The sequence below is a fragment of the Micromys minutus genome (assembly GCF_963924665.1).
Source record: "Micromys minutus genome assembly, chromosome: 21".
Taxonomy (NCBI): domain Eukaryota; kingdom Metazoa; phylum Chordata; class Mammalia; order Rodentia; family Muridae; genus Micromys; species Micromys minutus.
Window position 1 is genome coordinate 28,404,953 of NC_137956.1, and position 144,179 is coordinate 28,549,131.

Here is a 144,179-nt window from a genome sequence, read left to right on the forward strand (position 1 = left end):
TCTGGAACTCTGGCTTCTTTCTCATATATGCTTCATGGGAGATGTCTTTCATTTCCCGTTTAAATCATTCTAAAACCAGTAGCTGATCACTGATCCCTCCTTAACCCTAGCATCTCAAATCCAAGCCAACACTCATCTTGCTGATTCTACCTTCTAATTATCTCTCAGCTCTTCTTCTTTCTCCCCATCATCACTGTAGACATACAAGCTAAGTCAGTATCAATTTCTGCTCTGTCATTTCCTAATGGCCACCATCCTCCAAGGCATTTTCTACATTCAGTCTCTGTGGCTTGTTCTATTTATTTATTTATTTATTTATTTTATTTATTTATTTATTTTTTATTTATTTATTTGAGACAGGGTTTCTCTATGTAGTCCTGGCTGGCCTGAAACTCAATATGTAGACCATGCTGGGCTTGAACTCAGGGGGCTACTCTTTCCTCTATTTCTCCATCTCTCCCTCCCCTCTTTCTTCTTCTTTCCGTCCTTTGGATTGAACCCAGGGGCTCACACATGTCAGGCAAGCACTGAGCCACATCTCTATCCTAAGTGCTTCTGTGCTGTTCTTCACACAAGACCCAGATCTACAGCTCAAAGGCCTGCATACCTCACCTTTGTCATCCTCTTGTTCTCTTGCTCTTGCCTTCTTGCCCCTGCTCTCTCCCTCCCTCCCTGCTCCACATGCTCATGGCTGGTCTCTACACCTCTCTCCCTATTCTTCTCCCTCTCCCTCTCTGGCTCTTCCTCTCCCACCACCCTCTTAACTCCCCTCCCCATGCCCTGAATAAACTCTATTCTATACTATACCATTGTGTGGCTGGTCCCTCAGGGGGAAGGAATGCCTCAACATGGGCTCACTATAGGTACCTCCTTCCCCCACACTTCCATAGACCATATCCTCCCTCTCTTTATCTTTTATAAACACATCAAGCCCCGTACACCTGCATTCTGGTCACGGTTGGCCTCCCATGTACTGTGTGATCTCTCTCTCTCTAGAGTTGGACCTCGACATCATTTCCCAGGCCCCGGAACCCCTCTTCTTGTTAGCTGTTGGTCACCTTTCAGATCTCAGCTCAAATGTTACTTCTTCAAGGTCAGTTTTCCTTGAGGTTTAAACTAGGGCAGTGGCCCTTTAATACAGCTCCCCATGTTGTGGCAATCCTCAATCATAAGTGAATTGATTCCCATTGATACTTTCTAAGTGTAATTTCCTGACTGTTATGAATCATAATGATCATAATCTGATATGCAGGATATCTCATGTGTAGCCCCTGTGAAGGGCCAATTGACCCCCAGAAGGGTCACAACACGTAGGTTGAGAACCACTGGACTAGGGCATACTGCCCCATTAGATGGCCTCCTAGCCCCTCTTCTTCATAGCACTGCACAGTGGTTGCAATTATTCATTTCTGATATGTTTCCCTCTGGGTCATGAATACTGCTTTCTGCTTCTTCCGGATTCTCAGTACCTAACTCAGCTGTGCTCCAGTAACTCGATGCCTGTCTCATTTGAATCTCTGACCATGTGACTAGTGGTCTGTAGGCAGCCCCATTCCTCTAATGGCTCCAGTGGAAACTTAAAGTGTTATCCTTGCTTCGTTTTTCTTAACTCCGGGTACCTAAAGGCCACCAACAACTGTTAAATCTATCTTCAGAATATACTCAATGCCTCCCACATTGTGTGCTTCCTACTGGAAGAGTGTGACTCCTACACTGTGAACAGCCTCATTTCCTTACAACCAAATGTAATAGGGGGAGAAGTGGAGAGGGGACTACTGATCATAAAATTATGCCACAGACCCCATTGAATTCTCATTCAAATTATTAAAAAATGAAAATTATGGGAATAGGATATTTTAAGATTTATGTGTATTGTTTCTAGTCTTATGTGCATGTGAAGTGATGGCAAGAGAGGGTCTGTACACATGAGTGCGGGTCTGTACACGAGTGCGGGTCTGTACATATGAGTGCAGGTCTGTTCACAAGAGTGCAGGTCTGTTCACATGAGTGCAGGTCTGTTCACATGAGCTCAGGTTCCTGCAGAGGCTGAGGCCTTGGGTCCCCTACAGCTGGAGTTTCAGGTGGTTGGGAGCTACCTGACATGGGTGCTGGGAATCAACTTTGGGTCCTCCTCAAAAGCAGTATCCCCGTTAAGCCATGTCTCTGGGTGGGGGGCGGTGGGAGTTCTAAGAAAACATCTGTTGTTGGCATTAGGACATGTGGGCCTCAGACTCACAGCAAGGTCTTCCCTGAGTCCATGTGCAGATGTTGATGTTGTGTGCAGTTTTAGCCACAGCTTTCCTTTTCCCGCTGACTTCAGGAGGGACCGCTCTCCACACGGAACCCCATGGGAGGAGCTAACCCACCTCCTTGTGTGTTGTGTTTAATAAACTCACTTGAGTTTCCCGGCTGCTGCCGATGCATCTCCTTCTTGGTCCCAGGTTTTCTGCACATGTGCCTGCCTTCTTCATTCTCTGGCACCCCAGGCAGGTCAAGTTCGACGCCTCGATGGTCATGGCTTTCTCGATAGCTCCAGATAATAAAAATATTTGAGCTGATGAAATTCAATATGACGTAACTTTTTTTTTTTTTTTTTTTTTTTTTTTTTTTTTTTTTTTTTTTTTGGTGTGATATGGTTTTGAACTCTTGGGAACTTTAGCTTTAATTCCTAATTCTCTGTTGCTTCAACAGCCTCCTTCATGAGCCTGAAGTACCTGGAACATACACACATGCTGTCTCGTATATTTGTGGCCTACACCTTAATAAAATGCACAGCACTAAGAATTAAGTATATCTTAAGGCCCTGTGTAGCCCACACCTGTAATCACAGCATGTGAGCCGTGGAAGGCGGAGGGTCTTGGGTTTGAGACAAGTCTGGGTCACACAGCCAGACTGCTTTTTTTTAAAACCCCAAATCCTAGCAAAACAGGCAGAAAAAAAAATCCTAATAATAGAACTGGTCCAGATTTTATTTCTACCTATAAAGTTTTTTTAAAAATATATATTTAGGTATAAAACACCTATTCCTATAATCACTCAAAAGGGTTAACTTTTATCAGAAGAGATGGAAGGAAAAAACTTAAATTTAGGATTCTCTATCTCTCCTCTCTATCCTTCTTTCTCTCCTATTTAGTGTTAGGAGGTGAAACCTGGGAGATACAGGGCGGAGAAAAGAAGGATCCACAAAGTGTGTGTGTGTTTTCTGCCACGGCTCCTGTGGAGGTCAGAGGGCACCCTTCAGTTCTCTCTGTTCCACCATGTGGATCCTGGGGATCAAATTCAGTGGTTAGACGTGACTGCAGATGCTTTTACTAACCAAGCATCTCCTTGGTACACAAAAACATTTAAAAGAACTGACACCTTTACTATTGCTAATACATATAGCGATCCTATCATGACTAGGCTTTTCATCCATTGTCTGTAATTGGAGAGATTTCTGCATGCCACCACACCTGCTCAGTGACCATATTGCAGTGAGCAACTGGGGTCAAAGGGGTGTAAACTAGGGAGGGAAAAAGAACTCTTACCAGAAAGTCAAGTCAACAGATGGCCAGAGTTTGGTGAGAGAGAGGGTAACAAGTTCTCCGATACAGAAAAAAAAATCAAAGTGGAAACAATCTTGCCACTGTAGAGAGCCAGGATAATAAGCTACACCAACTAGGTGATGAGGGAAAATATGTTTCAAAGTGTGTAGCAATGGTGTTGCCTCACCTGACCTGTTTTAAATGCTTTTAATTGTGGGTACTTTCTTAATCATTACTATTTCTTACCTTTTGAGACAGGATTCCTCTGAATAGCCCTGGCTGTCCTGGAACTCACTATGTAGATCAAGCTGGTCTCAGTCAAACTCACAGAGATCCATCCACCTGCCTGTGGGTCCCTGCAAGAATCAAGGCTATGCACCACCACGCATGCGCCATGGCTACAAGCTGTCTCACTATTTAAAATGTTACACAACTAGGTGACGCATTTTTCAAAAGCAGTGGTAACAGTGATCCCTTTGGGGGTAAATCTGGTGTGTCTGCAAAATCCGAATTTCTTTGTGATGGTGGATTGTATCTGCCGAGCTCAGAATCGTCTTTCCACATTTCCCTTCAGGACTGCCTGCGTTCGACACAGGAAAATCGGCTCAGGTGAGTCTGTGGCAATGGAATTCTTTTCACATGAAACATTGCCAGCTGAGAGTGGCATGAAATTAGAATTTCACGCCATTGTCTTGGAAGCAGCTTTAATGGGGCAATATCCCTGGCCCAGAAGAGCAGCTCAGCACTCAGGACGCGGATCTGGCAACAGCCTCCTTCAAGCCCATTTCACAGAAGTATACAAAACAGTGCTTCTCAACCTGTAGGCAGTGAACCCTTTGACCACAGGGGTCACCCAAGAGCATCAGAAAACACAGATATTTACATTGCAATTCATAGGAGTAGCAAAATTACAGTTATGAAGTAGTACTGAAAATAATTGTATAGTTGGGAGGCCATCACAACATGAGGAACCGTATTAAAGGGTCACAGCATTAGGAAGGTTGAGAACCACTGCTCTAGAACATCCCAAAGCTGCCTGACTTTGTCTTGTCCCCTCTCTCTCTAGTGTATTATAAGCATTTTTCTTCAAAGAGCCAAGACAGTTCAAACCTCCTGCCTAGCTGTGGGACTGTCTCAAAGTCACTACAAAACAGGTAATGGGGTTCCCTTCAGAGTTGGGGGTTAATAAGGAATACCTAGATCTAAAGACATTGCTAAGCATCTGGGATTCAGTAAATGTTTGTTTTCTGTAATACCTCCACGTGAGAATGTCGTTTTGAGGTACCATAACATCAGGCTTAGCCCCAGACTAGAAGCATTCAATGTCTCTTATTCAAGTTTTTCATTGTTGTTGTTGTTTTTTTTTTTTTTTTTTTTTTTTTTTTTTTGGTTGGTTGGTTTTTGTTTGGTGGTTCTGGCTGGCCTGGAATTCATTATGTAGAGCAGCTGGCTTCAAACTCAGTTCTGCCTGCCTCTGCTTCCTGAGTACTGGGATTAAATGAATCTACCACCATGTCTGGTCCCTACTTTAATATCACAGTTTATGAGTCCTAAGCATGTAGGTTCCATGAAATATGAGCAAGGAAACAATTATACTGAGTACTGTATGTAACAAAGCCATGACTCACAAAGATGAAATAGCTGCTCAAAAGAATTAACAGTAAGTCATTTGAAAGAAAGAGACTTAATATAGGAATAAGCTATTTTAATCAAGCAAAACAAATTTATATTCATTATTTCTAAAAATAAAATCAGACCTTTCCAACCCTTAACATCTGCATTTAATCATATTTCCTAACCAAAATACAAATGCTAAAACAGCAAGTTACAATGTATCTTGTACAGCATACAGTATGTCCCCCGTCTACACTTTAATTCTACTTGGTCATTATGTACTCGATGCATACTTAAACACCACTCATAGCATTTATACAATCAACAACAAAAATGTAACCAGTTGTCTTAAAATGGCTCTGCTATAAATTGTATAGAATATACAGAATTACAAAGTCAAGTATTTTATCAAAATATACACCCCCTCCCTGAAACTGACACAAGCTACCAACATTTTAAACGAATAATGCAATTTTAGAAAATATTTGCAAAATTATTTGTATGTATAAATATTCTGCCATATTTACTTTGGTCTAGAATTATCAGCATACAAGTCCACTTAAAAAATATCCACATATAAGGGCCGGGAGACATCAATACATATAATTTATATTTGTGGTTAAATCAAAACAACTTAAATCCATCATTGTTTTATAATCATAACCGAGATAAAACAAATTAGTGGATCACAGGATTCCTTGTCCTCTAGTTATTTATTTCGAAGTGATTTTCATAAGCCCTTTGTGACTACCTCAACAAAACTCAAATTGTGTGGGTATACATATATACAACGGACAAAACGAAGTTCAATTTGCTTGCATTTCCCCATTTCCTCTAGTATATAATACTGTACGTAGGCAAAAGCAGACGAACAAGTGATAAATGCAGATACATTTCGGGTTAACAGCAAAGTGCTACAGTATCAAGGTCACCTTGAATCATGTCCTTTTTTTCTGGGTTTTAAATGCTGCCTACCCCAAACCACACTAAGACTTCTTCCTGGAGACAACACAACATCTGGTACAAAAACCTGGGGTCCTCTGATAACCTTCAGGCCTTGGCTTTCCATCTACTAAATTCAACGAACAGCAATGGCTCCTTGAACTGCTGTGAATTTTGCCCATCCTGGTGCTGCAAGGGTAGCCTGTGCTCTCCCTCCTCCCTATTCTGGCCGTTTTAACGGTAAGAATCTTTTGAGTTCCAGCTTTCCAGGATCCTAGTTCACATGAGAAAATACTTGTAGGGAAAGGAGACTTTTGAAGGCAATGTTGACAGTCCGTGCTAGTATAAAAAATGATTTAGAAATGAAAGTGGGCTTTATCGGGGAGCTAATGTCTGCAAACAGGAAGACGAAGCATCTGGCTTTGTGGCTGCTTCTGAGTCACGTTTGTAAGGGGCAGAACACTGTCCTTCCACATTCTACCTCCCCATCCCTCGAAAACAATGCTGCTGTTAGAGGCAAGGAAGGTCACCAGGTCCCCTTGTCTTATATTATCAGTGGGGGTAGGGAGCCTACTGTCCTTTTAATTACTATGTACCTGTGGGCTGCATTATCTCCAAGAAGATGTAAAAATTGAGGGATTAAGCTTTCTGTCATTTCCTTACCACAGAGGTGTGTCTTGCCCTCAACCTCCTGCCTGCTGCTTCAGTGGAATGGGAGGTATCAGGATTATTTGACCCTTAAGTCTGGGTGGGATAGCCCCCAACATCCATGGCCGTGGGCTGATTGGAAGACTGCAGAGTTCTGAAGAACTTGACCATTCTTCATTCTCTGAGGTGAGGCCATTGCAGAGGATTATGTAGCATAGGTAATCTCAGGTAAGTCTGGGAAGGCTTTCCCCATAGATAAGGCATGACCTATGTTCCGTGTGACTGGAGTGGACCAGCTCTAATAACAGCTCAGCCATACTTCAAGAGAACAGCACAGCATTCCATCGAGAAGCACACACGTGCTCTACCGATTTCTATAGCGGTCTGCATTATCTGAGGTCTATTGCTCTTTACGGTTCTCTACAAGGGACTTATAGACAGCTAAAGTTAGAGTGATTAATATACGTATTTTACAAGGTTTATGCTGCAGAAAAGTGTTCCTAGATGATATGTGAATATCCTATGTTAGGTTATCCATTACATATTTTCAGTTATATTATTAAGTATTTTGTAAATACCCATTAGTTTACCAAAGATTAATAGTGCAGAAACTCAATGGCAACAAATACTGTCATAACTTGTTTAGCGTGTCTCAGAGATGCCATCTTCACAATCCCGACCCTTATGCTCTCTAGTGACTAGCAACAGTCCAGCAGATCTCATTAGTGCTCGAGAGAAAGGTTTAAACTCGGCTAAAACTCAGCGGCTGTTTTCGCTGTTCAAAATCCCACAGTTAAGAACTTCATTCGCCTTCACAAAATACTTGGGTCGTTAGAGGATTCAGCTATTTTGTTTTTATGCATTCTGTGTGAAGTGAGTGATAAAACCCAAAATAGTTGTTAGGATCCTTTTTTTTTTTTTTTTTTGGAGTTTACACAAATGAAAATTTAACAACCCCCATCCTTCTGTCCTTTGTGACTATTATGTGAACAAAACTAAGCTTTAAAAAGCTGAAAAACTAAAAAAGAAAGAAAGAAAGAAGTCACAAACAATTTTTGAAGACTTTTCTAACGGTCGTTGTCACTCAAAGGACATGTTCAGCAAAGGTTTATGTCATCCTTTTGGTCGCTGTCTTCCGAGTCAGTGCAAAGTTGACTCTCCAAGAGATCGGAGTTCTCATGGCACATGTCGCCGGTTTCCTCTTGCTTAGTTAAGGTCTTGAACAAGTGTTTCTTTTGGTGCATTCGGAGAGCGGCAGCCGTTTTGCATATTTTGGGGCACTGGAAGCAAGCGAAACCTTTCCCGTTGTGCTCCCGGACATGCCTCCGCTCGTGGTTCCTTTTTGTGGAGAGATACAAGAAACCCCGGAAGCAGAACTGGCAGTGGTATCGCTTCTCCCCGGTGTGGATCCTCTCGTGGATCTTGAGCGTCTCGTTCAGCGTGAACGCCTTGTTGCAGTACTGACAGACGAACTCCTTCACGCCCAGGTGAATGCGCTCGTGCTTCTGCAAGTTCCCCTGCACCGAGAAGCACCGCCCGCAGGTCTTGCACTGGTACGGCTTCTCCCCAGTGTGGCATCTCATGTGCATCTTGAGCGTGGAGGAGCTCTGGAACGGCTTTGCACAGAGCTCGCAGGTATAAGGCTTCAGCGTGAGATGCTGGTGGGGCTTGCCTTCAGCTCCCATGCCTGCTGCTTTGTCACCAATGTCACAGAGCTCACACTGCAGCTTGGGCATCTCTTTATTCTCTTCTTCTTCTTCGAAGGCCTTGTCTGGGGGCAGTTTCACCTCTGCGAGATCCAGTTCTGCTGGGTATCGGCACCGCCCGATGGGGCTTCTGCTCCTACGCTCCTTCCTCCACTTGACTTTCCTCATTTTTCTCAGCTGTTTGGATTTCTTCTTGGGCTTGTAGTTGTAGTAAGGGCGCCATGGCTTATCAGTGGAGTCCTGGTCACTGGCTTCATCAAAAGCTTCACTCATCTCTACACATTCAGCCTGGCAAAGCCCAAGGGGGCTGTCTCCATGGGTTTCTGGGTCACTCTCCCGAGGCAATGGCTCCTCCTGCACTTGATACCTGGGCTTTCTCCCTCTTTTGTAAAACAGCTTAGACCCAAGGATATGCCTTTTCACGATGGCTTCGTTTCCAATTTTCACTGTTATTTGGCAAAGGGGTGCAACGTTGCTATTTGTGGAGGTACCGGGCAGAGCAGGTTTTGCTATGTAAGTTTCGATCTTACTGGTTTCTTCGACGGCATTTGTGGTTTTGCCCGAAGACCCTCCGTGATCAGCAACATATTTCTCCTCCTCGGTTATTTCTCCCCTGTTACATGGAACAGCTTTCTTTTTCTCCTTAACGCTTCTGGGTCTGCCTGCAACTTTACTGGCTTTATCTGCCTCAGGCTTGCAATCCTTGATCTGGGACGGACTGGCCGTGGGTTGTGAGGGGGACTTGTGGTTGCTGTTGGTCAGGCTAGCAATGGCATTGCTGTGCTTGATCACCGAGGAGAACTGGCTGCTGTGCACAATGACGGAGGACACCGAGCCACCGTAGCTGATCACAGAGGCCGAGTGCTCGCTGCCTTTGCCCACAGACGAAACACACACAGGCTCTGCCTGGAGGGTGGCGCTGACATTGTTCCCAGTGGGGGAAACTGACACCTCAGTTGAATCGAAGTTATCGGCCAGATCTGTTTTCAGTGCCTGCTTCCTCCATTTGATGCCTTCTGCATTTTTTACTTTGGCAGAAGTGGGTGTGCCCTTCCCTGAAGGCGTTTCTACTGGGAAGGCAGGGCTGCTGGTTAATGTGTTTCTGCCATCTTGGAAGTTCAGTGTGGGCATTTCACAGCTTTGCGGGTTCGGGAGGACGAAGGCGTCAGGTGCACATTCGCCCCTTTGACTGTTTCCTTGAGCACTTTCATACGAAGAATTCCGGTAGCTCTTGTAAGGTGCCCTCTTGCATCTCATAGGCAAGAGCCTGTAAAGTTTGTATGGATAGACAGTAGGCTTCAAGCCTCCATTCGCTGTTTTCTTATTAATGGAGAGTCTGTGATCTATGGCATGAAAGGACTTCTGATGGTTTTTTAGTATGTAGTAGGTCATAAAAGTTTCAAGACAAAAAATGCACTGGTACCGCCTCTCTCCAGTGTGCCAGATCTCATGTCGTGTCCTGTACTCGGCAAGTGCAAAGACCTTGTTGCAGTAATGGCAAGGGTATGTTCTTCTCCACGAGTGGACATTTGCATGCCTCCGGAGGCTGGACAAAGTCACATAGCTACGTTTGCACACAATGCAGCTGTAGAGCATCTGCCCGTTCACGAATTTCACCATGTGGTCCGTGTCTGACAAGGCACTCCCAGCACTAGATAGTTCGCCAATCCTGTTTTCTGCTATTAGTGAGTCTGGGCTTGTGAATGAACTTCCATCTTGTCCAATAGTGGGATAGTTTTCTAAAAATGGTTGGTTTCCTCCTGGGATGGGCACGTGGCTGGACCTCATGCAGATCTGCTCGTGCCTGTCCAGTCTGTTGAGGGTGGTGAACTGCTTGTTGCAATACTTGCACACAAAAGGCTCCTGGGTTGGCTTGTGGAGCTGCATGTGGGCACTGAGCAGTGTGCTGCTGTCGAAGGATTTGGAACAGCAGCTGCAGTTATAAATGAGGGGTGGGGCCTCTGTCGCGGCTGAACCAGGAGTCTCAGACGGTTGGTTTCCATCTTCCCTGGGAAAATGGACATCTCCTTCACTGCTGGGAGGCTCTGAGTGTGACGGAATTGGAGCCGGCGGTGGGCTTCTTTCCTGATTCACCTCAGGGCAGGTTACTAGAGGCAGTGGCATATTTTCTGCATTTGTGTCAGAATCCTGGGTTTGGGTCTTTGGCTTTCGGCATGGCTTTGCTTTTATAGCAAGAGCATCACTATTTTCTTTTCCTGTTTTACCAGATGGACTGCTGTCATGCTCCCTCAGAGGCTGACTCCTATAAGCCTCAGTGATGGACGAAACGGCATATGAATGTTCGGCAAGCGTGCGGACGGGCTCTGCCCCATGGCAGACGCTGCTTCTCTCCTGGCAAAGTCCGGCTGTTCTCACGGAATCAGACACTTTTTTGAAGCTTGCTCTCAAGTCCAGGGGAGAAAACATGTTATTACTATTTTCTGTTTCAATGATGGAAAATGCGTTTGTAATCCTTGGCCCATTAGTAACAGCTGGTTCTTCGTGCCTTTTTTCATTTTTTTCTTCCTTAACCACGCCCTTTTCAGTAATGCAGACTACATAAGGACCTGGGGAATTTGAGAAGTTTCGGTCACTAAGGTCTTCTAAGAACGATATTCCCAGCTTTTTCCCTGCAGCTGCAAGATCAGTGACGGTCTCCTGTCTCTTGACTACAACGGTGGAGTTGTAGATATAATTAAGTATTTCTGTAAACACTTCGGCTTTCAGATCATCCAGCTCCAGGACGTGACTGGAAATGCAGATTGTATGGCTCCAAAAGATGTTTTTGAAATAAAGGCTCGAGGCAGCCAGGACATTGCTGTGGGCTTTAAACTTGGTGTCTTCCACGATGATGGTGACATCGCATAAGATGCCTCGAATGCGCTGCTCATTTAAGATGGAGAGCACCGTGTCACTGTGACAGTTGTCCTTGAGGTCCCTGGAGAGGGACATGACTGTCATCTGAAACAAGAAACAAATGGTCAGGAGGCCTCCCATCAGTGACTTGGTCATTTCTAGGCTATATGCTACCTCTGGGGAAATTGTTATTTACACGTAAGAACTCGGGTGTTTATCTCATCCTGTTGTAATTCCTAAGACTCGGAGGTCAACAGAAGACCAGCCTTCTTGCCCCAGACTGTTTCTCATGCCATTGCAAAAAGCTGTAGTTGGAAATCCTCCCAGGATTCCTTCCCCTGCCTTTTGCAAAGTCTTGGCTTGTGTGTATAGGTCCAAATATTGGGAGGGCAAGTTTCTGTGTGTCCAAGCAGAAAGGGTGTCCCCACTTGTGGCTGCTGTATGGGGACTCTAGAGCTGAGCAGCATCGTAGCCTTTTAGAAGCAGCCACGTTTCATCTGACTTTCTCCCCTGAACATAAGGTCTTACTATTTTGCCTTAACTAGCTTGCAACTTGTTATCTAAACAAAGCTGGCCTTGAACTCAGAGATCCACCTACCTCTGTCTTCTTTCAAGTGTCTTCCCTTAATACTACATGATCTATGGATTAAAGCCAGGCTACCACATGTGCTAGGTGAGTCACATCCCAAACCCTACTGGCCTGGAACTGGTTTATGTAGGCTAGGCTGACACTGAGTTCACAGAGATCAGCCTGCCTCTGCTTCCTGTGTACTAGATTTAAAGGCATTCATCAACATACCGGTTTCATTTGATGTATGTGTTTGCCTGTGTGTGGGCATGTGTGAGTGAGTGCACACATGTGTGTTGCTGAGGACCGAATCCCTGACCCCTACATGCTGGTCAAAGAGGGTCTACTATTGAGACATAACCTTAGCCTCTTCTATGTGTTTTCAAAGATAGCCTTGATAATCTGATCCAATCAAAATTCATAAATCAGAAACAATTTATTCGTTTATTTTGAAAGGCTTCCCGTGAGTGACTGGTACCTTTATGTGAGGGTTATTTGCTCATAGAAGCAGCAACAATGGAAGGAGCCATTCTAACTCCTTCCTCTGAGGTGTTTCTCTTCTGAGTGGTAACGTCTGTAACTGAGTCTGAGCACCAGGGACACCCTCCCTCCTTTCCACATATGGCCTGTGAGAACCAACCTATTCTTGATTTGATTTCCCCTTTATCATAACCAGACTAGAGTTTTTTTTTTTTTTAAAGCAAACCCTTTGGAACACTAAAGGCAAACAGATGACAAATCAGTAGGCCAGGAAAGTAGGTTTCTAAGTCTATGATAATGAGTCTCATCACAGTTTCCAAAGTTAGACAACTGAAAGGCCCGCTGGCTCTTGGATGGTCTAAAACTGTTACGCATGTAGCATGCAAAAGTTACTCTCCTTAGACTTGTCACTGTTTTAAAATGTGCAAGAAACAATGGTTCAAAGGCTTTGGTTAATTGTAGAAGAGAGGGTGGCAGTTCAGGGCAACTCACAGATGGTGGTAGGGGGAAGAAGGGAGAGAGGGAGGAGAAAGGGAGAGAGAGGGAGAGAAGGAGAGGGGAGAGAGCCTGGGCTAGCTGGCTTTCTTCCTCTAGTCAAGCTTCCCAACTGGCCCGCCCACATTCAGGTGCGTTTCCCAATTATCCTTTCTGATACATCCCAAGCTATGCTTTACAAATTTCCTACACACTTCTCAATCCAATCAGGATGACAATTAGGACTGACCATGTTCTTACACTGTGAGTATGGGTGGCGGTGGCTGAATGAGCTTGTCAGTGTAACATAGAATGGTTTGTCACTTGTTAGCAGCAAAGGAAGCAGGGTGTAGGCAAATGGGGACTTAGGGTAGCACTGAAGGGGAGGAGGGCCATTCCCGCCAACATCTGTATTCTCTGATATCACAGATACAAGCACTTCACAGCAAACCCTCCACATTTCTCACAGAGAGTAACTGAAATCACAGGAGCCTTGGCCCACATTAGATTTTGGAACAAAAGTGTAAGTCAGAAGAGTTGATTTATGTGTAACCACTAAAATGTTTTCTAAAGAATTTCATGCAATGAGCTTGTCATCCTCAGAGTTATGACAGAGAAACTTGAAGAGGCTGGGGGTGGGAGGATGGGGACTGGCTTGGTGGTTAGAGCACTGGCTGCTCTTCTAGAGAACCCATTTTGATTCCCAGCACCCACATGGCAGTGCACAACTGTTCTTAACCCCAATTCTGGAGAATATGATGTCCTCTTCTGTGGGCACTAGACTCCCATGTAATAGACATACATGTATGCACAGCCTCCATACACATAAAATAAAAAATGTGAAAGGCTAATAAAAATGTTCTAGATATAAAAATTTTAGTGAGCCAATATTAAACCAATCTGTAACTAGAGAACTGTCACCACTTCTGCTGTTCTCCTGAGTCTACTGTTTAACTTTCCTATTGTGTGAGTGTGAGGATGTGTGTGTGTGTGTGTGTGAGAGAGAGAGAGAGAGAGAGAGAGAGTGAGGATGTGTGTGTATGAGGATGTGTGTTTGTATGAGTGTGAGGATGTGTGTGTGTGAGTGTAAGAACGTGTGTGTTTGTGAGGATGTGTGTGAGGATGTGTGTGTGTGTTTGTGAGGATGTGTGTGTGTGAGTGTGAGGATATGTGTGTGTGTGTGTGTGTGTGTGAGAGAGAGAGAGAGAGAGAGTGAGGATGTGTGTGTGAGTGTGAGGATGTGTGTGTGTGAGGATGTGTATGTGTGAAAGAGAGAAAGAGAGAGAGAGAGTGAGGATGTGTGTGAGTATGAGGATGTATGTGTGTGATGTGTGTGTGTGAGTGTGAGTATGTATGTGTGTGTGTGTGTGTGTGTGTGTGTGTGTGTGTGAGGATGTGTGTGAGGTGACAGCGGTGTGAAGTAGCACACAGAGAGGGCAGGAGACATTTTTGTGGAGTTGTTTCTTTTCTTCATTCTTGTGTGAGCCCCAGGGATTTGATATCTGCTGAGTCACTGTATCAGCCCCAAGTTTGTATTTTATCCAGAATAACATTTAAAGGCACCTTTTACTGGGCAGTGGTGGTGCATGCCTTTAATCCCAGTGATTCAGAGATAGCATAGGTAGATTGTAAGTTGGAGGCCAGCCTGATCTACACAGCAAGTTCCACAACAGCTATGGCTACACAGAGAAACCCTGTTTTGAAAAACCATAGATAAACAAATAAAAACCAACCTTTAAATATATAAATTCATATATGTATATAGACATGTATATATTAAATGAATATATGCATTATATTATCTATTATACTTCTATTTTGTAAGTACAGATATAGAAATAGGGTGAATTACTCAGCACCCAAAACAGGACACTAGAGAAGGAAAGAAGTGTAATTAGTAACGATGTCAGGGGGATAGCAAGCACTGGGAACTCAATCCCAAGACGATAAACAGTCACCCTACATTTGCATACCTTAATCTATAAACAGAATGTATATTACTATAAACTTCAATATAAAAATGTTATGTGTGTGGACATGAAATATATCTTATTTCAGTATGTAGCTATCACAGGGGAATTCTAGTTAGTCAGCATTTGGACTCTTCTGGATTGTCTCCTGCCACACTGCAGGCCTACAGAACAAGCACACATTCATGTAGTATCAACATGATACCTAAGCTAACGCTTCCCATGGCTAACATGACTGCAAGACCAGGTGCCTTGCTACACACTTGTAAACGTGTAACCCTGGCACTTAGGAGGCTGAGGCAAGAAGACTGTAAGTTCAAGGCCAGCCTGGGCTACGTGGGAGAACCTGTTGAAAAATGCATAAATCTAACAAATAAGTAAATACAAGTAATAAAATTATTTTGCTATACTTTCAAAATTAAGTACCTTGTGTATGTGTGTTCATATGTGTGCGTGTACAAATGCATATGTTGGGGGGGGGTTCATGGCATATGTGCATATGTCCATGTGGAGGTCAGAGGTCAATCTTGGGTGTTGTTCCTAAGAAGCTATCTACCTTGTGTTTTGAGACAAGGTCCCTCACTGGGACTTAGGACTCACTGTTTTAGGCCATGAAGTTCCAGGGATATACCTGAGTCTATCCTCAGTGCTGGGACTGCAAGCATGTCCAACTTCCTTACATGGGTAATGGGGTCAAACTTGGGTCTTCATGTTTGTGGAGCAAACTTAACTGACCCATAGTCACAGCTCCAGATTTGTCTACCTCATAAGAAAAAAAAACAAATTTTTGTTCATGATAAAGATTCAAACAGTCAGGGCATCAGTCCCTACCCTTGGCTTTTCTGTCTCATACCCAGATGTCCAATCAAACATATCTCCCTTTCATGGACCTCCTTGGTCATAAGCTTTGGAAGACCTCTACTCTGTGTGTGCATCTTGCTTCCTTTCTCTTTGAGGTCTCCTCCAGCCTAGAGTCTCCTTTGCAGTCTTTACACAAACCCATCTGAGGAGCCTCTGGCTTCTAGGATTTCCGGTTGTGTGTTCATACCCACGTCAGAGTGTCTGAGACAGATACGCTTGCTCACATGTGCCTTTCTTGATGAGTGCAGCAAGTGCAGCAACAATTCTACCCATCTTTGTACTCCCTGTAGCTATAGCATGAGACATGCTATGTTGATGGTGAGCAGAGAGCAGTGTAAGCAAATGTCTCACTATACACACTGGCAAACAGAACCTCCCAAGGTAGAGCCTTAAAAACGAGAGCAAAACGAGCCCAACTCTCCTCTACTGGGAGCATCATTAAGAGGAAAATGAAAATTAGATCCTGACAATGATATTCCTTTAGCCTGGCCATTTTAAACGCATGTTTGAAGGGCTTCTGGGTTGCCTAAGACATTTTCCAAGTTTGTGAGACCAAAAGTACTTTGTAATGATATAGAGTATTATTTATGCTTTCCAATATGTTGAAAAAGAATAGTCTGGGCAATGACAGGTAGGTGCCGGTACCTCAGCAGACACCAGAGATGCCCAAGAGAAGGAGTAAAGACTAATTATTTTATTAATGTTTACTCTTGAGATGTGTGTGCATATGTGTCTAAGCATCCTGTGTGATAAAACAAAGTGGTATATGTAAAACACTTAAAAGTGCTTACTGAGGGCTGGAGGGATGGCTCAGGGGTTAAGAGCACTGACTGCTCTTCCAGAGGTCATGAGTTCAATTCCCAGCAACCACATGGTGGCTCACAACCATCTGTAATGAGATCTGATGCCCTCTTCTGGTGTGCCTGAAGAGAACAACAGTGTGTGCAGTTACATAAAATAAATCTTAAAAACAAAATGATGCATGTGTTAAAAGGTGCAAAAGATACTAGGAGAGTTAAATGTAACAAAGGTTCAAAATCTCTGTTGCAACTAACTTGTAAGAAATCATGATGTCAAATTTTGGTGAATACCAAAGAATATCCACAGTTAACCAGCGTCGGTTGGTGTCTATATGCAGGTGAGGGCTGGCACTAGTTAGGTCAAGGCGATACAAGACTGGACGGTAGAGAGTGGGGTGGGGACAAAAGTTTTGGTAAGGTGGAAAAGAAGGAGAAGCAGGAGATTCAAGATGGAGGCGGCAGAGGAGGATGATTCAGATCAAGGTGAACTAGATCGATTTTATCTTGTCTAGGTGGGCGGTTTATATCTTTATTAACTGGCAGTGAAATTATTGTTTGGATGTATTGTGGACTGAAAATTTAACATATAAATCTGATTAATAAATTATTGATTATTGAGTCTTGATTTTCCCGGGCTGAGAGGCAGCCGGAGCGTGCAGTTCCAGCTCTGTTGCTTGCACGAAGTGAGAACGCGCGGGGGCCGTGGAATGAGATGTGTGGGTGCCAGGCGTGGTAACTAACCGTCTAGAGGACCGTGTGTTAGAGAAATAGACCGGTTGCTCGGCTCCACACTGGAGCAAGAGCTCCCAAAGAGTGAGACCCCACGGGACCAGTAGCAACAGAACCATTTCTATTTTTATCACAACAAACCAGAAAGACTATTTTCCAGCTCTTTATTTGTGCATAGATAAATTTCTTTATATACCTCAACTAATCTAACATGCTGTATTACAACTGGATGTAGAAATAGATGTGGAAATCAAGTTGTCTTTTAAAATTAAAGATATTTGACAAAATATAATACCACATTCCATACTGGTTGCTTTTTTCACACATCGTCATTTTAAATGGAATGCTACTTTATTGCTTAATTAGGGTGACCACAGTCATTTTTCATGAGTACTTAAATACTCGTTTAATTTTTGAATATGGTAAATAATGACAGACCTCAGATAAACAAAACCTCTTTGACTCTTCAATGATAAATAAGTCCAGGAACTGGCTTCAAGACAGCTCACAACCATCTCTGACTCTAGGTCCCGGGGTTCTGGCACCTCTTTCTGGCCTCTGTGGACACTAGGTATGCAACTAGCACACAGACAAACATGCAGATAAAACACTCAGACACATACATAAAAAGAGGATAAATATAGCCGAAGACAAAAGCTTTCAAAATTACTGTGCTAATTAATCTTCAGGGCAACATTCATAACACTTTGAAAGAATTTCTGCCTCCAGGAAATTATTTTACTAAAGAAAAAAAAATCGCATGTATGCCTAAAAGAACCAAATACAAAATGACAGAACGTAAGCAACAAAGCAGGCAGACGGGCGGAGACTGGGGGATGGAGACATGTGCACAGCTACACACATGCACGCTGCTGCCCACCTTGACGGTTCTCTTTGAATTTGAGTGTGGCTAAGGAGCTGGGGGCGAGGGAGGGGAGACCACCCCAGAGCCCGTTCCTGACTATTCCCAGTGAGAACCGATCTTTGACTGGCATGGCTGCCATCTTACTCTGTACAATCACTATTTACTTGCATCTTGTTTTCTAAGTCTCTAGAACAATCTTCCTGGTCAAATGATTCTATCCACTCATTTATTTACAAACCAGGCCTTCACCATCCAGAGGTGAGGATGTACAGGTAAGGGGGGCAGGATGCTGCTCTAGGCCTTTGTTCTCAGACTGATTTTGAAACAAGAAAACACAACACTTCTTGGTGATAAGCAACCTCCACTTCCTGACACTTCCAGCTTAACTGACGCTTTATTCCCTCTAGCCAGTTAAAATAATTCTACCGAGATATACAGAGGTAAAAACGGTCAGAACTACAATTCCCATAAACACGATATGAGTTACCATATACCTCATTATAGGGCTTGCTATTAAAATATGGCATTTGTGCACGTGTGTGTGTGTGTGCTCCGGTCCATGGGTGCCTGCCTGGGTATATGAAGAGACCAGAAATTGTCAGGTGTCTTTGTCCGCTGCTTTCCACTTCGTTTTTAAGAGACGGGGTCTCTGACTGAACATGAGGGTTGCCAGTCAGAGACAGTGAGCTCTTGATAGTCCGTTTGGCTCAAGCTCCGTACTCACAGGTTCCGCATTAGCTGAGTGTTGCGGACCCAAAGTCAGGTCATCAAGCTTGCAAAATAAACATTTTATCCTGTGAGCCACCTCCCCGACTCCTGAAGACTGTTGCGTTTTGTCGGCAAATCTCTAGGACGTGATAGAGGAGAGAAAACAGCTCTTTCCAGGGGAAGGCTGTTCTCCAGAGCCAGTCTGCACCCCAGCTTTCTAAATCCTCCATCAAAGAAGGCCGAGCCTTCTAGCCAGCACTCAGGCAGCTTGGTTCCTAACATAAATAAAATAATAGAGACGGACCGACAAACGACTTTCTCCCCTCTCTACTGCAAGTCGCGTTCTATAAAAAGAAACGTAGAAATCAACCCTAAGTAAAAAAAAGAATGTTCTATATGAGGATACTGACCTGGAATCCTGCAAAAGTCAAACTCACATTCCATACCCGGCTAGCACAGGCCTATGGAAGGAGGAGCCACTTTGTGAGGCTGTGAGGCCCTATGGAAATTCTCTGACAAAGCCCGGTCTGCCGCAGGGAGCTGGTTCCGCCATCCCACACACATCCTAGCAGTACATTTGCTCATAGTCATGGTGAGGTCTACGTCAGACCACACGTGACGGGGTGTTAGAAACACAAGCAGCAGATCTCAAAAACAGATTACAAAACAGAAGCCCTTTATAGTGCAGAGCCATGTTTAGGAAGAGGAGCATCCCTTTGACTTTGTTTTCCGAATGGGGCCTAGCAGGGCTGTGCATGCCAGGGTGCAGCACACTGAAAGCTACCAGAATCAAGGTAACACCGTGTGACAAGGGGAGCTCGCTTTCTAACCTGACACTCAAGAGTGACATCGTGAGCTACTGAACGCACTCTATATAGGATGGCTGGCTGGGGGCAACCTCACCCATTGTGGTGTGTGGGTAAACAACGGGCCTCCAGACTTGTAGTTGCGTGCACAGACTGTCAGGACGGGTATTGTCAGATTCGGGAATGATGCAATGGGCTCAGCTACAACACTTTGCGATGCTTGTTTGCGAAGATGAAAGGGGAACAGATCCATGGGTTCTTTTTCCCCTGTTGAAATGGAGCAGTGTTTAGGATGGCCTGCCTGCCATGGGTTCATCTCAGGATCAAGCTTGCCCAGACACCTGCTGGCTTGAGAAACTTGGCAAACGGGCTCAGAGCCTCTTTCCTAAGCCCTCAGCGTGCTTGTCCTTATTTCAGCGAATTCCACCGGCGCTCAAGAGTCCCAAATGTTGAAAACATTTTCAATTCGAACACTGTTCCTTAGGACAGATTCCTGTTCTCTGAAACACAGGGATGAGCTGTCTATTAGGAGAGTTGGCTTTTAAAGGGCAAATGCTTTCCTGTGAACTTGAAGGGCGGGCAGGCTGAGCAGAGGAAGGCTCATCCTTTCTCACTCCACAGCTACCCCTGGAATGGTCACAGGGAAGAGCTGTTGCACATTCTGGCTTCTGAACAAGAACGCACATTTAACTAGTGGCAAGGACAGGTTATCCTAAAATGGACAGAGTACCAACTGCTGCTTAGCTCTGAATCTACTACCATGGGTCCCAAGCCTTCCTTGTGGTCTCAGCACAGGACATGGAATCACAGTTCATGATGAATCTTCTTGGATGTTGGTAGATGGAATGAAATCACACACACACATATACACACAAACACACACCACCACCACCACCACCAAGTGCATCGCTAAATGCACAGTAGGGGTTCTGTGAATGTGTCACACATAACCCAGCAAGTACATCACTTAGCACAGGATAGCAAGTAAAGTATGTAGCACACAGTAGGGGTTCATCGAATGCTAGCAAACTGCTAGAGAACTAAACTGTGGCCTGCCAATCGACTCTGGGTAGAAGTGCTCACACACCTGACCTTTGATTAGAGTACAGATACAGAGATATCTGGCTAAACCGTGCTACAAGCCTTCAGAGGCCTTTCCCCATCCTGGGACACAATCCAGGCTTCTCTGTAGCCTGCAGGGCACTGCGTTATCCACAGGGTACCCTACTCTCTCTGCTTCACTTGCTCTCCCTGCTCCACACAGGTTCCTTTCCTTTTCCACCTGCCAAGCTTCTTCTGGGCCTGGAACCTTTACTGTACTCAGGCACTGCCTAGGGACGGCCTCCTCTCATGCTTCAGGCCTAGCTCGGAATCCCAAGGCCTGTCTTCTATATGGTCCTATCTTATATTCCTTCTGCTCTGACCTGGACATGAAGTGTCTGCCACAGGCCACCTCTGTGTGACACTTGGCCCTCAGCTGGCAGTGCTGAGGAAGTGGGCTGCTGGTGGCAAGCCCCTGCCTTGCTTCCCAATTCAAGGCAATATGAAGGCAAGCAGCCTTGTGCTCTTGGCCACCCTGAGCGGTCAGTCACTCTTCATGCCTTGCTCGAACACCCTTTCTTCCTTGCCCAGCATCTTTTAGATGTCTAATTTGTATCAGAAAATAAATGTGTTTGTAAGTCTACACTCCTAGCACTAACCCTTTTACACCACTTTTCTCGGCCTACAATTACCACCCAGATCCTAGTCTCTAGTTATCTACAGGGCCCTGAGGGTTCCACCCTCATCATATACAAACACGGTCTCCCCTATGCATATACATCTATGGTAAAGTTTGACTTACAGATTAGGCACCATTAGACATTAACAGTAATTAATTATAACACTTAAATAGACTATAATAAAAGTTACTTAGGACTTCTAGAATTCTCAGTTACATGTGATCTGTGCATACCCAAGCTTCAGTAACTGAAACAGCGGGATGTCAGACTGTAGATAAAGGGGTCTACTGCTTCCTTTTCACTGTCTTCCCAGGAAGTGGGGTGAGCTGTGGGAGGGGCAAGCCTTTCTACTCTTGATGCTAGTGATACACAGAAGTCACTCAGTCTTGTGGAGTGAGAAAGGGGAAAAGCACATGAAGCAAAGACGGCTCAGCCTGATGAGAAATCCACCCTGTGATGCCTGGTGTGGTGGCACAGGCCTCTGATTCCAACACTAGAGATGCTAAGAGAGGAAGGTTGGGAGTTTGAGGCAGGCTGGAAACATAACAAGTAACAGGCTACATAGGTTGGAGGCCAGCCTGGGCTAACAGGAGACCTTGACTTAATTTAAAATCAAGCATAAGTGAAATTTGGAGGTCTGCCTCCTGCAGTCTCATCTCCACCCACCCCCATGGCTTTCTGGACCGACAGCGCACAGTGCGCTCCAACACTGCACATGGCTTACACTGACCATCCATCTACTTGATAGAACCAAGCCCCACAGTGCAGCTTTTACTTCACTGGTGGCTCTCAGGCACCTGGAATACTGCTTGACATGTAGAAGGCCCTTGGTAAATATTTACTAACAAACTAGGTAAATTTTACCAGAAATAGGTATATGTTTATAAATCAACACTACATAAAAAGACAGTTGCTGTGAATTACAATTTTAATCTTCTAAATTCTCCCAATCCACTTTGTTCTCTACGATTTACTTACTTTTATTTATACATTTGTATGTACCTGCATGAGTTTACGAGCATGATACATATGCAGTACCAGTTGAGTCCAGAAGAGGGCGTTGGATCTCCTGAACTGGAGTTACAGGGGTTTGAGCCCCATCTGATGTGTGTGCTGGGAACCAAACCCGGCTTTCTCTGCAGAGCAGTAAGTGTTCTTAACCCCAGTCCCCATATCCACTCTGAATAACATTATTTTTCTCAATACATTTCATATTGAGAAGCATTCAGCATATTAACTCATTTAATGCCTGCCACGGTCCTGGCATTCTACCAGATAAAAGGAAAAGGTTACTAGACATTGATAGGATTAAACACATGAACTGAGGCAAGGCTTGAGATACAGCAGCTGGTATCATTGTCATGCTCATAGGAGAGATGGAGAAACTGAGCCCATAGCAGTTACTCGTCTAACAAGGCATGTGGCTTCCAGTGGGGGATGGTACCCAGTCTGCTAGAAGGTACTTGTTCTATACACAAAAGGATGCTGTGTCTAAGTTGCAAATTTACCACACAAGATCATTGCTGGAGAAGTCTACAGAGATGGACCCATGGGGCTTTAAGCAGAAGGGACATAGCGGCCAATGAGTTACAGGTCAGGTCACTGAAAGCTGCTAAAGGATATGCATGGGGCCCCCAAGTGAAGCAGTGGAGGATGAGGGCCAGAGTCACCCTCACAGCTGACTTCAGGACAACTTGGGCATTGCGAGACGATGGGTCTTGATGATGGGTCCGGGCGTTTAAAGCAGCTGTACAAGAGACATTCTCCTGGTGTATCCTGGTATGTAATCAGTCCGTGTTCACCCAGAGCCCAGAAAACATCCACATAGCCCAGATTTGTTGGCCTGCAGGAAGGTGAGCTCTACTGATTCCCCCTAACAAGAATGAGAGTATAGATTGACCCTTTCACTACAGGCCAGTGAAGTGGAGGACTGTGAAGTTCTAGGTACAGCATGAGATCAACTGTGGGACGCCTCTGAAGAATGCTGGAGAGAGAGATCCTGCAGGGGGGAGTGGTTTTCAGCATGAACCTCCTCCATGAGGCGTGGAAGGTTTTCTTGGCCAATGAGGAGTTAGAATCTTGTATCTGGATGCTTATATCCTTACAAAGGTTTATGAGGTCCCTTCATGATCCAACCTCTTTTTCTGCTACTCTAACATGTCCCTTTTCACGTGTGGCTTCTGGAGCCTGGAATACCTTCTAGCCCAGATTGCAACCTGCCCTGATCTCTGTCTAACACTCCCTTGTTCTTCCCACAAACCACTCAACTGCAGTACCCTTGGCATGCAGCCTTCTTACCACCCCCCACCCCACCTTTTCAGTAAACTGGTTAAAAGTTACTTGGCAGTATATATGTTACTGAGAGTAAAGATTCTAGGAGGGCCGAGACTATTTACCAGTTTCCCAGATTGTCCAGCTCTGCAATTGCCACTATTGTTTTCTTTATTACGACACCAGCACTAGAAAACGATGCCGGGTGCTGTTCCCAGTTTTCAGGGCTCAGCACTGGGAACATGGACATCTCAGCTCTCTCCCACTGTGCTTCTGGGGAAAAACACGCAAGGGCAAGGATGTCAAGGCTGTCTGACTTGGAAAAGGAAAAACAAAACCACTCTGACAAATGACCATTTGGGGGGATCTGCCTGCCACGGTACACCATGTGAGCTGGGCTGCATAGGATAAGCCAGGGATATCCAGCATCCACAAAGGTGTTCTGCCCACACAAGTCAAAAACACCCAAGTTTGTAATGATGATCATGACACTGTGTTAGTTTTCAGTCAATGACAAAACACCTATCAAAACAAGTTAAGGAGGGAGCATCTGTTTTGATGCGCAGTTTCATTTCTGCCCATGTTTGGTGAGGCAGACATCATGGAGGAAGAGCAGAGAGGCTGCTCACCACATGGCAGTCAGGGAGCAGACAGAGTGAGCAGTGTGGGGAACGAGCCTGTTGACCTACTTTTTGAACTTTCCCAGTCTTCTTGTTTCCACCCATTCCTAGCAATGCCATCAAATTATGGGTTCATAATATGGAGTCATCTGTGGAATAAGGAGGTCAGAACCCTCAGGATCCAATTACCTTCCCAAAGCCCATCAGCCGACAACCACAACCATTTCCAATCCAACCTGACACCACCATGTCTGTGACTCGGAGGAAGGAAAGGAGAAACCAGCCCTTTAAGCTCCATGGTAACATTTTGCTTAAAACCCATGGCCTAGGCCTTTGTCTCAGATACCTAGAATGAACTGGCAACCGTTTTAAAATTAATTTCCAGGCTAGGTGTGGTGGAGCACACCTTTAACCCCAGCACTCAGGAGGCAGCGCAGCCAGAGCTACAAAACAAGACGATATCTCAAAGGTTTTAAGAATGTCCTCAGCACCAAACATGTAAAGTTGGCCCCACATTTGTGTGTAGTTGATGTTAGGGGTGTGTAAAAGGTATGTAAAGGGGTAAGTTTCTGAGTGGCCTCCTCTCTCTGGCACTCACAAGGTTCCCTGCTCCCTGAAATCACTTTTAATGCCTTCTGACCACAGTTCCTTCTTTACTGAGGAGTAGCTCATCTGGAGCTGGTGCTGGGCCTGTGGCCTACTTCTGGGTTATAGGACTCCATACCAAAGTCCAGTGCGTGGCTTGTCTCCCCCCCACCCCCGGCAACCAATTTAAAAACCGCACAGCAGTGTGTGCCTCTTGGGGGAGCTCAGCGGAGTGCAATCAGGTGCAAGAGCAGGACTCACAAAGAATCAACAGTATCACTGACGCTGCATCTGGGCTTTGAGACAGCCACTGTGTGCTCTGCATCCTTCAAGAAATTATGGCAGACTTCTGGCTACTTTATGAAATAAATGACTATTCCTATATATGTTTATACTGGAGCCCCTCTGTGGTATTCACATTCTTCACAGGCACATCCAAGCCCCACTGGAAACTTGTCTGCTGGCAGGGAAGATGAGCAGGTAAACAGGGCATCCTTGGGCTGGGCCAACACTTAACAAGCACAGTTTGTGCCTAGCACCATTGTACACATTACATACCTTACCCCAGCACGTCTCGCTGCAGTCCTTTCCCCCTTAAACTATTTGTGGGTGTACACGTGGCATATGTGTGAGGTCAGAGGACACGTTGCGGCAGGGCCTCCCTAGAGTTCCCTGCTGCTGCTGTTTAGGCCAGTGGCCCACTGGCTTCTGGGCAGTTCTCCTGTCCCGGCTCCTCATCTCACTGTGATTACAGATGTGTGCCACTGTATTCAGCTTTTAAAGGGGGTAGAGAGGCTTGCACCCAGGTATGAGATTTGTGTAGCAAGCTCTTTTTCCTGCTGTGCCGTTGCTGGCCCCAATGACAGTCATATTCAACAGTGATAAAACTGTGACTTGGAGAGGCTGTGGGGCTTGGCTAAGATCATTTAGGCAGATCTGGGGTTAAAACCACAGACTGACCCCAAAACTGTGATTTTTCATTTTAAGTTTAGGAACACGAAGACAGAATAAGAACTTATTTGTTTGATTTGGGGTGGGGTAGGGTGTAGAGAGGTGACTCAGACGTTAAGAGCACCTGCTTCTTCTGCAGAGGACCCAGCTTTTATTCCCAGCACCCACATGGCGGCTCACAACCATCTAGAACTTCAGTTCTGTGCATCTGTTCTGCTCTTCTGACCAGTGTGGGCCCCAGGCTTGTATGTGGTACATATGAATGCATGCAGGCAAACACGCAGACTCATAAAATAAGTGAATCTCAGAAACGAAAGAACTTGAGACATACTTCCTTGTTTTGTGTACTGAGAACTCAAGTCCCAGAGGCTTGTACGGTCTCAGCCTTCTTTCCACTGCCTGTTTTACTAACTGTACCCTAGACTGAGGCAGGGCTACCATGTGCCCTAGGTATGCAGTTTATACCCAGTGGTAGGCTGGGAACCACAGTGATGGTCAGTTATATGCCTCAGGTGGGCCTGTACCCCATTAGAAAGGGGCCATTTCTCTTACATGCTCAAAGGTACCACGTGTTTCACAGGTGGCCCTGGCAAGAACATACACGGGAAATCAATATTTTCCATAAAACTTCCACTCATTTTCTTAAAATATATAAGCCTAAAAGTAATATAGGGCAGATAAATATCGCTTTAGCTTTTATTTTTATCTACTTTTGTTTCAAGGCTGACCGCCCAACACCTCTTGCATCTAACACAGGGGCTATCACCAGATGGGGTAATAGAGAAGGAAGGATAGGGGTGAAAGCCACTAATCTAGGAGAAGAGAGAGTACCTCAATGCCTAGAAGTAGCCCACTCATAAGATATGGTTCGACCAAAGGAGAATTTGGATGAGGCAGGCTGGCCCTGTGGGACTTTGACCTTGGTACAAGGTCATCCTGGTTCTGCCGTGACTTAAACTCTTGGTACCAAAGTTTCTTCAGAGGTCAAATAGCACCAGTAGCAGAATATGGGCACTGCTCAGGTTTCTTCTAGGCCGATGCAAAAGGGCATGAGCCGTTTAACAACAGCCTTTTAAGGTAACTAGTTATTAGCTGGTAGGAAGGAGGCCAAACAAGACAACTGCTTACATGAGCAGCGTGTTTCCATGACATGCATTTTCCCTCTTCCGTGGGAGGCTCATGCAAACCTGGCTATGGGTTTAGAAACAAACTCAGAAGACCAACATTACCTGTTTGGGGCTTCTCTACTTATTTTAGATAAGGGCAGTCTCTTCCCTTCCCCTACGCTGTGTCTCATTTCCTTAACTACCTACTTTTCTACTCTCCGCGGACCATATCTGCTCCTCTGTTTGCATGGAGGAGGGATTTTTAAGAGTGTAGTTTTGGGACCTCCTAGCTAGTTCTTGCTTAAATATAGGAACCTAAGATATTAGCTGTTTGGTTGTAATTTATAGTATATATAGTATGTATACTGTATATCTATAGTATATGTACTATATACAGCACATATATAGTATGTATAGTATATAATACCATATATCTACAGTATCTAGTACATATACAGCTACTATAATTAATCTATTAATACTTAAATATATAGTGGGTATATATACTGTATATACAGATAGTATATATACTATATTTTAATATAATTTATATATTAGTTTAAGTATTAATAGATATATTAGCTTGCGGTTTGCCCAGTTTAAAAAATTAGTTTTAGTTTAAGGTTTAGCTCAGTTCTGTACTTTGTTGTACATTGTGCTTCAAACTGCCATTAAATTCTTTGATCAAAATCATCAGCAAGTGCTGGGGTTAAGCAGTAATTCTAAGTCTTCTTGCTTGGCTGGCCCAGCCTTTCTCTTAAGTGATTATCTTTCTCCTCTGAAGGCACAGTTGGTCCCGGCCTACTGTAGTACCTAGGCTCTGCTTTAGTCCTGCTAACTTACTTGCTGTGTGACAATGCCACTAATGGAATTCTGTAGTTCCTTGGGCAAAGCCCTTCCCTGGTGGATGTTTTGCCAGGGCTGTGACTTGGGTTGGTTTACAGATGATGACCAAAGCCTACGTACGGTTCACAGTGCAACGCCTACAAGATGATGCAAGGTACCCAAAGAAACACTCTGGCATTCTTACCAGATGGCAAATCCACTCCCACCAAATGTCTCTCAAAACAAGGAGGGTAAATTAAAAAAAAACAAAAACCAAAAAACCAAAAAACCAGCCTCAACAACACAGAGCAGTTTCACTTAGACACTCAAAGGCATAGGAAGAGCTCACTGGAGCTCCTTCTGCAGTTGCCACAGATTCCAGAGCTGGTTCCCAGGCTGTCCCACTCTGTGTGAAACCTTCATCAGGAGGAGCCTTTACCCCAAGGGACCCCCAAGAGACCCCCCAAGGGCAGCCCCTGTCTCACCATGGCCTTTGAGGTCTTTTCTTTCCTGGCTGGAATCTAATTCCTTCGGCCTTTCCCTTGTAAAGAGAATGTTATAGAGACTCGGAGGGAAACAGGTCTCCAGACTTGTAGTTTCACAGGCCTTCCTGCACCAGGCTCCATTAACCACTGTGCCAGGACTGCACCCTCTGACCTTGGAAATTGCCTGACGTCACTAAGCCTGCTTCAGCCTGTGAAAGGGAGCTCAGGCCTCTTCCGGAGTGCTGGATCAGACAGGAGCTAAGAATGCAGGAGCAGCCAAGAAACACAAGCTCAGCTGTCTGCTTTATTTCGATTACGTACTTTGAGAGGAAGGCACACAGGCTTCTTTCTTTCCTTGTTTTCTGCCATCTTCAAATTCCACATGTCCAGGACTGAATTTTACAGTCAAAAATCAAAATTTCATGTTTACTCTTACTCTGTTTAAATGTGTTCATTTGGCCGGATCCCGTTCCACCTGCTGGCATGCTGAAAGCACTAACCGTATCTTAAAAGGCATTGACAGATTTGCTTAAATGTGCTACACTGCTTCCGGCTTCACTGTGGATGGTGCTGACTAAAAGGCATGGAGGGAAATGTTCTTGCACGTACACACGTCATTTCTGAAAGTCAGAACTGTTTATCTATGACTCCTTAAGACATTTCTCCATCTTTCAAAATAGGAATGATAAAGCCTCAGTCTCCTATCGGAAGAGGGCAGCTGAAGGTACACTGCCAGCGTGTGACTCTGGACCCCAATGCACAGAGTCAAGACCCTAAGACCATGAGTGAGGTTTTGACTTCAGATCCAGAAAGCTTCAGAGCTTCAAGAACAGCCTCAGAACGAGAGAACAAGATCTCACAACTCCTGTGGCTCTGGCTGATCTTTATAGGGGACATAGTGCAAAACCTTAACAATCAGCATGATCTATACTCACTGCTTCAACAAATGCTGGACTTCAGTTTCCTTTTACCTCCATTCTCTCAAACCCAACCCCAACACCTGGTGCTCCCAGCATTGTGCTCTGCCGAGCTGTGGAATTCAGACAGCCTGTAGGTGTTTCAGCTCCTACACCTGCTTACCAAGCAGAATACCTCCTTCCCCATCTTGATTCCTTCCAAAGGCCAACTCTGTGGACTCAAACACAGAACAAAGGCAAGAGCACCCGGCTGTATCCATTCTGTTTGGTTCTAACACTCTCATACACTTACGAGCACTCTCACACACACACCAACTCACGATCCTTCACCCGAAGTCCATGCATTTGGAGTGATGTTTCCATTCCAAAAGGAGACGCCGGGGCGCAGGAGAGTTAGGCTGGAGACGTAGCACCATATAGCTAATAGCAAGGATGGGATTCTAATCTTGATTGTGGGGCTCTGGGTCTCAAAAATGTGTGTGTGTGAGTGTGTGTGTGAGTGTGTGTGAGTGTGTGTGTGAGTGTGAGTGTGAGTGTGAGTGTGTGTGAGTGTGTGTGTGAGTGTGTGTGAGTGTGAGTGTGTGTGTGAGTGTGTGAGTGTGTGTGTGTGAGTATGTGTGAGCTCAATGCTAGTAAACATTAAACCTCCATCTCCTTTTGATTAGCATGTTGGATTTCTGGACTTTTGTAAGTTTCTGCTGGCCAGCCTACATGTCATCCCATGCTACAGAGCATGTGATCATTTCCGTATTCTGCATTGCCATCCTTTATTACCTGATCACAGCATTTTGTTTAATATGTTCTGTAAAATGACAGCAATGCCCAAAATAATTGTGGTAATAATGTTAAAAAATAGATCTCGGCAAGAAAATGTTCAGTCAACGGTATGACATGACTTACATATTTTAAATGCATTCCCTAAAATTACATAGTTTATTTTACTAACAAGTGTCTGAGGCAATACTGACTCAAAGAAACAGAACTATTTCCTCCTCTTGGCCTTTTGGACTCCTTCATTTCTTCATTCTGCTCCTCCTGGAGGTGCTGTCTCATGGAACAGATAATGCAGGCTTAGACCTTTCAAAGCTACTTTATCTAGGGTTCTTGACCGCTTCAACCTCTCTCCTAGCCTACTGACCAAAGGTACAGGAGAAAGATGGCTAATAGGACAAGGGGTTTGTAGACCTGTTTAGATTCCAATCTTTGTTGTCAGGACACCAGCAGCCTAGCCCAACAGCAAACGCCAAACTCAAATCGGTAACAGTGGTACAACACAGCAAAAGCGTCAAGGCTCCGCCTCCATGAATCAGCGGAAGAGACCAGAATCAGCTGGAATACCATGAGAAATTCTTTGGCATGTTTCTCTCTATGACGTGAAGACCAGCAAAGCGGTGTGTGGCTAACAAAGACCAGTGAAGTGTTGCACAGTGTCACAATGCAAGAGCATCCTTTCACGGTCCTTGGGGTTCTACTTACACTCTTCTAAGCATCACACTCCCTCTCAGGTGTCTGTCTGCTCCAGCAAAACATCACATGTCCTCTCACAAGACAGCTTCCACAAAAACATCATATGACACAACTGAATTTCCAAAGAAACCAGAGATTTCCACTTCATAACCGGGTTAGCAGAAACTCCTCTATCTGGGAGCTTTAAGCTTCGTTTGGGGAAAGTCAGGAAAAGGGGAAGGAGCTGAGTTCTGGGGACCCAGAAGGGATCACAGCAGTCAACTCCAGGCAGAGGTCTAAGGAAACAGAGTGGCACATCCAGATACGGACAGAGGGGCTGGCTGCTTCCTGGGGCCTGGTGGTAGATGCAGAGGTTGAGAATGGCAGGGTCTCAGACAGGAGTGTCTATGTCATGAAGACCTGGACTTTTCCTCTACTCCCAACGTTCTTAGCCCTAACTACATAATGGAAAGAAGAAAGGCTTCAGAGTCATGTGGGTGAGAGCATCTCCTAATGAGACATTAGAGAGGGAGGGAAGGATGGCTGACTAGCCATTAACAGGTATGGTAGATCCCAGATCTAGCGTGGGAAGAGGATAATGACGCCTGGGTCCCTCTAAGTAGCTTTGGGAAGGCAGGTGGCTCTTGGCTGCTGGAAGAAGCTGTACAGGGTACTGATATGGCATGGGGGCTGCAAATGTAATCGTGGATTTTGTCCAACTGAATGAAAACAATAAGCCCCAAGGAGCCTGAGAGGAACAGGCAAGCAACTGGTGCTACCACCAGGGAGCCTTATTAAACCTTTGTTTCTAGGTGTCACCCTGAACTGGAATAGCCCAGAGTAAATCTGAGTTTAACAAGTGCCCGGGTGTTTTTAGATTACAGGTGGTTTCCTAAGGGTGCTGTAACAAATCAGCACACTTGACACAGACTTATTTCCTACAGTACAGGACAGAAGCCGGGCAGGGTGTTTGCAGGCCCAGGCTCTCGATAACCGTGGGGCATGTGCACAGCCTTCCTTGTTGCTTTTAGCTCTGGCTTATGATTACAGGACCTCACTTTCACCGTTTTCTTCTTGTCCTTATGTCTCTCTTCTGTGTGGCTGCTTGATCACCTGGGACGATCTCCCTTCTAGTTCCACAATTATGATAATCTATGAAATCATTTTTCCACATGAGACCCCACTTGCAGGTTCTGGGTTGTAGGCATATCTTTTGGGAGGCCTCGTCATTCAGTCCAGTAAAACCATCGTGGCAATGCCTCATGGATGAATGCGAGAAGAGCATGGGTTCAGAATCTGCAAGCTGAGTTCCCTAGCAGCTGACAGGAAGACTGGGAGAACCACTGCAGAGCCCATTTATATACACAGCGGCGCTCACAAGCACACCCTGGTCCGAGAGACTCCACAGGGCTAAGAATCAGGGCAAAGGTCACCTGAAAATACTACAGGTTCGGGGGGGAAAACACCCCCAAGTTAATGGAGTTAAAATGACTATGCCACCTTCTAAACAGAGGCAAGCACTTTGAAGGGCTGAAGAGACTTAGTTGATTTTCCAGATTGGATTAATTTCAGATGAAGTTCAGAATTCCTCTCTAAAATAAAGTGACACGCTTTCCCCCCAACCCTTTACTTGAAGTTTGGGCAAGCCACCATGGCAGAATGGGATTGTTTCTTTAGGATTAGGCGGCCATACTGCTTGTCCCCAACACTGGAGTTAGCTCTGAGTCCCTTCTCCTCACTTCTTGCTGTCCCAGAGCCCTTCACTGGGAGCAGCTCTCCCCTTATTTGTAAGTGTTACACTGCCCCTACTAAAATCCTTCATTCTGATGGCTCCTGTTACTTCCCAGACACACAGAAAGGTTTTCTATCCCTTCAGACAGAAATTTCTCTGCTTGGAAACCATTTCAAAAGTCTTCAGAACTTGAGTCTTACCAAGATCTGCTACTCCAGCACGAGTTTCTAAACAAAATCCAACCCACACCCTCAGAGACTGTCCTTAAAACATGTTCTAGTTAGCAAGCTGGCAAACTCGTCTGCACAAGTCTGCCTCTGTGCTTCACTAGTGTATGGCCACATTCCCCAAAGGATAAGCTTACATGAGTCAGGGAAATCTTAGGTGTGTTCTTCCACATAGCGGAACCGGAGTGGTGTGGAAGGCAAGATCTCAGGTTAGGTCCTCACTGCTAGTCCAAGGACGGAGCAGAATTTCCCCGCAGCACTCTGATAGCTTCTCATCCATCCACACACCTCGGAGCACATCCCTGGAACAACTACATCCTGGCTCCCTACTAGTCACTGCACTTGACACCAAACCTACAGCCTAACAAAGGTTGCCCCAAGTACCTGATGCCTCACCAGATAGCACAACCATATGTTGCTTTCTGTTACAACCTTACAGAGAGAACTTTGCTCACATGAAATGGGCATAGCTATATATGTGAAATGACATACAGAAGGAAGGGCCAGTGGTTATTACCTTTCCTTGCATTAGGTCCAGAACAACATCAAGCCAGTGAAAAGACTGTACAGACTGCCTGGTGGTGATCCTGATGGGCAGACTCAGAGAGTGTACAATATAAACCACAACTGACCGCTGCCTGTTTATGCTAAGTCTCTAAGTATCCACAGTGACCTTCAAAAAACTTGGGGCTGGAGAAACGGCTTGGTGGTTAAGAGTAGGTACTGCTCTTGCAGAGGTCCCAAGCTTGGTTCCTAGCACCACATCTGGTGACTCACAACCACGTATAACAAGGATTAGACTCCTCTAATCTAAGTGGGTACCTGTACTCAAAGGCGCCTGCCCACTTACATTCATATACTTAAGCAAAATAAGTCTTAAATAAAAGGCTTACAGCATTAAAACTACTTCTTACCCTCTTGTTATTAGCCCACGTTTAATGCTCAGATTACCTTCCTGAATTTGTTTGTATCTACTTGAGTTTTAGACCTTAATCTATGAAATGTAAGCCTAAGGTACTTCAATTTTTGTAGCTGGTCTTATAGCTTTGTCTTCTTTCCCACCCTCCCCACCACCCGGTTTCACCCCAACACGGCTACTAGCGAACTGCAAACAAGCCCCCAGAAGGCCAACAACATGCCTCTTGGGGCCCTCCCACTTATATGCCCTCTGTAAAGTCCTCAGAATTCCAAATGTCACACAGTCATAGAAACTATCTGCAGCTGGCTAAACCAAGCTTCTGCTAAGGCATGAGGCAAATCATGGCCAGTAGCCACATCCCACACCTGGGATTCAAATGGAAGCACGTTCTTATAATACTTCTGGATTTTTAAAAGAAACCAAAATTCCAAAATGTGTCTACAAATTTTACTGTTTCTAAAATTTCATCTGTCCGGTGACTTGCTGTCCTACATTTAAATCCTGATCTGTCAGCACCCAAGGTCTCCATGAAGTCCTCACATGCACTGCACCTGGGTGACACTCTTGTTCTCCAGAGTCCTTCCAGCCTGTTTGTTCCTGTGTGGAAACTCCTGACACAGATCCTGGGGGCCAGAGTGCAAGCTCTCCCCTTCGGCCTGTACATTTCCTCATGCTTCAAGTTCTGACTGAACCATCAGATCTGCCCATCCTCCCTTTAAGAGGAAGAGGCTCCTATCCACCTTGAGCAGGTGCTGTCATGGGGAACAGTAATGGCTGAGTAACACACAGGACTTTATTTAGCTCTGTGCTAGAGGACTCTGAGATGACATCATCCCATTGCATCGCTGTGCTCTCCCTCATGACAAGGACAAAATGACTGTGAGAACAGAACCTGGCAGTCAGAGCTTCAAGACAATGGGACAACATGAGAAAACACAACTACTGAGACACAAACCAAAACTGCTACTTTGAACAGAAGAAGCCAGTGCTAGAAGGCCAATTTCTTCTCTAGAGGTGTCATGGAGTCACAGAGCTGGCTCCTTGGAGGATGCTCTGAGTGCTCACTGTGCATTAGGATTTCCTGGGAGACGACTCTGGGGCTTTTGCCCCATTTTGCTTTCACCTCCTCTCTCTCTGCCTTCACTGACAACCTCACATTTGTTCTGGTTTCCCATTGAGTTCTAGATACATGGTGTCAAGGTGCAGCATCACAGGTTTGGGACTGAGCCCCGGGTGTTTGTACTTTCCCTAGACACATATTTCCATCTCCTACATTTCCCATAATCCCTCCTCCATGTTTCCAATTTGAAGCAGCCATTAGCAGCAATAATCTCTGAGAGAGGTCAGGAATGGTGGCATCAGCCTCTGACGCCTCTGCGGGCTGTGAAAGCCACTTCCTCCTAGAGCTTGGGAACCCTGGGTAATCTGCAGAGTTGTTGGACAAGCACACCAGAAGGTCTGAGGACACACAAACATGGCTTTTCTGACTATGGAAAGGCTACAGGAACTCTGACCAGTGTACAGATGGATGTATCATAGTTCACACCAAGGAAAACAAGAAGGAAAAATGGCTGGGAGTGGGAAAAGAACATGAAGAACTACATTTTTGGGGGGCTTTTTTTTTTTGCCAATTCTGCCCCGAAATTACTTTCATTAAAGCAGAATACATCAAGGGGTGATGTCGAAAGCCTGTAATCCAGCACTGGGAAGGCTAAGGTGGAAACATCATGAGTAGGAGGCTAGCCTGGGCTACAATGAAAGATAATCTCCCTACAACAACAAAACTCAGAATGTGTGTTTCTGGTCCTATTTGGGTATTTAAATGTTCACATGTTCGAGAAAGAATTTATCTACATAGAAAAAAAAAAAAAAAAAGCTCTACACAAACCTTAGCCATCACAGACAAAAGCCCACAGTATGCTGTTTAGAACAACCGTGCTTCAAGCACATGCATCTAAAAATAACCTAAACACAGGTTATGTTACTGGAATACTCTAGTCTGTGCTTTCGTTTTAGAAAACACGCTCACAGGCTGCACACTGGGCGGAGCTTCACTCAGTGTGCACTCAGTGCAGAAAATGGCCACCGGGTTGGGCCTGCACACTACAAGCAGGGCACCTTCTGGGGACACTCTCCCTCCAGATAGAGAACCTTTTTTTCCCCACCAATACTGGATTTCTTTGCTGAACACCCTGGTTAAGTAATCACCAAAACTTTTACTATCTCCCGAGCAAGGGAGCCTCGTGGGGGAAAACACATTTTTAATGTAAGATGGTTGCTAAGATTAAAAGGAAGACTCCTGTTTACAAAAGAAGAAAACCACGTTGACAGGCATTTCTTGAAGAGAAGTGCAAAGCATTTTGCCAGAAATTAATAAACAGAAAAAAGTCTTAAAGCAAACAAACAAAAAGTCTTTTAATTGGTTTCCTGGTAAAATGTAAAAAACAAAAAGACAAATGCTGAGAAATTAAATAGACAACAAAGCGGGGTAAGAATTCACCCAGAAGTGTATTTCTATTCAGGAGAAGCATATTTCTATTTAGAAAAGGATGTGTCTTCCAGGTGATGACAGTATCTGTGTAAAAAGTCACATCATGGAGAGGGGGGCTAAAGACACTCCCTCCATAATCACTGGACCCTGGTAGGAAAAAGAAAACATCAGGGTTGTTTTCTTCACCCCAGTTAGCACAGGCCCCAAGGACAGCAGGCGCTAAGGCCCAGCCCTGTAGCATCTCTGGTCAGTCACCTGCATTAAAGAGTGATCCCTCTCCCGTCATTTCTCATGAAAGCAAAGGCGGGACCCAGTTATGCCAGAGGAAGGGGACACAGACGGGAGGTGTGATTCAACAAGCACTAAGAGGGTGTGACGGTGACACTTCCATCAAACAGATGTGTGATTCAGTGCTGAGGCCATGGAGAAAATGGCTGTTTGAGTCATGTCAGGGACCACAAGACCAGAAGATATATGTTTAAGCAGAAAGGGAGGTGTATTTGTTAGAAAAAAAAAAAAAGGAAATCCTCATTTACAATCAGGAGCCAATCACAATCCTGCCAGAGCTGATGACAGGCTTCTGGGGTCACACAAACACACAGAGCTGTGAAAGCTGCTGGGGATACACTGTGGGGGAGGCCAGGGAGGGCACCAGAGCCCTTGGAAATGGAGGCCCAGCCCATCGTGAGCCATACAGGTGCTGGGAACAAGTCCTCTGTAAGAACAGCAAGAGATTTTAACCAGTACAGCCATCTGTTCAGATAGCCCTGGTAAAGCCTTGATCTATACTAAACTCCCTGTCACTTCAACAAGCACAGGATAGAACAGTGTAACAGTTGGAGCAAATACATGAAAACGAAGCTGGGAGACCAGGCTTCCAGTGTGGCTTCATCTTAGCATAAATGTACACCTATGTGCTCAAGGTTGTGAGAGGAAGGGGCTCATCATTTATCAGTTGCCTGCCATGCTGTAACCACTGATCAAATTATCACTCAAAGTTTCACAATAGACCAATATAAGCTTCGGATGGAAAAACTCAGCTTACCGGGACTTTGTTCACGTCACAAGCCTGGAAAATGGCCCAGCCGGTTTGAGAGACTGGGTTTATCTGACTCCAGTATCCTCATTCCAGTGTATTAAGCTCATATGCTCAGAAAAATAGACCCAGCATTCAACAGATGTAAGCTCAAAGGCAATGGAAATAAGTTACTTTTAGAAACTTTTTGCAACAACAGAACCGTGTTTTTTTTTTTCATTCATTCTTTTAACAAAGATTCTGACTTGTCTGCTGTGAACACTGATACAGTGTTAATACCACCATCAAAACCACATTTAGCAGCCCGAATTTTAGTAATGAGACGTGTGTTTTGGAGCATGCTAAGGTCAGTGATTTGTGTAAGCTAGAAACTTATGCAAACGAAGCCACTTAATATTCATTGTGCATATCTCATTACCTTGCAAAGGAAAATGCCCCCAAACACAAAATGTACCCCTTGTCAGTCTCCAGTTCTCGGGCCCATTCCTCCTATCCAGGGCCCAAGGAAAGCTTTGTTCCAGAAGCTTCTGGAAACATGTTCCTCTGAGGCTTTTTGCTTTCCTTACAGGGTTCTTTATGACTCCCCAGATCATTTCTTTGCTTAAAAGGCTCAATGCTCAACCACATTCTTCCTATACTCTAATGGGAAACCTCTTCATCTTTTCCTGTATACCTATAGCTCCCGTTTGGCCTTCCCCTTCCTAAAATGTCCAGGTAAAAGATGGCAGCTTCACTGCTTTACACTCAGTGCCCCAGGATACAACTCGTCACCTCCTTCTTAAGAGTCCCCATGGCACCATGGCTCTGGGAATGCTATGCCAGCAGCATCAGGTACTTTTTCTCCAACGAGATAGCTGACTGCCATTTTTTCTCATTTGCCCACTTGCTACCCCAAGAGGATGCCATCTACTGTGGGCCCACCCCATTTCTTGCAGCCTTCTTCCTTATTCCCTCTCCTCCCAACCTCCTCTAAGCTACTCACAAGGACATGCTTCTCGGGTACAGCCATGACATTTCCCTGTTCAAAGAGCCTTAATGACACCATTGATTAACACATTCTGATTTCCTAGTTGGCATTCAAGGCCATTATTGTTCAGCAACAAGTGTTCTCCAGTTCTGTTTCAACCTGGACGCCTGAATAGGCCAGTTCTCACTCACCTGCACTCAATGCTTTTCGTGGATTGCACTCTGTTTTCTCAGTCTTCCCCTGTTCCTACGGCAAGAGCCTCCTCCAATTACCAGAAGATTTCTTTTTACATTTACTGCCTGGACACTCACACACACACACACACACACACACACACACACACACAGGGGGTTGTGGGAGTGTGTGTGTGTGTGTGTGTGTATGTGTGTGTATTTCTTGTTTGTCTTTTCAAGCTCTACCGACAGTCTGAGAGGGAAGTGTCACTTGTTTTTCGGTTGAATTCTCTAGTCCCTCTATGGCATACCTATGGCAGCTACTTGATAAACATTTGCTGCCTAACATTTATAGAACTGCATAAAGTTCACACGCCTGTGTGCAGATCTGTGGTCTCATTTGTTTTTGTATGAGACTTACGGCGTAACAAGTGGCGGTCAGGTCCTGTAATCTGATTTCTAGTGCTTAATGCAGTTCCTGGGGCTGCCATTTGGTTTTCTATCCCATGAAGCACACAAAAGTGTTTGTGTTTCTTCAATTGCTTTATTTTAGAATGCCCAAAGTCGGCTGATCTACAAAGCTGAGAGACTGTTTTGAATCAAAAACTTCTCTTTTCAAACTGCTTCCTCTACCCCCCCACTAGGGGTTATGTACATAGATAAAGAAGTCTCTATTGCAAGTGACTGAAATGGAAAAACGAACATTTTAAAGTTAGGTTTCATTTTGAAAATAAAAATGATGGAAGTCAATCTCCAGCAGCCTTACGCTGATTACCAACAACAAATTGCTGACAGTTGGACAAAGAACTCCTCAATAAAAGACTGAACGTGACCAATATAATTATAAAACGTGTAAACATTGCTTTGAATACCCAAGAATCTCAGAGAAGTTCAATAAAATAATGAATCCAGAGGCCTTAGGACTATCAACTGAAAGCTTAAGTTTAATAGATGTTAAAAGTGAAAACAAGTTTTAAAGTTTGAATTGAAAAGCAAGAACTTTGAAATGTCAATGACTGTGGTCTGTCCCCGTGACAGATGGCATCGCATAGGTGCCCGAGCAGCAGTTCGAGAGAACCATGACTGTGGGCTTGCCCACCAACTCTGCCTTTTTCGGTAGAATTTAGACCGCAGGCTTCTGGAGGACAGGCATTTAATTGTGAACTTTGTGGCTCCAGCAAAGCACCGTGAAAGACTAGACCCAGCAGAGGAAGCGCTAGCTTCAAAGTCTTCCACGACCTGCCACGGTTTGCATATTTCAATCCTGCAATTCTCTCTTCCTTAACTCTTAGTAGTACCGTTGAGGAGTAAATTGTTAATTTTTTAAAAAAGATTTACTTATTTATATGAGTATACTGTAGCTGCCTTCAGACACACCAGAAGAGGGCATTGGATCCCATTACAGATGGTTGTGAGCCACCATGTGGTTGCTGGGAATTGGACTCAGGACCTCTGGAAGGACAGCCAGTGCTCTTAACCACTGAGCCATCTCTCCAGCCCAAGAGGAGTAAATTATTACCACACTACCTGGCACATAAATATGCATAAGCATTTGACAAATGGTAGCTGTTCTTGTCACTGCCTAGGACTTCCTAACCACCTAGAAGATAGAGCTTAGTGTGCTGGGCTGTCAAGACATCTACGTGAGAACCGCAGATGTCTCTTCATGCTTGCATACCCTACGGCAAGCAGAGAGCTCACTCTACGGCAAGTGGAGAGGCTGGCAGCATGGACCCTGACCTCAACCCACTGCGAGCAACAGCAAAAGTTCAGCTAAACACTCTGGGATTCCATCTTGTTTTGGGGTCCTTACGACCTGAGGAAGCCACAGATCTATCAACACACACACACAAAAGTTCTCATCGTATCTACCAGCGGAACCAACACGCAAAGCCTGTTGCCTTGAAGCTTTGTTTGCTAGCTCTCCCGTGGCCCAGAGGCCTGGCACACCACGTGCCCTTAATGACAGAGTGCTTGAGAGTCGTGGAAAATTTGTAGCACCCAAATGTGGCAGGTGGAGCTCATGATTCAGACACCTTGAATCTCTCAGAAACTGCCATTTCTTATTTCACGCAGGCTACGGAAAGACATACACCTCAGTTACCTCAGTTAGAACACGCCAGCCTTAACAGTTAGCTTCCGTGTTTTGGCAGAAATCACTTGGAAATCCTTGGTTCTGAGCCCTCCATGTCTTCCACACCAAGATCTAAGAAAAAACGAAAGCGCAGCGATTCAGGACTAGTGTCTAGGATTTAGGATTTCAGCCGAAAATGTCATTGCCATTAGAATCTTCGAGGTGCCTTCAGAAAATCGGGAACTACACCAAGGGCTCTCAGTGAATGGGTAAATCTCTGTAACACCCCTCAGCTGTAGGGTACAGTTCCCCATTTTACAGCTGCAAACACTTCTGTGAACCTGTTGCTGGAGGTCACACTGAGTAAGTGCTGCGACTCAAACCCAGGTTAACTTCAGCACAAAGATAGAGTCGAATGAAGAATCCACATCACAGAACACTAAATTGGAGTCTTAAAGGCTTTTCTGACAGTGACCCATTTTATTACAAATTATGTTATATAAGCCAAAGGCTTCATTAAACAATGTTTATCTGTACTGTGTGCAACGGTTACTTTTTCTAATCTTTTCTATCGTACTATATATTCTAATCTTTAAAAAAATTTCAGCAATGACCCATCAAAGGAATTCTACTAATGCGTATTTGGTCTCGGAAAAACACTGTAGAAGGCCTATGATTCTAGCAGTCAGCCGACCGCTGTAAGTTGTAAGTTCGAAACCAGCCTGGACTGTTAGCATACTAAACATTCTAGGCTCTTTAGCCAGACCCTGTCACAAGACACAAACTCTGCTCTTTGATCTTAGCTACAGTAAGACGCTATTAAGTTTCCCCGAAACCACAACAAAACTATTCTTTCCAGCAGCACGAACCAGAGCAAGCACTTGAGCTTCCCAATTAGGAGAATGGCCTTTAACCTTTCAAATACGCATACGCTACATAACCGCTTATCATTTAGAATAGATCGTTACAAGGGGTTTTCAATCCGGCCCAACATCCAGAATGGGAATCAGGCACTCACCCACCGCAAAGCAGGAGTTATACAGTGGAAGCGCAGATAGATTAAAATCTCAGGTTATTTATCAGCTAACCTGCAAAGAAGGGTCTTAAAGGCTGACTGTTGAATTGTCCCAACAAGACAGACGGCTGCAGTAGGAGCAGGAGGCCGAGGCTGCAACCCCTGGGGGGGCAGGGCCCTGCCTTTGAACGTCCGGTTCAATTCCAGGGGCTTGGTGTCGCACTAGGATCTATCTCATCGCGATCCGGTAGGGTCAGGAAGCAGCTCGGCTCTGCGCTTCAGGGGAGGGGAGGTGCGACCGTCCCCAGCCCCAGGTGCGCGTCACTCCCCGCTGCCCCCCTGCAGCCGAGCGAGCCCGGTGGGGCGGGACGCGGGCACCTGCGGGCGCTGGCTGCTCCGTGTCTCCGCTGCGCGTCCGGGGGGAGGCTGCAGCCTGGCGCCAGCGCTGCCCACCGGCTCCCGCCGCCCCAGCCCCACGCCCCGGAGACGCGCGCGGGGGGCCCCGGCGCACTTACGGGGCTCCGCTCCGCCGCCCGCGCGCTTCCGGACCTGCGAGGCCGGCCGCAGCGCCGCCCAGAAAATGGACGCCGCCGGCGGCTGGGCCCGGACGCCCCGGTCCGCCCCCGGTCCAGGGCAGGCCCGACGGCCGTTCGACCTCAGACGCCGACGCGCAGGCCTCGGGGGCGCTGCGGACCGCGAGGCTCCAGTCCCCCGGCGCCACCGCCGCAGAGCCAGGCTCGCACAGGGCTGCGCCGCCACAGAGCAGGCCCGGGGCACCGGGCGCTGGCCTTGTGCACCCCAGGCTTTTGCGGTTTTAAGGGCACTAAATTCCCAGGAACAGGGGGTATCACCTGTGCTTTCCCATGGCTGTCAGGAGACTCCTGGATTATCTCCCACTGTGGTATAAGAACTGGCTCATGCAGTAAAATAAAATAAGAGCCACCGACTGCCCGCTGACATCCTTCTTACACAGATTCGCAGCGTGGCACCTACCGCCTCATGCACACATAAGTGCAGGTGTTTTGAACCATCCAGCACTGAGTCTTTAAAAAAGAAAAAAAAATTTTTTTTTGGTCCTTTGGCGAAATCTTAAGGTTTTGAAAAAGGATAATTTCCTGGAATACAGTGTTTGCCATTTCTGCACTCCAGTTCCTGACCAAGCATTGAGAATATGCTCATCTTGGTAGGTTGAAAAGATTTTTAATACTATATGCAAAGTAAAGCCCCTTAAACGATGCAGAAAGAATGGTGTCATTTAAAAATGCAGATTTGTGAAGGTTGACGGGTTGGGCAACGTGCATACACATGTAACCAGCAGTTCCTGACCTTCTCAATGCCAGCACCCTTCTATTCTCTCGCTCCATAGGCCAGTGTTCACAGATTAACCCCACTAAACTGCATTTATTAAGTAATGATTCATCTTCCCCTTAAAAAAGAAAAAGGAGCTTGAAATGTTTTTGTCTACATAACTGCCAATGAGGACTTCCACAAAACCTGAGCTAACTTGTTGGCAATAGTAGATACCTTAAAAAAACAAAACCCGAAGAAACGCATGGTCTAATTGCATGTTTGAATGTTTCCATTGAGGCTTTTAGAAACTCTGAAAATGATTTTAAGACTCGGGGAAAACTGGTGCACATAGATTGGGAAGTCTGTAAGCCGTATTGCTGTTGCTGATTCCCTGGGACAACTGGGAGGTGGCGGGCAAGGCCTTTTGGATTCAGCAGGCCTGTGTTGACAGCCTGTGTTTGTTGCTATGCGAGGCCACTTCTCTGACCATCAGCTTTGGTATCTAACATGCAATAAGTTTTAGTATTAATGTCTACCTTCTAGGTGGTTTTCTAAATTGAATTAAATGATACACGTGAAACATTCATGATAGCACCTGGTATCGTAAGTACTCTCGAATTTGAAGCATGTGTGAGTATTGAAGGTTAACTATTCTGAGTTAGGGCTTCTGTTGTTTGTAGTGGTTTTCCATGGGTGATCTGCTAGGGTCACTCGGGACCTATGACCTAAGTCTGACTCCAGGGTGTTCCGGGAGGTGTCTTGATCAGATCCTGTCAACAGCCTGTGACTAGTGAAATTTGGCTCTGGCTTTAAGAGTCTTGGCATGTGAATGGCTCCTCACCTAGCAGGCCATTCACACACAGTTGCATTTCTTTCTTATTGGAGCCAAATATTTCTCCAGAAGCAAGCATGTTTCCGCACATTGTCTTAATAACTAGACTACGTCAGCAATAGCCCGAAACTTATGTAACAAGCCAGTCCTTCAAAAATTTCCATCCTTCCTCATAACTAGACTCTCTCAGTCATCCTTCTGAGCATGGGGGAACTATCTGGAAATTTCCAGAAACATCCCATGTTATCATAAGTATGCTCTTCTCAGTGAAGGTTTTCTTTGCAATTTTCTTTTCCGAAACAACTACCTGTGGTGTTTTCTTCATAATAATTTCCATTTTAATGCATTTAAAAATGTACAAGCAGAGGATCTAAGATGTAAAGTCTTGTGAGTGCTCTATCTGGTCATCTTTGCGCTACAGCCCCTGGGCCTTGCCCAGGAAGCTGTCTTTGTTTCTGTCTAATTCCCACACCGTTGCTGTGATGCTGCATGTGCCTCCTGATTACGATTATGGTGTAGTTTAACGCTGACTGTTCCCTTCTCTTTATAGGACTCCAAGAGAGCAGCTACAAAGACTTTTCAACCCACACAAGGTGTCCCACACAAGGCAGCAAGGATCAGAGAGAAAGGGGAAGAGAGAGTGTCACATGCATGAAATTCAGTGTCATATGAGATGGACTATGTGATACTTGGAGTTGTGCTGGTTTAATAACCTAATTGGACAAGTTCATATGTTGCCTCGGCTATACAAAGTTTCAATAATCTACAGTTTAAAGCCTTCTTTGGGTTTTGGTTCTTTTTTTTTTTTTTTTTTTTTTTTTGGAGAAATATGTCAAGCTTCCCGAAGAACTAAAAGGATGGTAATGGGCCTTTCCCTCCCTCCTTTTCTCCCTCCCTTCCTTTCTCCCTCCCTCCCTTCCTCTCTCTCTCCCTTTCTTCCTTCTCCCCATCTCCTGAACCTTGGAAGGTTTCAGCCATTATTCTTTTAGCCCTACATAGTCCAGCATTTCCTTTCCAAGACATTTTTTTTTTTCTCTTAGAATGAGAACAGTGCTTAAGAGTCAGAGATTAAAAAAAAAAAAAAAAAAAAAAAAAAAAAAAAAAAAAAAAAAGTATGGAAGCCAGGAATAATATAGTGGTGCAGACCTTTAATTTTAGGACCTCAGAGGCAGAGGCAGGCAAATCTCTGTGAATGAGTTCCAGGAAAGCCTGAGCTACAGGGTGCTGAGACCCTGTCCAGAAAACAGCAACAGCAAAAAGATAAAGCGGGGTGGGGTTTCCGCTGAAATAACCAGGGACCGGCACGGAGGGAGGGGACATGCACCGAGCCTTTCTGCTTCTACACGTGTTCAACATTTTCAGAGTAAAGTTTGAAAAGGTTAAACTTGTGAAGGATTTTTAAATGCTATAAAATGTTTGTGCTGTGATATCAGATAGGAAAAATGTGCAGTGTGCCTACAAACATTAAATTGTACTAAAATGTTTACTGTGTGTAGATAAAAGATTTAAATGGTTGGTGTAAAACATTAAGTAAAGCTCTGGCTATTTCACAGTGTGCGTATCGTAGCTTTCTAAGAAAAAGTAATAAAACTCGAAGACAGCATTAAATAGGAAATATGCCCTGAAATTGGGGGCAGTGGAATGACTCTGTGGGTAAAGATATGTCCTGTCAAGCCTGATGACCTGAGTTAGAATCTCAGAACCTTATCATTCACCCTCCTATCTCCACATGCGGGCCATGCAGAGGCCAATGCACACACACACACACACACACACACACACTCGTGCACACACGCACACTCTCGCGCACACACAGTTTTAAAAAATATTATTAGAATTTAAACAAAACATATTGACTCAATCTGCCAAATTGGTCCCCAGAACAGATTATAATTTACAAAACAGAATCACCATCTATGCCTGTCATCCTCTGGAAACCAAGGCAGGAGGGCCATGAGTTTAAATCCAGCCTGGGTTACAAAGGGAGACCCTATTTCAATAAAAGAGGAAGGGAAGAAAGGAGGGAAGGAAGAAAAAAGGGAAGGAAGAAAGGAAGGAAGGATCAATCTTCAAATATGAATCTAACCCATGACCTACTTTTATATGGCCTAAGAATAGCTTTTTTTTTTCAGGTTAAAATATTTTAAAATTTATGTGTATTCATAATATGTCCTGGGCTGGGTGTGTGCACACAGCACGGGTGCCTGGGAGGCCAGAGGCATTGAATCCTCTGGAGCTACAGACTGCTGTGAGCAAGGTGGGTTCTAAGAATCCACCCTGGGTCCTTTGCAAAAGCATTTTTTTCTCTTAATCAACTGAGCCCTCTCTCCAGCCCAAGTTTTACATTTTTAAATGTTTGGGTGGGGTGTCAAAAAGAAGAACATCCTATGATGAGAAATCAAGTGAAATTCAAATGCTATTCCCCATAGTCATGCAGAGACACAATTGCAGCCAAACTTATTGTAGTTATTATAGTTAATATTCTTTCATCAATATAAAATTTGTGGAAATCTACAATATCTTCAGCTTTGCTTCAACTCACTGGTTTTTAGATTTTGAGACAGGGTCACTATAACTCCACTGGCCTGGAACTTACTACATAGACTAGACTGGTCTTGAATTTCCAGAGTCTTTGTCTGCCTCTGGAGTGCTGAGATTAAAGGTGTATATATAGCGCCATGCCCAGCTTAAATCAACTTTCTGGGACACCTCTGATACAGAGTTCCTCGTGGATCCCAATAGGGGAACCAAAACGGAGTCCCTCTCACTACAGTCCCAAATACTAAACTGGAATTAGGTTGGTGCTTGACCTTCTGAGAAAACAGTAGATAACCCTGAAGTAGGCCAGCTCTGGCGGCCAGATAAGGAAGTTCCTCCACTTTAACCCTCCTAACGGAAGAAACCCAACGGGAACCTCTATGTTCCTACTCAAGCTCCCTTAGACAATGTGGCTCTTCTTCCAGGCTCAAAGCAGCCCATGGCTTTTATATCAGGTGCTGCCTGATTCACAGATCTTTAGTGAGCGCCAGCAAAGTCAATGCCATCTTCAAACTCAATTTGTTGAAGTTTTTATTTCTTTAGTTTGGCATCGCTAGGGCCTGAACCCAAGGCCTTTATGTATGCTAAGCAAACACCCTACCCCCTATTCCTAGTAAACAGTTTTTTCAATTTTGCATTAAAAGAAAAAAAGCTTCAGCCACTTTCTATCTGACTTTTTATTTACACTTCCCTGGAACTGAAAGCAACTGTTTGGTGGAAAGGTACTAAACCAGGAGTTAAGCTTGAGTCTACAGTTGACTCCAGAAGGAACAACTTCTCAGGCCAGTTCCTTCAAGGAGAGAAAAGGAGTCATGCCTGGGGCAAGTGTGTCTGGTTTGAATTTCTGTAAGAGGCAAACAAGAAGCACAAGAAAGACAACATACTAAGTGTTACCATACCCCTACCCACCCCCACCCCCACCCCAACCCCCACCCCAGCTCCCACCCCCACCCCAACCCCCACCCCCATCTCACCCCACCCCCACCCCAATCCCCACCCCCTAAACTGGTTCTTCTGCAGACCAAGCAATTCAGACAGTCAGAACATCCTCTGGGGATGGTCAAGGAGCACAGACCACACAGAAGGGAGGAGGGAGGCTAGGGAAGAAGGAAAGGAAGGAGGAAGAGAAGGAAGGAGGAAGCAGGCTTTGACGGAGTCAAATGCAAGGAAGCATGAATGTAGGAAAGCTAATTTTTTTGGACCGGCAGCCTACGGCGGGTGGTTTGGGTACTATTAGCTATGGTCACATCATTTTATAAAACCCCTATTTTGGTTAAAAAATAACAATTCTCAGAACTAAAGTAACCTGTATTTTTAGATTCTTACCTTCCTTAACCTACCCTTAGTAAAGGCTGACCACCACGGAAAAGTTTATTTATTGCTCACAGACATTCTTTAACCCACTGTTTGCCTTATTTCCCTGGCTACCCTAAGCACTGGCTGACCACCCGCCCCCCAGGCCAAAAGAGGGACATTTCCCATTCCTTTCCCATTTTCTGTCCCAGGAATAAATCCCTCAACGTCTTTTTCCAAATAAAGTCTATGGTGTCCTTGAGTCACTGGTCCCTTTGTCTGTCATCTTCTCCCAAACCTTTTGGGTAGAGCTCCAATCTCTGCCCTGTAGTAATCCTTGGGCACAGCACAAACCAAACACTTTCATCTTGTTTAAACACTGGTGGAGATCTAATAGGACAATGGGGAAAGGGGTCTTCTCTGGCATTCTTAGCATGAAGAACCAAGCCTTTGTTTTTTGAAACAGGGTCTCTAAAACCCTGCTGGCTGGAAACTCACTATGTAGACTAGTCTGGCCTTGAACTTTCAGAGCTCTGTCTTCGTCTGCCTCTGGAGTGCTGAGATTAAAGGTGTATAGCACTATGCCCAGCTTGAATCAAATTTCCAGGACACCTCTGATACAGAGTTCCTCATGGATCCCAATAGGAAGCTGTTGTAAGGCTCCGGGATCACATTTAAGAAGAAACATCAGTGATTGCTGCCCAACAGGTAACATGGAGCAATCAAGTAACACTGTCAACCAGATGTCCAAAGACCAACTGAGCGGCTTAGGGCTCTGTCTTTATGCAGCTAGTCTACACCTGAGGGCTCTCCAAGACTTCTCTACAGCAAGCCCTCTCCACTTTCCCCTTGTACCCTGTAGCCCTGGCTTCAAAGGTAAGCAGCCTCACCTGTTTGCTCGCCACTAGCTGCTGGCTGCTCCTTTTGTTCCCATTTTCTGATTCTCTGCACCCCAACCTGTTGGGATTCTGTAAACCCCACCCCTCAATTACCTGGCAGTAGCCAGGTATGCTCCGCTCCAGTGACCTGACACTATAAAAGGGGCTGCTTGCCCCCTCTTCTCTCTCTTGGCCTCTCTTGCCTCCTGGCTCTCTTGCTCTTCCACCCCTATCCCTCTTCTTTCCCTTCCCTCCCCCCCCCAATCCCCGTCTCCCTCCATGTGCTCATGGCTGGCTTCTGCTTCCCTCTCTCTCTCTCTCTCTCTGCCTCTACTATCTTCTTAACTCTCCCATGACCTGAATAAACTCTGTTCTGTACTATACCGTTGTGTGGCTGGTCCCTCGGGGGAAGGGATTCCCAACATGGGCCCCTCAGAGGCATCTCCCTTGCCCCCAGACCTCGCCGCACCTCCATGGGCCATATGCCCTCCACTCTCTTCATCCTTCCCCTAACACAACTGGCCTTTGTGTTGCCTTCTCTGTGGCTGCCACTCCATTTCAATTCCCAGATGACACCCCTGTTCTCTGCACGTGGATTTCCCAGTACCCTGCAATCCATGGTATAGTAGTTCCTCCCTGTTCCTACTAAAAACAAAACAAAACAAACAAACAAACAAACAAAAAGCCAAACAAAAAAACCCCTCTTTTCCCTTTTCTCAGTTGCAGAAATAAGGAAAAAAGGGGGCAGGGTAAGGATGGCCCCTCTCAGATTTAGCCACTTATTGGCTGGTGGCTTTTGTTCTCTCATCTCACTGGCTTATAAGGCCCTCAGGCAGAGACTCAGCAGCCAGCTCAGTGGTGGGGAGAAGGGCAGCACAGTGAGGCCTTAATTAGAGCAGGGCCTCAGACCTGGCAAAGGATTATAGTATGCAGAAGGAAAAGAAATTTCCAAATATCTACTTGGTAGCAATGAGCAAGGGTAAAGAAGATGCCGTTTCATTATGTAAAGCACACAACGGAAGCCCCCATACATTCATGAGCACCCAAAGTATTTATACTGGCATTTTTGAAAAAACAAAGCAGTTCTAGAAAACAAACTCCCTCTGCAGGCCTAGCACGGCAAGAGTGGACACAAATACTAGTCTCCAGTCCTTAGCAGAAAGAGCAGTCACAACAAAGATGCCATTAAATGAAAAGATCAGCTCCAAGACCCAAGAACAGTTTCATGGTCCCCGAGATATTTTAGGCCACAGCACCGACATTTGGGATCACCTAACAAAGGTGAGTGATTTAGCAACTGGGTTCAACTTACCTGCTACCCTGAAAGCTTTCTAAGGACCTGTCAGGAGCCACGCCTTCCCACCCCACCCCCACCCTCCACTGTCAGCTATTCGAGGGGAGAAATCAAGACCATTTGCCTGCATCTCAAATTCAAATTTTTGCATTCAGGAGCTTCTCAACCTAACATCTGTTCGTGAATTTAAAAGTGGCAGCCGTTCTTGAGGTCACTTGGCAATGTAGGCAGACCAGCTTGGAAAAGGGTAGACAGGCATACGGTGGCTTATTAGAAGCCAACTCTTAGCAAAGTGGTTAGAGAAAAGACAGAGTCCAAGCGAAACCTGTCCTTGACATTGGCTGAGCTGCCTGGAAACAGAAGAGTGGACTTCAGGGAACAGTAACAAAGAATTCCTTCTGTACCAGGAATGATACATAATCCTGCCTGTTCATGTCATTATCTAGCCTTCTGTGGGGACCTGAGTCTCATGGGGGCCCTGCCATATTCCATTCTGCCTGGCTGAAAACAGCGTTAGTTCTCCAGAGAATACTCAAGGAGCATACGAAGATGTGAACCAAATTGCCCAAGTGTCTCTTCCTTCCACCCATGACAGGCAATTCTGTCTAACAAACACCTAGAAGAAGCTTGTCCTATAGCCTGACAAAACCAATGAGGCATGAGAAACCAGCCAGGCCACCTCTGGGGTACTAAATGACCTGCTAAGTTAAGGCTCAGTTTTAGAAGGTGCTTCTAGAAAATTCAGAAGGCTTTTAAGAACCACCCAGTATTTAGCTTGCATAGCAGTTTATCTCTGCTTTCTGATCCTCATCACCGGCCAGGGAGAGAAGCACACTTGCTCACAGGACCTTTCTCAGCCAATCAGTATAATAGAGAACAGTTACATCCGTTAAAGCCAGGACAGAGCCCACGTGCTTTACGCATTTCAAGACAAAGACTGCTTATTGGCCAGCGACGTGTAAACCTTTCCACCATTTTTGTCTTTGTGTGTGTGTGTGGGGGGGTGAGTCTCAGTGTTTTGGTATGAGTTTAAATCCCAGAGTTCTTATAAAAAGCAAAACAAGATACTTTCTAGAACATTCCTTGCTCCAAGAGGCCATTACTGAGTTGATGTTGGGTCTCTGCCAGGATTGCATCACTCCTGGGGATGCAATGCCAAGAGTGTCACCTTCCCAGATAGATTCAGGGCACTTCTGGGGTCAGAGGCACCCATATCTAGTGTCTGACAGGTTGAAACCAGCCACAGGGCCGTGGGACGCCTTCTCACAGCAGGAGCTTGACTAAGGCAGGGGCAGCCATGAAGTAGTGAAGCCTGGCTTTAAGAGGCAGAAGAGTCCACAAAGAAAGAGGGGGCTAAAGTTTGTGTTTACACACTCCCTGCACTGTAGGACTCCACCTTGTCTGGCTGGGTCTTTCTTTACCTTGCAGGCCTCTGCTCCAATACCACCACAGCCCCAGAGAGGCTTGTCTAAACCAACCATTCCAAAGGGGGCACTCCCTACAAGACATCGCCCTTGCTTTTTAAGTGTCTTTTCTTCTTCTTCTTCTTCTTTATGTGTTTTTGAGACAGGGTCACTTGCCCAGGCTGGCCTGGAACTCACAATCTGCCTTCCCGGTGCTGGAATTACAGGCATGTACCAGTGTGCCCAGGTAGTCTTCCTTCTAGCTTTTGTTTTTGTTAGTGAGTTGCTTACTGCCTATCCCGCTATAGTAAAGGCGGGAACACAAGGCGGAAGTTCTGCTCTGTCTTGATTATTTTATTTCTAGCTTGTGGAATAAGCCTGGTAGATGGTAGGTACTCAGTAAACGCCAAGTGTTTATTTAACCTGGGGAAGTTAGCTTTTCGAACAAGCCATGTGGGACCAGAAACTCGAGGGCTTACTCAGCATGATTTAGTAATAAAGAGAAAGGTGCTAGGTTATTATTATTATTATTATTATTATTATTATTATTATTATTATTATTACTATTATTATTATTATTAGTAGTAGTAGTAGTAGTAGTAGTAGTAGTATATTTTTTTCCTCCTCACATATAAAGAGGCTATAAGCCTAAGCTATGACCTGGCCACCAGACTAGTAACAGGGACCCTCAGAAAAGGCTGAGTTAGATTCACATCAGTGCAGTGGCTGGGGGAAAGCCCTGTATGCTTGCTGAATTAGAGCTCAGAAAAACATTTTTCTATTCCCCAAAGAAAAACATGAGTTGAGGATTTTATACTATAAATCATTCAGGCAGAGAAACCGCGCGTTTGCTCATTTCGTTTGGTGTGAGAACAAAGCAGCCGTTTGCAAATTCTTCCTCTCACGCCTGCTCTGGCCTGCCCAATGCAAGCACCTCAGCCAAAATGTGTAAATGAGTTAAGCCTACCTAGTCGGTTAAACACAGAGGAGAAAATACCATTTCCCTTCATTTCAGCTAATCTAGGAAATCCAATAATAATTGTAACTAGGTACGTTTAGAAAAGCTTCATGCCTTAGCAAAAACATCGCACCAAGCGACACACAACAACAACGCAATAAATAATAATTCTTCCGTTTACTTGTTTGTTCATTAGGGCGATAATAGTACCGTGTGTTTCCCAACAGTTTTGTTTGGTTTTCGGCCTCTGTGAATTATATTTGAAATTCTGTTAGGCATGACTGAGAGCAACACAAATGAGTAATGTCACTTAAAAAAGTCGTTAGCTATGAAAATCTATGAGATGACGCAACCATGCTTAAGTTGGAAACAAAAGGATAGAGAGGGCTCCAGTGTGGGACCTCTCAGCCTCTGCTCACACTAGAACAACAACTGCTGTTCGTCCACTGAATCTTGCAGTTAGGATTCAGATTCGTTTCAAATGGCTCATTTGTGCTGGCCTATCAAGATGGAAGACACTCTGTTAGAATCTTCCTGAACAGCAAGTGTTTGAACTCCAGATGCTGAGCTCACTCTTTGTCCAAGAGCAAGTGACAATAGGTCCCATGCTTCTGCGGTTGTTAATGATGCTGGTCTTAAAATAAATGTCCATACTAAATCAGGTTACTGACATTGCCCCGTGGTCTGCAATCGGATAGATACTATATTCAAAAGACACTTAGTCATTTTAAGATCCGGGCAAGAAGCAAAATGGCTCCCAAGCAGATTGGGGGGAGGGGAGGTGCTGCAGAAAGAAAGCTATTCTATGGCAAGCCCAGGGAACAGAATTACTAGACGAATCGTGTTCTACTGTAACGGAGCCACAGAATGATTCCAAAGACAATAATTTATTTGGCCTCAAAACACAATAACAATAAACAACCACCCCTTTGACCATGCAGATCATGCTGTAGGAAATGAAAGAGACTTGCTAGAAACAACTATTTACATATCCAGCTCTGAGTCTCAAATTTCTTCACCTGGGAGCAGCTCCCAGAGGCTTCAGACCTGGTAACAGATACAGAGATGCTCCCGTGAGGAAGGAAGGCTTGGGTTTGGGTCCAGCTCTACCCTGAGCTGGGAGGTTACCATGGAAGCCTGAGGAAGTTAGAAACAAGGAGATTTCTAAAACAGCTTTTGTTTCAGAGGCACAGGTACACCCCTCTCCGTACACCTTGCCCTGCATTCTAGAGCACATTGTAGAGAAGCCTTAATTTAGAACACGCTGAGAACAAAGGAGGAGAATGCTGTCCTGAGCAAGCCTAGGTACATTTGCAAACGGAGCTGATGTGAAGGCTTGAAGACCACATTTAAAAACAAAATGTCTCAAGCCAGTTCAAGTTCTGTGGGAAAAAACTATCGGGTTCTCACTCGGCACGTGTCTCCTTTCCTAAGACATTCTTGTGTGTATATCTATTACTGCATTTAAAAATATGAGTCAGTTGCCAAGGAAACAGGTCCTGGCCCAGTGTTAATTTGAAACTAAACTATTTTTGAGGGGTTAGGCTCAAAGGAAAGAGCACATGAAATGATTTCGAAAGATGCCAGGATTTGGCACTTGGAGAGCCACCACTGTTTTTCTGTGATGAGCCATTCTAGGGGCTCGGCTTCATTTAATGGAGCTCAATTTCTGCTAAGAGGGCCATGGAAACTTAGCCTTTTTCCCCTTCAAAAACAATAACCCCGTCCCCCTCTGCTACATGCACAAACAAATCGTGGATTTATCATTGCATATAACAAAATGTGATTTTGGAAGATTTAATTTTTATCGTTCATATAAACACAGTTAAAGTCCGCGTCTTAGAGATGAACGTTTTTGATAGTTCCTTTTGAGCTTATTTTCGTTCTTTGAAATTGTCTCCAGAAGCCCATTTGATTTTTAGTTTTTAACTACAAATTGAGCCAAATCACCAGACTTTTCAAATTCTCCTTTTGTCTGGGGGTGCCACACCTATCCCACTTTTCCAGCAGAATTACTATATAAGTTTAAGCTTCTCTTTATACAGATAGGAGAGGCTATTCAGTTTAATGCCATTCCTAAATATTACAAGAATCTTAGCTTTTAATTTTAAAAGTCACATTTTAATGAGATGGTTTCCTGCATGGCTCAAAAAAAAAAAAAAAAAAAGGTCTATAAAGCATGCAAATCCCAACCTACCTGTGCGTGTCATTCAGAGCAGTGTTAGCATAGCAAGACACTCGGCCATTTTTATGTCAAGCGATGGAGACTAACTGATTTCTCCGTCCTCTTGCTCACAAGTTTGAGATGCGATTGTCACACATACCGAAAAGCATACGCCGAACAGCTTGAAAGTCCTGTGATCACGAGGACTGAATTTATCAACAGCAAAACAGGACTGAAAAAACGAAGTTTCTTATCCAAAGATTCTCCAAAGCTGCAACCAAGGAGGTGCTGTGTTGAATTTTTTTTTCCTCTCTCTTGCTCCTCTGAGAGTTCAAAGCTCAGAGCTGACCACTGCAGAGGCCACTGTCACATTTGCTGAAAATCAAACCACTGCTACCGGCTCTGCAAATACAAACGTGAGAACCGGAGTTGCTTGCTCAGGGCGCAGTGCCTGTGGGTTAAAAATAGAGCCCACCTTGCCTCCTACCTGCATAATAAACACGTAAGTTTCGGGTGTTTAATTTGATATTCACATTAATTAACAATACAACATACATTATTTAAAAGACAGCAAATGCAAGAAGAAACGGGAGACACCATCTGGTAACAGGGTTTTGCTGTTCTTGTTTGGGTTTTAGGGGTTTGTGGGATTTATTTGGCTTTGCTTTAAAAAAAAAAAGACATAATCTTATTTTGAATGGGATGAAAAGCAAACCTCTAGAAGCAAATGAATCCTGAAAGAATGATCATGTCGAAATAACGAAGGTTGTAATGAGGCAAAACAAGTCTTCTTTACCAGATGATATGGCATACAGAGCATTTACATACTCACATCAGAAATACTAGGCAACGTGTAATGAATTCTACACAGCATGCACACACAGCACAGCACGGCTAATCCTGCCTGCCATCTTAGGCTCACACACAAGCAAGACACGGACTGCATGCAGCACACAAGCATGAGGGAAGGAGGTGGCGGCAAGGGACAGCTCACCTTAAATCAGTATCTGATTAACGTTGTAAGTGACATTGCACATCAGCCTCAGAGTCTTGGTTCAACTGGGTAGGAGGGAACAAAGAAAAAATGTCATCAACCGGTGATGCAAGAAAAGCCCAATCACTAACCACTGCTTAGCAAACTCCAAATTCTGCAACCAGGCAGTCGAAGGCAGCCCATGCACTTCAGCAGCGCGGCTGCACCGTGAATGAATCGTCGGCTTCTGCAAATCAAACAGTCCTTGTGCTAAGGAAAGGAAATCAGCTGGAAAGAATACTGTCATATCCTCTTCTTGGAGAAAGCTTGCAATACAGTAGGTATCTGCTCGGGGATGCATTTTATAGACTGTTAATTTTACAGAATTGCTGGCAGCAGCGAGAAAAATAAAATAAAAATAATAATTAAAAAAAATAACAAACCTATTAAGCTACTGCCAAGTGAAGATGGATCTGATAAAGAAAATAGCATTTGTAGATTGTTTTTTTTTTTTTTTTTTCAAAACCCTAAGGTGCCGGCAGGCTTGTAGAAGAATGCATGATCAGTTGTCTGCATCCGTTCTATAACCTTTAACCACAGGCAGTGGAAATGTATCCAGCTAAATGTATCTGCAGTACGGAATGGCAGACTCCGCTGCAGACAGGATTATATGAAGATACGAGCGAAACCAAATAAAATCAGTGCAGAAAAAGAAGCTGCTGTCAGGTTCCTGCAGATGTACAGCTGGCCTTCACAAAGAAGTAGAGCTATCTTTAGGATATTAACCTAAATAAGAGTGAGATTTACAGCAGCGTACCATACATGTTCCAAACATAGGAGTGATTTGTCTGCCCCCTCCCCCTCCAAAGCGAACGAGCTTGTTATAGGAATTGCAAAAGGCTGGGGACCGTATATACTGGCGAGAAGAGACGTGTGCTGAGAGGCAGTGTTCCTTTGTCTGACTTAGAGGCTTATTTTAGCTTCACACTTGCACCATGGCATTGACATTAGGAGGTCAGGGCCGATGCAGGGTTGTTATCCATTTTATGAGTGAAATGTTTCCTGAAAATTAAATCTCATCTACTCAGACACCAAATTTGATGTCTTCTTCATGCTCCCCCCGCCCCAACTCCCCGCTCAGGATTGATGGGACCTAGTATGACTGTATGTAATAAACTGAGATCACGTTCTATAGACTCCAATTCATAATCACGAGGAATAATTTTTTTTAAAAAGCCTTCAAAAATTCTTATGCATAGACCCTTCCTCTTTCAGACATATACACATGTATGCACACATATGTACACACATGTGTGCATGCGTGCACACTCACGCACACATACACTTGGAGTTCAAATTGCGACAAAACATTTAACATGTGGAACAGAAACTATTACATGGCTGCTTATTCAGAATTTCAAAGAAATACTTCGTAAACAAATACTATTTTGCTATAAAGCCAAAGTGAAATAAGAGTAGCTTGGTAGATTTATTTTTAAAGGATCCTATCATTAGATTAAAAAAAAAATGAAGTATAACAAATAGTCTTTTAAGAAAACAAAAGAGGTTCTTTCCTACAAGGAGACCATACCCACCCCAGAGCCATCATTATAAGCCAGCCTTTCTATGAAACACCCCTAGCGTGATTTTAAATACATATCTTTACATTTTTCATCTCATCTCTCACACAGTCTTTAATTGCTTACTGCATCACCAAACATGCTAATGTTAATTAATTTTAACAAGGCAGCCATGAATTAATATTTTCTGGGGCTGTCAGTTGTTTTAGCGACGCTATCTTCTTCTGTGGGGACTGACTGGAGATAGTGAGGTCAGCAAATATCCGTGTGTCCCACAAATGGCTTAAAGGAGAAAATGCTTTTGAAAACTCTCAGCCTGGGTACTAGGCATCACAGCTGGATTGTTTCTAGTTTGAATTCTACCTTCTTCCACAGAGCAGAGGTGGTTTCTAGCCTTGTGGAAAGCATACCTGCCCGTCTCTAGCTCATAGGGTTCATTCTGTCAGTGGGGTAAGCTGTCGGGAGGATGGGTCCAACCTGATCCACGGCAAGCCCACTTCTTGTTAAAGCTCACTTCCCACAGGACCTCCAGAAATGAATGTGGGCCTCCAGGATAACAGTAGCTCCTGGTCAAACACCAATGGTGGCGTCATCTTCCCTACTCCTACTGTATTGCTCTCTAAGATCTGGCTAATTTTGACAGTGATGGAATATTAGAATAGGGTGTCCTTGTGCTAATTCCTTCTTTACTGAGGGCGTCTAGAATTAAGACAGTCATAGGTACCAAGTTAACTACTATGTGGTCATCTACAAAGCAGGGTCCTGTAGCTGGTCTTTGCTACTTTGTGGGTTCTTTTTCCAAGCCTTTATCCCTGCTCCTCCCGGTTTCACCCCCTAACACTAATTAGGAGAAAAACAAGGATAGAAGGGAAAGAGATCACTGAATCGAATTTTTTTTCCCTTTTGCTTCTTTGACTAGTCTAATAACAAATGGAAAACAACCTCCCCGAACTAATAACAACCACCCACCACGCCTCTCCTGGGGCCTAGCGCTAGTATACCCTCTGAAAAGTTCCCAGAATTCCAAACATCACACAATTGCAGATACTCTCTGCAGCTGGCAAAATCATGCTTCTGCTAGACTACAGGGCAAAGCATAGTCAGCTGCTCTGGGTGTCTGAAGCAGCCCCACATCCCACACCTGGGATTAAAACTAAAACACATTCTTCTAATAGTTCTGGTTTTTTTTGTTTTGTTTATTTTTTTGTTTCTGTTTTGTGTTTTAGAAACCAAAATTCCAGAATTCTCAAAAATATCATCACAGGGTACCTTCAAGATGAGTAGAAAATTGAAAACAAACAAACAAACAAACAAACAAACAAACAAAACCCATCTTGGCATGTGACACACAAGCCTGTTGAGACAGTCCCATGAATGACATCTGAAGGCTGGACATTCACATTACACGTTTACGATACGTTCTGTATCTTATTAAGATACAGAATCAGTGGCGGCTACATCGAGCCAAGTGAGTGAGTGTCTCCTCAGTCTGGGATAATAAATGACAGTGACAGTGACAGAGCGGCCATCGTCCATCCCAGGTCCCCGGGAGACGAATGAATGAACAGTGTGCATTCCTCTGTAGCAGTGGTTCCCAGCCTTCCTAATGCTGAGTGCAACCCCTTAACACAGTTCCTCGCAATGAGCTGGCCCTCAGTCATAAAATTCTGGTTGTTGCTACTTCACGACTGAAGTTTTGTTACTGCTATGAATCATAATGTAAATATCTGATATGCAGGATGTCTGACATTGCAGCCCCTGTGAAAGGGCTGTTTGACCCCCAGAGGGGTTGTGACTCACAGGATGAGAACCAGGACTTTACAGGGGAGGGTGGAGGCTGTGGTTGGACCTCATACATGTACATCTTACAATGAGGTGCCAGGTCCCCAAACAGTGAGCAAAAGGTATGTTTACCAAACCTACATGAATTTAACAAACATGAATTCTGGCTGTAAATATTCTAAGGAATGAGTCTGGGTAGATGCTGTCAACTGATAAATCTTGTTTTATACTGGGGTTTTTTTTTTTTAAAAAAAAAAAAACCATGCTCATGCCTGGATTATTTAAGCTTTATCATGATCACAAGTGGCAAAGATATACATTTGCTTAGAATTTTTTAAAAAAAGCTGCATGACCCTCACCCTCAGTGAACATGTGCAGTCATTCGCTTAAATGAGAATTCCTTTTCCACAATGAAAACTGTAGGTTCTGACAAGTCAAACACAAGGTTCCCAAAATAATTCGGCAAGGACAAGCTGGAGGCCAGAGGAAGGCTGCAGCGCGTCTTTCTCCGACTTCCGCTCTTGCTTGCCCCTGGCCTCTGTGCTCTGCAGGCGGAGCTAATCTTATTTTGAGGCCTGTGGGTTAAAGTTAAATTGCATGGCTTATGCAAAGTAATTCAAGTCTTAACAGAGTTCGACTCTTCTCATTAAAAAACAAACAAACGAAACGAAACAACACTAAAACATCAAGCCAGGACACCAAGTCCTATAGGAATCCTCGGTTTATAAACATTTGAATTAGTTTTCATGTTTCTTAAACTGCAGCAGGTTTCATTTTATACCTAATCAAATACAAATAAGTGAACTCATGATCAGGTTAGCTAGTCAACTGAATTAAAAAAAAAAAAAGTTTACCATGCTTAATATTTTTGTTTAAATTTTTGAAATGTAAGAGGCAGAAAACATTTTTTTAAGGTTGATTAAATTCAGGCCTGGAAAGACTATGGGAGTTCTTTTCCTTTCTTTCCCTCTTTAATTATTAATTAGTGTCTATGTTCTTGAGATAGACTCTCAGGGTCTAGCTATGGCTGGCCAGGAGCTCACTTTGTAAGTGAGTCTAGCATCAAACTCATAGAGACCTGCCTGCCTTGCCTCCTGAATGCTGGGATGAAGAGTATGTGCTGCCTCACCCTCAATAAAGTCATTTATCACTACTTAAAATAATTTTGGGGGCCTGGAGATGTGGCTCAGCAGTTAAAAACACTGGCTTTTCTTTTAGGGAATCTAGGTTTGATTCCCAGCACCCACATGGTGGCTTACAACTGTAACTTCAGTTCCAGGGATCCAACGCCCTCTTCTGAACTCTGTGAGCACATGGCACACTTGTGATACCCAGACATATATGTAGACAAAACACTCATATATATTTAAAAAAAGAATCTTAGAAAATAATGAGATAATATTTTCGCTGACGTTTCTGATAAAGCCCATCACAGTTCCGATGGCTATATCTTGTCCAGAGATCTGGGCAGGAACTTCTGTATACTGATCAAAGCTGAAAATCATACTTATTTTAACTATGCTGTATTAATAAATTCTAACTTAACAATACTAATTCTATTCTATAGTGTTATCATCATTCGTTTTAAAGATCACTAGTATACAGAGACTAGGCTTCCGAATCGGAGACTAGACAAGAAAAGCCTAGGCCTTCACCCATCCCTCTAAGGGATGAAACTGCTTCCTGCATCTCTCTCCAAATAACTAAAGACATCTTCCCACTGGGATGACATCCTAAGGAGAAAGATTTCCCATGGAGTACCCTGGTTCCCTGTACCTGTGGCTACCTCTGTTTATATGAACTAGGCCCAGGGAATTGTGGGTACCTAAGCTGTCACCAACCAGAGGCAGCCTGGGCCCAGCCATTTGAAAAGAGAATGAAACAAATCTTAAGTAGGCCATGTTGGAAAATTAGGGATAGAAAGTGGGCAACAATTTTGGAGGTAAGTTTCTTGCACTTTGTAAATGTTTCATGATGCAAAGTGGGTGGGAAAAGCTCACATTTCTGCAAGTGCAACATCTCCTTGAGGAAAGTTCAGTTTCTCCATGTTACACCTCAGGTTTGGGGTATAGCTCAGTATACATATGGTTCTGAGTTTCCTCCCTAGTACCACATACATACAGATTTGACCCAGATGACACCTTTAATAATTTAGTTCACCCACCTATTGTATTAAACATAAGAGCTGATTCCTTTCATACCTGCTATGGTTAGCATTTATGAACAAGTTTGCTATAGATTATCTGGCTTGTAATCTAAATCAGCAATGAAGGAAAATGGAGGGGGTTGGCCCAGGATTGCTATGTATTCAGATGCTAAATACACCCCCCTCCAAGATCTGGTTCTCTCCCCCCCCCCACGAGGAGATAGTCACAGATACCAATTGATGCTACGTAACCTTGCTTCCCAAGTTAACTGGTTAATAAAGGGCTAAAACTTGTGATTGGGTAATAGAGTGAGGTAGGTGGGTATTCTGTCACAAGTAGAGAGGAGGAAGAAGAAAGGACTCAGAGAGTGGAAGACATGGGCCATGAGCCTATGGGAAAACAGCAAGTAACAAGGGACACATGGCTGGGAAATAAGTTAGGATAACTTCAAATCCGCCCAACCTAGGTTTATGGCTTGTAAATAAAATATGTGGATTGTGCGTCTTTTGTGGGCTGGCCAGAATTTAATTCCAATTACGAAAAAAAAGTCAATGCATCTCTCAAGGATGGTTTAGTTTCAACTCCAAACAGTATTCTTATCTTGAACAGAAAATCAAGTACATATTACAAGGCCTTTCTCCCCAACATGCACTTTTCCTGTATTTTATTTTTATTGTGTGTACGTATGGGTACATGTATGTTGTGGGGTAAAGATGCCCATGTATACACATGCTTGTGGACAGCAGAATTCTGCCGTGGGTGGTAGCTGTGCTTCAGGATAGATGTCTACCATTTTTTGTTGTTGTTGATTTTTATTTTGTTTCACACTGAGACCTGGGACTATCTCCCTAGCCCTTTCCAACTCCTACATGGTTTTTAGTGGACTTAAAAAAATTTACTTTATTGTAATGAACTCACAATAAAAACACCACATAGCTAGATTAAGGAAGCCAGTCAAACACTTTTGCAGTACCAAATGCTATACCCCTCAAGGAAACATCTACACAGTTACAATGGCCGTTCTGAAGCCAAGGAGTTCCACTTGGGATCAACGATTTTTCCTCTCAGCTACATGTTAATGCACCTTTCCACCATAAACAAGAACAAACCATGACGGAGTTGACTGTAGGAAAACATTTACGTTATTTAAGTTCTCCTTCGTGACTCATGTGTGCTTTGGGGAGCCTAACTTTTGTGTAAGGCAGCAAGACATTTTTCTCAAATGCGTGTTTGAATGTATCATTTTAATGAATGAATGTTCAACAGCTACTCACTCTTCTCCCTCCCTCCCTCCCTCCCTCCCTCTCCTTCCCTCCCTCCCTCCCTCCCTCCCCCTCCTTCCCTCCCTCCCTCCCTCCCTCCCTCCCTCCCTCCCTCCCTTCCTTCCTTCTTTCCTTCTGTTCTTTCGTCTTTTGAAATGGGTTTTCTATGTAGCTCTGGCTGTCCTAGAGATTGCTATAGACCAGAGTCCCCTCAAACTCAGAGATCTGCTTGCTTTTGCCTCCTGAGTGCTGGGATTCAACTGTTTCTTTACTCCTATCTAAAACCCATTCCATACATCTCGATAGAAGTTCCATATTGTATTTGATCCTAAAAGAACCCACCCCAGCTTGCTTTCTCAGACAGGTAGACCAAGAGCTAGATTCCAACCAGTTTTGTAAGCCAGTGAGATGGTCTCTCTAAGGGGTTTTCTTATCAATCTGCTCCACCCTGCCTGGGAACAGGAGAGGATGATGTCACTCTGTGTAGTGAGTTGTGCTATTGACTCCTAACTCAAGGATGGGACTCTCACTAGTTCCCTTACTACTGGGGGCATCTTCCATTTTGGGGTTAACAAGACACTTTCTAGAATTGGAGAGCTTTGGCCCATGTGTGAAGTAATGGCCCTGGAGGTCCCTTCAAAGACCTTTTAAAGGTTTCGTTGCTCATTCCTCACACTCCCCCCCCCCACCCAGTTGACTGAGAAGCTGTGAAACCTACCCTTTCTGAGACAGGAAAGGGGAAATGGAAATGAACGGGGAACCAAAAGACCACCTCTGCCCCTAAAGAGGACTTGTCATCTCCACAGCCCCTGGGGCCAGAGTGTGCTTCAGAGAATTGTAAGACGGGGAAGATGGTTTAGAAAATGTCATCTACACCATCTCAAGTGCAAAGATCATACAGGCATGTCTAAGGACCCTGAAAGCAGAAAAGAAACAACACTCCTTACTTTGCAGGGCTCTGCTCTCTGTGATTTTATAGACTAGCCCCTTTGAGAAGAAATTCCAGACCGTCGCTTACTTATGAAGCTGCTGTGGATTACACAGAAATGATCAGATGCCAGAAGACGAGCGTTAATAATGTGTTTCCCAGTTCTTCTCCAAAGCAAACACACTGACATCTTTCAAAAGGCCAACTTAAAACAATTTTAAACAAAATCGTAAGTCTAGCTTGAGAATTCCCTAGGCCCAAGTGCCTCTGATACTTGGGCAGTATCAGACGACCAGCTTAATGGCTGTAAGTCAGCCATTCTAAATTTAGCCGGTGAACTCACCTTTCGTCTATTTGGTTTGCAGAGAAACAGTTCATGAGTTAGCGTGTACAGCTAAAAATAAGCTACAAGTTTCGTTTTCTGTTGTTTAGTATGGCTTCGAAACCAATCGGTACAAACCTGACCCCCTCCCCCCCAAAAAAAATCAGCAACTCAAACTGCCTCTGTGCCTGTCTGGATGACCAGCTCACCACCAGGCCTAAAAAACTGCACACCTTGGTCCTACTCATGGTCTTGAAGGAATAGGGACAGTGGCTTGTATGTGGACGTATCGCTTCTACACAGGATGTCAATACACTTCAGCTCAGCTTGGCCTGAATCACAAGGGATGCCAGAAACCCTTCTGCAGGTCCAGGAAATTAATAAGTCATGGGCTCCATGATAGCAGGTTCTGAGGTGTTGAGTTCAGAGCCTCCCTTGACCCAGATGTCCACCTACTTATGCAATTCCACACTGAAGACCCAGCAACTGACAAGTTCAGTTTCCAAAGCATTTTTTCAGGGCCAAGTTGGACAAGAAGGTGTTTAAAAGGCATCCCTATGCCTCAGAGGGAAGGCAGACATCTCGCTGTGAAGCATTCAGCTGTGCTCATGCCCACGGAGCAGCGCCGTGAGGAGCAAGCTCTCAGCTAAATGAGATTGAAAGGGGGCGAAGAAGGGTTAATCTCCCTCCATTAGGGAGGGGCCGCTTGAGGGAGGTGAAGAGAGTAATCGGTCTGAAGTGCAGACCAGACAAAGCTCATTCTGGAAATGGAATGATGGAGCAGTCTGAGAAGGATGATTGTCCCAATTTTCACTGGGTGACCATTTCTTAGATCTTGGGGTCTTTACCTAGCTTTGAAGTTATAGCCTCAGGGAGGAGGAAGAGGGCACATTCACACTGACTGGGGATATCTAAGCTGCCATTCCACAGAGCTGGGATGTCTGGGAGCAGAGGGTGGGGCCCCAGCTGTCAGGACACTGAACAGGCCTAACCAACCCCAAATTAGACACTGACTGGCCAAGTAGACCATAGGAGAGTTGTTTCCCTAGAATGGGAAATGTCCTTTGCTTCTTCTTCTTCTTCTTCTTTTTATTTTATAAAACCTTTTCTAAAATGTTTATATTTTACATTTATTATTATTAGTGTGTATGTGTATGCATGAACACACACACACACACACACACACACACACACACGAGAGAGAGAGAGAGAGAGAGAGAGAGAGAGAGAGGTGGATCTCTTGGAGCTGAACTTTGTAAGTTGCCTGATACAGGTGCTGGGACTCAGCTTGGGTCCTCTGCAAAAACAACACATGCTCCTCAGCACTGAGCTATCTATCTCTCCAGACCCTATTTTACTTTAAATTATGCATGGGTGTCTGCATATGATATGTGCGTGTGGAGGCCAGAGGCAATGGATCTCCTGGAGCTGTAGTTATATATGTGTGAGCAGCCTGATGTGGTTGCTAGGAAGCAAGCTTTAGTCCTCCGGAAGAACAGCAAGTGCTCTCTCACCTGCCAAGGCATCTCTCCAGCCCCCTATTTTGCAAACAGAAATTAAGAAATTTTAAAAATAACATTTTCCTTCCTTTTGGGGCAATGTGGGGTGGGGAGTCACAGTAGGTCTTAGGTCACTAAGACAGTATAGGGAGCTGGTGCACACCTGTGATCCCAGCAGGGGTAGGAGAAGGAGAAACTGAAGTCTAGCCTGAGCTAAGGGGGAGACGTGTTACAAGTAAGGGAATGGGTAGTAAGTATAACACTCCAGCAGTATCTCACAAGGCACAAGGCATCCGGTTTTCTGTCAAGTGGTATTTTCTATTTGAGTAATTCCTGTAGGTATAAAGCAGCTCCTTTTGCTCGGCTACAATAAAATAGAAAAAACAGGACCCTGACTCTGAGTTCAGGGACGGAGTCTGATCTCTCTGTTTTTTTTTTACATGAACTTAGTGTGTGTTTCAGTAGTTCTGTAACATTTTCACAGGAACCGTCAACACAACCTGGACACCTTTGTCCATCACTACCACTCCCAGGGCCTCCTTTAGAGTCACACTGCCCCAGAGTTGGACACTGGAAACCTTGGACTCTCCTCCCTGACTGCCATTTAGTTCCAGGGAAAGTATTTTATGTAGCATAGAACCCTCTGGATGGGTCTTCTTTGACTCTGTCTAAAACATTTCTGACCCATCAACTTGTAGGCAAAAAGGTGTCCTTTTCTTGGGTAGTGTTTCACACGCTGCAGCTGGCTATCCATTCACTTGTTGAAGACTACCTAGCTTTTAGAACTCAGGTGTTACACGGGAAACCATGCATATTTACATACAGACCATTGTGTGAGTGTGCACTTTCATCTCTCGTGTGTATCCAGGAGAGGATGTGCTGGGTGGTAAAGAGTGTTTTACTTTGTAAGAATATTATCAACTATTTCAAAGAATAGCTGTACCATTTATCTTAGATTCCCACCACAAGGTGCAAGGTATCCGTTTTTCCCACGCCCCGGCCTGTACTTGCTGACAGTGGTATTTTCTATTTGAGTAAGTCCTGGAGGTATATAGCGGCTCCTTTCCCTCATCTACAATAAAATGGAAATAAAGTTGGAGCTCCTGATCCTGGGTAGGATGGTCTCTAAAAAACCATCCACTGTCCCAGCTTTCCTGATGACTGCCTACATGGCCATTTATGCTGCCGGGCCTTGAGATAATAATAGGAAATAGCTGGTCTCTTCTGCGTGGGGTAAAGGTTTGCCAAGTAGCTCCTGGCTACAGTGATGGGATGTCCCATTAGATGGGACTGCTGAACTTCTTTGAGCCAAGGTCCCCTTGAACTAGTGGTATCCACTTCTATAAGACAAGGAAGGTGATGCAAATTCATGGGGAAGGGATAGAGTTATCCCTTCCTGCAGCTATGGTTGTAGACTAGGTAGATGAGGCTCTCATAGTGAAGACGGGGCATCCAGTCAACACAGACAGGTAAGAGTCGGGACACCAGCAGTACCTAGCAACCAGAAGACCTACTGAGCACTCTTTGCTTTTTGCTTAAGTGCTCTGGGACCACAGTGGGATGCAGAAACCCCGTCTAGATGTCACAGAACTCTGATTTCTCTCTCTCTCTCTCACTGGTTAGGTGCAGAAGCACCAGTCTCATCATTTCCCTAGCCCAAGGACCCAGTCCTGTGAATGACCAGAAGGTCACGGATCAGAAGATGCATCAGCTGAGAAGACTTTGAAGGAGCTGGAGACATGGCTTAGTGGTTAAGAGCACTGCTCTTGCAGGGGACCTGGGTTTGGTTCCCAGCACCCACATGGTAGCTCACAACCATTGCAAACTCTAGCTTACAGAATATCTGACCTGCTCTTCTGGCTTCTGTGGGCAGCTGGTGCATGATGCACATACATACATGCCAACAGACACTCGTGCACATAAATATATGAATATAAAAATTGGGTTTGTTTTGAGACAAGGTTCACTATATAGCTTTGGCTGTCCTAGAACTCAATATGTAAACCAGGCTGGCCTCAGACTCAGAGACATCCACCTGCCTCTGCCTCTGGCTGGGATTAAAGGTGTGCATCATTACTTTCAGGGCTAAAAAAAAAAATCTTTTTGTAGAAAAATTGGCAGGACAACAGGAATGTGAACCCCATATGGAGCAAACACAGCAAGGACATGGATTGTCCCTGCCATTCCTGAAATGTCAGGTTCCATCAGCTGAACCCCAGACTTGAGGGTCTAAATACCATTAGAATCTGTGCTGATCTGTGTAGGGCGCTGCCTGCACATTCTCCATTACAAGATGGCGCTGACATCCGGCCGGAGTTAGCAGTAAACAAGTCATGTGCGCACGTGCTGGGTAACTTTCCACTCCTTGAGCTCTGCCTCTCCCGTGGCATCATAGGGCCTGATGAGTTTCAACCAATCAGGGGGCTCCACGTCCAAGGCGAGGACTGATTCCTATATAAGGGGATGGGCTAGATAGTTCGGGGTCTTCGTCTTAACGTGTTGCAAGCTTATGCTCTGCCTCTCGAGAGCATTAAAGCTTTACCGCAAAAGAATCCTATTTCGTGTGCCACGTCGTTCTTGCTGGCGAGACGGTTGAGCGAGACAGATCTGAACTTGTATCTATAACTTTGGACCAGAAAGCCAAGAATCAAGAGAGTTACCAGTGGGACTGAGGACAGCCATGAAATGGTGAGGACTGGTCCTAACAGCAGCTTCTCTGATGTCCCAGCATGGAGAAGGGTTATCATAGGGTTTTGTTCCTCACCAGCTGACAGTGTGGCCATGGATCGGCACAGAGAAACTACGCGAAGGGTTATGGGATCTTAGTGTGAACAGGGGGACTGTGGACAGTGCAGCAGTCTGTAGGGGCAGAATTTGAAATGCAAATACATGACAGTGGCGCAAGTTTGTAATCCTACTGCTCCGGAGGCAGAGGCAGGTTCTACCTGAGCTCTCTGAGTTCAAGGCCAGCCTGGTCTACAGAGTAAGTTCCAGGACAGCCAAGGCTACACTGAGAAACTCAGTCTTGAAAACACAGACACACAGAGAGAGAGAAGGGGGGGAGGGGAGGGAAAGAGAGAGGAGGGGGAGATGGATAGGGAGAGGGAGAGTGAAAAGGAGAGGGAAAGGGAGAAAGAGGGGGCATATAATGGGATGTACCCCTTTGACAGGTGAGTTAGGAGAATGAGAGGAAGAGGGGGGCTGTCAGACCATCACATGACAGGTAGGCATGGGTAAATGGTTTCTGCAGTGTTGTACAAATGTGTATGATTATGAAGGACACATTAAAATGTACATTTCTGATATCTGAAAGACAGCAGGTGATACCTGGACATGGCTAGCCAAAGTCTCCATGGAGTGATATAGATCAGAAACCCTGATGTCACTGGCACCCATGAGCATGCATTGTCATCTCAGGAACCAAAGGGGACCAGGTTCTGGAACAGACATTGATGCCCTTCTGGGTCAGAATTTACCAATTGGTAACTTTAAAAAGCAGATTATTCAATTTCTGGGAATTTTTTTTCTTAAAGTGTCCACAAGGTGCCCATCAACACCCACAGGAGTGTTTACATATTTGTAACAGTGGAGCATCAATGGTAATCAAAATAACCATTTTTAAAAAATGACTAAATTAAAATATACCTGTGTAAAGACAATAGTCATTCAAAATCACGTTTTCAAAGAGTACTCGTTGAATTACAAAGACATTTACAATATAATGGCTAAAGGTTAAAGGGACAAAATCAACAAAAACCATAAAAAAAAAAACCAAAAAAAAAAAAAAAAAAAACAACAACAACAACAAAAGCCAAGACGAAAATAACAAACTACAAAGAAATTTGTCTTATGTAGAATGGAAGAAAGAAGTGTTATAATAAAGTTGACAGGCTAGCCAAGCATGGCCTCGCTGCACCTGGAAGATGCACTCTATCCCTGGGGGAATCCTAAGCTATTTCTTTTGCAAGGCAACCTTGGGATAGCAGATGCCAAGGAACTTAATTCAACGAGAAAGGCCTTCTTTCTGCTAATTTCTTCTGTGATTCAGGATGATAGCTTGTAATGAGATTCTGGACAGAAGTGTGACCCCATCACATCAGACAGACTGACTACACTGCTGTATGCTTGGGAAGTACAGCCCAAGGTCAATACCTCTAGGATGGTCAGTGTTCAGTGTCAACTTGACAGGCTCAGTCATCGCTCAGCACTTGGCTTTCAAGTGTACATATGAGAAACTGTTTAAAAGTCAGCCTCAGAGAATGTCTGGGATACAATGTATCTTGATTAGGCTCCTTCTTGTGGAAAAGCCCATCTTAATTGTGGGCAGGACCATTCCCTGAGTGCTGATCTTGTATGTGGGACATGGAGAAGACAAGCTGAGTGTGAACATTCATTGCTCCCTGCTTCCTGCTTGTGGATATACCCTGTATGGCTGCTTCGGGCTCTTGCTGCTGTGACTTTCCTACCATATTGGACTATCCCAGACTGTGAGCCAAAACAAACCTAGATGGAGCCTAGCTAGTTGTGTTTGCCAGGATATTTTATCATTGCAACAAAAAAGTAACTAAGATTGTGCCCATGGGGGTAGATAGCAAGCCTCTTTATTCCAATGTACGAGGAACCTTAGTATAATCCCAGGAATCACCTTTTGGCACAGAGAGAACTCAGCCAGTTTCTCTCAAAGATTTTATTGAAGCTGGTAGCCTTTTGGGCCTCTAGGCCAGTCAGACCTTATCAAGAGACTCTGAAATAGTCATACCTCACTGGTTAGGCATGCTGCTAAGGATCACAGAGGGAAGGTGATTCAAAGACAAGTTTTTTTTTTTTTTTTTTCTCTTTTCAAAACAGCGCTACTTCACAGCAGTCTCCAAAGCAGAGACACCAACACTGACCATAAGGGAGGCAACTGTTCTCATGGCGTGTTGACTTAGCTGTCACATTCCTGTGTTGCCCAAACCATTTTGCAAGCAGAACCTAGCTCATTCTGTCTCACCATTGCAGATTTAAAAAAACAAAAACAAAACAAAACAAAAAAAACAACACTATTTTGGAGGAGGGAAAGAACTTTAAAGCTCTGGTAAAAGTCAGAGACTTGTTGAGTTAAAAACAAAACCCCTTACTCTTCTGTGTGGTGTTTTCCAAATTGGTTCTTGCCGAGAACTTGGGGATTTCAGTGTGAGAAATGACAAAGCCCAATTACTGTGAATTCTTAGCTTTCGTAAATGTGACGCGAGCTTCTTGCAAAATTCTCTAAAAGGGGTAACAGGGCATTCATAACGCTGAGCCAGGGAGACAGGAGTTAGCACTTCTGTGCTTTACGAACTGTAAAGGCCCCGAGGTCAAAATAACCAACTGGGCCAGCCGTAGCCCATGTGAGACTGCTGTGTTCAACTTATTGGTGTTCCTCATGGACAAACAAGGTCAGACAAACATCTTCAGGTGACCCAATTCCGCACAGACTGTGGTGCCTCCAATGTGGATTGCACAACTCACGTATAATTAGAACAGAAAAATAATCAACTATGAAATCAAAGTGAAACTAACTTACGAAAGCCTCCTTTTCCGCTGAGATCTATTTTGATGCCATTTTTAAAATGTCAAATACTAAAAATATGAAATGTACACTTGTACACAGTCCTGTCTTGTTGTTGACATCTCTGGGGTCACCATGCCTGCCATCCTAACAACGTCAATGGCCACGAGGATCTGTGGCTTTCTTTCAGACACTGTATTCTTCTCGTAGTGAAACCCTGACTACTTGGATTTGACAGCCACACACCTCTCCTTGTCATAGAAACATCAGAAATCACTCCTGTGTCCATCTGGTATGCTGTGTGCAATCATATCAGATGGCGGCTGAAGTTAACAAGTCATGATTAGTCAGAATTATAGTTGGAATATGAAATGCTCCCCCATGGGCTCCTGGGTTGCACACGTGGGCCTCAGTTGGTGATAACATGGGGAGGTTCTGGAAACCTTGGCAGATGGAACCTAGCTGGGAAAAGTAGTCACTGACACCATAGCATCACAGTTCTATCCGACCCTGGTCCCTTCCTAGGCATCTCTCATAGATGCCTTTCTGTTTTGCATCTAGGATGAGAATCTCCACCACACATTGCTTTTGCCAGGATGTGATGTTCTGCTCGGGAGCACAAACCACAATAAGCATAGAGTGTATCCGCTGGAACTGTGAGCCAAAACAAATGTATCCTCCTCTGGCTGCTCTGCCAGGCATTTTCTCACAGCACAGGCAATCTCCTAAGTGAGTGGACCATGACACCATTCTTCCTGACCGTGACCTTTGGCTCTGCGCTTCCTGAAAATCTGTTAAGCTCAGACTTTTGAAACGTTGTGCTTATTCTTAACTCACTCCTTCTGATGCCTGCTTCCAGAGAGCAATACACCCCTACACTCAGCATATTTTACTTGTGAATCTTTTCCCAGACAGCCCCCAACTCGGTGGGACACATATTGAGCTTACAGGGGTAGAAGCAATTTTTGAGAAAAAAAAATCAGCTTGCTATTTATTCAGTCCACTTCTGAGGTGAAGGGACAACCAGCAATCTAAGAAACCATCAGACTGGCCAGTAGCAGACCCTCCCACACAAGGGACAGCACTCATTCTTCAGGGTGGGGATATGGAAGCCAGGAATATCAAGGCCAGTGACAAGATTGGAACTGTTCGGATAGATACTGACCACAAAACTAGAGAACTATGCACCCCGCAGCCCAGGCAGAGACTTTACTGGAGCTTTTTCCTGACATTTACCAGTGAGATGAGAATTGTACAAAGACCTACAGCGACTGAAAATCTACAAAGAGTATAAAAATGAGCTAAGCATCTTCAAGTAGGGATCATACCTTTACTTCTCATTGTTTGGGAGAATGAGAGTTTTCCTGAAAAGAAAAGGCTGGAATTGGGGCTGGAGAGATTGCTCAGTGGTTAGAGCACTGACTGCTCTTCCAGAGGTCCTGAGTTCAAACCCCAGCAACCACATGGTGGCTCACAACCATCTGTAATGATATCTGATGTCCTCTTCTGGTGTGTCTGAAGACAGCTACAGTGTACTTGTAGATAATAAATAAATAAATAAATAAATAAATAAATAAAATTTTAAAGATGAAAATGCTGGAATTATACATTGGGTATAATTTTTTAAAAATATTTTGAATGGGGCGGTCACATTAATGTTCCTGCCCAAGTCTTTTAGTCTATATTAAAAATGTTTTTCTAACACATTTATTTGAAGGTCTCTTCTTTGAGGACTCCTCTTATTAGTTAATCATAACAGGGCCTGGTACAGATGGGGTAGAATAGTTGCCCAAGGTTCCCAGGACTAGGCAGAACCAGGAGCTCAGGACTCCAGAGATGTTTTCGAAACTACTATAGCTCATGGTTGACGGAGCAGAATCTCATTGATTAATTCAATCCAGTTTTCTTGACACAAGAATACATCAGGAACAAAGCAAGAAAAGGCCTTGAACAAGTGAGTGGATAAAGAAAAAGTGAAGCCGGGGAGGCATGCCCTTCCTTCCACACTGGCCACTGGCAGCAGGGATTTGTTTACCTTGTCTTAAGATCAGGATGGACAGAGGCATCTTGGGAAATTTCTTTTCCACATTGTTCTTTGTCCACATGACCAGATAAAATCTATGAGTATTTATTAGGGAATTCAACATATCCCATAATTTATTGCTGCTGGGTTGAGATAGGGTCTTGCTTTGTATCGCTGTTTGGCCCGGAATTCACCATGTAGACCAGTTGGCCTTGAACTCATGAGCAACCCCTTTACCTCTGTCTCCTACCTGGGCTAACAGGTGGGAAGTTGTATGCCTGGAATTCTATTTTTTTTTAAATTTTCTGTGTATGCACGTATTTACCTAGAAGTATTTTGTGTGCTATGTGTACACCTGGTGCCCAAGGAGGCCAGAAGAAGGTATTGGATCCTTTTGAACTGGAGTTGCAAATAGCTGTGAGCCCCTATGTGTGTGTGCTGGGAACTGAACCTGGGTCCTCTGCAAGGGCAACAAATGAGATATTCCTCCAGCCCATCTTCTAACATCCACCCAACCTCCAACTGTTCTACTCAAAGCTTCATAATTGAGCATTTCCAAGTGTTTACATTCAATGCCAAAGAAAATGACCATTTCCCCAGAAATTCTCCCCAGTTGTCTCTGAGAAGCAGATGCTCTGTAGTTAGCTATGGTCATGTGTCTTGGTTTTAGCCACTGGAATGTGAGGAAAGATGGTTTTTTTTACCCAGAAGAACCTCCCAGGGACACTCCTCGGGTTCTTTGCTCCTCCTCCTAGGGAAGCAAAGATACACCCGTGACTTTTGAAAACCACACACAGCAGACAAGCCAAGCCGCTTTCAAACTTAGATTTTCTTGTTTCTGTTAGTGTTTGTTGAGAATCAAACCAAGGAACCTGGGCACATTGGTCAAGGAGTCTCACCCTGAACTACACCTCCAGCCTTGAATCTGAATGAATACATGAAAGAAAGTTGTCCCCAACTAACCTGCACTGTCACATGACCAAGAGGTAAACACTATCGTGTTTGAGCCAATCTATATTTGGGGTCTATGATAGCAATACGCCTGTCAGGACACGTGTCCCCTTTGATACAACCGTTGTCATCATGTGTAGAAGTATCTGGACCTTGTATCACCCTTTTCTTTACTATCCTAAGACAACAGTAACAACAAAAAAGCAGCATTAGAGGCTTAAATGTACGGACTCACCAGGGACAAATGGCACTCACCAAAGCATTTGTCACACAGCACTTGGATCTTTCAGCCAGAGGAACAGTAGGCCGGCACAGCCTCGTTTCCGGACAGCCCGGTCTGTAAAATTACATATAAAAGTAAAACACAAGACCTACAAACCATATATTAAAGTGTGAGAGCTAATCTCAAGGGCGTTTGTTCACAATGAATTTGTGTTTCCCACTAAATAACAGACTTCTGAATTGCCTTAAAGCAAGGCCTATTTTTTTTTTTTTTAAATAGTGCCCGAAACTACACTGATATATGACGAACAGACTTAGTGTGCTGAGGGTAAACACAGAAAATCGACGTTCACTCGGGAGTTAACTTGAGAAGCCAGAAGAACAGAGAGATATCTGTCTGTATGGCTGACTGCTCCACAGTTCTCTTGCATGTGAATAAAATGATCTTGACATAAACAAACATGTCCCGAGTAGAAACTTCCAGAAAATAAAAATGACAGGTCATGCAAAGACCTAGGAGTTTTTAGATGAAATTAAAACAGACGACCTATGTCTCACTTTTGTGTTTGACGTCCCTGCCGCAGCAGAAGAGGAAATGAAGAAGGATAATCAAGACAGCCCTAAGATGATGAAGGTGCCTCCGCCCGATGCTGAACATGCCCTTAAGGTGGGCTGGGAACCCTTCCTACTAGGCCCTTCTCCCCCCAGGCCCCCAAAGTGTGAAAATACTATTTGGCAGACATTACAGCATATGTTAATCTAGAATGGGAATTGTTTTTAAGTCTGATGACCCCATAGAAGATCCAGGAAGCAAACAGTTCAGACCCCCCAAAACAAATATTTTGGCCTTCTTGAAACAGGGCTCAGGTTGGGAAAGAAAACAAGAAGCCCGATTTTTCTGGTCCCACCCCCCCCCCCAGTAGCGTTTGCTTATGCATTCTTGTTTATCTCTATGGGGAAAAGAGAGAGCAGACCCCCATCTGAGGCTGTATTTAGAGAGTGTCCCAAAGGCTGTCCCCACACCCCCTCTGGGTCGCAGCCAGCCAGGCCCAGCCTGCCAGACCCAGCTCTCAGGAGCAAGATGGCGCCCGTAATGTTGGGCCATGACTGAGGGGCTAAGGGTGGGCCTTCACTTACTCGGAGGTGCTGGCTCCTTGGAAGCCCACACTCTGCCAACTCCCTGCGCTCAGGAGTTACCACCGCATTCTTCCTCGGTATTCCTCAACTCCTGGTTGAGATCTGCTCCACATAATTTTCTCATGACGTCACTCATTCTGACTGCTTACATTTGGAAAGTTCATCTACAAGAAAAGGCCTCCTTTAAGGCTTAAAAAAGAAGGGAAAAAAATTAAGGTGGGTTGTGGGGAGATGGAGAGAGCGCAGCAGAGAGCTCCCGGTTTTGAGATTTGCTGCCGCTATGAGAACCACTCCCTGGCCAGGTTCCTGGCTGCAAACCGAGGCCACTAGCAGGCCATGGGTGACGTCAGGGCCAGGCCTGAGTCATAGCCAGCAGTCCGGCTGCCCTGCCACTCGGAAAGGGACAAAAGGAACCTTTGATGTCCAGAGGCCCTCCTCTCTTGTAGGCTGGCTGCACTGAACAGCAGGCCAGAACATTCCAGCTGTCTCCCCGCCCCACCCGCCGCCCTTCCTCCTTCCGGAACAGTCCCAGACAGATTCAACAAGGCCTCCCTGAAGGGCATCGCCCTCTCGTACAGCCAACGGCAAGATCAGCCTCTGTAACCGAGAAGCCTGGTAGAACAGGGGGTTCCCCCAGGACCCTCTCACTTCCCCTGTCACGTCTTCCTTCTTGTGGTTCTCACCTTGGCAGAGTCCTAATGGTATCTAGAGGCGAGGAAAGACAAACTCACTGTCACTGTCTCTGGACAGCCCCCAGTGCTGGGGGGTGTTTGTGTCTCCATGTGCTATGGAGGCTGGTCTCCACTCTCTGTCCCGTTCAGCCTGGGTCTCAGTGGCTCTCATCACCTAGTCATACCCCAGTACCTGGCATGAAGTTCACTAAGTACACCATGGATGAATGAATGAATGAATGAGTGAGTGAGTGAGTGAATGAATGAATGGATGGATGATTAGATTTATGTCTGAACAGAAACTTTAAAATAAACGAGGTCATATACTGAAAACTTACGGTGAATGTTTAAGTCTCCGCGGTAAATACTTTAATTATTTCATTTATTACTGCGACAGAGCTGGGCTTCCTATAAGTCTCACAGCTAATCAGTGGCAGAGCCTGGCTGTCAGACCTCAAATTCTCTTTTAGCTTCCATGTTGAGAGGCCCTGGTGAATGAAGGAATGCTGACTACTGCGCCCCCCAGAGGAGGAAAGACAAGAATAAACGTCTTGAAACTTGACCCTACAAGAACACTGCAGAACAATTGCCCTGTCCTGTAGAGGGGAGGTAGGCCGCCTGTACTCCTGATGGGCCAGCACCACAGCGGAAGCTTGGTAAGCCACCAGTCTGTCCTGAGAAGTGGAAGCCAAAAGACAACGCAAGGGACGCCCAGTGGCGGATGCTCGGGTGTGTGGCAGAACAGCTTCAGCAGGTAGAGCACCTCAGAGGAAGACATGGTCACCTTGTCATTGTCTTCCTGGACGCACGTGCAGCTGTGAGATTAAAGGGATGGGTCAGGACAGACAGGAGAGCTCAGGGTGAAAGGACACAGGAATGTTCTGGAGAACTGGAAGGCCCAGGTGAGGGGGTGAAACATGTGTTTTCTGAGGATGAGAAGGGGCCCCAACCTAACATGCTAGAGCACACAGAGAGAGCCCCTGCTGTGCTCTGTTTCCAAGGCAGGGGTGTCAGGAAGAACGTCTGCTCAAGAGTTGGGCCCCCTGACGGATGAGCTCCTTGGCACCTTCTCCATGGTGCCTCGTGATTCTGTCTTGTACTTTTCCATGACTCTCAAATGCCTCGTTTCAAGAGGAAGACAAAAGTCAGGAATTTCCAGCCCTGTAGGGAAAGACGCTAGAGACTTTGGTCTCAGTGACGTGGTTTCATAGCATTTCCTCTCTCTCTGGAGGCAGGGCAGGTTCTGGTCACGGAGACCTCTCTCCACGGCTCACAGAGTCTGTCTCGGGTGGCCAGGGGACACTGATTACCTTTCCCGGGAGCTCTGCGGTTTTGTGATTCTCAGGAATCACACTTGTCTGCTGGAGTTTGGACCCTTGGGCAGGTGGAACTAGAGAATCGCAGAGGAGAAACCCGAGTGTTCATCAAAGAAGTGATAACAGTCAGCTTCCCTGACAGAAATGCCGCTGGATGCCTCCCTGCTCTGTTTCCCTGGGAGGAGGGTCTGGCCCACTCCACAGACACCAGTCTTCACTATTTCCCACTGTACCTAGTGTTGGGGCAACAGTAAAGGGAAAGAAAAGGCAGAAATGATCAGTAAACTAAAGCTAGCTAAAGATCCTTGGGTGCCAGATGCTGTGGTTGATGCTCACAGCGGGAAAGAGGAGGGGAGAGGAGGAGGAGGAAGAGGAGGGGAGGAGGGGCAGAGAGAGAGAGAGAGAGAGAGAGAGAGAGAGAGAGAGAGAGAGAGAGAGAGTAAAGCCAGGGAATTGAGCAGATCAACCCCTTGGAGATACAGAGAAGTTTCCCAGAGACCTCTCCTTGCCTGTGCCCTGTTAGGGAACTGCCTTCTCGGCTACAGTATATAACTGTATACTGCTAATTTTCTGGAAAACCTATCAGGAAATTTTCAGACCTGTCTATACTAGCCGCCTCCAATTCCTCTCACTTCCTTCAGTCATAAAAAAACACAGTTAAGGTATGGTTTACTTAAGAAGGTCCACCCACTTAAAAGGTAATTTGGTGGATTTTAATATATTTACATGTGCTTAGCATATTTGCATATTCATAACCTATTTTTGCCACACATTTCTCTCCAAGAGAAACGTTGTACATTTTAGTCATAGGCAACCAATGTCCCTCCCAGTTCTAGGGATTTCCTTTCTCTGGTGGTTCGCACAGATGGGATTATGCAGTACATGGCCTGTCCTGATTGGCTTCTTTCACTTAGCCTGGTGCCTTCAAAGTATACCCATGTTTCAGAATATTTCCATGCCTACTCACTTTAAATCTGAATAATATTCTACTTCAGGAGTATAAGACATTCTGTTTATTGTCTTTAAATCAGTTGGTGAACATTAAAATTTTTCCAACTGTTTGTTTGTACAATATTAAAGTCTCACTCAAGCCAGGCAAACATTCTACCAGTGAGCTATATCCCAGTTCAAATATGTCCTGTCTTTCATTTCAAGCTGGTCTTGAATTCACTCTGTCCCAGGCTGACTTTGAACTGAGAGCTCTCCTACAGCAGCCTCCTGAGTGGCTGAGACTGCAAGTCTGAAACACGGGGTACGACTCGCCTTTACACTATCATGGACAATGTTGCCATGGACTTTGGTGTTCAGGTTATTGTTGTTGGGAGGTGTGTGTGTGTGTGTGTGTGTGTGTGTGTGTGTGTACATGCACATGAGAATTAAGCTCTTGTTTCTCTTGGACATATACCAAAGAGTAGTTACTTTTATCATTGCTATGAATAATGATAGAAAAAAAATTAAGAAAAGGTCTATTGTGGCTCATTGTTTCAAAGGATTTGGCCGGTGGTGACTTGGGCCCATGTACTTGTGTAACGTCCAGGTGCCAAGAACATGTGACAGGCAGAAAGCAGAGGGAAGGGAGAGAGAACCTGGGGAGGTGGCTCAGTCGGTCAACTGTCTGCCATGCAAACGAGAGCCAAGTTCGGATTCCTAAAACCTGCATTAAAACAAAACAACAAACGAAAGCCCGGCGAGCACAGCAGCTACAGCAGCTATCTGTAACTCCAGTGCTGGGGCCCAGCAAGCACAGCAGCTATCTGTAACTCCAGTGCTGGGGCCCAGCAAGCAGAGTAGCTACAGCAGCTATCTGTAACTCCAGTGCTGGGGCCCAGCAAGCACAGCAACTGTCTGTAACTCCAGTGTTGGGGCCCAGCAAGCAGAGCAGCTACAGCAGCTATCTGTAACTCCAGTGCTGGCGGTGGGCACAGAAGGCAAGCTGCAGGCTCAGTGAATCAGTAAATGAAGTGGAGAGTGACTGAGGAAGACAATATCAACCTCAACTTTCCTGTGTCCATGTGAACATGTGCACACGACACCCCCCAACACTTGTGTACACACACACACACACACACACACACACACACACACACACACACACCCTACCGTCATGTAGATACGCATGCAAAAACTAAACCAAAGATAGATAAACAGTAAGTAGAAATTTGAAAAGACTCGGAATAAGTGAAGTGCAACGACAAGACGTCCCCAGTGCTCACCCCATTGACTTCCTTCCTCCAGCTGAGACCCACCTCCTAAAGTTCCCAGAACCTCCCAAAATAATGCCACCCACTGGGGACCTAAGCCTGGAACATCTGAGCCTGTAGGGACGTCTCATTTTCAAGCCATGACACCGCTGGCATGGAAACTCTGTGCTTAATGTTTCCGAGGAACTGTTGAGCTGTTTTGCAAAGTGCCACCTCATTTGCCGCTCCCACCGGGCACGTGTGACCTTTCTGATTTCCCCTTTCTATGGCACCAGTCTCCCCGTCTCTCCCCTCCCCCATCAGTCCTCACTGTCTCTTTATTACGGCCATCCTAGTAGGTGAGCTATGAGGTCCCAGCATGGCTTCTTCCCAATGTCTAGTGCCGTAGTGCATCTTTTCATGAGCTCGCTGGCCATTTGTATTCCTTCTCTCCAGAAACGTCTAAGTCCTTTGTCCGCCCTTAAATTGTACCTTCTTATGTTTGAGTGTAGAAGCTCTTTCCATTTTAAGTTTATCCTAGATCTAAATCCTTCACAGTCCACATTATCTCCCTGTGTGTGTTGTTTTCTCATATGCGTCAAAAACATTTACTAATTATTGGGCCAGAGGGATGGTTCAGTGGTTAAGAGCACTGACTGCTCTTTGCTCTTCCAAAGGTCCTGAGTTCAATTCCCAACAACCACATGGTGGCTCACAACCATCTGTAATGAGATCTGATGCCCTCTTCTGGTGTGTCTGAAGACAATGACAGTGTGCCCATGTACATAAAAATAAGTCTTTAAGAAATATATATGTTTATCATCATTTTTATTCATGTGTATGTATGTCTGTATGAGTAAATATTGTGTGTGTACAGATGCTCTCTGAGGCCAAAAGAGGGTGTCGGGGCTGAAATTACAGATGGTTGTGAGCCACCTGATAAACTTACTAGAAATTAAATTCAGGTCTCCCAAAACAGCTAAAAGTGCCATTCACTCCTGAACCATCTCTCCATCCTATCACCCGCTTTCTAATTTTCAAAGAGATTTAATGTTTTTATTATCTATGTGTATGTATGCAAATCTGTGCAGGCATATGTGAACATTTGTGTGTAGGGCCCACAGAGGCCGGGAGAGGGTGTATGATTCTCTAGAGTTGGAATTACACGTTGTCGTCAGCTTCCCAATATGGTGTCAGGCAGTGGCCACTCTGTGAGATGAACAGGGCTCGTCCCTACTGGACAGTCCGCCAAGCCCCGTGTTTCTCTGCATTCTTGTTGTTACCCACAGCACAAGAAGAGCTTCACAAAAAGAGCTTCACTGAAGAAGTGCAAATCCTTGTTCTCTTTGGTCGCTGGTGCTTTTTACGTCGTGGTTGAGAAACCTTTGTCTAACCCGAGGACGTAAAGACGCCCCCCCCCCCAAGCATCCTATAGCAGCCTTGGCGGTAGACGCTTAGCTCTGTGGCGGTTTTAGGCGGGGCGAAGTAGGATCCCACATTCAGTGCGTTCAGTGTGCATGCTTGGCTTGTCCTGGTATCGCCTATCGAAAAGACCGTTCACAAAGTGGCCTAAAATAGGGTCTATTTAAAAGGTGTTCTGGTCTCTCCCCTCTTGACGCGTTCTTCGCTTCTTTGTAAGAAACTGATTGATCATAGTATTAGTGATTTTATTTCTGGTCTCTGAATTTTCACCCATCAACCTAGGAGTCCTAATGCTGGTACCACACTAGTCAGTTTACGGCAGATGACCCTGCATGCACAATGCCTTAGGTTTGATTGTCCTTGCTGAGAGAAAGAGGTGGGATGGACAGACAGAAAGGGAGGGGAGGGAGAAAGACAGGAAGGAAAGGAAAGCGAGAAAGAACAAGGGTGAGTGTGTCCGAATAGATCTTTTTCTTTTATTGAGTCATTTAAGTAAGTCCTAAGAGGCGGAGGACACCCGCTGTTTCTATCATGAAGGGGGAAACCCCCATTTCAGGGATAGGACCCATCAAGAACTAAGACCCAGGGGCCACGCCCCTCTGAGCTCCTTGCAGTGGTCTTCCGGTTCCCACAAAGTGCGCACTAGCACAACGATACGCTGAACTCCTGTAGGATTTTCTGTCTTCTGAGACTCTCACACACCCCATCAAATTTATCTTGGCTTCCCAAGAAGTAGATGGATCAGATTCAAATCCCTATTTGATCACATACTTCACCAAGCGACCCTAGACAAGCTTCTAAATATATTAGACTCAGTCTCCTCGGCTCTGTTATATGCAAAACCAGAGAGGCCGAGGAACTTGACCAACCTCACACAGCCTGGAATTGGCAGGATCAAGGACAGAACTAGGGTCTTTGCCGCCTATCGTAGATGTTCCACAGGCTCCCCTCGTGGAAATTCTTTTTTTAGGAGGATGATTCATCTGACTGTCTTAGGAAGAATGTTTTTTAAAAGCCAAGGCCATTATGTTCTCCCCTCTGTGTCTGGAAACACCACGAAAGCACAAGTCCGGCGATGCTTTCAGCCTCAGGGTGAAAGGTTATCAGTCCCAACATCAAAGACTATGAAATCCAGAGAGTGAAGCAGATACCAGTCAACACCGAGGGAGACTCAGTCCCCGCCCGCTCCTGCTGCTCTCTTTGCTTTCGTACAGCAGAGTGCTCCCTCTAGTGGCTTTGGTGAAAATAGTCCTTACAAACAGATTCATAGCGTCAGCATTGAAGAGGGCAAAGAGCTTTGGGTTTCTCATCACTGATGAGAAAATGAGATTCTCGAGCAGAGGTGATTTTCGTGCCCTGCGGAAGGCTTGACAACATTGGGAGGCGAGACATTACTGCATAGGGATGACATGGTCCTGCCCAGCAAAGAGTCATGTGACCCAGCACGTCAGTGGTGCTGTTGTGGAGAAACACCCTTCCCCTTCCTCCCAATCCCTCCCACCCTAACTCCTCCTCGCAAAACCTCTCTCCCAGCCCCCACCCCGCCAGGAGGTGATTTGTCCTGACTCAGACTGGTGGCTTCTTCAGGGCTTATGAAGGCTCAGGCTGAATTTGTAAGTTCTTTTTATGAACACTTACAACTAGCTAGGCGGTGGTGGCGCACACCCTTGATTCCAGCCCTTAGGAGACAGAGGCAGGTGGATCTCTGGGTTCGAGGACTACAGAGTGAATTCCTCTGTAGTCAGGGAATGGCCAGGGCTACACAGAGAAACCTTACCTTGAAAAACAAAAACAAAAACCAAAACCAACAAACCAACAAATAACAACAACAACAAAACTCTTACAAATTTGTATTAGAATTGTTAAAAACTCAGGAGTAATATAGTAAAATCCATACTCCCAAATAAAAGCAATAAAAGAACTTCCGTTTCCTTATTCCTTTCCATAATTCAGGTCCGCATCCTTGAGAGTTTGTTACATAGAACAATATTAAAATGCCAACTGAAGACCACCTAGACCAACATGGCACTTTCTGTGTCTGTGCACACACAGGAACAGTGTCGGTACACATACAAGGGAGTCTTTGTTAGAGTCAACACTTCCCAACAGTTTTACGTTTCACTGAGTGACTATCCCTTCAGTCTAAAGATGAGCTGTTTTCAGGATGCTGAGCCCTGTGGAGTTAAGACATACACAACAGGCATTAAATCTCAAGTGGTACGTGACTGAGATGTGAGGGCTGGTTGGAAAGCTCGGCTCAGGACTATAGCCTTCTGTAGGAACTGCTAACTAGAACATTAGTTTGTTGTCATGTTTATTACTTTATGCCAGCATCTGGGTGACTAGTGGCTCATACGTTTGGAAGGAAGGACTGTCACAATGATAAGGACAGTCTGATCTATATAGGGAGTTCCAGGACAGCTTGGGTTACAGAGTGAAAGCTTGTCTTGGGGGGAACTTAAGGAAAAAAAGAACAGAAAAAGAAAAAGCCCACCTCTGTTTATAAAAAAACAATGCAATCTTGTCTTTTTGTTGACTGGAGAGGTAAAATGTATTGCAAATTTATATAAAAACTGAAATCAATTTTTTAATTTTAATTTTTGTTTGTTTTATATGCATGGGGGGTTGTTTGCATGGACATATATGCACCACATGTGCTGCTTGGTACCTGCAGAGATCAGAAGAGGCTGTCGGATCCCCCTGGAACTGGAGATACAGATGCCTGTGAGCTACCATGTGGGAGCTGGGAATTGAGTCAGGATCCTGTGGGAGAGCAGCCATTGCTCTTAATCACTGAACCCCCTCTGTAACCCACAAAAACACTGTACTGGACCAAGGCTGATTAATACTGGAGTATTAAATCTTGGTTTGGCTGATCACGTATAATACAGTCACAACTGATAAATAGGTTTTATTTCTAGGCTCTAAAAGAAAAAAAAATGCTATTCAGTCAAAACAACCATGTTTTGTTTCTCTTTTTATGTTTTAATGTCTATTGAATTCACTGTCCAACACAAGACTGATCTTTATTTTTTTTATTTCACACATCTTAAATTTTAAATAGATAATTTCCCTCAAAGTAGAAGTAAGTCACACTCCATCTGGCAATGTGAGTCAAGCTCTTTCCTTTTGCTCTAGGTGTCCCTACTGGATATTGTCATTCTGTTAGTCTTACAAATCTGATGAGCAAATGTGACATTTTCCTGGCTGGGCTCACATCTAGCACTTTAGACCCACCGAGGTTGAGCCTGGTCACCTACTGACTAATTTCTTAGCTATGGTTTTCACACCTGTCAAGTGAAGATAATAAAGTCCCATCCATTAATTGTGGTGGAACTGAGCTCACACACAAGTGAGAAAAGAGCCCAGATCCTTAAGCCCTCACTGTAATGGTATGGGAGAGTTTGGATCAGAAGTTCTAACCATGTCAGAACAGGCGATGTGAACAGGGTTTTTGTTTTGTTTTTTGTTTTTAGTTTTTGTTTGTTTGTTGTTGTTGTGTAGAGAGCTGCTATGTGTCTTCTCTGTGAGCTTTCCCTCCTCACCCTTTCACTCTTTTTCTGTGGCCTTGTTTTTGCTTCTTATCAGCTTATAGATTCTTTTCAATGTTAAGAATATTTGGGCACACATGAGACATCTATTGCAAGCATACCTTTTGCACATTCTGACATCGGTCTTTTGACTTTAAGTGTAATACATGCATCTAAGTGAGCCGTATATTAACTTTGTATCTAGTCACTTTCCTTACTGGAGTCTAGGCTTCATCTCTTTGACTTTTCATGTTAAACATCCAGCTGGAAGTGAATTTTTATTGTTGCACTTGTTTTGCTTCGCTTTTCACGATTTGCCGTTATGACGGTGTTAGAACAGAACCCACGTGTGACTGTCTAACTTACTTCCTGTAGAGCACCTCTCATCTGATTGTCTGATCATGGTGCCAAACTGCTCTCCTGTACCTGGTTCTAAGAGCTCCCATATTCTGTTCCCTCCCTTCTCAATCTGTTGTCTAACTATCTTCTTCTCTACACCTAGAACATGGCAGTTGAAGGTTCCGGTCATCTTGTAAAACACACAGGATCGTGTTTCTCTTGGCCTTTGTTCTCGTGTGTCCCCTGCTTCATTTCATTCCATCAGAAATACCCATCTTCAGGAAAGACTGCCTCTGCGGGGCTGAAGATGGGTTATTGTGGGTTCTCTTTGTCCTTTTTGCAGCACAGGGCATTGTGTACCTGACCTTCTTTCTTTGCTAGAGGTGCTCACAACTTCATGTTGCTGACAAAGATATACTCTCTCACCCTGCCTTGAAGCCAAAGCAGAGAAATGTCCCGTAGTCCGGGACAGGGGTGGGACAGCACACAATAGGTCTATTAAGTAGGTTATGCAGAAGAAAGTCTTTCTCTTCAGTGGCATGCTTCTGTAATCAATTATAATGAGATGGTGCCTTGGAGAGCAACAGAATCTTGCAATAAGCAAAGGTGGAGTGTAGGCAGTACACTAAGTGGAGTGTAATATAGAAGTCCTGGGTCATATGAGTTAGACATGGTCGAACGTCAGACCAACCCATCTCTAGATTTCCTGTCAGCAAGACAACATGTTTCTGTCATGTGGCTCAGTGTCCCTATTTGCAGCTAAGAGAGTCATCATGGAGCGCAGGCATGGCCTCACAACCAGTACTGACTGTGCTTCTCATGACTCACAATGGCCTCCCAGCCCAGCCCCCCACTAGCACCATTCTCTCCGCAGAGCTGGTTGGGAGAATTCTACCTTGAGCCGTTAGTGGTATACCATGCCACACGTGAGATTCCGGAACAGGGAAATTATAGAGAAGAAAACAAAATGACTACTTAGGACTAGAATGGGGGGGGGGCCCTTGGGAAGGGGACAGCAAAAGGTTGGGGGCTTCTTTTTGAGGTGGTAAAATGTTCTAAAATTGACTGTGGTTACGATAATTTATGTCTGAGAATATTCTAAAGGCCACTGAGTTATGAAGTATTAGATGCTTGAAACAGGTGCTTTATATAGCCTATTGATTCTGTCTCAGTGCTGATGTGGGTTTTTAAAAAAATTATTATTGTTTTCCATTTCTTCTGTTTTGGTCCTAGTTTGTTTTTTTGTTGCTGTGGTAAATCCAGAGGGTTTAGAGGCCATCACCATCATGGTGGGGAAACATGGCAGGAGGCAGGCATGGATGCAGGAGCAACCAAGAGCTCACATGTTAAACAGGAAGCTAGAAGCATAGATGACTAACTCGAATGGCAAATGTCTTTAAATTCTCAAAGTATAATGACAAACTTTCCAGCAAGGCCACACCTCCTAAGTCTTCTTAAAAGTGTTAGTAATTGGGAACCAAGTGCTCAGATCTATGAGCCTATGGGAGATATTCTCATTCAAACCATGCCATTTCACACCCTATAGACTTATAGCGTTTAGCCTGACTCCAACGTTTCCTGTAGAGAGAATCTCTTGTGTACTGCATGGAAGCATCACTTGTCAATAAAAGCCAATGGCCTGTTAGCTGAGACAGGAAATAGGAGGTGGGACTTCCTGTAAGAGGGAAAAGATTTGCCCTGAACTCTGAGGAGACAGACACATGAAGAATAGGAGTATAAGAAGAGGTAACCAGCCACATGGCACACATGGGATAGAATGAATGGGTTAATTAAGTTATGCACTAGCTGAGGAACAAGCACAAGCTCATGGCCTAGGCACTTATTCATGAATAGTAAGTCTCAGAGTCGTTATTTCAGAACTGGGGTGTGGGTGGAAAAGACCATGGTTGCATTCCCCACATGAGGGGATGCTACAGGAAAGGACAAAGGGATAGGGTGAGAGGGGCCACTGCCTGCCTATGAGGATGCCTGTGGATGACAGATGCAATGGAAAATTATAGAGTTGGACCTGCGGCATAAAATGAATTTTAGTGTTTGTCAGAGGGGTTTACTTACCAGGAAGCTGGGATTTTTGTGTGAGGATTACATGCTGAGAGGAGGGCTGGAAGGACACCAGGAAGCTCCCACGGGAGACACCAAGTGTGAGCAGTTCTGTGGTTAGGAATGGTTTCTTGGCCATAGTGTTATGGTATAGTCTTAAAAGTTGACTTTGAGCTATAAGCTATATTGCATGTATTATGAACAAAACTTCTAAGATGATTTATACTTCGATATAACTTCATTTATATTATCAGCAAGAGGGAATGAAGGAAATATTGACTTATGAAACCAACAAGCCTGGCCAGGAGCGTGTGGGTTAAAGAAATTTAAAATAAGCTCAGACACAGTGTTGACTTCATAAGGAGGACACAGACTGCAGCAGAAGCTGGGTGCTGAGCATGCTGGTGTACATGCTCACACTTGCAGGAGGAGCAACAGGACACAGGGATGTCCTTAAGACTAGTGGAATCCAAAACAGTTTCCAAGAAAGTACCAGAGCTGCTGGAGACAACAGTGAGCCAGGACTGTCACATGACACGTCTGGAAGCCTCATAGCCATGGTCATATATTGTCACATATTCAGTAACACACCTATGTCTGCTAAGGCACTATGACAGGTTCCAGTGATGTGTGTCATGGTCTCTGTAATCCAGTGGTAAAGACAGGTGTGAGACAGACATACACAAACAGTAGCTACTCGAACACGTTGTTTCTTCTTCCTTTCCTTCTCCCGCTTCCCTTCTCTACTACCTCTGCTTTTGGTTGTTTGGGGAGGTGACTTTTTTTTTTTTTTTTTTTTTTTTTTGTAGATCTCTTACAGTCAACTTTTGCATGTTGGTTAGCAACAAGATGGATGATCATTTTAGCAAGACAGTTTTAGGACTCCTTATCTTTCTGTGCCTTCCGGAGTACGTGGGTTGGGGGAAGCGCTCTGGTTTGGCTGAGATAGAGATGCAAACTGGCACATGGCAGAGATCAACCCCAAGGCAACGGGTTTAGCATCCCTGAAAAGACAGAGGTTGAGAATTAGGTTGGAGATCAAAGGCTTGCTTGACTTGGATGGAAAGAAAAAGGGAGAGGAAGGAAAGGAAAAGGCGATTGAGAGCAGAGAGTGGTGGAGTCAGGGAGAGAGAGATCTGAGCATCCTTAAGAAACAAAGGGATGTGGGGGAAAGGGCTCTGGCTTATAAAGCTTTGCTGTGTGTTGTGTTATGGGATCCTTTCACCATGGCCCGTACAATGATACTTTTCAAGGTGCTCTGGTCTGAGTGTGAGTCATTCAAAGTTCATAGTTCATAGCTGGAAACAGCTGGAATCTTAATCCTCCATGCCACAGTGCTAGGATGTGGGACCTTTTGAAGGGTGCTTGAGTAATGAGCCCAGCCTTCGTGAGAGCTGTTATAAGAGAACATGAGAGGGCTGGAGAAATGCTCAGTGGTTAAGAGACTTCCAGAGGTCCTGAGTTCAAATCCCAGCAACCATATGGTGGTTCACAGCTATCTGTAATAAGATCTGATGCCCTCTTGTGGTGTGAATGAAGACAGCTACAGTATAGTTATATATAATAAATAAATAAATCTTTACAAAAAAGATTTATTAAAAAAAAAAAGGAAGGGAAAGGGGAATTAGCTCTCTTGTTCACCTGTCTTCAGCCACACAGAGCTACAGAGGTCTCTCCTCTCTAAAGAAATTCAGGGTTCAAGCTACCATCCTGGAAACAGAAAACAGCCCTAACCAGTTAGCACCTTGATCGTAGACTTTATAGCCATCAAACTGTGAGAATTACATCTCTAAATAATTCAAAATGTCTGCGACATTCTGTCAGAGCAGCACAAATGGTCTAAGACAATAGGTCAGATTTTTATATTTTATTTATTTATTTTCATGTTTTAAATATGAAAGCCATTAGTAGGACTGAAGGCACTTCAGATTTGGAGGTGTTATGTTAACTTGACACATGGGAAGAGGGACCCTCAACTGAGGGATTGCCTCCATCAGAGTGGCCTGTGGACAAGTCTATGGAGCATTTTTGCTTGATTGCTCATTGATGTAGGAGGGCCTGGTCCACTGTGGGCAGGTGAACACGGACTGTATAAGGAAGGGAGCTGAACAGCCCAGAACACAAGCCAGTAAGCCACACAGACACACACACACACACACACACACACAGATGCACACACATGACACACACAGATATACACACATAACACACACACAGACACACATACACAGACTCACACAGACACACACACAGACACACACAGACACACACACAGACACACACACACACACACACACACACACACACACACACATGTCTCTGCTTCAGTTCCTGCCTTCAGGCTCCTGCCTTGAGCTCCTGATCTGTCTTTCCTCAGTGGTAGATGACTGTAACCTGGGAACGGAAACATACCATTGCATCCCAGAGTTGCTTTTGGTCATGGTATTTCTAACAGAAACAGAGGAAAACTGGGACCGTCGGGAGTATCTTTTAATGAGCACAGCGGTGCATGAGGCTGTTGGGCCTGGCTATTCTTCCACCTAAACAATGCAGGCTTCGTCTACTTTGTTCTTGCAGACCTTTGAGGTATGGATAGTACCTGTTGTTTATTGTCTGGTCTTTTCCCTACTTCATGTCAGGCCTGGAATCCGTTTGGCTGTAAGTTCCTCCCCGGCTTTTCTTATCATTTACCTCTATTATATATTCACCTAAACACACGCTGATTCTCACTTATCCATTCTACAGAGTTTGCTTCTGAGAGTTCCAATTATCAACTGGCTCTTTCATAATCTACACATACCTTAAGTTACAGACATACTCGTTCATATATCTCCAAGAAGAGTGGAGGATATGTGTGTGTGTGTGTGTGTGTGTGTGTGTGTGTGTGTATTCTGATAACCAAGTGTTTCCTCCCTTACTCCATCTGAGTCTTGGAATGAGATGGCAATCCTTCTGTATTGGTCAGGGTTCTCTAGAGAAACAGAAGTAATGAAATGAATGTGGATAGCTTCTATGGCTTCTAGTCTGTGGTCCATCTAGTCCAACATTGGCTGTCTTCCAACATCAAGTCCAAGCGTTCAGTGTATGTTCAGTCCACAGGCTGGATATCTCAGCTGGTCTTAAGTGTGTGCCAAAACCCGAAAGAGTAGGCTCTAAAGCTAGTGGGGGAATAGACTTGCCAATGAGAGTGAGAACAAGCAGGAAAAGAGCAGAAGTTTCCTTCTTTCATGTTGTCTGTGTGTCTGTCTATATCTCTATCTCTCTATCTACCTTCTAACTATCTATCTACCTATCTACCTATCTATCTATCTATCTATCTATCTATCTATCTATCTATCTATCTATCTGTCTATCTTTCCACCTCAAAAGATCTGGATTAGAAATGGGTCTTCCAACTTCAAATGACTTAATTAAGAAAAAAGTTCCTCACAGGTGTACCCAGACACTTGGGTTTTAGGTAATTATAGATGTGGTCAAGTTGACAATCAAGAACAGCCATCGTTGGGCTGGAGAGTTGGCTCAGGGGTTAAGAGCATATGTTCTTACTACGGAGCCAGCTTCAATTTCCAGTACCCACACGGAGGCTCAGCACTTCCTTAGGTACCTGCGTGCATGTGGTGAACAGATGCAGGTGAAGCACTTACACATACACAATTTAAAAATCTAAAAGAAAAAACAAAGGGTAGCCATCACAGCCTTCCTAGTTCCCTCATTTTTCCAACTTATTTCTTTATTGCTTGCTCTCTAACACACTTAATTATCGTTCCTAGAATTAGAATGTAAGAGCAAGAACTTTTTTTGCATTTCCAAACCTAGAATCCTGTCAGGCATGTGTGTGTGTGTGTGTGTGTGTGTGTGTGTGTGTGTGTGTGTTTCTCTGTGTGCATGTGTGAAAGTCAGAGGTCAACTTTGAGATTCTTCCTTCCTCTATGGCTCTCTATTATTTTTTGAGATAAGATCTCTAATGGAGATCACCATTGATGCTAAACTGTCTAATAAGCCTCCCAGGATCCATATATCTCTCCCCCAATTCCCACCGTTGGGATGCAGACAACACACAACTTTCACATAGATGCTGGAGTCTAAAATCATGCTTGCTGTGACAAAGTCTCATGACCAGGGAAATGTATAAAAGAAAGCATTTAATTTGGGGCTCACAGTTCTGAGGGTGAGTCCATAACCATCATGATGGGGAACATGGCAGCAGGCAGACAGCCCTGGTGCTGGAGCAATGGCTGAGAACTCACAGCTTATCCACCAGCATGAGGCAGAAAGAAAGCATGCTAACTGGGGATGGTGTGGCAGACAGGGAATGAGTCAATTGCTAATGGTGTGGGATTTTAAAACCTCAAAGCCTACCTGCAATGACACACCCCTCCCACAAAACCACATCTCTTAATCCTTCCCAAACAGTTCCACCAGACAGGGACCTAGAATCCAAATATATGAGCCTTTGGGGATCATTATTATTCAAACTACTGCAACAACCTTAACCAAGATATCTATTAAATATAATGATTATCACTGAAGTAAAAAATAATTTACCTACACTCCTTTCTCTCTCTCTCTCTTTCTTTATTTCTTTCCTGAAGTTTTCTGAGGATCTACATCAGCAAATAACAGAAATAAAACTAGAAGGAACAAAATGTAGGCTCACGGAAGCGGTCAGATCTGGGGAAGATTCTGGGTCTCAAGAGCAGTTTGCCCAAACTGAGCAGGGGAAGTCTCAGACACACTGAGGACTTGGCACGATGCCTCATATATGAACTCAGAATCATGGTAAAGGTTCTCAGAATGGCAAATACAGACTTCAGGGAAGAAGAAGTCTAAAGAGCCTATGGAAAGTAAGTCAGAATCATTACTAATACCACACTAACAGCAGTTTTTCATAGTCACAATAACCTCTTTGTGTGTGTGTGTGTGTGTGAGAGAGAGAGAGAGAGAGAGAGAGAGAGAGAGAGAGAGAGAGAGAGAGAGAGAGAGCATGTGCTTGTGAAGACTGGAAGAGGACCACAGAGTCCTGCTCCACCCTACTCTATCACATTCCACATTATCCCCAGTATCCCTCATAGAACCTGGAGCCTGTTTTTGTTCAGGCCAGCGCCAACAAACTCCTGCAACCCTTCCATCTGCATCTCTCTCCCCTGCCTGGACCAGTGCCGGGGTTACAGGTATGGGAGGCATACAGGCATGCTCTGCTTACGGGGCTGCTGGAGATCCAAACTCAGACCCTCATGCTTGTTCAGCAAGCGCTTTTATCTACGGAGCCAGCTCCCAAGCGCCACAGCCACAGATGTGCTATTCATCCCCAAGGAAGCTTCAGCTTTCTAATTATTCTGTTTCTGATCTTGCCCTGTTTTTTCATGATACCAATGTCTTCTTAAGTTTCTCTGTGGATGTTATTGGAAATGTCTCCTCTTTGGTTCTTGTTTGTACTTTCCCTTTGTGTTTGTGGTTTATTTTAAAAAATATGTTTATTTTTGCCCATTTTATGTTGTAACTCTTCTTCAAACACATGCTCATTTCCAAATTTTTTTTTTTTTTTTTTTTTTTTTTTTTTTTGGTTCGGGCGGGCCTAGAGAGATGGCTCAGTGGTTAAGAACACTAGCTGCTCTTCCAGAGGTCCTGAGTTCAATTCCCAGCAACCACATGGTGGCTCACAACCATCTGTAATGGGATCTGATGCCCTCTTCTAGTGTGTCTGAAAATCATGACAATGTACTCATACAAAAAATAAATAAATAACATAATCTTTTTTTAAAAAGTGTTTTTATTTTATGTGTCTGAATGTTTTGCCTGTGCTTGTAAGTATACCACACATACACAGTGCCTACAGAGGCCAGAAGAGCGCCTCAGAACCCCTAGGCCTGGAGTTACAGATGGCTTTGAACCACCATGTGGGTGCTGCAAATTAAACTTGGGTCCCCTAAAAGAGTACCCAATGTTCTTAACCATTGAGCTACAGTCCAGCCCAGTGGTTCTCAAGCTTCTTAATGCTTCTTAATAGCTCTTAATTCTTAATACTATTCTTCATGGTGTGGGGCCCCCAACCATAAAATGATTTCATTGCTACTTCATAATTTTAATTCTGCTACTTTATGAATTGTACTGTAAGCATCTGTGTCTTCCAGTGATCCGAGGTGACCTCTGTGAAAGGATTGTTTGACCATCTGAAAGGGGTCACGGCCCACAGGTTGAGAACTACTGCTCCAGCCCCTTCTGCTGTTTCTATTGTAGGCATTGAATGAGATAATGTGGTTCTACTTCAGCTAAATGTTCTTTTGTACTTGGACGGGTCCTGTTGTTTGACAGCTTTCCCATGTGGTGACTCATCATCACCCCTTCCTCGATGTATGAATCAGACTAGCAATAACAGGTTCTGCTTTTGCTAAAAACGCACTGCCTCCTCACTTGAGCCTACAGGGTGACTTGAAAGGCCACGAAGTCTTTTATGTCTGTACCTCCTTAACATTGGGTCAGATGTCAGACTCCTGTTCCACTTTGTATGTAAGCATGTCAGTCATTCAAGGAGTTCCTAAAACAGGTGACAAAAGGAGGTTCAGCCCTAATTTATGTCACCCTCTTTACACTGAAGACACAAAGATGAGACTGAGGTATGTTACTATCAGCCTGTATAGCATTGTGCCACGTCCCAGAAAGGCGCATCTCCAGTCTCTGACCCAAACCTGAGTCACCTCGGATTCCAGGAATGTGAAGCCTCACAGATCACCCAGGATGAGACTGCCCTTAAGTGGAAGCCACTTCCCGTCGCTAGGAACTGAGGAACGGCTATCTCACGAGGACTGGCTTACCCTCTCAAGTGATAAGGACTTCTCCGGAGTCACTTAGCCGAATGAAGACCTGGGTAGACCACAGATAGATGGAGACTGCTGAATTATGCATGTGCCCCATGACTTCTCCTCAGCCAAGACTACAGCTCCCATCAGGCCCCAAAGCACTGTGAGCTTCATCCAATCTTCCCAACATTGCCACACCTGGTCAAAATGCTCCCCTGCTTTCCCATCATTCCTTCCCACTGATTTCCAGGACTAATGGACGGACCTGATTTGTTGGGACTCTTCGGTTCCAGCCGCTGACCACTCTTGACCTTAGTAAGTGAACTAATGCGTAAGGTACTTCTTACAATGGGATGTAACCGTTGCTTTGACTCTGACAACTACAGACCCAGATATTTAACAGGAAACTTGCAATAGCGGCATATGGAGTCTTACATCTGAGAGGAAAGCAAGGTATCTGAGGTTCCCCTCTCCATCTGGCGGGGTACACGGAAGTAGAATGAGTCCTGTGTGGCTGCCGAGTGGCCGTCAAGAAGTCATCTGCTCATCTATAGTGCTATTGATCATCAGTAGATCCAGCTGCGCTGTTCACTCGGCTGATGTTTACAGATTGTTTTTGTGGTCAAGGGTCTCTCTCTGGGCTTTAGTCTCCGACCTTCACTCATACAAGGCAGGGTTGCTATCCCTCTCCTCCTTCTACCTCCACTCCTCTGTCCACCATCTGTCACCAGAAATTCTTTGAACTCACATCTCTGCTATAAGTTCCCTTATCATTGCTGAATGTGTATCATTTCTCAAGCGCCTTTACTGTTATTTTAGAATCATCTTGGCTAGGAGAAATCAAGCATGTTTAAACTGCCATCTTTCCACGAATAATTTTTTACTCCCTGGGCAGCTTCTGTTCCAGTTTTCCATGTTTGCAGCCTCAGCTCTTTTACGCGTTCTTCCTGAAATTGTAGGTCCTTGACATTTTCAAAAGATGAGGCAAGGTGGTCCCACTCCAGGTGACTTGTTTTAGTTGAGAGCCCTTCCGAGATTGTCTACAAATGCAACCCCCGCTGGATACAGTTTTTCTGAACTTGCAATTAGCAGCAGAAAGGTTCAGGAAGGACATTACGAAGAATGATGCAAAGGAACCATTTGTGAGGAAGAGAGCATCACTGCCAAGCTCTGAAGTCCTCGTGAGCATCCTTTTACCGTAACTATTATCGGATCAGTCCTCTGTGCCATTGCAGGAGGTCAGCACACATACCGGCTCCAGATGAGGGTGGGTTCCTCCTTTAAAATGTAGAACTAATTCCATTCTGAAGATGAGTGATTCGTTGGCTTCTAATTCACGATTACCATCACATTTATAGTAGGAACATGTTGCATTAAGGATTGTGGAATTAATGAATATCTAGGCATCTTAATTTTTTACTGGCAATTGACTCTAATTTCAATGGAGGAAGACTTACCCTTCAACCAGCTAGCCAGAAATAACAGTAATCGGTAACGACATCCCTCATCAAGGAATATGACTGCAGTTGCCCAGGTCTATGGCCATTCCTCCCTGAATGTGCTGGATCTCCTCAGATAATAGCTCTCCATGCTTTTTTTTTAAAGCCATATTATAAAAAAGTAAAACATTGTGGACAATTTTCAGTATTAGGTGTGGTTAGTCTCATCAGAGTCATAGGTAAGCTGAGGCACTAGACCCCTCCCCGCAGCTGGCACCTGATTTTCTCTGAATTCTGAAAGAGCTACAAAGTTGCCTGTAGTCGGCTACATGACAGAGCCCGCCATCAAACAGTGGAGCAGTATCCAGACCCAGGATGTCCATCAGATAGAACTGGGCATTCTGACCAATAGGATGAGGGTTTGGAAGGAGGGGGTGGGGCTAGAAGAGTGTAAGAATTGTAACTCCATGGAGTCCCTGGAGAAGAGGGCAGGGGTCTCCTGTGCCCTCTTCTCTCACCAAATCAACACGCCAGCCAAGGTCACCTTTTCTCTATGTTGTCTCTTCCTACATCATGCTATCTTAAAAACTGCTGCACCTTCACAGGGTCTTTTCAGTCACCAAGGAAACACAAAAGGCCGAGAGGCAGCGGAGATCAGCATGCATGCCATTAGGATGGGATTCAGAGTGGGAAGCTGCTTCCACAGAAGACAGAGAACCAGAAAAGCTCAGACTAGGGGCAGCAGGGAGTCGCACCCAGTCTGTGTGACAGGAATAATGAGAGGGACTACTGGAGTCACTCACTGGGTCGATATTTTTTTTTTGCTGGAGACATCCTGGGGTTATAATCTGTAACACCTGAGCAAGGCGCCTGACTGTGCTCTCCCTCCTGTCCTATGGTGATTTTCTCTTGAGGTGAGTCCAAGCTAGAGCCTCCCTGACCTGCACTGAGCCTGGGAAACCTGTCTGCAGGTCAGAAGCATGAAGAACGGATCTGAAAGCAAATCGGCTAGGGCCTGTGCGTGGGCTTGCGCACATTACGGACACCCCATAGGTTCAATATATACTAAGACACCATGCATCTTATAAACACTTGTGTAGCTTCTGCAGCTCTCTGCATTCAGTCAGATGAGCCATAACCCATTGCTAATATGGCTGTCAGTTACATGGTGTTTTAATTTACCAGCCAGGAAGTTTATTAACCATCCATCTTTGAACAGAAAATCATTTCCATCTCCTGGTTTTATTTCCAGTCATTAACACTAGGAGTATCTGGTTCCAAAAGCACAGTGACCAATCCTGTAAATGTATGAATGCCACGCCACCCACGCACATACGGCTTCCTCCATGTATCCTTTAAAAGAAGGTCATCTAAGCCTGATGGCATTTTTTGGGTAATTTTTACAAGACAATGAATGGAATAACACTTTGAAACCTGGGCTTTACGAGTAACAAAAGGCTGCTCTTTTGCTTCCCTCTCTAAAATGGAAAGGAGAAGTGCTGAGCTGGCTATTGGCTCTCTATTGGCTCTCACCCTTTCCTCCAGGCAGGAGGCACAGACACCACCCGCTTAGGCTCTGAAACCTGTAAGGCATGTGGAGAATGCCGGAGTCTGGCTTTCTATAGCTGAGAGCATCAAGCTACAAAGGAGAGAGGCTGAGAGGCAGCGGATGCTCAATTAGCCTGTGCCAACTTTGAAGTCTTGATGGCCCTACAGGCAGAAAGCCAGGCTGCACCCCACACCCCCCATCCCCCGTGAGTACCAACTCACTCCTGACTTTTATGAGTCTAAGGGTATCCTTCGATCAAGAAGACTTTAAATAATAAGAAAATGGATCCCTGACGCTGTTAGGTTGTGATGCCTATTGCAGTCCTGCCTTTTGCTGCAAGCAGGTTACAACTTGAAAAGACAAAAGAAACCACACACTCATCCTAAATGGTGGTAACAAAATTGAGTAAGGGGGAGAAAAGGAAACTATGCAATCCGGTAAAGGGAGAGGGAACAACAAGGATACACCCTCCAGGCCAAGGATCTGCCCTTATTCCAGTGTTGTCAGGCTCCACTTTGTTTCAAGGATAGGCATAGAGAAAAATCTCCCCATAGCAGGCCCTGGCGCTAAAACTCAGAACCCTCATTGCTCGAACAGTTAAAGCAGTCTCTAGCACAGCCTTAAGAGTCAAGTGTTTCCAAGGGCCCTGTTGGTTTCAGCGTGCACAGTTTTATGAAGCTCCAGTGAGTCCTGAGCACAGTGCATCAGGAAAGACAACAGGAGTTCCTGCGGGAACGGCTTTCCCAGCTAAGACATCTCAGCACTGTTCAGAACAGTGGAACCAGCAGAGCGGAGACTAGACTTGGGGGTTAGGGGAGGGAGAACTCTAAATACTACTTACATAGGAGCTTTGACATGGGCATATTTTTAAAGATTTTCTCTCGTATGTATAATTAGGAGAGGAATTGCTGGGTCATATGGGAAGTGTAACATTCTCAGGATGTGCCACACTCTTTTCCCAAGAGGAGTTTCTGGTTGTGCTGTTTTACAGTCCCACAAGCAGTGGATGAACCTTCCCATTTCTTCATCCTCATCAATGTTTGTTACTGTCTGTCCTTTTTATTGCTGTCACCCTAGAAGGATGTGATATGTCATTGTGCTTTTGATTGGCATTTCCCTGGCAGTTAATAACTTGAGCGTCTTTTCTTATGTTTGTTAACTATATTAAGATTACATTTATTTTATGTGTTTGTGTGTGTTCATAGGTGAGTGTGGGGATGGGTAGGGAGAAGGGTAGTGGTGACATGTATCATCATATTGTGGTATGGTGTGTGTGTGTGTGTGTGTGTGTGTGTGTGTGTGTGTGTGTGTGTGTTAATCAGAGGATAACTCACAGGTTCAGGTTCTCTCTTTCTGCATGTAGGCTGGTTCCTGAGAACAGACCCCAATCATCAGGATCCTTTACCCTCTTAGCCACCTCACCAACTCAAATAACTTGTATATTTTCTTTAAAGAAATGTCTATTTGGGTTATCAATCATTTCATTATTGAGCTATAAAAGTGAGTCTTCATATATTCTAGATATATAAAGTTTTTTGTTTAGAAATAATTTGCAAATACTTTTTCTTATTCCGTGAACTGTTTTAGGATTCTCCCCCATCCTGTGTGTGTGTGTGTGTGTGTGTGTGTGTGTGTGTGTATGTGTGTGTGTATGTGTGTGTGTGTGTGTATGTGTGTGTGTGTGTGTATGTGTGTGTGTGTGTGTATGTGTGTGTGTGTGTGTGTGTGTGTGTGTGTGTGTGTGTGTGTGATTCCACCAGCGTAATCCACCTTGGTTTGGTTTGGATTTTTTTTTTTTTGAGATGGTCTTTCTTACTGTCCTAGAGTTCACCAAGTAAGTGAGGCTAGCTAGTCAATGAACTCCAGGAACGTGCCTGTCTCAGTCTTCATATCACATAGCACATCACCACATCCCCTGTTATTTTGAGATCTAGGGTCCAAGACAAGCACTTTACCCATGGTGCCCTTATCCTGGAGGCTATTTCTTTGCTGGGGTCTAGAGGCGGTTTCTTAATCTTATTTTAAACTATGGTTTCCTGAGTTCAGCGGAACCCTTCCTCCCTCATGGGTCTTTATGGCAAAGTCTTTAACCATCTCTTCCACTCTCCACTCAACCCCAACTCCCTTAGAACAAACAAAAGCTTCAGTTTGCTTGTTATATGAAAACTGGGTTTGGACACGTGCACTGGTCATGTGTTAACAAACTTCCTATGACCATAACAAATGCCTGACTAACCAACTCCCCTAAAGGAAGCTCTGGGGGTTCCAGACATCGCCAGGTTGGCCCTGCTGCTCTGGCCTGTGGTGAAGCTGCACATTATGGTAGGAGGTGCTCACTTGATGGTAGGCAAGTGAGGCAGGAGTGGGGTTTTCTATCCCCTTCAACAACATAGCCACAATGACCAGAAGACCTCTCCCCAAGAAGGCCACACACCCTGAAGTCCACCCAACAGTGCTATGGTAGACATTAAGCCCTCAACCCATGGGCCTTTGTGGGACATTTAACATTCAATTTACAGCAGCTTAAGACTCTAAAGTACAAATGACTTTTATTTTTCATGAATCCTTGTGTGGTTTTCATATATGTATATCCACGTGTATATGGTTACATGTGAGAGTATGTACATGGTTGTACATGTGCATGAAGGCCTGAAGCTAATGTAGAGACTCTTCCTCCACTGCTTTCCACCTTATTAACTGCAAGCAGATATGGTGCTGGAGAAGTAGCAGAAAGTTCTACATCCAGATCTGCAGGCATCAGGAAGAGAGACATTAGGCTTGACTTGAGCATTTGAAACCTCAAAGTCCACCTCCTTAGTTACATACTTCCTCCAACAAGGCCACAGTGTTGTGGGGCAGTGACACATAGATCACAGCTCAATGTCCAGACACCCCAGCTGAAATAGTGACCTTCTGTTTCAGTGAATGATCCTGTCTTAAATGAAGATGGTGGAAAAAGAGAGCAAGATGCCCAACATTGTCCTCTGGCCTTTACATTCATGCATGGACACATGACCTGTAAACCCATGATATGTACATGTGTGTGATCCTCCTCCCGAGAGAGACAGAGACACACAGGGACAGAGATACAGAGAGATACAGAGACAGAGAGAACCTTGTGCTTACCCTCTAAACACACCCAAGTCTGTTATCTTCTCATCCTCTCCAGAGTTCAACACTCTTTTCCTGGGCTCTGTTCTCTTCCCTGAGCTCTGGTAGCATCTTTCTGATGTACTTGATTATACTTGATCATGTCAGTTTGACACCATGTAGAATCACATGGCCTCCGGTACACCTGTGTTAAGGAATACCTTGATTATGTCCATTGGTGTGGAAAGACCCATCTTAACTGTGGGTGACAACATGGGGCAGGTCTTAGATTGAATGGGGAGGGGAAGGTGAGCTCAGGCAGACGTTGCTCTCTGCTTCCCAATCACAGACTCGATGTGTTCTGCTCTATTAGTCTGTGACTCCACTGTCATGAGGGACTAGAACCTAGACATGAGAGCTAAATAAACCCGTTCTAAAGTTGCTTTTATCAGGGTATTTTCTCCCCCACGTCAACAAGAAGAGAAACTAAAAGACCTGCCTACAATCTAATCTTCACACCAGATCCAGGATGATGCTACAAAGCTCCAAGCAGATCACACCACTCTGTGGTTCAGACTCTCCTGAGACTATCACACCCAACACAGATCCCAATTCTAACTCTTACCTCGAGACTTCAAGATACTGTGCCCAACCCCCTCCTGGTTTCTCCCCAACAAGGACTCCAGTCTGGTCTTCCCAGATCCTTGCGAATTTCACCAGATTCTTCTATGGCTCTCTATTCATCTGCTAGCCTACCTGTGTGATGATGGTTCTTGATTGTCAACTTGACTACATCTGGAATTAACTAAAACTCAAGCTTCTGAGCATACCTGTGAGGGGTTTTGCTAAATTAAATCATTTGATGTGGAAAGATCTTCTGAGGTGGGAAGGTCCACCTTTAATCTAGAACTTTTGAAGTGGGAAGATCTACCTCTTTGTGATTGTGGTTGTTGTTTTTTTTGGTTTTATTTTGTTTCAAGCCAGGGTTTCATTGTGTAGCCTTGGGTGTCCCAGAAATAGCTATGCAGACCAGGCTAGCCTCAAACTCACAAAGATATGCCTGCCCCTGTCTCCTGACTGTTGTGGTTAAGGTGTGTAACACCACTGCCCAGCCAGAGAAGATCCACCTTTAATGTCGGCCACAAGTTCTGGTTACAGCCCATATGAGGGCATGGAGCAAGGCAGCTCGGGGGATGCTGTTTCAGTGCAGTTTGGTGAGGTTTGGTGGTTTGTCTTTAGGTCCCTGAGAGTCTTCCCTGAAGGGGAGAAAGACTCTAGTCTCTTTGGCATTATGTGCCACAGGTGAACAGTTTTGCTCTCCTAAGCACCCTTTGTCATGATGGTTACTTGACGCAGAATCACCAAAGCAACAAGGCCAATCATTGGAACAAGACCTGCAAAACTGTGAACTAAAACAAACCTTTCTTCTATGTAAGCCATCTCAGGCACTGTATCATAGTAACCAAAAGGTGACTGAGCTACCTGGCCTCGGTTGTTTTGTTACAGAAGCAGGAAGTAGACTAAAACTGTCAGTCACCAGTACTTTCTTAGGACCAGGAACTTAAGGACAGCAGCTATTAGCCTCTGAGTCCCCCACACTCCTTTAGATATCTTGAATAACTCACTGTTTTGCCAAGCTAGGCTCAGGCAGAATTATTTGTTAACCATGTCTTATATGGGTTAACCGAACATTTGTTCATAGCCTGCCAGGAAAAGTCACACATAATTGGTACCCAAACAGAGAGACTGAAAACAGTGATGGGTTTACAAGAAATAGTTGTATGACTCGTGCTGTAGGTGATGTTGGGCAACTGAGATTGATCCATCTATATATGGAGTGTTCCTAAAGAAAAATCCCAATACGCTACCTTTCTCATTGTGGTATGGGATGATACACCTCTTTGCTTAATGGCAGTAAAATGCCCTCATATATGTGTGATAAGATAAACATCCAAGGCTGAGCCATCTGAGGATGACGCATACTTCATGGGGAACTTAGGTACCACATTCCTCTACATGCATCCTTGATAAATAAGAACTGCCACTCCAGTACAGGGGTATCACCTAGATGGCTGATGCATTAGAAAGTACATCACAGGCTTCAAAGCAGCATGTGAACAATAGAGTTGGAAGCAGGTTGTGGTGGCAGTGGCTGGGTCTTTGCTGTGGGCGATAAGATGGGCAGCTGAGGCTCAGCTTTCTTTCTAGACAGAACTTACCCACACAAGGGAGGACTTCTAAGAGGAATATGTGCTGGGGATGCTGCTCTCCACATTAGCCTCTGGTTTGCCAGGAAAAATGGGGACAGAAGAGGATGCCCAAGGGTCCCCCATGCTGCTGTAAGGAATGCCAGTGAGCCCACTGGCTTAGCAGGCTGCATGGGGTGTCTCTGGTCTGTTCTCAGCCTCCGATCTGATATGAACAGGTGTGTTTGTTTACATCCACTCAGGAACAGTCACATGACAGAAGAGGTGGTTCAAGATGACTTCCACTTTTGTCTAATCTGGGCCCAGGAACAGGCCATAGGCAACATCTTATTGGTGTAATAATTCCCCTTACAGCTTTCTGCTAGGAGATGCACTAATAAAATACCATGCAACAGCTATAAAGAGCAAGGCATTTCTTTCTCTGTGTTTAGGCAATGAAAACTAAACAAGACGAATTTTAGAGCTAAAAGCCCAATGTGCAAATAAACACAGAGCTGCCTTCACAGTGAGAACACCCTACCACACCATATGCACATACAATGGCTTAAAGTGTAAATGTGATCACACTTGAAGATGTGTAGCCACAGACACTTTGCAGCCTTACCTGTGATATTTGATTACAAAGGAGATGTGTGGGGCTAGAGAAGTGGCTCCGATGTTAAGAACACTTGCTGCTCTCACAAAAGACGCAGGTTCAGTTCCCAGGACCCACAAAGTGGCCCACAACCATGGGTAACTCTAGCTGCAGGCCCTCGTCTGCCCTTCCTGGCACCAGGCACATATATATGCACACAATACGCACTGGCAAAACACACACACACACACACACACACACATTTTTTACTTTAAAAATATTTTACAAAGGCACTATATTACTTACTCATTACAATTGTTCATTTAAAACTGTATCTGTTTTTATTTTATCTATATATGTGAGTGCCTGTAAGTATGTGTGGGTATTACATGAGTGCCTGGTACCTGCAACGTCCAGAAGAGGGTGTCAGAATCTTTGAAATTGGGGTTCTGGGTAGTTGTAAGGCACCTTCTGTGTGTGTTGGGAGCTGAGCCTGGGTCCTCTGGAACAGCGGTGAGTGTTCTTAACTACTGAACCATTTCTTCAGCTCCTAAGTAATTTTTAAATATTACTGGAATGGGATGATGTTCAGTCATTTGATATTTGAGATAAGATGATCTACTTCCCATTAGTCAGTGTCCTCAAATGACATATTGCCACCCTTAGAGGGAATTTAGAAATGCCAGGAGTAGTTTGGGTTGTCATGGAAACTCCTTGGGTGTTAGAGGCAACTGGTATTTAATCCCCTAGGGATGGGAAATGCTAAATATCCTATTATGGGGGAGTCTCACGGCACACAACCACTTGGATGCCTGTGCCAGCATGGGTGTAAAGCAACACAAACCCCACCAGTCACGCCTGCTCATTAGTCTTCCACTCTACAAGGAAATATTTGGTTTTCCTTTCAACTACTAAAACGGCCTGCAACTCAGTAAACTAAAAGGATGAAGGACATTCGAAGAACTGCTACCCATGATGACTGGGGCCCTGCAAACCACAGGACATTAACCCTGCCCGTGGTGGCTCCTTGCCATGTGAAGAAAAGATATTTAAGTACCTAGACGGTGGAAACAGAAGTACTGTTCTGTTCTGTGACTCTTAGGTCAATCTAACACATATCCTTGGCAGGAAGGAAGGAAGAAGGAATGGTGGTGAGAGAAAAGGAGGAAGGGAATCGAAGTTGGGGCATATCCCCGTATTTTCACTGAGGGGATACCCGAGAGCAAGCCTGCATTCCCCCAGTTACTGGGAGTCTCTTCAGCACTGTAATCCCCGAGACGCTTTCTGTCTAAGGGTTTCTCATGCTTACTCATGTTCAAGCTTAGCCTGGAACAGCCCTTCCTAACCTTTTCTACATTCGGCAATGTGACATCACGTATTTTAAAAAGCTGAATCTTTGAATGCAAACCAAAAATGTTGCTTGGTTTTCAAGGAAAAAAAAATGTTCTGAGGCTGAGGAAAACAACTGTGAGGGTCTTGCTGAGATGTGTACCTGTGTAGCTTTAAGCTCACAGTGGTGAATGCCAAGCAGAGACGGGCAAGAGAAACGGGTCAAGTGGTTCTGTCCAACCTTCCCTGTGAGAGACGTTCTCACTCGAAGTTCCTGGGCCTGCCCACACCTGACTTGATGTCTCATTCTCCTGTCCCCGCACCCTAACCCCAACTCCTTTTATGGAACTAGATAGCATGCAGTTCTGTCTTCTGTGCCCAAATAAGACTTTACTGGGCACCTGTCTGTTCCTTGTCTGTTGGAGTCCTCAGCGCTCCAGGCATAGAAAATAGAGACAAGTCCCTTACTGTGTAGAACTCCCTCTGACCTTCAGTCACGTGTGGCCTCTTGAGACTGTCTTTTGTCACTTTCTTGTCACAGGCTGGCTGTTTCCTGCTGATGTTGTGTAGAATGTCCACTGTGGTCCAAATTGTTTCTCTTCTGATGACTGCTCAACAAAGGTGATTGATAAGGTGAGCTACGAATTTCCTCTAAAAGGTGTCCATCACTCACTGTGGAAATGATAGCAATGCTTACTATATTTTCATCAAGTATCTTATTATTATTATTATTATTAAATTAATGTTTTTGAAACCTCAATATAGAACAGACATAAGTGAGCCAACTTCTCTGAATTTGTTGCCCACACTGGGCATGCTGGAGCGCCTCCGGGTGCCTGGGCATTGGAAATGGGCATTCAGGTTATTGCTGCAGGCAGCAGATCCTTCATCCTTATTGAGGCAAACATCATAAAACCCTCGATATATATCAAAGCCCTTCCTAAGCTCTGCAAATGCAGCAATGTGGCAAGTCCAAGCCTAGTGTAAAGAATAGGTGGGACAGATTGTGGGGAACAGAGGAGTCCCTAAGTGAGTTAATGTCTATTTTGATATGGGCATGGCCATGTCTAGGAATCCAAGGCCTTGGACCCCTGGGACATTCAGCTAATGCAGTTCCTCACATGAGCCGGGCTCAAGAGGGGTGGCAAAGCTCTTCCTCGGGAAGTTCAGGAATGCGTGTTTGTAGCAACTGAGTGTGCAAACACTAGTAACTGCAACTTCCTCCTCTCCTCCGAGGTTCTGGTGTGCTTCTGAGAACCTCACTGATCCCAATTTTACTATATATGTATCTGCATATCTGTCCTTTTCCATTCCCTCAAGGCCTCTAGGGAGGGTTTTAGGACCCAAGCTGCACAGAGCTACGTACCAGATGAGACAAATACCAACATCAACCAGAGCCCATGCCCAGCAAGGAGATGTTGTAAGCATATCAAATCCATGGGCCTGAGAGATGGAGACTGTAGGTTGATGTCAAGGCGATTCAGGATTGGAGAGTAGAGAGTGGGGCAGGGACAAAAGTAGTGGTGAGGCAGAAGAGAAGAAGAAGCAGGAGATTCAAGATGGAGGTGGCAGAGGAGGATGGTTCAGATCAAGGTGAACTAGATTTATTTTTATCTTGTCTAGGTGTCTGGTTTATATCTTTATTAATTTGGCAGTAAATTTATTGTTTGGATGTATTGTGAACTGAAAATTTAACATATAAATCTGTTTGATAAGTTATTGGTTGTTGAGTCATGTTTTTACGGGGCTGTGGAGGACAGTGTGTGACAGCAATGGGTGAGAGGCAGCTGGAGTGTGCAGTTCCAGCTCTGTTGCCCAGGAAAGGTGAGGGTGGGTGGGGCTCATGGAACTTAGATGTGTACCAAACTTGGTAACTAACTGCCCATAGGACGGTATGGGACCAGGTGAGACTGGGTGTCAGCTCCACACCGGAGCAACTCCTTCGGAGTGAGACCTCGGGACCGGTAGCAACAGAACAGATTCCTTTTTTATTTTACTGCAACAGGATACTTGACCAGGGGCTAGAGTGACTGGGGCAGGTGCCAGGGGATCCAGGACAAAAGCCGGGTTTTACTAACCTTCTATAAAAGTAGAAAATGAATTCTGAGGAGAGTGATGTGAAAGACCAACATGGGAGGGAGTGAGAATTTGAACCACAAGGGATCTGATGGTTTTCAAGAGACAATCAACAATTTAATCAAGGTGGCTCGGGAAGGGAGGGGGTGATTTTCCACTAGGAGGAGAAAGAAAAACAAGAAGCAGTAATGAATGGTAAGCTATGTCTGGCCTGAGCCTCTGGAGAATCCTCCAGCCAGCCAGGGAGCATGGGTGACTTGTTGGAGGCTCAACCTCTTACCAAAGGGTCACAAGCTCCAGGCCTGCTGACAGTAAGCTACATTGCCTTCCATTTATTAACCAGGCATCAAGAAGCATGGTGACTCATCTCAAGTCACTGATCGGAAGACTCCAGGGGCTCTGACTCACAGGCCTTTCCGCAAGAATCCTCTCTGGGCAAGGACGTGTGATCACCAGGCATACGAGCAGCCTCCTGACCAGGCTGGGGCCTCTTGAAACTTTCTCTGGATGTCCACTCCCATAAGAGAAAGAGCCACAACCATGGAAACCATGCCAGCATCCTGTGACAATTTTGGCCAAAGAACACCAGCTGTATACTCTAGCTGCTCTTAAAATAGCAAAACACACATGTGTGCACACACACATTTGCACACAGTCACCTGTAGTAGGAATGTGTGTCAGTACTGAGCAGGGGGCCCGTGGACAGAGCTGTGTATAAAAGACAGCAGATGACAGCTTCAGAAGATAGTATTAGACTTCATTTCCTTTCATGACAGTAACGTATTTGGGCCAGCCTGATGTCCCTGACTTTGTTCAGTGGCTGTCTGGAGTTAAACCGATTCTCCTTATGGGAACCAACAACATCCCTTTTCTGTTACCCAGAACTCAGCTGCTGGCACATATGTATCTCTGCCACCATTGCTTGGACACACACACCAACATAAAAGCAAATAGGACCTTGGGTATGATGTCACGGGCAATTAACCAAGTTGAGGTGGGGACAATTATGAGCAAATGCTCAAGTGAGACTGTAGTTGAAGGGACCCCACTTTCTTCTTCCCTTGCTCTGTATAAGAATCTGGGAGTGTGGAAAACCATATTAGTTGATGGGCTAGAGATAAAGCCTTTAAGAGCCTGAACAAAGCAGCACATGGTCTCTTCTCAGGTCCCCAGGTTCGAAAACCTGGGTGATTTCAAAGAACTCTACAGGGTGGGTCAGGAAAAAGGCAGAGAGAGAGAGCAGGAACTTCCAGGGGAGGCATCCTGGCCACAAAGGGAGTCTATTCCAGTGGAAAGGCTGAATTAACCTCCCAGCCCCATCTCCAAATTCCCAGAAGATCTGGAGGCTCCAGTTGAGGACTCTGCATCCAATTCTGATCTAGAGGCTCCAACTGAAGCCCAGCATTCCTGGGCCTGGTAGTCAGCAGTGCTTGGAAGCTGTCATGGCAGCTGGCGATTCAGCCCCGATGGGGAGGCCAGATCCTCTCCCTGGGGCCCCTGGTACATTCGGCCCTGAGCTTCAAAGGAACTCTTTCAAGAAGCCTGGGGGCTGGCAGCCTTTCCCATGATAAACATACCACAGTCTCTCTGATGTCTGTCAGTCCAGATAGTCTTCCTGACTAAAACAAAACAAAACACCACCACCACCAACAGCAGCAGCAGCAAAAACAACCCACAGCGGGGAGGGAGGGGAAGCAACAGCAGTTTAGGAATAATCTGCCTTCCTTAATCACAGGTCTGCATTCCTGAGTTCAGTCAAAAGTGTCCAAGATATTCAAAATGTGCTGAGAGTCTGGTCTGCAGTTGGTGCCCTGTGTCACAGCCAGCACAATGTACCCAGTGTCAGCTTCTCTGGAGGTGTGCCTGTGTGTCTGTCCTGTCTTCAGTTCCTCTGTGCCCAGTTACATCAGTCCCTGAAGCTGTGCAGAGACCACCATGTGTCAGTGTCACTAAATGTGTGCTGCTCAGAGACTGGGCACATAGCTCAGTGTTGGAGCAAGTGCTTAGCATGTTTAGTGTGCTTAGCGTGTTTAGTGTGCTTAGCGTGCTTAGCGTGTGTCTATAGAGGTCATAGGCATTTGATAGTCATAGAGCTGGAACCATAGGCAGATGTTGGGTGCTAGAATCCAAACTCAGGTTAGACCTTGATTTTAATCTCCAACACACACACACACACACACACACACACACACACACACACACACATGCACATACACGAAGAACTAACTACTCTGGCAGAAGAATTTAATGAAGGAATAGAATTATTAACTGGTTATTTCTTCATCTTGAAGGTACTGTTTTTAGTCCCCATCATCAAGTGGCTAAAAGAGGAAGATAAAAGTCAAGACCTTTGTGTGTCTTGCTGTACCATGTGCTGGGCAGCATGTCCTTGCCTTCCAAGAGAGAAGGTCTGCCTTCTCAAGAGGGGACACTTGGAGTTTTGAATCTCACCCTGCTTTTGTTGCAAGAAAGCATCTCTTCAGCTTCCTTTTAGACGGTCTTTCAAAAACACACAGGCCCGCCACGCATGGGGCCTGATTCTAAGAGAACTTTAACGGGACTTAACATTTCTTAATTTATCTAATGGGGCTGGAGAGATGATGATACAGCGATTAAACGTACCGGCTACTCTTCTAGAAGACCCAGGTTTAATGCCCAGCACCCACATAGCAACTCATAGTGATCTGTAATGCCAGTCCCAGGGGACCCCTCTTCTGACCTCTGTAGGCATTGGGCATTCATGTGTTGCACAGATACATACATATTGATGCAGGCAAACCACTCATACACATAAAAATATATATTTAAAATATTTAAGGGTATCTAAGTGTGCAAACCTCCGAAGGACTGTGTAGCAAGATTGTAACACACAGGCGTGACTCCACTTCTGATCTGGAGGTTCCCGTGAAGCAAGCCTGAGTAGCTGCTTCCCAGGATCCTGTGCTGGTGCCCCGTGTGTGACTGGCTTAACCACACAGTCAGGAGGAAGTGGCCTTCACCTCCCCCCAAAAAGAAGGTATCGGAGGAAATATTTGAGAAGTAGTGTTGGAGAGATTTTTTTTCCCTATCTAACACAAAGTCCTTCCTTGTTCCCCAAAGAGCATTCATTTGCACCAAAAGTGGCCTTGTAAAGAAGGGCCAGTGAGAACAAACATCACACGGCTGCAGAGAGGAGGCAGAGTTCTGCGTCACGACACTGGGAAAGAGGCTTGTTCTTCTCAACAACTGGAACTCTAACAAGAATAACTGTCTTGGCAGTCACAAAACACACTACTTGTATCATTGCATAATAAAATTTTATAATGTTAATTTTAAAAAGCCATTTCACCCTGATAAGATAAGAACCAGTCCAGTTCAACTTTCCTCAGTGGCTGTGTCTTCCCGCTCCCACAATCCCCTGCCTCTTCACAAATAAACTGTTTTTCCTCCCTCACGTTCTTCTCCTTATTGCCCGGACTTTGAAATCCAATGTCATATAAACATTAACTTGCTTCTTAAATAAAACCGCAAAGAGCAAGCTGTAATCTGAGCGTCTAACTCATGGAGTCTGACTTCTCTCCCAGTGTGTCCCGACTTCACAGGGTTTACTTGGAGACAGTCTTTCTTGTTATCGGAGTGTCTGGCAAAGAATTGTTACTAGAGATGATCGGTCATGGTACCACCCAGCATTCCCTTTTAAATGGACTCAAGTCCCAAACGATAGTTGACTCAAAAAGAAAGCATGAGAGATGGCAGTACACATGGTTAAAGGAGATGGGAAAAGAGGAAAAAACCCACGGGCTGAATTGTGAGATTTATATGTGACATAGACTGACCATTGGAACCTTAGGCTTCCTTTAGCTTCTGGAATAACTCCCGCCATCTAAGGTGGTGCTGGTCCTGAGCCCGAGACTACCTGTATCACCGACCATCAATTGCTTGTTTGTTTTTAATATACTTCTGGGGACCCTGAGTCCAAATTCCCCCAGTGAACTCTTCAGTTCACTAGCACGTGTTTCGTCGGTGTGATCTATGGGAAACGGGTATCAAAGGGGAGGGTTTTTCTCTTCTGAATTTCCTACAGAGATGTTTTCAGACTTTGCAACACATCATTTTGATGGCCTCTCCCAACATGGTAGTTTGATATGGCAGCAAATTTTCCTAATGTGTGGCCTTTGCACATTCTATAAATTGTTCTCCTGACTGCTGAGAAAGCAGTCTCAGCCTTGAGATTTTGACTGTGAATGGGATACTTTTTCCTTAAGCAGTTTCTTCTCCATCCAATGTCCATGCTCTTCAAAGCAGACTTGCTGGACCTGAATTATGTCTCTGTTTGATCTGAAATATGTGAAAGACTGATACTAAAGGGATATATGTGTGTGTGTGTGTATAATTTTATGTATATATGTACATATAAGAGGATAGATAGATAGATAGATAGATAGATAGATAGATAGATAGATAGATGGATGGATGGATGGAGATACAGAAAATTTCCTTTATCTTTTATCTCCTGAACTGGGTTATTTTTCCTTGATTCATGATTGAATAGAGTATTTGCCGAATTACTCTGTGGCTAATTTCCCTCAACAGCAGGAAGTCTAGTGAATTTCCTCCACACACCATTTCTGATGAGCTGACCTTTTCCAAATGCCAAATGGAACAGTTGGAGTCAACTCCATCGCCTCCACCGTTGGCCCCCGTTTATCCCCCAAACACCCGTTTGCTGACCCAAAACAAATCTTGCTTAGCTAATTTCCTTTGAAAGATCGGCAGAGACACAGAACAAACGACCGCTAAGGTTATGAAGAAGCTCCGACCGTGTCTTGAAATATGATCACTACTGTTTACGCACACACACACACACACACACACACACAACACTATGTTTTGTTTGCCACGATGCCATTCTTTTATCCTCTATCTTTTTGCAAAGTGATATTAGATTGAACTCTTTTGGGTATCAGTGATAACACGCCTCGCTGGTTTAGGAAACAAGATGGCTAGCAACATTTTCTCTAAACAGTGCTGGCATTCTGACTCTCGTCTACCCTCCAATCCTTTCATATTCCTCTCCCGAACACCAGTGTGTCATATACACACCACTGGACACAATAAACTGATAACAGCTAAACTTCAGGACTCCACAAAGCTTAGGCTGTTGATATAAAGTCTTTCCCTCTTGCCTGCCGAAAAACTCATTTAGAGAAAAGACACCATTGGGATTCCTGGCAAAGAAAGTCAACATGGACAGCTTTTGCTGAGGTAGAGGCATGCCACCAACCTTGAGCTGTTGTAGTTCATCTTCCTCTGGAACTGGCTATGCCAACATTCTTCTTTCCAAGAACTGGCTCTGGGGGGCGTTAGTCTTCCTCCTTAGCATCAATAACCTTAGACGGGAGGTTTGAACAGACGTCGATTGGATGTCACCAGGGGAAGCCAGAAAAGCCTTCTAGAAAACTCAAGTGCTCATTCTGGTCTGATGCAGCTGCCTGAGCCCTCAGCTACAGAGCCCCAGCAGAAACCACAAGTGTACAGGAAACCCGGGAAAATCAGATAAAGGCAAACCATTACATGACACACGGACAGAAGGGAAACGGTTAGGAATTAACTCAAATTCATTTAAGGTTACAGGAGCAAGTGGCACAACGGTTTAGTTAATAAGAAGCTAGTCACCAAAGCCGGGACCCAAGGAGCAAATGACTAAGCGCTTTCAGGGACATCAAGGAGCAGGTGGCTAGACAAAGAGACCTATGACAAAGATAAATCCCCGTGGGAACCAGGAGTGCCTGTTGCATGACGGATAGAGAAGGGTTTGCATTGTCCATTTACCCATATGCACATTTGAGACAGACACTTGTGGATCCACTCACCAAATACTTACTGAGTACCACCATTACAGAAGACAGTATTGGAGATACTGAGGCAAATGGAAATGCATGCTTTTATGGAGCTTAAAACTCACCAGCACGCTGAAAGCGCACTGTAGGACTATAGGAAGGGACTGTACTCAGAAGGCAGAGCTAAAACCTAGACCTGATGGCCTTGGCTAGCTTCTTCAGAATAAGCTATCATCCACTCCTTCATCCTTTCCTACTCTGTAAACCTCCATATTTTAGGTTGGCAGCAGCGTCTTATCCTTGACTGTCTGCAGCTGCCTGTGGATGAGCTTTGTGAATTGCTGATTTCCTCACTGTCTTGACCGTTACAAATTGAGTTCATACCCGTAGGTTTCCCAACTCAACATTTACTCAACGATTTCTGCCTGATGCCCATGCGTTTACAGGATTCCGCTAAAGTCCCTGTCCTAACCCTGGGAATTAGGCTCACCTGTAGTAGCTTACTTTTCATGCTTAGTGGGGAGTCAATAAACAGAGGCAAGCAAATCCAAATTTGAGATGGTTAAACACCCAGAGCTTGTGTCAGGATTCAGTATAGTCCAAAGGCATAAACAGAAAACTTGCTGCTTCTAAAAGACAGAGTATTTATTAAATACAAAAGTAAATTTGCACACTAGCAAGACAGGTGTGTCCTTTTGTTTGTGCACGAAGCATCAGATCTTGGCTGCACCTTTGATTCTGGAGGACTGGGGCACAGTCACTCTTTTTCAGGGCTGGTTGGTATAATTCTGGTTTTATCACTGTCAATGCTGAGATGTCATTTTGTGCAAATACATAGCACAAAATTAACAGAAGCATGCTTATATACTGTGTATATTGTATGTTCAGAACCAAGTCTTTGTGGTCACCCAAAGCCACCCAGGTGGGGAAGCCTGCCAGAACCATGTGACATTCCGTACACATTTGATTTTGCAGAAACTTTGGTTGCTGTGCCTTCAGAGACCTACAACTATTGCCAAATGACCAACAATTTAGTTATAATATAAATGGGGTCATGACCCATGATTTAAGCTGGCATTTAAGGGGTTTGGGATTTAGGTCAATGGGCTTTGAAGTTAGGGCTTAGATGTCTTAATGACTTCCTAAAATGAGTTTAGATTTAGAGTGTGGCTCTTTTGCTGGGGGTTTAGACAGAGAATTTGACCAATGAGGGGATAAATGCTGATGTTTTATTTGACTGTCAGAGGGAGATGTGCTAAGACATACATGTTTAACAGAGGGACTTGTTTCTAATGAAGAGACTGTGGTAGTCATTACAGAGTGTGACTTGCAGATCATAATTACATCAAGGGCTCTATCTTGCTTTGTCTCACTTGGATCATATGCTCTGGGTAGAACCAACTTTCACTCAAAGCCTGAGGGGAGGTCCCTATGGTCAATATCTAAGGCCTTGTGTCAACAGCCAGGTAAGCTCACCATGTTAGAAGCAGAAGCTAAAAATGCCGGGGTATTTCCAAAGTCTCAACACAGAGAAATGATCAGATATAAACTTTGTTGTCTTCAGTCGCTGTGTGTGGGGAAAAGATGCTGGAGCTGCAGGCCCTCAACATGGTGCCCCATTTCATTGTGCAATATTCTTAAAAATTACACTTTCCAACTTTTGCTTTATGAAAACTTCATACTTTGACACACAGATGATTAGAGGGCCATGTTCTTACGTTTTAGACTTTAGTAAAACGAATACAGTTCATTCAGGACACTTTTAAGTACCATCAGCTTTCTAGATCTTACTTCTACAACTTCAAGAGTACAACAACAGACACAGTTCAGTGCCTGATTCATTGATGCCAAGGTGCCAATGGCCAGGTGTATCTACCACGTAAGATGTAAATATATGTAACTAAAATTCCTTTTCTCGGGAAGAAGATAAAAACAAGGTCTGTCCCTCTTCCTAAGGTCCCAGTGACAAACTGAGATACAATGCTGCCAAGGCTCTCTCTGGGGAACCAGTGAGTTCATAGGCTTAACTTAGAGAGAGCATGGGTGAGGGGTTACTCACAGGAATGTTCTCCTCCCCGATTGGCCACACCTGGATTTTACCCATCAGGAATGAGGGCTTCCCTGAGGTTGCCTAGATGGAGCCCTCTTCCCTAGTCTTCCCAGGCTAAGACAGAAGTGCATACAAGTTGGTAGGGAGCAACCAGATATTCAGAAGAGGGTCTTGTGACTCTTCCCAGCCCTCCAGGAAGGGATGTAAGCAGTCAACAAACCCAGTTGTAATAATCCTTTCGTATGGGGGCCCAAGCCCAACTAAACTTCTCAAGACAAGACATACAACAACAAAAAATAGCTTTCTTTTAAAAAGGCAACTAACATTATTGCTGTGCAAACACTTTTTTTCCCCTCCTCCTTTTTTCGAATGAGGATTTCACATAGGGTTTCATGTACTCTGGGCTGACGTTGAACCTAATATGCAGATAGGAATGCCTTGAAAGGTATTATCTTCCTGCCCTCCAAACCCACACGCTGGGATTACATCCAGTTCCTATAAATAGCTTAGACCGCGTAGATCCCAAAAGGGTCCAAGAGACCTCCACAAGGTTCAAGAAATAGAGCAACATATCAGTATCTCTGAGTAGTCTGTTCATGATTGACTACAGGATTGTGTCCTACGGTACACTGTCTCATAGAACACACTAATACCAGTGGTTGTAGCTCCCTAAGAGTTAGGGAGGGGTGCACCTGACTTAGGAGTTTAGGGGAAAGAAAAGACTATGGGTTGTATAAGTACTGGTACAGCAATTATCTAGTATGCGCAAGGAACTGAGTTCAGAACCCCAGGACGCAGAGGAAAATGCCAAAAGCAGTAATAGTAATGTGTAATGGGCCAGGGGAGTGGGGTGAGGTGTGATTTTTAAGGGATGACATGATTTAAAAAACAAGGAAATAAGCAAAAAGGCCAAGGTCCCAAATAGGTTGGAGTCTGAGAAATGACACCAAGTGAAGAATCTTAGCAACCCCCAGAATCCAGGTATTCACCGGTATGAGATGGATGGGCAGGGACACAGAAAATTTGTCTTCCACGGGAAAACAAGGTCGGGAGCCACAGTACTGCTCACACTTGTTCCTACAGTCTGCGGCCACAGCGGAAGCTGCAAGAGAACTGTGACGCGCGACAGCCTACAGATCACGCCTGGAGGTTCAAGATTGTTACTTCTTTCAAGAGGGAGACTGGCTGCAGATAAGGAGGGGCTGAAACCATAGTCTGTTTTCTAGGGCACCAGCAGAGAAAATGGCACCGGCCTGAGCAGCCTCAGAACAATGTCAGGCCATCCCAACAAAGCCTGGCTGGCTGTGACTCACAACAGACCCTAGAGGCCGACAGCTCGCAAAGACCCCAGAGGACCCTCCATACTGCAAGGATTTACGTTATACTTTCTCCTTAAGGCTGCGCTAGGGGAAGAAGGGTTGGAGGGTTGGGGCTAAGCTTTCTGGGAAATTCAGCCCCCGTCAGAGAGGCTTCTGGGAGTTGTAGTTCTTTTAGGTCTCTGTAAGCAAGCAAGTTTCTGCGACCCCCTCACACTCACCCCGCCCCCCAGGTTGAGACTTCTATTGCTTGCTCCAGGATCCTCAAAAAGGTCATGGTTTCTAGTTCCTGGAGGTATCTGACCCGATGGATTCATAGCAGAAAATGAACTTTTGATACTCGTTTGTCTTTTAACACTTGTCTCTTAAGTCATTACTGTGCACTGCTTTCCTGGATTGTGCCTGACTCATGTTCCCACTTATGTATTTTAAAATTGTCTTTGTGTATGACTTTCAAGAAGTCTGATATGCAACATGATGGAGACATTTCAGAAACTTTTTCTGTTAGATTTTGTTTTAATGTAAACACTTGTAAATTTTTTTTTTTTAATCACAAAAGTCTCTGTTTTGACAAATCCTTTAAAGTAAAAACTATTTGGAGTAAATTAAGACTTTTCACAGGTTGATGATTTTTAATGGCTATACAATGTTTATGTTTATTAGTGACATCTACAGATTGTACTACAAATATGTATTTTTATAAATATCCATACAAAATGAGGCTGCACACTAAGATTACACATAAACTAATATTCTAAAGAATTTTCTGCTTCTATTATTGAAGCATAATGTCAGTATTCATAAACTCAAAACATCTAATTTTATAATCTTTGTTTATTCTAGGCCAAATTTTTTAAAAGGACAATTAGATAACTTACCGGTATATGCAGTTGTTTCCTTTGGGCATAACATTTTATAGCAATCTATGGATTGTTTCTTAAAATCTAGGTGAGCTATGAAAATTTTATATAGGTACAAGAAAGTTAAACTTTATGGGGGCTGCAGACATGGTTCAGTGGTTAGAGCACTGACTGCTCTTCCAGAGGTCCTAAGTTCAATTCCCAGCAACCACATGGTGGCTCACAACCATCTGTAATGGGATCCGATGCCCTCTTCGCCCTCTTCTGGTGTGTCTGAAGACAGTGACAGTGTGCTCATATACATAAAATAAATAAATCTTTTAAAAAGGTAAATCTTATAAGATTAATAAGTAATTAGCTAAAGCTTTAATGTTTCTATGATTTCCTACTTATTCATTATGTGTATATGTATGTGTCTGCATGAGTTTATGTGCACTGGGTGTGGGACACGAGAGAACCAGAAGAGGATGCCAGATACGGGGAGTTACGAGCTTCTCTATCCTGGTTGTGGTCATTCAGTTTTGGTTCCAGGATAAACTCTCTCTTGGTCCCGTTGAAGTGAGACCTGTGTTCTGCATTGACAGTGCAGAATGCCTTACCAGGCTGGAATCACATAAAGTCGGTTTTGGTCTGTGTGCGCTCCCATGACGGGACCCATTTCTGCTCAGTAGCATGACTCGCACTGTATTCTAAGCAGAACTGCTCCTTATATAAAGGGAGTGAACACCGGTCACGTGAAAAGTCCAACTGTTGTGCTGTAGATAGTGGAAATAATGAAACCACTCAGTCTTGTCACTGGACAAACTTTCTGGAAAATTCTAACTCTAAAATCTGCTCTTGTTGATTGTGTTTTGTCAAAGTCTGCCAGGTGCACAAAGAACCGGGACTAGTGCCCAGGTAAACTTAGCCAGTCACCTTTGATTCTGGACCTCCCACGTGCTTAAATTTGGCTAACAAAAAAAGAGCTTTGACACTGCCTCCTCTACCTGCCACACACACACACACACACACACACACACACACACACACATGCATGCACACGTGTGATCTGACCAATCTGGAAAAAAGCAGTTTCCTGGAGATGAGGGGCAATCAAAGCCAAACCCCAAGATAGCTTATCAGATTGTCTTCGGAGAACACGGTTCAGAATTAAAGGGGGGGAATTGTTGTAGTCAAAATGAAATTATTTATGCCAAGCCTTCCCAAAGTTACTGTATCAGTTACCTTTCTGTTGCTGTTATAAAACACCATGACCAAAGCAACTTGACAAAGAGAGCTTACTGTGGCTTGTAACCACAGAGGGGTTAGAGTCTATGGTAGTGGATGGAAACATGGCAGCCAGAAGCAGAGACTTGGGGGCTCACACTTGGAACCACAAGCAGGAAGCAGAGAGCAATGAACTAGAAGCGGTGGGAGAATTAACTTTCAACGCCTGCCCCCAGTGACACATCTTCTCCAGTAAGATTGCCCCCCTGAAACCTCCCCAAACAACTCTGCCAACTGGGCACTGCATGTTCAAATGCCTGAGACTGAGGGAGGCATTTCTCATTCAAACCACTGGGGTAACTAAAGTCAAAATGCTACACTAGGAGTAATGAGAGTCTGAAGAAAGTCATGTGCACTCCTCCCTTGGCTATTGAGTTGTTGTCAATGAGCAGGTATGCTGGGAGAAGAAAAAGACCTGCGGCCAGTTAGAGAAGGAACATCCGGAAAGAGATGTAGCCAGTTCTGAGCACACCAGAAGACCTTGTGGGAGATGCTGAGACCGAGACAGAATGGAGTAAATGATCTGGGGGAACCTCTCTATTGTCTAATTGAGCCTAGCTTTTTCGGATGCCAGGGTCCAGGCTCTGACCCGAGCAGCTATTCACTGAGAGATTATAGAAGAAACGGGGAATCTTGGGGTTGGAGCAATGGCTCAGAGTTAAGAACACTTGCTGCCCCTGCAGAGCATCTATGCTTGGTTTCCAGCACCCATTCAGTGGCTCACAACCACGTGTAACTACAGAGCCAGATGGTTTGGTTTGCTCTCTGGCCTCCACAGGCATGTGGATGCATGTGGTGCACAGACAGACAGACAGACTCCCACACACATGTACATAAAATACTTTTTTCATTTTTAAGTAACCTAATGCATACTTACCGGCTTGCTCATCATGGCTTTCTTAGCTTACTTTCTGATAGAACCCAGGACCACTGTCCCAAGGATGGAACCACCTACCATGAGCTGGGCCTTCCCCCGTCAACCACTAATTAAGAAATGTCCCTATAGCTGGATCCTATGGAGGCATTTGCTCGAGGTTCTGTCTTCTCAGATGACTCCAGCTTGTGTCCCGTTGACATAAAACTAGCCAGCACACTGGTCCCCAGAACTCCATGCCCACCTCGTCCAAACCTAATATTTGACTTCTAGAAGAATTCTACTAATGTTGATGTCAGGGTTCAGTAGGCACCCCCACATGGCTTTCCTGGTCTTGAACCAGGGCTTCAGCTGAGGCACACAATTGTAGCAGCAGAAGTTTGACATGCACTTCTACAGGAGGAGGTCTGACCAAAGTTCATTAGTTCACTGCTGCACAAGAAAGGGGTTCTTATGTCATAAAATATGGGCTTTGGGGAGCATGTGCACCACACGGAATTTTCTGTGTATGAATTTGATGCCATCTAGAGGTGAAGGAACAGACTGATTTTCTTTGCAGATTAGTGAATAAAAGGCAGGGGTGGGAGTGTTGCTGGAATATCTTGGGGAAGCCACCGTATGACAGCCAGGGGCAGACTAAATCCCCTCTTGGGAATCTTAGTCTCATTATGAAAGAAGTTAAGAATGGGCTTCAGAAGGCTAGGCTGACTCCATGACAGACTTCAAATTGGCAGTTAAAGAGACTAGGCCTAAGGACTAGATGAGCCCAGGCAAGTCAATTACTAATAGGAAAAAAAAAAAAGAAGAAAAAAAAGAAAAACACCCAGGCTCCAGCCTTCACACCCTGATAATGGTTCCAGAAGGCCTAGAGATAGAGTAAGCTAAAGCCCATTTACCCCAGAATTCCAATGTGCTTTCAACGGAGCCTGCAAGCTCACTTGTTTGTCCATCTTGGTAATGCGAGCCCCCAGCATGCTGGATTTCGGCAGAATAAAACATTTTTTGCGTCTACATACTATTTGAGTCTGGGGTATTATTCTATGGCAAATCATGGACCCTTACAGACTCAAAGGGATGCCTGAAGGTAATTTATTAGAGTTTGAAAAGTAAAACTCCCAGGCAGGCAAGCTTAACTCTGATAGCTGACTATTGGAGGACAATGAAGGCCGAAGGGTAGGAAGTTAGGTCTTTGAGATGAGGCTTCATGGAGGTCATCCCAGACAGGCAAGCACATGGTGGAAGCCAGCATGGAGGTTAGTCACAGGCAAGTAGGCAATCACATGGTGGGGAGGGGAGCTTTAGAGAAAGAATAGGGAAGTCCAAAGTACCCAGGAGTTTAAAAGGCTCTGGTTAGCATCCAAAAGAAACAGAGAGACAGAAAAGGAAAAGTTATGATCTCTGAATCAGGACTCAGATTGGCAGGCTGACCCAGGCAAACCTTAGGGTGGATGGTAGAGCCTGCTCTAGGAGGCAGGAATCCTGGGAAGGAAAAGTACTATATGAAGGTGAACCCATCCTCTTAGGGGTAGTCTCTTACCCAGGACCTTAGCTTGTCCTACTGAGGTAACTCTTTTATTTTTAATATTTACATTTTTCCCAATGTAACATTTTTATTGATTCTCTGGGAATTTCATATCATGAACTCAAGCACACTCACTTCCCAGTCCTTCCACATCTGTCCCCTGTAGGCTTAGAATTTTAAAAATCTACTTTGATTTTCAACCTTCCTTCTAGCCCAGCGACCAGAGGTCGCAGGAGAAGATGATTAATTGGACAGGGGGTATATGGACCTGTTATAAGTAGTTCTTTGGGACAAGTTTAATCTTTATTGTCAGGATATCAGCAATCCAATCCAAAACATCACACATGAGTCAGTAGCGACAGTCCAGTCTGATCACCAAACAACAAACACAAGTCAGTAGTAGTGGTTTATTCCAGAAGAAACCTCGAGGCTCTGCTAAATCAGTACAAGTCCACAGAAGAGGCAAGAAGCAGCCAGAATACCACAGGAACTTCTTTGGTGCATTTCTCTCTACAAAGTCACAAGTGAAGATTATCAAAGACCAGTAAAACGTTGCAAGGTAAACCAATGCAAGAGCATAGTCCACTGTCCGTTGGATTATCCTTATGCTCCTTCTAAACATCACACATCCTTTAAAGCATCCACTCCAACAAAACTACATGCCCTTTCACCAGACAGCTTCCAGAAAGAAATGCCACATGTCTGTTCCAGCAATACATCCTCTCATAAGACAGCTTCCAGGGAAACATCACATGACACAACAGAGTTTCCAGAGAAACCAGGAATTTCCAATTCAGTCCCCGACCCTTACAACCAACCCCTCAAAAAAAAAAAAAAAAAAAAAAAAAAAAAAAGTAAAAATAAGAATAAGAATAAAAAAAAACAAATAGAAAAATTAAAAACAAGTCCAATTTGTGTTATCTATATACTCAATGAAGTGTGGTCAAACTCTTGACGTCCTGCCCCTTAAATCTAACCGAGTCTTTTCCCTCCCACATGCCTGCCTGAACCCATCAGTTGTAGAAAGCCAGACCTCAGCGCCTCTATCACACCTTGTAAGAGTTCTCTTCTAAGGCTTCCTGTCTGGGCTGTTCATTTTGAGGGTGAGTGTCATGGAAGCTTTCTGTGTTCCCCTCTCTCAGCTGTGCATCTGTAGTCATCTATATAATAGCAAAAGAAGTCTCCTATTTTTACAGTCAGTGGAAGCACAGATCATGGGCCACCACAGGTTTCTGGAAATAGCATAGACCACAAACGTGACCCCCTGCTGCAGTAGAACCACAGACCCAGACAAGGCCCTCAGAGGCTGCCTGGACCATAGACATAAACAGGCCACTCAGATCAGTATGGCTCTTGACAGCAACACAGTCCAACAATATCAGCATGGCTTCATGGCACAGACCATGGACATCTGCATGGCCTTTGGTAGTAACATAGGTCAAAACCCAGACCCTGGTCTCAGCAGGACCATGGACCCAGACATGGCCCTTGGTAGCAGCCTGGATCCAGACATAACCATGGGCCTCAAATGGCATTCAGTGCAGGCCACTCACACTCACATGGCCCCCAGGAGCAGCATAGCCTGAAGGTATCAGCGGGTTTCAGGCTGCAGCACAAACCACGGACATCCACATTGCCAGCATTGGTAACATGGGCCACAGCCATAAACAGGGTCCCCAGCATGGCTGGGCAGGCATAGGGATAGCTGCTTTTCTTTTTTTTTTTTCTTTTTCTTTTTAATTTTTAAATTTAAAAAATTCTATATAATGTACTTTGATCATATTCTTTCTCCTCCCTCAAATTTCCCCTTTCCTACTGACCCAACTTCATGTTCCTTCTGTCTTAAAACACAGAGGGGGGAGGAAAGGTTGATATAGCCACCGTCACCCCACTGGAGAAAACTGATCCCCCCCCCCCCAGCACCTATCAATTACAAATGGCATCTTGGTTACAGGTGGTACTTTGTGCCCACTTCCCTTTCTCTGCGCTGGGATCTTGTCTGGGTTGAGCTTGTATAGGTCTGATGCGGGCTGCCACAGTCTCTGTGCACAAGTCCTGTTGTGTCTGTAAAAGGCTGTTGGCCTTACAGCCATCTATCACTTCTGGGTCTTAAAATCTTTCAGGCTTTTTATCCATGTAGATCCCTAAGCTTTGAGTAGAGGGTCGTAATAAAGACATCTCAGCCAGGCCTTGGATGAACTCTTTAAGTGTGTGTGTCTGTCTAGGGGTGGGTTCTATTTGTTAGTAATTCTCTGCTACATGTCCTTCTTCCTAGAGCCCCATACATGGAATGTTGTTGTTCCCATCGGGTGAGAGTGAGGCCGCCAAAGCAACTTTTAGCCAAATGTGAAACAATATTTATTAAATACTGTCCAGGATGCTGGATACTGACCAAGTACATATCTAGGATTGCCAGAGAATGGCCCTGAATTACATTAGTATACTAAAGGCAATACTCATATACTTCCAACCTTCGTCCAATCGGGGGACAAGCATATATCCTCACATTCTTCCTTCCTTTGTACCTTCTGTCTTTGCGTGATCAAGCGCATACTGTGCCATTGGGGCGACCAACCCCTGTTTACAGAAGTGAGAACATGTGGCTTGTTATCTTATGTGGGCAACAGCCCTCAGTATTCCGGGAAGCTCTCTGTCCTCAGGCAAGTAGGGCTTACAGACCAGAGGCATTTTTGTTTTACAGATCTTTTAGTCACAGTAATTAAAACTTAAGAAATAACTTGTAGTATCTGAGATCCCACTGTGACCTAGATACACATCAACTGATGATTCGACACAGCCTAGAATCACCTGAAATAGGGAGTCTCAATTGGGTAATTGCTTTTACCAGGTTTGCCTAAAAGGAATCAAACTGATGGTTAATTGATATAAGAGAGAGAAAGTCCAGTCCACTGTGGGTGGTATCAATCCCTAGGCAGGTAGTCTTGGGATGTGTAAGAAAGCTAGGTAAACACAAGCCCACAAGTGAGCCAGCAGAGGTTCTCTATGATTCTTTCCGGGGTTTCTTCCTCTGACCTTCATCAGCAATGGACTGTGACTTGGAAGTGTAACTTGAATAGGCCTTTTCCTTCCCTAAGTTACTTTTAGTAAAACGGTTTATCACAACAGAATGGAAACTAGAACATGTTGCTTCTTTTTGCAGCTTCCTCCTAATGTCTGGAATGGGTCCATTGATGAAATGAGTACCTAGCAAAACTTAGGATAAAAAAAAAACCTTTAGTTGTAGTAAGCAGGTATCTCTAAGTATCTATATCTCTTTTTTTACTTGGTGATTCATTCTTCTCTATCTCAATTAAAAAGTTATTTCTTAATGAGAATGTTCTGATAGAAACACAGGAACTTGTGTCTGAAATGTAGATGAAACATGTTAACAGTATTTAAGAAACTTCTTTTTCTTCAACCAAAGGCAGGATAAAATCATCTCCTCTGCTTCCTTCTGTGTTTGTCTCCTTTCATTTGTTTTTCCTCCTTACACGCTTACATAAATATGCCGAGAAAAGCCTGTGCCCTGTTGTCCTGTCTTCTGTAAAGAGTTACAGTCCTGTGTTTTGTAGAGTTAAGCAAGCTAAGCAGGAAACAGCTGTTTGGTTTTTAAGTGATTTTTTTAACCATTAGTATCAAACTAACCAAGATTAAAAACCTTTAAAAACCGCTCAAAAAGAGGAGGGCACAGGCAGAAAGACAATAAATAGTTCTCACACTCTAACCATGCAGTTTCACATTTAAAATTATCCTTCTCTCTCTCTCTCTCCCTCTCTCTCCCTCTCTCTCCCTCCCTCCCTCTCTCTCCCTCCCTCCCTCCCTCTCTCTCTCTCTCTCTCTCTCTCTCTCTCTCTCTCTCTCTCTCTCTCTCACATACACACACATACACACCTTGAGTTTATATTTAGACATACCAAGAACAGTTCTTTTAGCATATGACACATTTTTTAATGTAAAAATGAAGTAGCTGCAGATTTTGTGACTCAGTTGTTTTCAGGAAATCTAGGACAGGCTAAGTTTTGTCTCTGCTGTCTCAAACAGAAAATGACACCTAAAAACAAAATCCCATGAATACATTTAATACATGACACAGTTAAACCTGGATCTTTCAATAGAAAGAAGAGGATGTAAGAAAGGCCCTAGTGATAGTCAATAAATGACCCAGTGATGAAACTTTTATAAACACCTAGGTCAGTATTGTTCCTCATTTAAGGGATCAAGGAATGACAATGGGGTAAACGTAGTTTTCTAAAGGCCTTGGGTAGTCTGTTGAGACATAAGGCAGAACCATGACCTTCCCTCTGGTAAGCACTCAGATGTTATCACAGTTAACAGGCTTCTTAATACATTAAAAAAAAAATCACCATGACAAGTTTTTCTTCCCTGTCTTTGGGTCTCTATTCTGGGCAATAGTCGTGTGTGTGTGTGTGTGTGTGTGTGTGTGTGTGTGTGTGTGTACATGCATATTCAGAAGCCAGAGGCTGATCTTGGGTGTGTTCCTCTGCCCATCTCTATTGTGTTTTTTGAGGCAGGATCTCTTACCGAATGAAGAGCTTTCTGTTTTGCCTAGAGAGCCTGGCACACATAACCTGCAGGATCCTCCTATCTGCCTCGGACCACATTTCTGGGTTTATAGGCATCCACTGCTACATCCTGCTTTTATGTGGTTGTTGGTGATCAGAACCAGGTCACCAGTACAAGGAATCTACTTGTGCAGGAGACTCTTTACCCATTGTGGTTTTTTTTAGCCCAGTTGATGGGAGTTTGAGCAAAGAGCTCATTTCCTACCTTCCAGCTTCCTCCCAGACCCTCAGTTTCTCTTCATACAGTAAGGGCCATGGATGTGAACTCTTATCATTCGGTCAGACTTCCCATTACCCAGTATGCATTGCGAATGTTGTTGTAGAACGCTAACCTATATTTCTTTAGGATCAAACTAATTCCAATTATTTTTTTAATATTTATTTTATTTTATGTGAATTAGTGTTTTTTTTTTTTTTTTTCTGAATGTATGTCTGTGTGAGAACATCAGATGCACTGGAGCTGGAGTTACAGACGGTTGTGAGCTGCCACGCTGGTGCTGGGAATTGAACCCGGGTCCTCTGAAAGCACACAGCGAGTGCTCTAAACAGCTGAGGCAGCCCCATAGTTCCAGTTCTCGAAGAGGCACTGGCATGGCAGTGGAGAACCCATGGGAACTATGTAAGAGGGAACGACAGGCAGTTGAGGGCCTCTGGGGTAGGGGGAAGGCATTTCTCAGTCCATGTGCAGACTCCTCGAGACCTGAGGGGCTAGGGTGTCATCCCATTCTATTAGTGGACCAAGAATAGTCTGCTGCATGGTTTAAACACAGGTTTGCATTCCCAACTCTTCTGAGCTTTATTCATGCTCTAGCTGGAGTTTGAAAGAGTTGCTAGTGCTGTCTCTCCATGGCCAGCGATAACCTTCCCAGTCTGGTACAAGCCCCCGTTATAGGCATCTGAGATCATTTCTTCCTACCTAGGAGAAACAAAGGCTCCTACCTAAGAGACTTTAGAACGGATGAAAGAAGAGACTTCCATGATTGGCTCAGGTCTTTTTTCTAGATTGCTACCCAAGCTGAAAGTGCAATGCGCAGGCTTTCCCTCCTCCAGAACCTCATATTCAAGAGAGTATGTTACTACCTGGGTGGCACAGCCACTGGCACATTTGAGATGGAAGAATTGGGCTCTCCCTCACAACAGTTCCCCCCCCCAATTTGGTCAGAGTGTAAATAAATACATTTTCCTTTCCCAAGCTCTGTTTTGTAAGGTTTTGCTGTCAATGGAGGGAATACATAAATACTAACTAAGATTCTGTATTTATGGATGTAACTGTGGGAAAATGGCTGAGGGGTTAGGTAGAGGAAGATGTTGAAAATTACGCTCTCTGCTGGAGGCACAGGCATGTCTGCAGAACATCATCAGTAACAGAATTAAAGCACACGTGCACAATCCATTCACAAAACATACAGATGCACACACTCATCCCAAAGCCATTTATACACAGGGCCACAATAATGCCTATACTTACACTTTGGCTGACTGTGTTCCCAATGTGCCTGTGTTAGAAACTTAGTCCTTGATACAACAGTGTCGGGAGAAGGAGTCTAATGAGAGGTGATTAGAGTCACAAGGATGCTACCCTCATGATTGCATTAGCCCCTCGGGAGCTGTTAGTTGCCTCCAGAGTGGATTTATTATTAAAATGCACTTGAAGGTCAGGACTGTGAAGGTGGTACCCCAGTGGTTGGAGGGTAGAGGGGAAGTATGGCAGGGTCTGTCCTTGCTGGTGTCTGGGAAGAGTTCATCAAAGAGATCCAGCAGTGGCCACAAGACTAGCTCCAGATCGAGGGCCTGCTTGGGGGTCACAGACCTTGAAAGCTGTTGGACTTACTTAACATTCCCTAGCACCTCGTGCAGAGAAGCCTATCTGGAGAAGGTTCTGTAGAAAGTCTTCAAAATGTATTCAAGAATAGAGAGAAGATCATGCTTCCCAAGACCCCCTTCTCACAGATCCCACTGAGACAGGACTTTGAGTTCCAGGAATTACCATCTATGAAGACAGAGGTGGGAGTAGCAGACCCCTGTCTGTCCCCCGGCTGATGGAACTCTTGCAGGAGCATCGTTGTCTGTGGACACTGCCACAGCCACCATGCCATCTGCTAACTTTCTAACATGCCACATGAGGGGTGACCACTAGTCATTCAACACCCACCCTGGGTTAGCAAACGTGTATGACACTGACCCTTATATTCATTTCTGAGAAAACACAGCAGCACATTTGAGTTTTCAAAAACCAAAGTCGTTTAGAAAGCACGCAGTTGGTCAGCTCATTGCAAGGTTTATGTTTTACTTGATGGGTCTTGGTTCTCTGTATTCCTGGAACCGGCTTCCCAGGCTTATCCCCCCAGCAAAGGGACCTTTGCTCCCACGTGGGGCTCTCCCAGCTGCAGTCTCACCGATCTATCTCCCAGATCTCAAAGAATTGGTAGTTTCACTGATTCCTTCCTTAAGATTTATTGCTACTGTTTAGTTTTTCAAAACAAAGCTCCTTGGGGGGGGAAAAAAAGGAAAAACATTTATTATTGCGAGTATTCATAATTTAAGCAGCATGTAATGCAATTCACGGTTTTTTCTTTGGAGACTTGTGTTAGTATCACATAATTTTGAATGTTGGGAGAGGTGGTGTGTTTGGCTTCTCTGTGTAAGCAAATAAGTAAGCAAGCCCAATGAAGGGTTATCTATCACACACAGACATGTCCCTGCTCTGCCTGAACGGGCAATAAACAAGTGCCATAAGCATTTTTAATTATTTAGAATATATATAATATACAAATATATTATATGAATATATACACATTATGTACTATATATAACATATAGCTTATACAAATAATACTGTGTGTTGTTAGTTATGTTTGTTCTTTAATAGTTTTATACAAATACGTAATACATTTGATTAATTTTACTCTCTACCCATTTTCAAATCTTCATCACACTCCTGTTTACTCTTTTTTCTACATGTATTTTCCTATGGTTGTGTCTTTTTTGCTTTGTTTTGTGTGCACTGAGTTTCCCAGGGACATGTCTGTGTGTGTGTGTGTGTATGTGTGTGTGTGTGTGTGTGTGTGAGACCACAAGTAAGGAACTATGCAGTGGAATCCGATGGAGTCAGTAGTGGTACACATCTGGAAACAGTGATTCTTCTTCCCTAGAATCCGTCTATAGACCGTAGCTCAGAAGGGAGGGGTCGGACCCTGTGAGCCTCTCCAACTTATGCCTGGCTACCGAAGTCCAGTCTTGTATGGGTCTAGTTCAGGCCTCCACAGCTGCTGATTGCAATGAGTGTGTCATACACAGAAGACGTTTTACCGTCTTTCTCCATAGCTTCTAGCTCTTTTATTCTCTCTGTCTCTTCTTTTGTCCATAGGGGGTGGTAAAAATGTCCTCTTTAGGACCTATCACCTCTCCCCTATGAGTTTTTTGACTGAGTTCACACTATCAGATTTGAATACAGTCAGAGAGCAGTTGGTTGTGCCCGTAATAGTCATGCCAGTATTGCACCAGTGGGCACATCTTACCTGGTGCACTGGTACTGTAGTCTGTTGGCTTCACAGTTGACAGAGGCAGGGGATATCTTCTGCATGAGAGCCAGCTAGCTTCCCACTCAGGGTGTCTGGTGTCTTCTGTAATTCTGTAGTTCTCCTTAGAAACTGAGAGCATGACGAAAGCCTGTGGGGGCTTTGTGGGAGGGGCGTTGTTTGCTTGGTTTTCAGTTTTGAGTGTTGTTTTGTTTTGTTTGAGACAGGGTCTTTCTGTGCAACCCTGGCTGTCCTGGAACACATTGTGTAGAGCAGGCTAGATTCAACTTCACAGAGATTCTTCTCCCTTTGTCTCACAGAGCTGGGATTGAAGGAGTGCTCTACCATGTCCAGCTAAGCCAACAAGGTGTAAGGAAACATCCCACACCTAGCCCTGAGATTTTTGTCTAAACCATGGCTTCTAGGAGCAATGTTATCTAGCTAAGCAAGATATCTCATATGTTTTAGTATGGCTTCTTTGTGTGCTTTTGTATTGTTTAACCTTTCCTCTCTCCATCCTCTACCCATTTCTCCACTCCTAACTTTGCTTAAACCTCCACTTTCAGTATCCTCCTGAGGATATCCCTTTATGGTCTCTGGTTTCTATCAGGCCCTCCAAGTTAAACAAATAGATCTAAAGATTCAAAGCTAGTATCCACATATGAGAAAGAACATTCAACATTTGTTCGGAGCCTGGGCTACTGCAGTTGTTATATTTTTCTCCAGGTTCATCCGTTTACTTGCAAATTTAAATTTTTACAGCTGAATACAATTCCATTGTATATATGTACCGTACTTGATGATCTATTCATTTGTTAATGGGTATCGAGACTGCTACATCTTCTGGCTATTGTGAATGGAGCGGCAGTAAGCACTGATGAGCAAGTATCTTTATTGTATTATTATGTTTTGGATAGATGCCCAGGAGTAGTATAGCTGGAACAAACAGCAGTTCTGTTTGTAGTTTTTCTGAGAAGCCTCATCACTGACTTCCACAGGGGCTGCACAAATGTACACTTTCACTGAGCCTAAGGGTCCCCTGTCCTGGTTTTCTTAAAAGCATTGGCTGCCATCTCATTGTCATAGCAAGTCTGACTGGTAGACAGAATCTCAAAGTAGTTTTAATTTGCATTCCCTAGTGTCTAATGATGCTAAACACTTTAAAAATGTTTACTCGGCATTTGTCTGTCTTCTTTTGAGAACTCTGTTTCTATAGACTGTTTTTTATTTCATTGTTTTCTTACTTCTGTTTTGGTTTTGAGACATTGTCCTCTCCACGTAGCCTCGGCTGTCCTGGAACTCACCATATAGACCAGGCTGGCCTCAAACTCACAGAGCTCTGCTTGCCTCTGCCTGCTAGGATCAAAGGGGTGCACCACCACACTCAGCCTGGGTTGTTTGTTTTCTTGGTGTTTGGTTCCTCCGGTTCTTTCTTTTGGTGCTCTTGATGCTAATCCTGTACTGAATGTCTTGCTGGCAAAGGTTTCCTCCCATTCTTCAGGCTGCCTCCTCACTGGGCTGATTGTTTCCTTTGTTGTACAAAGCTTTTCAGTGCTGGGCTTATGACCTTATCATTCAGATCCCCACTTACTCCCTGTGGCATACACCACCCCCTTCCTTTGACCAGCTTTTTTTTTTTTTTTTTTAAAAGAGTTTCAGGTTTTGCATTTGGAGCTGAATTGTTCAGAGGGATGTTATGAGGTAACAGCATGGTCCTAGCCAGGGAATGGCACACACTTTTAATCCCAGCAGAGGCAGGTGGGTCTCTGAGCTCAAAGCCGGCTTGGTTCTACAGAGTAAGTTGCAGGATAGTAAGGGCTATATGCCATCTACTCTGTGAATTACGCACACTTTTCTATAAAATGTGAATGATAGAATGCATTTGTTTTAATGTGTAACTCCAGAGTCACTGGCTTGTTTTACTGAAAATCTTACCTATGGAAACTCCTCCACCACAGGCAAACAAGGACAGTTGCTCAAGTTCCTAAAACACAAGCTAACCTACTTTTCTATAAGGCAGATCCAACCCTAAAGACCAAAAGCTTATTTGATACTGCCCCCTAATGGTTGACCACTCTATCTCTCACTACAAAGAAGTTATGTTGTCTTCTTCAAAGAAAAATAAGCCAGGATGGTGGAAATAGTCCCTAACCATTTAGATTTAAATGTGTAACTGCTGTGAACCCATTGTTTAATTAATTTACCGACACCTTTCACCAAACACAACATCTGGTAGGACTGCTGCAGAGGCCATAGGGAAAGCCCGTTACCATGGAAACAGCCTCTTCCTGGGTACATTGTGACTAGAGCCCTTGTGTCAACCTAGGTTGGACTCAGGACAGACTATTTAGAAAAGCATGCCCCTCTCTTGGAAGACTCACAAAGCCCTGTAGGAGGCAAGACTCTCACTGGCTTACACATCTGATATCCTTCTGCTGAGGGCACTGCAGCCCCAAGTTCTGCTCCGGACGATGACCCTTTCCTCACTAACACTCATCTGTCTCAGCGCTCAGGATGGCCTGACCATGCCTGTGTACTCAGCTGATTCCTGCTGAACGGATTCTTGTTACCGAGCAGTTCCTGGTAGGTATGAACACAGGGCTGCAGTCCCGATACTCAGTTCGGAAGTCCTGAACTATGGGGAATCAGAGGTGGCATCCCACTAGCCACTACTGAAGCCCAGACCTTACGCTGTGTGTTTGCAGTTACATCCTAACACACTAGAGTGACCCACCTGGCCTGGGACGCTAAACCTGTTTCTGGGATTTCTGAAGATTCAGAGAGGCACGTATCTCCACCTTTCCTGCACCAGTTCTGGAAAAGAGACTTCCCTAAGTCTTCTTCAAGTCTAATTCTGCTGAGCCCGTGAAGACCTTCAGCTAGGTGTTTAGTAGTTTTCCTGGTGGGCCATTTATTATTCTAATTATTACTACCAGGCCAGTACCACAGGCCTGTACTCAGGAGGCTAAGGCAGAAAAACCTTAAGACTAAGGTCAAGAGGAAAAGGGCTGTTGATGTAGCTCAGTGGTAGAGTGCTTACCTATCATGTATGAGGGCCTGGGTTCAATTCCCAGCACTAAAACAAATGAACTCTAATTCTAAAAGCATCTAACTAAGTTCTTTAAGTCTGTTCAAAGCGAAGCTTGACAAAGAATGCTCAGCCCAGTGTGGTAACGGCCACTTGCAGTTCCAGCACAGGGAGAAAGGAGAGAGAAGGAGCAGAGAAAGAGGCCCGTGTGTGTGTGTGTGTGTGTGTGTGTGTGTGTGTGTGTGTGTGAGAGAGAGAGAGAGAGAGAGAGAGAGAGAGAGAGAGATGGAACATGAAGTTGAAGATGGGAGGTAGAAAGGTGAAAATGGATCTGGATAAGTTGGAGGATGAGGCTGCATATGATAATATTTTTTAATAAAATCCTCAAAGAATAAAAAATGTTTTAAAACAGCTAAAAAAGGTCTGTCATGATACCCTTGAACATGTACTAAATGTATACATGTGCACACATACACAACACACATTCTTTAAAAAAAAAAAAGCGAACAAAAACTTCTAGCACTCAGGAGGCAAAGGCAGGTGAATTTCTATGAGTTTGAAGCCAACCTGGTCTATAGATCAAGTTCCAGAGAAATCCTGTCTCAAAAAATAAAACAAAAACTATTAATCAGTTTTATTTTTGTGTTTCACTAGTATGAGTGTGGGGGCACTGTTTGTGTGTCTGGTGCCCACAGAGGTCAGGTGTCAGATTCCCCAAACCAGAGTTGAGAACATACACCATGTGACCATGTAGGTGCCTGGCATTGAACCCAGGTCCTCTGGAAGAGCATCAAGTACTTTTAATCACTGAGCCGTCTTCCCAGCCCCCTAAAAATATGCGCTTAAAATCATGTTCTGTAACAATAAATTTAGAGAAATCTTGTCCTATTTTTAGGTTATCCATATTTGGGCATCCCCATAGAAAATTCCAGAGCAATGTTTGTCCGACAGTTCACAGTACTGCCTTCATGGGATGTGTATCATGACATATCTGATGTTGGTCCATTTTTCTATAAAACCCTTAGGATTTCCAAAGTTATTTCTTTTGCATAGTATCTTGACACAAGTGGTCTCTAGATAGCACTTAAGATGAGAGCTGTTTGGTGGAAAAACCAAAGCTTCAGAGATGGGAAGGGCCAAAGTCATATTGATCACCAGTGGCCAAAAACATAATCAGTTACACCTATGTGACGAAATCTTCATAAAATCCCAACGGACAGAGTTTGGAGGGTTAGGCAGCTAGATACGGGAAATTAATGGACCATGGCTCAGCAAGACGGTATTAGAAGCTTGTGCCCCTCCCCCACACCATATTCATCTCTTCCTCTGCAACATCCTTGTAATAAACTGGTGCTTCCCTGAAGCTCTGTGATGGCTCCAACAAATTAAGCCCAGGGGATGGAGTGGTGGTGGTGGTGTAGACCTAAATTCAGAGGCACAGGTAAAACCTGCCAACTGAAGTGCAGTTGTGTGTGACAGCTTTGGGCATTCCATCTGAGGGATCTGAATTATTTGTACATACACATCTCAGGATGGAACTGGAAGGCATCCAGCTGCAGAGCTGATTGCTCCCTTTGTGTGGTGGAAAAGCCCATACACACCCGCCCTCTCAAGTGTGTGGAGAGAGCACAGTGGGAGAAACTGGGGCCGGAACTGAGATTGTTTCTTCCCCATAAGGCTGAGCTTCACATTGGAAGTTGTTGCTTGGGATTATTTTTCAGACAGAGCATATTCATTTTAATATAAAAACACGAAGCTACCCTCTCCTTCAGCTGAGCAAGATGCCCAAAGGAAAGAAGGCCAAGGAGAAGAAGGTGGCCCTGGCCCTGCCATCGTCAAGAAGCAGGAGGCCAAAAGAGTGGTCAATCCTTTGTTAAAAAAAGGCCAAAGAACTTTGGCATTGGGCAGGACATCCAGCCCAAAAGAGATCTAACATGCTTCATCAAATGGCCACGCTATATCAGGCTGCAGAGGCAAAGAACCAAACTCTATAAGCAGCTCAAAGTACCTCCTGCCATTAACCAGTTCACCCAGGCCCTGAACAGGCAAACAAAACAGCTATTCAGCTGCTTAAGCTTGTCCACAAGTACAGGCCAGAGACAATCCTGCCTGCCTTGTGTCGAAAGATGAGGTGCCCTACTGCATCATCAAAGAAAAGGCCAGGCTGGGGTGCCTGGCCCACAGGAAGACATGCACCACTGTTGCCTTTGCACGGGTTAACTCAGAAGACAAGGATGCTCTGACTAAGCTGGTGGAAGTTATTAGGACCAATTATAATGACGAGACCCACCGCCACTGGGGAGGCAACGTTCTGGGTCCTAAGTCTGTGCCTCGCATTGCCAAGCTGGAAAAGGAAAAGGCTAAGGAACTCGACATTAAGCCGGGTTAAATGTACACTAAGTTTTCTGTACATAAATATAATTTCAAAATTCTTCCAAAAAAAAAAAAACCCATGAAGCTAACTACATACACTACATATGTGTACACTGCCAGGCTGGTCATGAGTGATGCCATTAGATCAGTTCCAAAATCCCAAGGTCTGGGCATATGCATGCATATGTGTCAGGTTCATGTTCTGCATTGAAATTAATCCGCTGTGGAACGAAGGTCTTCAGTCTGCCCTTTGCGTTGCTCGGGGGAAAGCCATCTTCTATAAACTATGCTGGCCCTGCCCAAGATACTTACTCTTACAACAGGCGTCACGAGTTAACGTTTTTAAAATTCCCTCTTCTTGCTTTTATTTTTAAATCTTCAAGCTGTATTTAGCAGTTCTAAATATGACAGCTTGTGAGTGGGGGAAAGAAACCCGAATAGGCTTTATATGTTTGAGGGAGGGACAGAGCGACAGAAACAGACAGACAGACAGACGGAGGGGGGGGGGGGACAAATGTACAGTCCTTGGCACTATATCAAGCAGTTAAAAGTAAAATTCTAAAACACTGCTTCTCCCTTGTAAAGAACCTGAAGGACAAACAGATACACACCATGAGTTGTTCAGGCTAAGAATTCAAAAATTTTTTATTTCTAAAAACAAAGCGTGTTCAAATGCAACACCAGACACAAAGGAAGAGAAGACTGGAATGCTGATGCTGCCAAATGCCACCTGCACGGCCATGTCTTCAGAATGAACTAGCACCGTTGACCTAGGAACCACGGAGTTAGTGGTAATTATGCCTAATATATAAAACATTTTCGAAAGATTATTTAACTATGGAGTAACAAAGTTTTTTTTTTCTAGAAATCTTTTCAAAAATCAATTGGAATTTGGCATTTGAAATTGATGAAAACGGTTTAAAAATGTGCCCAGTTTTATAGCCTGTCAGAGGGAATGAGTCACTAGCTATTTATTTTTGGAGGGGGGTGAGAGGGTCTGAATTGAACTTTTGGCCTCCTTCCAACCGCCACGCAGGTGCAGTAAGTCGAGTATTTCTATAGGAATCCGAACACATCTAAAACTGGTCTCAGAAAATATTTTCCTAGACTATAAAAATACTAAATGGAATACAAAAATCCCAGCATCTGCAGCCAACAGACGACAGCAGACAAAAATCTAAAACACACTTAAAGCTATTTTGTGCCGTGATCCTCATGAGTGCTGTAGTAATTCCTGTGCGCTGTCTGCTCCAGTATTCCTTTCCCTGGGCTTGTTACCACACCAGTTACAGACCCAATACCGTGCTTCTAGGGGACGTTACCAAGGGACCAGCGGTTGGCTGGCTCTCAAAGCGCTGGAAATACCATGGTACAGCTGCTTTTAAAGATGAGTCAGCAAACACAGCCTATGAGCCGGAGCTGGCTGCCACCCGTTCCGTTTGGCCTGTGGAACATAGTCACACATGCCCATCTGTGTATCGCCACGTCACTGGAGCGCAGCTGAGAGGGTATGACAGATTCCTGCCAAGCACACTTTGAACTCATCACTCTGGGAAAATTTCCACTCAACAAGGTAAATGTCCGAGATTAAGAAGATTTTGGCAGAGGTTTGCTGGTTCCACGGCAGGCCAAAAGTTAAATAAGGTTGGCTTGGCAACTGTGAGTACTGAGCCTTATGCTCACTCTAAGCTGCACAGGGCTGTGAAAACGTACCTTCCTTCCTCTGTGAACCTGCTATTTTGTACCAAGTAACATACTGTTATGTGCTTCCTGTTTGTCTCAACCCATGAGCATGGTCATCCCACCTAATCTGCATCCATTAGAACTCTATACCTTGACATCTTAGCAACAGACAGAACCAGCAAGAAGACACTGCTGTGCTGAATTCCTCTTAGGCCCCTTCCCCGTGACATGCATCGTAATAGTTAGTACTACTGCCGTCCAGGGCTACAAACATATCCCTTTTGACAAAGCGGACCAAGTTCTCAAGAGGACACATGGGCTTGGGAGAGCGCTTGTGGAAGTCATGGCAGAAGGAGGTGTGGAAGGTGACGTCAACCCCATTATAAAGAATCCGGACGGAATGTTCACTGGGCTTTTGATGGTCTTGCCAGAGCTCGAAAACCAGCCTGGCGGCAAACCTCGGGAACCTGGCTTCCAAAAGACCCAAGGCACTGAGGATGGGTGACAGGGTGACGTCGTGCGCAGAGTAGAGGGTGAAGAGCTCGTCCCTCCAACCCGAGGCAGCACGCTGCATCCGGTTAACGGTCTGATTCAGGATGGGGTGGGCCCCGAGGAGGGAATACCCAAAGTACAGGAGCTTCTCATGCCTCTCCCGCTCATCCTCGATCTGGTGCGTCTTGATCACTTTAAAGTGCTCCATGCCAAGGCAGCCGCCTTTGCTGCAGGGGAAGCTGACGTTGTGGCAAAAGTGGCAGAGCATGGAGTCGATGGGGTTGGCTGCCCGGAGCTGCTTGGTGGGGATGTCCACAATCTTGGCCATCTCCCCGTAGGTCCTCTCCAGGTCGCTGTTCTTCAGACGAAGCAGGTACTGGCGTCGCTGTTCCTTCTCCAGATACTGGTTTCTCAGCGGGCAGTAGCAGCTTCCAGAGCAGAACAGGGCACTTGGCTGGTGCTTGAAGTAAACCTTCTTCCAGTCAAACTCCGGGAGGAAGCCATAGAGCAAGGCTAGTCCGCTCTGCAGGGTGCGGCTCTTCCCCGTGGTCTCTAGGTAGAGCTGGTTTGAGGACCAGTTGTTGGGCAGAAGTTTGTGTTTCCTCAGATAGATGTCCCTCAGGAGTTGGCCATTCCGCAGATGCTGCACAACTCCTGCAACAGCAGAGGACACAGAGACTTACTTCCTGAAGAGTTTAACCTTCTTAACGTTTAGCAAAAAGGCCACAAAGGACCGGCGCCTGTCTCTGACATGTTGGATACCAGTTGAAGTTAATGGGATGAGGCCTGTTTCCCCACAGGGAAGTAGAAGCTGTGAGAACAGGCTTGTGTCAGCTAGTGTGAAGATGGGGTGTGGAGGACAGCTTTTGTCACAGCCTCTACCCACTGGACTCCCCATTTCCCTAGGGCCAGCAGAGACTAGGAACCCCGCATCTAGACTGTAATTAGCAAGTACCCGAGGACAGGTGTCTGTACTGCCCAGACACACAGCATCCTCAGGCAGGGGTGACGACATGAAATCTGTCTTACCTACCATTACCTGCTTTCTACCTAGGGTACTTCCAGTTGGGATGTTCCCTCCTTGGCCCTGTTTCCTTTATAATGCCTAACTGAAGGCCCCCTGTTAGCCTCTGCGGACTGCTTTCTGGCTCAGCAGGAACGTTCCAAGCGCAGCCAACAGTAAGTACTCTGCAATGCCAGATATCCAGAGAATGTTTTAAGAACCATAAAGGAGACAGTATGCTGATCGTGTCCCCCCCCCCGCCGCCCCCCGTTAAGTGAAAAAGAAGGAAAAGCAAGACCTGGTGTTCACAGATGCTTCAGAATGGAGGGTGTGGAGTGAGGTGGGTGGAAGGTAGGAGCAAGACTTTTACCTTCTCTTTAATGCCATCTGAGCTTTGCACACCAGAGTACAATAATGAATGGACTTTTGACAGAAATGAGAAAGCTTTATCCATATGCAGGAGAAGGCAGCCCAAAAGAAAAGAGCAGGCTTGCCCTCCAGCCTGCAGAATGTGAGGGACCGCCCTCTCAGTCACGGTGGGAACCCTCTGAGGATGTGAACTACACACAGGCCGTATGTCTAATTATATTGTTTATGTTCAGGTGTTTGAATGGTTTGGAGAGTTCTACTCCCAAATGAGTAGGCACCCTGACCCGCTGAGCTATCTTGTCTACCCCCAGATATATTCTTGCATAATGAAAATGAAAACATGGGCTGGAGAGATGGCTCAGTGGTTAAGAGCACTGACTGTTCTTCCAGAGGTCCTGAGTTCAATTCCCAGCAACCACATGGTGGCTCACAACCATCTGTAATAAGACCTGATGCCCTCTTCTGGTGTATCTGAAGACAGCCACAGTATAGTATATATAATAAATAAATAAATCTTTTTAAAAAATGAACACAGAAGCGAGGGCTCACTAGGGTACCATGGCAAGTGCACGGGAAGAGAGGTTAGCATCAAGAGTCTGTTTCTTTTTAATTTTTTAAACATTTTTAAAATTATTTTATGGTATATATTTGCCTGCATGAATGTATGTGCACCAGCTGTGTGCCTGATGTCCAAGGAAGTCAGAAGAGGGTGTCAGATCCCCTGGAACTGGCGTTATGAATGCTACTTATGGCGTTATGGTGAGTCTACTTGTGGGAGCTGGGAACCAAATTGAACCTGAACCCTCTATAAGAGCAGCTAGTGCTCTTAGCCACCGAGCCATCTCCGCAGCCCTTCATCTATTTCTCAGTGGAACTGTGGCACTTTCTTCTGATTTACTGTCTTTTGCGACTTATACTCATGAACACCAATGCTTCTGTAACGAGAAAGATTATTTAATTTTCTTTTTACATACTTTGTGCGCACATCAGTGCACATGTGCATTGCAGTGGGCACATAGAGGTCAGAAGATGGCTTGCAGGAGCTGGTTCTTTCCTTCTACGTGGGACCCAAGGATTGAACTGGAGTCACCAGGCGGGGTAGCAGACCCAGTTTACTCGTGACAGCCATCTTGCCTATAAAGTTATTTTTTATTTTAAGAAAGCAGGTATTTAAATAGATACCTTGGGGTCTCTGAGTTGCTTGAGGCCCCAGTCCATCTGAGATCGATCAGAAAACCAACCTCTCCCTAGGGCACTGACATAGGAGCTTAAACACTATTATATGTTGTTAGGTACCATTGAATGCTATTTGTCGGGATTCTGTAAACCCCAACCCTCAGTTACCTGGCAATGGCCAGGTATACTCCTCCCCAGTGACCTGACACTATAAAAGGGGCTGCTTGACCCCTCCTCTCTTGCTCTCTTGCCTCTCACATCTTTTTCTCTCCCTCCCTTACCAGTCCTCTTCACCTTCCCTTCCCCCCTCTTTCTCCATGTGCTCATGGTTGGCCTTCTACTTCTCTATTCCTCTCCTCTCTCTCTCTCTCTCTCTCTCTCTCTCTCTCTCTCTCTCTCTCTCTCTCTCTCTCTCTCTGCCTCTACTACCCTCTTAACTCTCCCATGACTTGAATAAACTCTATTAGGTACTATACTGTTGAGTGGCTGGTCCCTCAGGGGGAGGGGATTCCCAACATGGGCCCCTCAGAGGCATCTCCCTTGCCCCCAGGCCTTACCGCACCTCCATGGGCCATATGCCCCCCCCCCACTCTCTTCATCTTTTCCCTAACATTGGTGCTGAAACCTGGGACATCATCTTTTAACAACACTATTAAGACTGTTCTGTGTTGAGTTTGTGTTGGGTCTTTATTGTTAAGTTAATTGTCAACATTATTTTAAGTTCTCTGAGCATGACTAAGAACCAGGAGCAGACTGTTTGATGGGCTCTCCTCTGCCTGGCAGCCTGAGCAGAGAACTGTCAGCCAAGAGCCCCTTTCCTACTGACTGGCCAGACGGCCTTCACGGCTGCCTGGCTGCTTTGGACACTTTGCAGTCGCCCTGAGGACACTTCCGCAGCTATAAACACAGCTGAGGAGAAACAGTCTGCTGCAGCCTCAGAGAGCAACAGTGGAAGCAAGACAAGCCTGGTGAGCTCTAGCCACTTTCTCAGGCCAGAGGGCTTTTCCTGGTGGCCCAGAAGGCCTGTGGCTGGTGCAAGCAGTCCTTTATTTGTGGGAAAACAACTATATTAGTGCAAACAGGCTTGTTATATCCTCTGTGGTGGTTTGTACATGCTTGACCCAGGGAGTGGCACTATTAGGAGGTGTGGCCTTGTTGGAGTAGGTGTGTCACTGTGGGTATGGGCTTTAAGACCCTCAACCTAGCTGTCTGAAAGCCAGTCTTCTCCTAGGTGCCTTCAGATGAAGATGTAGAACTCTCAGCTCTTCCTGCACCATGCCTGCCTGGATGCTGCCATGCTCCCACATTGATGATACTTGACCGAACCTCTGAACCTGTACACCAGACCCAATTAAATGTTGTCCTTTATAAGAATTGCCTTGGTCATGGTATCTGTTCACAGCAGTAAAACCCTGACCAAGACACCCCCTTTCCTGGCTGTTCAGCTTGCTTTTCTAGTCAGCCCACCTTCACTGCTCCTCATATAAGAAGGCCCAGGGAAAGACTTCTGACTGACCTTCCCTTGTGTACTCTGACTCTATCAGAGAGAGCAGTAGCAGTGGTCAAGGTGGCAGCATTGCAATTAAGACAACAGCTGAAGAAACAGAAAGCCGATAACACTGTCACTATAGGGCCGGGAGTCCTAACCTAGGAGTTTGAGTTTTAACACTGGAAGGCATCATCCACAGCTGCTCCGTACTGTCTGCTTCGCTCTGTCTGTTGCTGCCACTCATTACTGCTAGAAGCCAAGGACTATGGTGTCTGCCAAGTGCTGGACTGTCAGCAGTTAAGCCCAGAGCAGTAAATTCTTAGTTTTTAAGGCTTCAAGATTAAAGACCTGTGTTTGGCATACCAGTCCCCGGGCTCTGGGCACTCAAGGCCCAGGACTACCAGCCCTGAAAGAGATCATCAACTCCTGATTTCTGTCTGGGAATAGCCAGGCCCCACGTGGATAACGGATAACACATATGCCTGCATCCTGGAGGACATTACCTATCTATCATCTGCTGATGTGTGCAAGCAGAGGGGTGTATGGGAAGGACATGGACCAGTCATTGTACATACCTGTCTGTGTGAGCTCTCCCATCTCACACAGAGGGTGGTTAGGATAGAGAGGCAGGGAATTTAAGGGGCTTTCAAAAGAGGCTCCGGATCCTTTCGACATGTGACTAACAAAAGCTTCCAGTTTAGGGTGATACGGCTTCCTAAAGGGACAAGAGAAACAGCAGTTAGAACGCTCCAAAACAGTCACGCATCAGCACATACAGCCTGTGTGTGACTCGGCCTCCACTGCCTCAGAAGCAGGTTCCGGGGCTCAGTAATCCTAAAGTTCCAGTTTGAGGGCCAGACTGATGGCTCACTAGGTAAGCGCACTGGCAGCTCTTCAGAGGATCTGAGTTTGAGTCCCGGCACCTTACGGCAGCTCACAGTCATCTGTGACTCTAGCCTCAGAAGATCCAGTGACCTGGTCTCTGTGGTGTATTGACATACATGGAGGCAGAACACCCACAAGCATAGAAATAACGGGAAAATGTTTATAAGGTTACAACTTCATTCTGACTTGACCACAGATATCTATACACACAGTGGAGAACAGCCCCAGTCCCCAACCTCTGTTGAATACAATACGCAGGGATTTGGCTTTGCCCTCCACCCGCATGTCCTATAGGCTGCTGCTGCCTCTGGATCCTGTGGTAGGAAGGAAGCTGCTCTGATCTCTTCCTTTCCTACCCTGATGCTTGTCAGCTGCCAGGCTTGTTGATTCCTTGACCTGTTGCTTTATCTCTTCTCCATCATCCTCGCCCTGGGTTCTGACTTTAGACAGCGTTGTCTGGAAGGCTTTGGAGCCCTTACTGGCTTTCTTCAGCTTAACCCTGCCCTTCTCACCTGGCTCCCCAGCCACTCTCACATATTCACGTCGCCACCTTCTGGAGAGGGGTGAGCACAGCTGGTCACTTTGCTTTAGGCCCCCTCCAGAGACCCGCTTCCCCCCTTCCTTCTGACTACACAGAGTCAGCCATCTTCCTTTCTCCCAGCATGTAACACACTCCATCCCCTCCCATCTCCATCACTTTTTATATAACCTCATGGAAGGCCTCTCTCATCTTTACTGCTTCTGACCTCTGGAACAAACGCTCTTTGGAAAACCGTTCACTGAACGAGATGACCAATGCCTATCCCTCCAGTCCTATACAGGCTGCTGTGCATTTTGCAAATGAAATATCTCACTTAATGCTGGGCAGTAATGAGTGCCTAGAAAAGCTGTGAGGTCTGAGATCACAGAGCAGATAGGGCAAAGACAAGCACACTTTACCCCAGCACTAATGGACGGTTTCCCTAGATGATGCTAACTTAGGAGTAATATGCTTTTTCTCTGTGTAACTAAATGGACTGTGGACACATACGCCTTTTCTCTGTGTAACTAAACTACCTGTGGACACATACGCCTTTTCTCTGTGTAACTAAACTACCTATGGACACATACGCCTTTTCTCTGAATAGTAAAAAGGCCCATGTATGTGTGTACAGTCTCCATCGGAACAGAAGGGGACAGAGAGAGCCACCGGCAAGGAAACTGCATGCGAACTGGCGAGAGCAGCCGGTAACTTGTTCTAACGGCAAATCCCAGGTGTCTGAAAGCCCAATTAACTTTGGAAACACTTTAAAAACTGAGGCCAAAATGCATTTACATGTGTCAAAAGCAGAAAGCTGAAAAAAAATCCGTCTTATAAAAATGTTTTAAAATCAGTTCGCTAATCTAGACATGTAAGAGAGTCTAATAAAGCCCAGAACCCTGTCTCTCAGAAAAGGAAAAAAAAAAAAAAAAAAAACCAGAGCACATTTTATTCTGCCTGAGGCTACGAATATAAATGTTTATAAACCAGGAAGTAAAATGTCCAGACCCACAACACGGCTGTCAATGTGAATTCACATCAACACTGGCGATCCATCAACACAACTCAAATCTTCTGTTCGGGGGCATTATTTCGGCTGGCGACTTCTGAGGCTCTGAAAATGCTTGGCTGCCAATTTTAGAAACGGAATTTCACTACTGCATGTGCTTTGCTGAGATGTTCCAGGTTCTCAGGGCATCTGACTGTGAAAGGATGCGGCGCTATCTAATGGTATTCATTACAACTCTCTCCCCTTTTCTGTTCTGCAGCAGTAAGATGGAAACCCAAGCCTTGGATATGCTACGTCTGTCTCACATGCTCTCCTACCAAACCACACCTCAGGCTCTTCATTGTAACTTCTCGGAAGAGAAACGTTTACAGGACAGACGGTATCTTTTTCATAGTAGCTGAGTCCTTGGGGCCTGACCTGGATCCCAGTGCTCAGGTCTCATCCCTGCCTCCATCCCTGGAGCCCAGAGCATATCTGGTAGACACTCCAAAAGCACGTGGGAATGAATTCAACAGTGACGTGCCCCATTCTTAGATGCATTGTGAAGACATCACGTTCGCGTCTTCCTTAACCCAGAATAGTGAAAATCCTGTCAGCAGAGCGGTTATTATTACACTTTGATTTTGATGGGAATACTGAAAACAAAGGCTGTGGGAGGTGAGGGTATGGTTGCATGCCAAATTATGTTATTTCTACTTGGCAACGTGGTTGGCACCCACCGCTGAAGTAAGCGTTTCACTCTAAGGTTTTGGCTCCTTTCTGCTCCGTTCCGGCAGCTGTTAGCATTCTGTCTAAGCTCCACCCACAGTTACCTGACAACAGCCAGGTATGCCTGGCACCAAAAAAAGGGGCTGCTTGCCCCCTCCTCTCTCTCTTGCTCTCTTCCCCTCTTCCCCCTTTGTCCTTTCTCTCCCCATTCCCTTCACCCCTCTCTCCATGTGCTCATGGCCGGCCTCTATTCCTTTACTCTTCTCTCCCTCTCCCCTCCCCCACTAACCTCTTAACTCCCCTCCCCACGCTCTGAATACTCTATTCTATATTAAACCATCCTGTGGCTGGTCCCTCAGGGGGAAAGGATGCCTCAACATGGGCCTACCAGAGGCACCCCCTTCCCCCACACCTCACCCTACCTCCACAGAGCATACCCCTCTTCTCTTTATCTTTTCATAGATACAACACACGGTGCTGAAATGAAGGTTCCTGATACCAACAGCAGCTGTGTGGGCAAAGCAGCTGTGGAGACATCGTTGGAGAGCAGTGAAGACCAACAACCTGGAAGGACCCTCTCGATGAGTAGCTAGATTGGCTGAGGGGGCATGAATCTGCCCTTGCACGGGAAGAGGCAAACTTTCTTGTTTAGGGCAAAGGTGCCTTTGAGTCTCTGTTAGAAAGCCTGAACTCACCCTGGTGACCTGAGGATGTATTTCTCCTCAGTGTAACTCATGACTGTGACCTCCTTGGGAACCTGCTTTCACGTTGACAACTGAGACAATAAAAATCATTGCTTGAAGTTGTTTCCTTGGGACTTCTTATACACATTTTTATATGTACTGTTCCAATGTACTTTTCCCACAATGCTCGGGGCAGAATCCCATGGCCAGTCGCATACAAGAGAAACCAGACCGTTCAGCGGTGACCTGGGTTCTGCAGGACTGGCTACCTGGAGCAGGGACGGCAGTGTTATTGCCGGAAAGTGTAATTTTAAAAGTGCACCTGGCTGGAAACCAGAAGGAATTTATACCACATCTAAAAATCTTAAATAAACTAAAGAATAGATCGTTTCCAATTTCAACAAAACAAGCGTATACAGAAACCAATCCCAAAGTACTTTGCTGGGCCTTTTCGTGTAACTTGATATGGCCAACTGTTCTCTCCTCATTCCACCTGAGACCATGTTAGCCTTATCTTCTGCCCGTAAAGATGCTCAAATAAACCAGCAAGCCAATGTCCCTGAGCCCTAACTGTACAGCCCTCTGCCCGGCAGACGCTCTTCCTTGTATGTGCAGATAAGCTCACAGGCCACGCCATACTGGAGCCAGAGCTCCTAGGCAGTATCCTTGGCTCCTGGAGAGACAGCGCCATCAGCAATGCTGCCCTGCCTCCGCTTTTTCATCCCCCCCACCCAGAGTCACGCAGTCATGCAGTCTGCCCATCCTACCTGACCTCCAAGGTCACCCCTCCATCTCTGATGTCATTCTCAAGGTTCAGCCTCTGTCAGTTTCTCATTTAACAACAAACCTTTGTCCTGGGTACTTGGGTGGTAACAGGACACAAATAAGAGAAATCTCTGACTCAGGGAGGGAGCATACATTCCAGCCTGGGGAAACACATCCCACAAGAGACACTGTAATCAGAGAGAAAGAGAGAGAGAGAGAGAGAGCAGACAGACAGACAGACAGAGAATGAATAACAGATACCATGGCAGGGCAGGAGAGGAGAGTGGGAGAGGAGCACCCTGTCATTCCGTGCAGTGGTGTGCTCAGGTGTGGAAAGTAGCACACCCAAGGGCGAGAAGAGAGGCTGCCCATAGGGAGTGGCACAATTGGGAGGTGTGGCCTTGTTGGAGTGGGTGTGGCCTTGTTGGAGTGGGTGTGGCCTTGTTGGAGTAGGTGTGGCCTTGTTGGAAGAAATGTGTTACTGGGGGTGGGCTTTGAGATTTCAGAAGCTCAAGCCAGGCCTAGTGACTCACTCTTTCTTCTTGTTGCCTAGGGATACCAGATATAGAACTCTTGGCTCCTTCTCCAGTACCACATCTGCCTGAACACTGCCATGCTTCCTGCCATGATGACAATGGACTAAACCTCTGAACTGTAAGCCAGGCCTGATGAAATGTTTGCCTTATTTAGAGCTGCTGTGGGTCATGGCGTCTCTTCATAGCAATAAAACCCTAACTAAGACGGTCTCATAAGCTGAGTTGTGGGTTGCGGGTCAGACACCTGTGCTGGCTTCCACTGTGTGACTGACCCAGCACCAGCATGAGACCTGATGCCTGATGTAAGTGGCTCTCCACCTGCTGTGAAGCCTTAGCTGCCCGCTTACCCTGTTACCTTTCCAGCCAGACTGTTCCTAGTGTTACTCATGTATGCCCAGCTCTGCAAACTGCAGGCCCACTGCACTTTCTGGCCCTTCCATCTAGAACATTCTCTCCCTAGGTCTTCACAGGACTTCTCTACATTTATGTGATGACTGGTGTGCTACCATGCAACCTGGCCCAGGAAAGGGGCATAACTCTAACATTTGTTATGTAAATGTTTGAAAGGACTGTTTTCCTTCTTGGATGGAGAAAAGCATGCTCATCTTTATGAATGTAAACAGGGCATTTAAAGACACCTCGCTCTCTTCCTTAGGGAGATGGCTCCGCGGTTAAGAGCACTGGCTGCTCTTCTAGAGGTCCTGAGTTCAATTCCCAGCAACCACATGGTGGCTCACAACCATCTGTAATGGGATCCGATGCCCTCATCTGGTGAGTCTGAACTGAACAACAGTGTACTCACATACATAAATAAATGGCTAATTTTTAAGAAAACCACGGCACTCACGTGGTTAATGTCTTCAACACTGACTAACTGTAGCACTGGAGAGTGCAGCAGAACTTTGCCTAACACAGCACCCAGCAATCATGGAGAGCCATCTTCCACCACAA

The 144,179-nt window shown here is 44.9% G+C and overlaps 2 protein-coding genes across 7 annotated transcripts in view; both read right to left on the minus strand.

Moving 5' to 3' along the window:
* Window positions 1–5,259: 5,259 nt before the first annotated feature.
* Window positions 5,260–74,388, minus strand: ZBTB38 (zinc finger and BTB domain containing 38). Of its 5 annotated transcripts, none has more exons than XM_080934497.1 (4): window positions 74,122–74,388; window positions 73,018–73,099; window positions 54,757–54,821; window positions 5,260–11,395 (listed from the first exon to the last, which is right to left on the minus strand). In XM_080934497.1, the coding sequence occupies exon 4, from the start codon at window positions 11,393–11,395 to the stop codon at window positions 7,826–7,828; it is 3,570 nt and encodes a 1,189-aa protein (XP_080790623.1). In that variant the 5' UTR covers window positions 54,757–54,821; window positions 73,018–73,099; window positions 74,122–74,388; the 3' UTR covers window positions 5,260–7,825. The 5 variants fall into 5 exon arrangements, 4 of the variants coding, with proteins under 4 accessions (XP_080790623.1, XP_080790625.1, XP_080790624.1 ...); XM_080934499.1 differs by having other exon boundaries at window positions 72,998–73,099; XR_013975473.1 differs by lacking the exon at window positions 5,260–11,395 and adding an exon at window positions 53,802–54,164.
* A 58,960-nt stretch (window positions 74,389–133,348) lies between these two features.
* PXYLP1 (2-phosphoxylose phosphatase 1) overlaps window positions 133,349–144,179 on the minus strand; it is a 61,482-nt gene continuing 50,651 nt past the window's right edge. For both annotated transcript variants that reach the window (XM_080934751.1, XM_080934752.1), the window contains 2 exons: window positions 138,698–138,837; window positions 133,349–134,739 (listed from right to left, as the gene is read on the minus strand). In XM_080934751.1, coding sequence (XP_080790877.1) covers window positions 133,802–134,739; window positions 138,698–138,837 — 1,078 coding nt within the window. In that variant the 3' untranslated portion in view covers window positions 133,349–133,801. The remainder of the gene's footprint in view (window positions 134,740–138,697; window positions 138,838–144,179) is intronic.